Source organism: Telmatherina bonti (assembly GCF_933228915.1).
Source record: "Telmatherina bonti genome assembly, chromosome: 16".
Lineage (NCBI taxonomy): Eukaryota > Metazoa > Chordata > Actinopteri > Atheriniformes > Telmatherinidae > Telmatherina > Telmatherina bonti.
The window spans coordinates 25,601,198-25,745,376 of NC_136614.1; the positions used below are offsets into that span (position 1 = coordinate 25,601,198).

General features: G+C 38.9%; 7 protein-coding genes across 8 annotated transcripts; 3 read left to right on the plus strand and 4 right to left on the minus strand.

The window, feature by feature from the left end:
* Positions 1-19,889: 19,889 nt before the first annotated feature.
* On the plus strand, positions 19,890-20,696 carry LOC306767829 (thyroxine 5-deiodinase-like; the record flags this gene model as incomplete). The annotated part of the gene is made up of 1 exon (XM_079255960.1): positions 19,890-20,696. The coding sequence occupies one exon, from the start codon at positions 19,890-19,892 to the stop codon at positions 20,694-20,696; it is 807 nt and encodes a 268-aa protein (XP_079112086.1).
* Positions 20,697-56,674: 35,978 nt separating this feature from the next.
* ppp2r5cb (protein phosphatase 2, regulatory subunit B', gamma b) lies at positions 56,675-84,353 on the minus strand. Of its 2 annotated transcripts, XM_079255519.1 has the most exons (16): positions 84,256-84,353; positions 83,666-83,725; positions 80,189-80,351; positions 66,594-66,793; positions 63,835-63,945; positions 63,631-63,723; positions 63,407-63,537; positions 63,258-63,317; positions 62,984-63,092; positions 62,813-62,866; positions 62,092-62,262; positions 61,864-61,991; positions 61,670-61,771; positions 61,486-61,558; positions 61,192-61,308; positions 56,675-59,313 (listed from the first exon to the last, which is right to left on the minus strand). In XM_079255519.1, exons 1-16 carry the CDS (start codon positions 84,280-84,282, stop codon positions 59,179-59,181), a joined length of 1,734 nt encoding a protein of 577 aa, XP_079111645.1. In that variant the 5' UTR covers positions 84,283-84,353; the 3' UTR covers positions 56,675-59,178. The 2 variants fall into 2 exon arrangements, with proteins under 2 accessions (XP_079111645.1, XP_079111646.1); XM_079255520.1 differs by lacking the exons at positions 80,189-80,351; positions 83,666-83,725; positions 84,256-84,353 and adding an exon at positions 71,545-71,595.
* Positions 84,354-85,204: 851 nt separating this feature from the next.
* On the minus strand, positions 85,205-90,357 carry LOC306767658 (heat shock protein HSP 90-alpha). The gene is made up of 11 exons (XM_079255732.1): positions 90,219-90,357; positions 88,848-88,997; positions 88,335-88,701; positions 88,111-88,244; positions 87,612-87,944; positions 87,329-87,494; positions 87,031-87,221; positions 86,552-86,699; positions 86,174-86,442; positions 85,753-86,086; positions 85,205-85,617 (listed from the first exon to the last, which is right to left on the minus strand). Exons 2-11 carry the CDS (start codon positions 88,995-88,997, stop codon positions 85,508-85,510), a joined length of 2,202 nt encoding a protein of 733 aa, XP_079111858.1. The 5' UTR covers positions 90,219-90,357; the 3' UTR covers positions 85,205-85,507.
* Positions 90,358-90,692: 335 nt separating this feature from the next.
* hsp90aa1.1 (heat shock protein 90, alpha (cytosolic), class A member 1, tandem duplicate 1) lies at positions 90,693-95,321 on the minus strand. Its single transcript, XM_079255284.1, has 11 exons — positions 95,127-95,321; positions 94,229-94,378; positions 93,757-94,123; positions 93,509-93,642; positions 93,089-93,394; positions 92,832-92,997; positions 92,281-92,471; positions 92,040-92,187; positions 91,665-91,933; positions 91,210-91,543; positions 90,693-91,105 (listed from the first exon to the last, which is right to left on the minus strand). The coding sequence occupies exons 2-11, from the start codon at positions 94,376-94,378 to the stop codon at positions 90,996-90,998; spliced, it is 2,175 nt and encodes a 724-aa protein (XP_079111410.1). The 5' UTR covers positions 95,127-95,321; the 3' UTR covers positions 90,693-90,995.
* Positions 95,322-97,875: 2,554 nt separating this feature from the next.
* Positions 97,876-104,519, plus strand: wdr20b (WD repeat domain 20b; the record flags this gene model as incomplete). Its single annotated transcript, XM_079255972.1, has 4 exons — positions 97,876-98,124; positions 100,022-100,204; positions 100,315-101,712; positions 102,844-104,519. The coding sequence occupies 4 exons, from the start codon at positions 97,876-97,878 to the stop codon at positions 102,898-102,900; spliced, it is 1,887 nt and encodes a 628-aa protein (XP_079112098.1). The 3' UTR covers positions 102,901-104,519.
* A 3,775-nt stretch (positions 104,520-108,294) lies between these two features.
* On the minus strand, positions 108,295-115,765 carry mgat2 (alpha-1,6-mannosyl-glycoprotein 2-beta-N-acetylglucosaminyltransferase). Its single transcript, XM_079255250.1, has 2 exons — positions 115,629-115,765; positions 108,295-110,093 (listed from the first exon to the last, which is right to left on the minus strand). The coding sequence occupies exon 2, from the start codon at positions 109,837-109,839 to the stop codon at positions 108,439-108,441; it is 1,401 nt and encodes a 466-aa protein (XP_079111376.1). The 5' UTR covers positions 109,840-110,093; positions 115,629-115,765; the 3' UTR covers positions 108,295-108,438.
* A 1,499-nt stretch (positions 115,766-117,264) lies between these two features.
* Positions 117,265-118,406, plus strand: rps29 (ribosomal protein S29). Its single transcript, XM_079254942.1, has 3 exons — positions 117,265-117,394; positions 117,825-117,924; positions 118,306-118,406. The coding sequence occupies exons 1-3, from the start codon at positions 117,333-117,335 to the stop codon at positions 118,312-118,314; spliced, it is 171 nt and encodes a 56-aa protein (XP_079111068.1). The 5' UTR covers positions 117,265-117,332; the 3' UTR covers positions 118,315-118,406.
* Positions 118,407-144,179: the final 25,773 nt, after the last annotated feature.

Sequence of the window (144,179 nt, forward strand, 5' to 3'; positions counted from 1 at the left end):
ACATACAGTATACTCCCAGCATGTTCTTCCTTTGAGCACATTTGAACATTTACTTTTGTGTTTAAATAATAAATTAAATGGATTCTAACAGCGTAAGTATGAACATCTACTATTTTGACAGGCTTTGGTGTTATGCTGAATGTTTGCAGCAGGAGGGAGGTCTGTGCACGGTCACTGTGATTTAACCACCGTGTGTTATCTTGGATTGCAATGAAAGTCTGTGGCTCAAAGGACTCAAGCGTTTGGCTTCCCAAAGAACAGCTGCTAGATGGAGCAATTCACTTTTGGCTAATGTTTCAGTTTTATTTGATTCATGAGACATAACTGTGCTGATGCTTTCCTCCATTTTCACACACAGTGTGGCAAGATCCCACACACACAATAGCAGTCAAACAATGGCGTGGTCAAACCCGTAGTCAGCTCACAGCTTCTTTGGGAGATAATGTGCAAAATGTCCAAACTAATCGCTTTAATATCTTAATTACATATCTCTGCAAATTTTTGTTTATTTTAATATTGTCAAAATCTCCTTGTCTGAGTTAGTGGAAACTCCCTCAGTCTGGTGGTTTGATATTTATGAGTTTTAAAGACAGTTTTTTTTCTGGGGGAAAGTCCCAAATTACTCAAGTCCCTCTGAGCCTTCGACAAAACTTTGTCATTTAATAGTTTTCAGTTGTTGAGGGAAACAGGTGAGAAAAAACATACACACAATCAAGTTTAAATTAATGCTGTTTGGTATTTTTTATGATGGAACAGTTGGGTCAAACACGTGCATAGCTGCCAATTCATTTACTACTGCAAGCTGTCATTCACGCTGTCGGCCAATGCAAAGCTTTGGCAGCGATCAACCAAATCTTATTAATCACTTCTTTTTACACAACCTTACCAGATACAGCTTTATTTCTGAGCCTAATTTAACAAAATTATTGAAGCAGAATTAGCAAATAGATAAAGATAGAAAACTATTAAAAAAAAACTAAGCTTATTCAAAGCATTTGATTGATTTGACCATATGAGTGAAAAGCTCCACCAACAAGCATGTTCAGCGTCTCAATGTTGACCTTTTTGCGTTTAAAAGTGACTTTGAAATTTTAATCAGTTTTTTAAGATTGTGTTGCAAGAATTTACCCTCAGTGGGCTCTTCTGTATTTACAACATCATGTTATATCTTTATCTCCACTATATAAAACAGCTCACCGGAAATCTAATTCAGCACCTGAAGAGGAAATGCAATGATCACTTATTGACCCACACCACTCAGAACTTGAATGATTTACAACATTTCCTTTTTTTGTTTTTGGTTTTTTTCTTTTAGCCTAGAGTCTTTTTAATTTCCACTGAATTATATGGTTCACATGGTGATTTAGGATCATTAAAACGAAATAAACGCATGTTGCTTGTGTTCACACCTCTTATTAAAAGCCCTTCTCCACTATCGAAACATACATGGAAACGGGCTTCGTCTGAATAGATTAAAGATATATAAATCTTATGATTTTACATGTCTCCAGGCAGTGAGAATATTCTCAATTTTTCACCCTTTTTCAAAAAATGGAGAAAAAAGTAGCCCGGAAAAACACTGCTTCAGAAAAAGTTAAATGTAAGACTACTCTATGTAGTTTACCCCAAAAATGCATTGGTGTATTTGCTCATTGCTGTTCGGTTTCAGGGTGGAAGTGTTATGAAATGACTAAACTAATACTGGTACACAGACTAGTGAGAGACAGGTTCATAGACATATATACATATCTGTATTATGTCTATATTCAGGCTAAAGTTAAGCTGACATTTAACTGCACCAGTGTAACATAACATGTAACATATAACCTTTGCCGAGCTGCTGGGTGACGTAGGTGTAGGGACGTTTGTAATTGTAAAAGCAGCATCACAGGGTGTTTAGAAGTGGGTATAATCAATGCTGACTGAAAAAGAAATGGGTATACTCTGTATACCAGCGTATACCCTAGACTACATCACTGTCTCCAGGGTTTTGGACTGTTTTATTTGTAGTTTAAAACATAGCTGCTGTGAAGTATTTGTAAAATTGTTACTCTGATTCACAATTCTCTCTCCTTATTCATTATGGAGCTCACTGTACCACAAATACATGGAGGTGCAGATTGTGTCCATCCAATAATTAAAGCAAGCATGTATGACTGTGTTTGAGTGATTTAATATTTGATATATGAATTGTACCTTTTCCTGTGGTACAAACTTTATTTTAGGAGCTCAGTTGCTTATTAAATCTGACACAACTGAGGTAAAAATGTGCAAATAAAATACTACAATTGCTCAAACATTTAGACATGTTTAGTGCTTCAATCTTAAAAGTACAAGCATAGATTGTAGCCGTTTTATGCTTAAGGCTCTGCCTTTGGCTCCATTCTGAGGTTTCAGAACCATGGGGCTTTCTCATGAACTGGGCTGGAATATAGATCGTATATGAAAGATGGACGGAGCCTTCGGCGGTAAAAAGTGAAGCCAACAACGCCACTCTGGGACTTTCACCCAGAGATTTAGCATTAACCTTATAAAAACCAAAAGCATGCAGGTTCGGTAAACTTAAGGGGCATGAAACAAGGTTCCAGTACAAAGTGCTTTATTAATTTTAAAACTCACTAAAACAATTTAAAACTGAAGCTGAGTCTTACCAGTGGTTAAGTGGCACCCAAAAAGGTGGAGGGTCCCCAGAAGCACCTCACACACACTTGCACGACAAGCAGTCACACGCACTATCACAGCAAACACACACAAACAGTGGCACAATGAGCATGCATGAAGGAGGACGCTGTTCAGAGGGGAGAGCACCCCAACACCACAGGTTACCACCACTGTTGAGCACTAAGCAACTAAACAAAGAAAAACAGATGTTAAGAACATTCAATAAAACAAAGGAAACACAGTATGATCAAACTAAACCACTCAGGTGGCCTGGAAGGATGCAAGTCACCGGCCAGTAAAGAGTTTCTTAAGGAGGCTCAGAAGGGCTAATAGGCTGAATGTCCACATCGGCTGAAAGCCCTGGTGACGTAGTGATGCATCCTGTCGCGGAGAAGATGTCAGGTATCCACGCTACGAAAGCAGCCTTAAAATCCGATGCGACCGCAGCAGCGGTCGTTCAGCAGAGACCAGGTAGCCCCCCTCCCCCCCATCCCCCCCATGAGAACATGAGTGTAAAGATATGTTCTCAATCTGGCGAACTGGCTGACCCCCTTCGGCAGCTGTGGAGACCTGAGGGGTTTGTGCAACAAACAGATCATAATCACAAAGTGACTCATCCGCAGCCTGCTGCTCGGAATGAGGCGGACTGGCTAAAAGGCTGCCAATTGGTGGAGATGCTGCAACCCAGACCTTTAACAGAAAACGATGGACATGTCTGACTTTCGTCAAGTCATCTACCGGGTCAATTGTATAGACTGACCCACCTTCTTTTGGTGCCTTCAGGACACGCTGCACCTGTGGATTCCACAGGTCCTGGATTTTGTGCCGTCCTCTTACGTTAAGGTCACGAACAAGCACAGACTGACCTTCAGCCAGGGGAGGGTCCCGGACATGTCGATCATGGTTACGCTTTCTGCGATCTGCACCAAGCTTCAATCGATTTTTGGCACCATCGAATGCCAGTGCCAACCGGGCCTGATGTTCCACGATCCACTCATGGACACTTCCCCCAACGGGATCCTGCACCCTGCCTAATAGAAAATCAATTGGCAGTCTAGGTTCCTGGCCAAATGTCAGAAAGAAGGGGGACTCACCTGTTGTCTGATGAGGAGTGGTGTTATAGCAATAGAGCACCTGTGGTAAGCAGGAGCACAAATCCCTTTTTCGTGATGCCGGCAAAGTGCGTCACAGGTTATGGAGAGTCCTGTTAAAGCGCTCAGCTTGACCATTGCCAGCTGGATGATATGGAGTAGTTTGCAATTTCTCAATTCCATACAAACAGAGTTACTGAATGAGGGAACCCTCAAAACTACGTCCCTGATCGGAATGTATGCGGGTAGGAACTCCAAACTTAGAAAACCACTCTTGTACCAGCACCTGTGCAACAGTAGGAGCCCGCTGATCACTGCTAGAGTGTATTTACTGAAAACATCAGTTAACACCAAGACATTTTCCATTCCATTACGGGCTGGTTCCAGCACCGTAAAGTCAATAGCCAAGATCTCATTTGGTCGTGCGGCCAGCAAATGTCCCATGTGGCTACGTGCAGCTGGACGTGTCTCCTTGGCTATTTGACACCTTTCACAAGCTTGACACCAGTGAGCCACATCAGAGGACATACCTGGCCAGTAGCAGCATGCCCGAAGTAAAGTAAGCGTCCTTTCCACCCCTTGATGCCCATGCTCTTTGTGCACCTGGGTCAGCACTTCCTCCTTCAGGCCACCAGTCAACAACAGTTGCAACACCAGCTCCGCACCATCAGGCCGGTACACCCTGCGATATAACACGCCATCCTCCTCGGTCAGGTGGCTCCACTGCTGCAACAGGGCCTGAGCCGAAGGCAATAGTGCCTTCCGCTGAGCAGAGTTGGGCCGCTCCCCGTTTCTCCAGAATGGCAGTGCTTTCCCTATGACTGGGTCAGCCTGTTGAAGTGCACATAGGTCTGTAGGCGTACGTTGGGACAAAGCAGTCACCGAGCCCTGAGCTGCTCCCCCATTTTCCAGGTGCAAGACTTGCTGCAGTGGTCTTGGAAGAAGGGTACCAGGTATGATCTCCTGAACATCCTGGGTGCCAGGTGAGTGCTGACGAGAAAGAGCATCAGCATTTCTGTTGCTTTTTCCTGACCGATACTAAATCTCAAAATCAAAGGAAGCAAGCTGAGCAGCCCACCGCTGTTCAGTAGCACCCAGTTTAGCAGTGGACAAGTGGCTGAGGGGATTGTTGTCAGTGTACACAACACATTTATGACCCAACAAATACTCCCTGAACTTCAAGGCCATGGCCCACTTCAGAGCTAAAAATTCCAGTTTCATGGAACTGTAGTTTGTCATGTTGCGCTCCGTGGACCTCAGTCCTCGACTAGCATAAGCTATCGGCCGTATCTTTCCTTCCTCCTCTTGGGATAGGACTGCTCCTTTCTGGTTTTGCTGTTAAGAGGACGGTAGTCCACACACATCCTCAAGCTGCCATCTTTCTTTCTCACAAGCACAATCGGTGAAGCATATGGACTACTGCTCGCATGTATTACTTGCGCTTGATGTGCTCTTTTACCAGCTCATACTCGGAGGGTGGTATGCGTCTATAACGCTGTTTAACTGGGACCTCGTCTGTCAGTGGAATATCATGGGTGATCAAGTTGGTACAACCCAAGTCACCTGTAACGACACAGGAGATGGGACCCAAAGGACACAGAAGACCTCAGGACTGGTTACAGGTTTTATTGACAATTACGGGGGGGACAAGGAAGCAGGAGGCTATGGCAAGGACGGCTTGAAGTCCTCCTTGAGGACCCCGACTGTGTCTTGCTGGGGATGACAGGAGGGTTAGTGCAGGATGGCACACAGGGTGAATCCAACTTCAGGGGAAGATGCCCAAGAAGGAAAAAAAGGGAGTTCCTCTCACCCGAGGCAATTGGGAGTTTGTCCAGAATCCAAAATCCAAATCCAAAGTCCAGTCCAAGGTCCATACACCAAGAAGTCATGCGAGGGGAAGAGGCAAGAGGAAAAACTCTGGGCGGGCAGGTTCTCGGGAGAAGGGGAAACAGGGCAGGAATACCGGGGTAATCTAGTGTTCTCAGAAGGCTGGAAGCGAGCAGAGACAATCTGACGATCTGGCAACAACAATCCTGAGCCCGCTGCTTAAATAGAAGGAGGCCCAAGTGGAGATCATCAGCTCATCAGCACAGGATGGTGCCTTCAGGGACAACTGGGAAAAATCATGACAGAACCCCCACTGCAAGGGTCGACTCACGGCGACCCACCAGGCTGAGTAGGATGATCACGATGGAAGCGAGACAGCAGAGCAGGATCCACGACATGGCGAGCAGGAACCCAGCAACGCTCTTCAGGACCATACCCCTCCCAGTCCACCAGGTACTGAAGGGCCCGACCACGGCGCCGCGAACGCAGGATGCGACGGACCGTGTAGACAGGGCCCCCCTCAAAAAACCGGGCGGGCGGAGGGGGCCTGGAGGGGGGAACCAGAGGACAGGTAAGAGCAGGCTTCACCCTAGAGACATGGAACGTGGGATGAACGCGCAGGGAGCCAGGAAGGCGGAGACGCACCGCCACAGGATTGATCACCTTCGATACAGGGAAAGGACCAACAAATCGAGGTGCCAACTTCCAATTCTCCACCCGTAGAGGGAGGTCTTTGGTGGACAGCCAGACTCGTTGACCCACCTGGTAGGAGGGGGCTGCAGACTGCCGGGACGACCGTAGCAAGGCAGCTCTAGCCTTGCGCCACACACGTCGACAACGGAGGACTGCTGCATAGGCGGAAGGAACACGAACCTCCTCCTCCTGAGGTTCGAATAGGGGAGGCTGGAATCCGGTGACTATCTGGAAAGGAGAAAAACCAGTGGCTGATGAAGGCAAAGAATTATGTGCATATTCCACCCAAGGGAGATTCTTAGCCCACGAGGAAGGCTCCCCAGAACACAGGCAACGCAGACAAGTCTCCAAATCCTGGTTGGCCCTCTCCGACTGACCATCCGACTGCGGATGAAAACCAGAAGAGAGACTAATGCTAACCCCCAACTGACGACAAAACTCGGACCAGAACTTCGAGGTGAATTGGGGACCGTGATCTGAGACAATATCCCGAGGAAGGCCATGTAGCCTAAAAACATGTACTGCCATGAGATCAGCCATCTCCTTGGCTGTAGGAAGCGCCACAAAGTGAGCCATCTTAGAAAATCGATCCACAATGGTCAGAATCACAGTCTTGCCATCAGAGGAAGGGAGGCCAGTGACAAAGTCCATCGAGATGTGAGACCATGGCCGCCGGGGGATAGACAAAGGGTGGAGCAGACCAACCGGACGCTGGCGTGATGTTTTGGCCTGAGAGCACACTGGACAGGCAGAAATGAAGTCCCGGGTGTCACGTCTGTATGTGGGCCACCAGAACCATTGAGACAACAGATGAAGGGTGCGAGTTATCCCAGGGTGACAAGCCAGACGAGAGGAGTGACAGAACTCGAGTACCCTGGAACGGAGATCAGGGGGAACAAGCAAACAACCAGGAGGACAGCCACTGGGCACCTCAAGCGATTGCTGAACCCGTTTGACCTCTTCTTCAAGTTGCACCCGGGTTATTTGCAGACGGACATGGGGTGGGAGAACGAAATCTTCAGACTCCTCAGTCTCCTTTTCAAGTGGAGTTACCTCCCGAGAAAGAGCATCAGGTTTAACGTTCTTGGAACCGGGACGATAAGCCAAAGAAAAGTTAAACCTGTTAAAAAATAGGGCCCAACGGGCTTGGCGTGGATTGAGTCTCTTAGCAGTTTTCAAATACTCCAGATTTTTATGATCGGTCCACACTAGGAAGGGATGTTTGGATCCCTCCAGCCAATGACGCCATTCCACCAGTGCTGCCTTTACAGCTAGGAGTTCTCGATTACCGATGTCGTAGTTCCGTTCTGTGGGAGATAGGCTTTTTGAAAAGAAAGCACAGGGATGAACCTTGGAGTTGTCGGGAAACCTTTGGGACAGGACAGCGCCAACTCCATAGTTTGATGCGTCCACTTCAACAATGAATTGCGCCTGGGGGTCTGGCATGCGAAGCACAGGTGCCGAACAAAAACGCTGTTTGAGAGAGGAGAATGCAGATTCCGCTTTATCTGTCCACCTGTAGGGCACCTTAGCGGAGGTTAGCTGATGGAGAGGAGAAGCAATGGCACTGTAATTCTTAATGAACCGCCGGTAAAAAATTGGCAAACCCTAAAAACCGCTGTAACTGCTTACGGTTTTCTGGGGCAGGCCACTCTCTGACGGCAGAGACCTTTGAAGGATCCATCCTGTAACTGCCAGCGGAGATTATCAGCCCCAGGAAGGTCACGGTAGCGCAGTGGAACTCACACTTTTCAGCCTTTACGTAGAGCTGGTTCTGGAGAAGTCGCTGTAACACAGTTCTTACATGAAAAATGTGCTCCTCCATGGTCTGTGAAAAGATCAAAATGTCATCCAGGTAAATAAAGACAAACTTGTTCAGCATATCCCTCAGCACGTCGTTTACAAAAGCCTGAAACACTGCAGGGGCATTAGTCAACCCGAATGGCATGACCAGATATTCATAATGGCCTGTGGGAGTGTTGAATGCGGTTTTCCATTCGTCTCCTTCTCGAATGCGTATCAAGTGATAGGCGTTGCGGAGATCCAGTTTGGTGAAGATGGTGGCCCCTTGTAGTAGTTCTAGCGCTGAGGACATAAGTGGTACAGGATAACGATTCCTTACTGTTATTTCATTCAGACCCCTGTAATCAATGCAAGGGCGAAGAGAACCATCCTTCTTTTCCACAAAAAAGAAACCTGCCCCGGCTGGAGATGAAGATGGGCGAATCAGTCCTGCGGAAAGTGACTCGGAAATATATTTCTCCATGGCATCCTTTTCTGGAGCTGACAGTGAGTACAATTTACCCCGAGGTGGTGAAGAACCCGGAAGGAGATCAATTGCACAATCGTATGTGCGATGAGGTGGTAAAGATGAAGCCCGTACCTTATTGAACACCTCCTTCAGGTCATGATACTGGGGAGGTACCTTAGAGAGACTTGGGTAGACACTTTCCGACTGTGAAGGGGACATTTCTTTTGTTCCAGGGAAGGAACATAAACAAGTAGTCAAACAGTTCACCCCCCAGTTAATTACTCTGCCGTCCCGGCAATCTATGTGTGGGTTATGACGCTGCAGCCAGGAAATACCAAATATGACTGGAATACGTGGTGATGAAATCAGATAAAAGCTGATTACCTCTTGATGATCGTTAACCGCTACCTGGACCGGTTCAGTTCTTGAGGTTACTTGGTGCAACAGGTGGTCATCTAGGGCTCGGACCCGTATGGGCCTTCCCAGAGAAGAGACCCTTAGACCCAGTTGTTCGGCCAACTCCATGAATCACTTTTCAGGTCATGTTAAGTGAAAACAGTTCATGAGGGAACACGGAAGTAGCAGTTAAATAATGTAAAACTTCACATTTAGCTCATCTCCTTCAAACTCATTTCAGCTCATAAAGTGCAAAGGTTTCTGGAAGCACCATGCGCTTCTTGTTGCTAATTGACAGATTAGGGTCTTCACATGATCCAGCACAGTCTTTATCTGAAAAGATAACAGTACATATAAGTTCATCTACTGCATGGGCACATACATACGCAAATATTTGGTTAAACATTTCGAGAAACAAGTTCAAGATTGTGTCAGAGAAAAAAAATCAATATTGCACAGCACAAAGTCAAAACAGGTTATGTGTATTCTGACATTAAATGGATGAAACACATTTTTAAAAGTACTCCCTCCAAATGAATGAGCAAGAGCAAAATTAAAGCTTGTTACAAATTACAATCAGAGACAACAAAAGAATTAGATTCATTCTTACGAAGTATTTGGTTATCAAATACCAAATAAGAAGAAAGGACATTAAAGCTTTACAGCCAACAAGCTTGAATATAATGATAACTTTTTAAGGCAAAGCATTTTGAATGTATTCAACTTTGTTTAGAATGTATTATACATTTTCATATATTCCCATTTCTAATCTAAAACTATACAGTGGCAGTTCTGTTCTTACTTTATCAAAGAGGCTATAAAAGTGAAATGACTTATAATCCAGAGGAGCGCACACACAGGCGCACCATTCATCTCACGAAAGGCACAGAAATATAGTTTCCTACTGTAAATATCCTGTGTTTACATAAGCTGGTAACCCCCCCCCCCAAATATATGGATGTGTTCAAGCTTCATATATAAGTTATATTGTGCTCTTAACCTGCTTTCCAGGAGTGCCTGGAGCCACTAGAGTAATATAGACTGACCCCATAAATCAGGTTACTTTTATAGGCAAAGCCCACAAGAGAGAAACTGTGAAGAGAATAAGGGTTTTCCAGCTTGTCAATGTCCATTTTGCATTTTTATGTTAATATGGTAGCATTTATTAGATTACTTTTGTCTATTTTTACATCACATTTGTAGAGGAAGTAGCTTATTGTTAAACTTGCATGTTAATGTAGTAAATTGGACCACACAGTTTGAAGCTCAAACCAAAGAACAGAATTAGGGGTAGCAGGTAGCCAAGCTAAGTCCAAAGGTATCCCAACACACCTAATGGGTAGAACACAGGATTATCAGTACAGTAATCCGTACACAAACATGTTCACAAGATGGCAGGACTCCTGTCGTGAATAAATGGACTTTAGAAAAGCTGATGGATTTTGTTACCTTTGGACATGCAGGCTGACTGTTTCACCAATACCAAATTGTAAAATGTCTTCGTTGGTCTGCAGAAAAATACATGGTCATTCCACAACAACAAATTTATCTTTAGGTGGTGGGCAGAAGTAAGCCTTCAAGCAAAAGATTTCTGATTTGATTCCCGTCCTGTCCATTTGTGTTTTCTACCTATTCCAGTTACTTGTTTTCGTACTCTGCTCCCTGTTCCTGCTGGTTAGCAGTTGAAAAGCAAAAACAAAGTTAGAATCTACATACATGGTTATGTTTGGATGGTTCTATCACATGACATGATGGTATATGGACTGTACTTCCATTTCCAGCCATCTTGGCCACTTCTACATTTTCATTCATTTGTTTTGGTAACCGTTTAGTCCAGTTAAGGGTTGCAGGGAACTGGAGCCTACCCCTTAATAATCATTGGGTGAGAGACAGGATGCTTGACAGGTTGTTAGTCTATCACAGGGTATGTGATGTATACATTTTATATATACTAAGAGCTTTTTGCTCTATCACACCCATTCATACCCCAACAGCCACATCGTGAGGCAAAGTGGGAATCAGCTTTTTGCCCAAGGACACTCTAGCATGTAGTCAACGGAAACCTGGAATCAAACCACCAACCTTTAGGTTGCTTTAACTCCTAAGCTACGGTCGTGAGCTATGTATGATGGATGAGAAAGTACTCGTGCTGAGAAGGACGTTCTGAGGTGAAGGCGCTGTTTGGGACAGATTGGACCCGCTGATTCTTCAAACACCAACCTGCTTTATTAGCAGAACCAGGCTTTAAGGACTGGGTTATGTTGCCTGTACAAACTGTTGGGTCCAAATATCCAGGACAACATGGAACAAAGCCATATCTTGGCCATGCCAGAAATGGTGTACTCTACTGAATTACATTTTTCAAACATTGTCTTGTATGTTAGAGAAGATGCTGCACTTCTAAATAAACCCACCACTTGGTTGTCTGTGTCATATTTGTTCTGTGTGAACACTGATGTTTAGACAGCAAACACTGCTACAAGACATTAGTTGTGTTTCCATTACAGTTTTTGCAAAATAAAAGCAATATTTGTAAAATTTAGACAAACTACAAAAGCAATTTGCACGTTTCCATTTTACGGTTTTTAGCGCAGAAGTTGCAATTCTCATAAAGTCTCGTCAGCAGGATAGCCACATAGCATTATAATGCAGTTTTCTACTTGCTGCAAAGGATTTGCCACGGCTTTTCCAAGGCTTTCTCCCACATTTCACTTTTTAATTAATTGTAAAACTCATCGTTTTCCTGTCATTTGCTCCATACCGTGCCATCTTTACCAGAAATGAACTTGTCACATGACTGCCTACGTCATGTCTAGGATGTGAAATAAGTGTTTCCATTACAGTTTTGTGGTATACTTCTATGCTGAAGGTCTGGAAAAACCACCTCATGAGAGCTTTGTAGTGACATTTGAGAGGCTTTTTGAAACGTAGGTCTCTTCATTATGGCCTTTTTTAGTGCCATATTTGGGTTTGGCGCAGTTCTAAAGGTAATGAAAATGCAGCTATTCATCTGTACAAAATATGTTCATGGGCACAACAAAAATTCTTTTTTTTTTTTTTTTGGCAAACAAATGGAACTTGTTTCTGAACAATTATATTGGTCTTCCTTAAGAGTACCGATTATTAATCACAGAAGATAATTTTAGTCTACTTACACATTCATTAAAGCTTTTTTATTTCATTACCTCAGTCAAGGTGGTTATGTTTTTACCAGTGTTTATCTGTTTGTTTGGTTGTTTGTGTTCACGATAACTCAAAAGGCTATGCATGGATTTTCAATAAATTTTTAGGAATTATTGGAAAAGTGAAAAGGGAGAACTGATCTAATTTAGCTGATGATCTAGATCACTGTTTGTATCCAGGAATTTTTTAAAGGCCTTGGTGGAGGTTTGCGCTTTTCTAGCTGTTTTTATTTCAGCCATGTTTTCCTTTTATTTTGCATCTACACTTAAAGTAGAAAGCATACAACTTTTCTTGCCAGAATCAATTATTGTAATTCATAAGCATGTCTTTTTTCACATGATTAAAATTGTGGGGCTACAACAACATTGCGTTAGTTGTTGGATATTACTGGCTAACGAGTCATTTTGGGTTTCATGCACACACCCTCATCATGGAAAACACATAAAGAAATGTATATGATGCAGCCTTAAAGTTAAAGGCAATTGAAGTGGCTGTTGAAGAAGGAAAGAGAGCTGCTGCACACTCGGTGAAAGTGCATCTTATGTTCAGGTGTGACTTGTATCCAGGTGCTCTTTACAGCCCGGTAATATGGATGCACATTTTCCCGGCCTGGCTTGACTTAAGTGAAAAATTTAGGCGAGAATTCTTTTGACAAAGCTTGGTTGAATTCTTTTGGTACCTAAAATTACTGAATTTACACATACACAATAAAACAAAAACCAGAATGATAGTTCAAAAGCAAAGGTCGGGACGTCTGGGTAGTTTAGTATCGACTCTATGAGTTACAACTCAGTTATATTTTATCTAATGCTGTGTTGTACAACTCATGACAATAGTCCAGAGATATGACGTAAAATTTTTGACAAGCATAATAAACTGTTACAACTGTAGCTTAATCGGTGATGTGCTTCCATGTGTCTAGTTTGGTATAACAAATTTGACCAAGACAAATTTATGCTGTGCCACATCCAAACACGCAACAAAAATGGTAAAAATATTGCTTTTATAAGGCAAAAAGAACAAACACAAGAATGTAGAAATTGTTCCAAACTATTCATGAGCATTAATGTTCATTATTAAATTAACATTGTTTAGTAGGCTGTATTTCTGCTCTCCTTCATAAGTATGTTTGCAATAACTTTGTTTATACTTCTAATACACATAAAAACGTGTCTTCAGTTCGGTTCAGCTGAAACCTCTTGTCCAGTTCAAAAGGAATTATAACCTAATTCTGTTTTCTGAATATAGCCATCATTAATGGGTTTTTGTAGTTGATGTTGTTTTCCAAGTAGGTCAAATAAACACTGAATTCTAGGAAGAGGTATCCCAAGAAAGGCCCTGTTATATCTCCCCACTGACATGCAATCTTTGATGTGCACTGAAGAGTGTCTTGGGGAATGGGGTGGAAATGAGCAAAACATGAGTGAAATTCCTGTTCAAATCAAAATCACATTAGTATCCTTTCTGTAAATCTCTTCTGGATAATAAATCTGCTCTTTGACATTTTGAAAACTGTCTATCACTTTCATATCAAGCCTTGGCTGACGCACTTTGCTTTATCTGCCAAGTTTTGGTGCCAGCTGTGGCTGGAAAGTCAAAAGAGGCAGCGCGACGCTGATAAACAGCGGCGAGTCACACCGTGTTAAACAGACAAATCTTCCTAGTTCTGACTCTTTATCATAACAACAAATTAATCTATTTTTTTCTTTTCAGGGCCAAATGACCAAGATAGGGTGAAAAATAAAATCTCTATATGGTGTGTTGTACAAAAGATGCTGGTGAGCCAAGGTGATGTATCAGTGTGCAGCCGCAGTGTCTCAGACAGATTAGCCTGAGAGGAACCACAAGATGGTTGCTTGGTAACTACAAACCAACTCAAATCTTTCATAAACATAAGGGACAGGGCTACATTTTAACCATAAATAGTCAAAAGTGCTTTTTATTACAACCTTACTCAACCTCAAACCAAATACAGCATGATAGGTAATGTAATTATGTCATATAGTTCCAATCATGTGACAGCCCAAAGCCTTATGTTGTAATGAAGCGTGCACAGTATGCATGTGCATCCTTTCTGAGGTGTGTGTATTCACATACTCTTCTAGGGCCAGTGTACAAAAAGGTGCTTTAGGTTGGATGACTGCCACTCTCAGTGATTTGCTACAGGCTGTCCAGGGTGTTTTTCCTATTCTGGGATGTCCTTGAATGACCCAGGCTTTCATGCCAAAAACCAGGCGGTGCCTAGTGAATGCTGGGATCCAGCCGTTTACTTCAAGAAAACAAAAAGAAAAGAGAAAAGAGAATGAAAGATCATGGCTTAGGGCACCAGACTTTGATTAAGCCATACTTGACCAGTCAGTAAGTGAGAATGTTGGAGGAAGCAGTCGCTGTGAGATTGTGTCTTTTGCAGGGAGGTATGTGGAGAAAAAGTATGTTTTCTCTTTAAGAATGAAGGTATATTTAGATAAAAGAAAAAGAAAAATCACAAGACAAGTGCTCATTTGATACAAAGTCTTAATCCTCTTATTTATCTCAACACAAAAATGTGTTTAAATTTGTACCTCATGTTAAAACAGCATTAACACACACTTACACACACACACACACACACACACACACACACACACACACACACACACACACACAGTAAGAGGGTTTTTCTTTGTTGATGTATCAATCATTTGAGAGTTTATATGTTTTAGTGGGTAAGACTTCCCACTAAATAAATCTGACTTAAAGATTTCAGAAATGTAAAGTGGTGAGAAAATCGGATACAGTCAGCGTAATCTAGGAAGTGAAAGTGAAGGTAAGTCAGTGCATTGTTCATCCTATCGTGTGTTTAGACTGCTAAGCAGTATGTGCGTGTCTGTGTGTGTTTCTGTGTGATGACAAGGCCAGTGATGCGAAGGACCCATGATTGAGTGTTTGTATGCTGACAATCTTTACTAGAGTTAATAAGCTTAGGCCACTTAGTATTTCTGTGATGACCTTTCAAGCTGTTTGGTCACAAGAGGCTAAACCTCTGAAACTTCTGAAGCCCTAATTATTCTAGGAAAATCAGATTCGGCCCGAGTAACTAACCATAGCTGGGAATTCTATGCAAGCCAGCACACATGCTGTCTCCTTCCTTTAGCCTGCATGTAAACAACCAAAAGACGCCAACGGTCTAATCCTGATCAAAGCAGCAGCTGAACAGGGTAGTGTGGAGGAACCAAACCACAAGAACCTCTGATCACGGAGCTCTATCACTCGCAATGTTTTTCTGTAAGTTTCAGTGTAGAAGCAGACATTCCTTCTACTGGAAGGATGACGCTTCTTTGTTTGGTAAAGGCTTAATTTTACAGACATTTAAGGAAAAGTAAATCTGTACTATGATAACAAGTTCTTGGTGATGAATGACTTTACTTAAAGAAAGAAAGAAAAAAAGAAAGGAAGAAAGAAAGAGAAAGCAAAACTTAAAGCATGAGGATGCGTGTCGCAACACCATCTGAGTCACTTCCACTTCACTGGAAAATGGGTTTTGTTTTTCCTGAGATGACATAGTCACAATTCCCAGACTGAAGTTGTGAAACACATACCACATGTGACCAAAAACATTTTCTTACAAGCTCAGGCATACAATCATTTTGAGACATCAGTTGTTTTTGTTCCAGACTGTCACAGGACAGCGATAAAACCGCGTCAGCAGCGACTAATTCATGACATAATGAAGTGAATCTAATGTATTTTATTCAACAGTACACTCTTTACTGAATGCTGTAAATTATTGGATTACACCATTTTTTCATTGTTAAGTAGCAAATACAGAGGTTGCTGGTGAAATGTCTTAAGCTAAAAGTATGTGTAAGTTCATAGCAGTTTATCTTAGTCAATCTGTCAACTCTTATTAATAACCTTTTTATGTAATAATTTCATAAGTCTTTGTGCAAGACAATATTTTTTAGATTTTGCATGACTGAAATTCTAATTTACACAATTTACTTTCTTTTTCTAAGTTGCACTGTGCAAAAAAAAAACCATATAAATAACAACCTCTGACTTAATTGTGCAGTTTGACCACCTTCGATGGTGCGTGGAATGCACCTGGCATCCATTTCTACAACTTTGTTTACAAAACAAACCCACCTCTCACTCACAGATGTGTATATGAAAGAAACTAAGTCGTCCGAGATGCACATCTGGTTTCTCACCAGGTTGTCTGCTGTTCTCTTTAAAGTTCTGCGAAACACCATCAGAGACCGTCGTTGCAACAGCTGCTAAACTCTTCCAGGTGTCGCCGGTTAGCTTTGGCGTTTGTTATGTGCCGGCAGGTGTAATTCACAGCAAACAATGTTAGACGAACATTTCAACACAACACAACTCCAGTTGTTCTTTTGGTTTGTTTATGAGTTTCATATGATTGACCTGTAAAGACCATGAGTAAATTTAGAATGGTAGCTATTTTCACCATGCCGGTCAGCGGAGGCTTCTTTGAGTTAAAGGGATTACTCATTAATTTAAACTAAGATAACAGTGACATAAATACGTGACCCTCTTCTCCAAAGGGAAATAAAGTAAGTGTGTTCAAACTGTGTTGGGTTATAACGATCCTATTAAAGGAAATTTTGTTCTTTTTAAATTTATAACTAAATATTGTTCAGTGTCGCTGTGCACTGCTTAAACTACGTATTATGTTTAAGATGCAATCTGAAACTGACTTTCTTTGCTGCCCTGCAGGCTTTCACTACAGGATTAATCAGGGTCCAATGAGCAGAAGGTTTCCATTGAACTGCCAAGTGAAACGAATAAATCTATTATATTCACATCATCCAGTTAAAACATATTAATTCAGCTGTTTAGTGTGAACTTAGGATTGAAATATACAATAGGTTATACTGTGTTTGAGCATAATAAAGAAAAAAGAGGCAGCAGTAATACTACAAACAAAACGAAAATTGATTGAGTGAACCATTTTTGGGGTTTTTTTATGTAAAAAAAAAAAAAAGTATGGGATCTCATCAACTGTTAGAGGCAGGTATCAATCATGTTGTCAGACGTATATGAGCAGCATCTTCACAGCATCAAAACGGATTAAATTTTCTGATGGGATGACCCCATCAACCTTTTCTTTTGGCAACTTTAAAATGCAAATCAAAAATGCTGACTGAAACACATCTGGAAGAGGTTTTTTTTGGAAGAACTGGCTGAAAACCATGAAAGACAACAAGAGTATAGATTAGCAAAAGACATTTAGTAGCAGATAGGGGTTGATCCAGCAAAGAAAATGTGGTGACAAGTGGTGGGATGATCGATTGGATGGTTCTCTGCATGGCAGCACTAACTGTATAAAGTATGAAGTGATTATGTTGAAATTTAATTCAAAGAAAAATACCATTTGTAAAAATAGCACTGCAAGAAAGAAAAGTAAAACAACTGTGAAAATTTATAAAGCAGGAAACTATTTTATTATGTGTCTAAAACTTGTGATTTTCCCAAGTTAACAAAGAATTTGCTTCAAGGTTGGCAAAGATGCATTTTTATTTTTTTGTACTTAAGTACAATTGAAAAGTACTTTTTAACTTAATCAGTATGTCTGCTTTTCCAGGAGTATTTTTTTAAGTGTACTTCTTTACAGAATCTAAGTATTTTGTGACCTCTGTGCGTAGAGTGAAAACAGAGGATAGATAAAAAGCTTAATCCTTAAACGTATTTAGTAATGAGTATAAATGAGCCCTTACTTGTTGAATTTAAATGAATATGTAAGTCCAACCATTAGAATGATACTATATATTTGAGTAAAGACTACACAGAACCATATATAAATTATTAATGTGGATTGTCTGATTCTAAAGGTTTCACAAACTTTTCCTCTCCTTTTTCAATCCATAACAACCCAGCAAAACAAGTATGATACATGCAGTTTCTGAGACATTTAGGCATCACTTTATGATACAAGCTTTGCTCAAAATCCAATGGAACACAATCAGATTTTTTTTTCTTCTGCCCCTAAATGGACACTAGAAAGCACATGGCAATAAATGGTAAATATCCCTAAAAAATGTTTGTACTTTCTTATTTTACATTTTGCTAAAAGGTTAAATTAAGATTTTATACAAGAAAATGGACATATCTCCACAATTTTTTGTATGTTGAATTTTTATGGCTTAAAGTTTCTGCTGTGTTTCCTTAGACTTGTAAAGTGTTGTAACTGGAGCGGACCAACGCAGCTACTGTTCACATGAATCAGACAGAACTGCTAATCTTTATACACACAATTTAGAAAGACATCGGCTGCTGTGATCGTTTGGTTACTTTTCAGTCTGATTATGGGAACCTTAGGCATGACTGAAATAGATTTTCACAATAAAATAGGAATATGTGTAAATATTTGCTTTTTATTCAGCTGGTTTGATGAAGTAGCTACACTGTACAGTAATAGTGGACTGGAAATGCAATAAACTGGCATGATAGTGTTAAGTTGGAAGGAAACAAATAACAACTATCTCATACATAATTATTTATGATGAGTGTGACTCAGAAATCCTTTGTGTGTGAGAGGACTTAAACCACTTTTCTATATAAGATAAGAAACTCTGAGCATTTTGCCTGCAGTCTTTTATCCCCTTTCCCAAAAAACCCACTTACCTCACATATATAAATCATGTCGCTCCTTCTGTATCTGTATACTTTTATTCTGTTTTCTCCTATGAAAGAGTCAAATATCTGCTGTAATAAGACAGTTTCAGTGATGCTGCCACAGAGAGCAGTGGGAGACAATCCACACAGAAGTGGAGGGAGGTGAGTTAAGACATTCAGTGAAAGAGGGAAAGATCTGGGGGAGGGAGAGACAGTTGGATATGTTGGTTGTGTAATGTCAGAATAACAAAACCCAACATTTGGATGCTTATTAACACCCGCAAGGAGGTGGAAGTTGTCACTGTGAGGTAACAAAATAAAGGATCAAACTGAAATTCAACATGTGGATGACTAAATAACTTAACTGGTTTCAATAGTTCAATATATGATTTTATTTTCACATGTTTTTAAATGAATTGATTTACTTATTTATTTATTGTATTCACTGAAGCCTTACTCTGTATCTTTTCCACAAACTAACTACTCTGTTCGTTTTTTTCAGATTTTGTCGTTTAAATGTGAAAAAAATCAGATAAAAATTATCATTAATGTAAAGGGTATGACTTTTGTTCTGAATGAGTTTTTCTTAGTGCCTTCTGATCCCAGTAAGCTGTTAGGGGAGTCCTTGCTTTTCCACTGTAAGTGACTCATCCAGCCTGGTCTGCGGGGATCCAGCGCCGTCTAGCGGCCGCTGAGGGTTTTTGCAACGGAGATCTGAATTCATGGGCAGCATGAACTGGAGTCAGATGTCTTCCTGACTTTCAGGACCAGCAGCAGGTCTGTGGCCAACTAAAAAACCCGGGTGTCTCACTACGGTTGGAAAGAAAAGCACATATATACAGGCGTTAATGGCGCGTCATGTTTTATGTCCACATCTGGACTGAGGAAATAGTTCTTTCGTCTGTTTGGGGCACCTCCTCCCTACCTCACTTGTCTCATGGATCTGAAGCCCAGAGTTGACGGGAGGTAATCCCCGCCATGTGAGTGGGCGGTGCGGGTACCGGAGGCGTGCTTTTTTTTTCTTTCTTTCTTTCTTTTTTCTTTTTTTCTATTATTCAAATGCTGCTGTGCCTATAAAAAGAGTCCCTGCCTGCGTCAGATAGTTTTCTCCAATGGCTAAAGGTGATTAAATACTGGTTGTGTCAGTCTAGTCCTATAGGCAGGGGGATGAGATGATGGACGACTCCGGCGGTGTCCAAATGGCGAGGGCGCTGAAGCATGCAACCCTGTGCCTGATGCTGCTTCCCCGCTTCCTCCTGGCCGCCGTCATGCTCTGGCTCCTGGATTTCTTGTGCATCAGGAAAAAAGTGCTGCTGAAAATGGGGGAGAGACAGGACAGCCTGGACGACCCGCCGGTGTGCATCTCGGACTCTAATAAAATGTTCACCTTGGAGTCCCTGAGGGCCGTGTGGCATGGCCAGAAACTGGACTTTCTCAAATCTGCGCACCTTGGGCACGCTGCGCCCAACACCGAGGTGGTGCTGGTCCAGGAGCGGAGGCAGGTCCGAATCCTGGACTGTATGAAAGGGAAGAGACCGCTCATTCTCAACTTTGGCAGCTGCTCCTGACCGCCTTTCATGACGCGTCTCGCGGCGTTTCAGCGCGTCGTAAGCGAGTACGCAGACATTGCGGACTTTTTAGTTATATATATCGAAGAGGCGCATCCGTCGGACGGCTGGGTGAGCTCAGACGCGCCGTATCAGATCCCCAGGCACCGCTGCTTGGAGGACAGGCTGAGAGCCGCCCAGCTGATGCTCACCGAGGTGCCCGGCAGCAACGTGGTGGTGGATAACATGGACAACTCCTCCAACGCCGCGTATGGAGCCTACTTTGAGAGACTTTACATCGTGAGGGATGAGAGAGTGGTGTACCAGGGGGGCAGGGGTCCGGAGGGTTACCGGATCTCCGAGCTTAAAGACTGGCTGGAGCAGTACCGGGTGGAGCTGGTTCATTCCCAAACAGCGGTGCTCCATGTGTAGTTGATGCTGAACTGGCTGCTGCTGCTCTGCTCATTATGCTTAAGTGTCTCAGTGCAAAACGATCCAGATGCTGCTATCAAATGTTCACACATGGCACATTTATTGTTTCTCTTGCATAAGGATAGTCAGGACTCTGAGCATGTATGCTGAGTTGATGTTGAAGTGTAGGCTAAGGAGCCTGTAGGCTGTTTTACTGTGCTTGTCATGACGTTAATGGGTTGCTCTCAGCAATTTTCTTTGTTTTTTTTTTAATTTTCTTTCTGTTTTTTTTTTTTTTTTCTTTTTGTATGAAAAAGTCTTGAATCGGTGGGGTTCAGTAGGTGATCACTCTATTTTTCTACAATGCCAGTTTGTGTGTGTGTGTGTGTGTGTGTGTGTGTGTGTGTGTGTGTGTGTGTGTGTGTGTATAAGAGAGAGAGCGCGTTCAGGCTAATATCTCACTCTGGCGTCTGTGTGAAGTTCGGTTTTTAAAAGGGCATCCAGAAAACCGACACTGATGTTTCTGACACCAGTGGGTTCATATTAGCAGGATGTCCTTCTCTGGTCGATTACCAAAACCATGTTTTGTTGAAACGATGTAAATGAACAAATGTTTTTAATAAATGTCAGATCACACAATGATCACCAGACCTAAACAAACACACACACACACCTGTAAGTTATGCCTTGGGTCATTTTTTTTGTTGTTTATTTATTTCTCCAGTTGTGACTTAAAATATTCCCTATCATATACTGATTCCATAAAGGATATTTTCTACATATGTGGGTCAAAAAGAAAAAGAAAAAAAAAACATAAATAATAATGAATAATGATTTTAGTAATCAGCTAATAAGAAAAGAGCTGTTTCATTTTATGCACCGCTATTAATCAGAAGTGAGGAGTAAAATTGGAGAGTGCAAATGTAAGTAAAATTCTAATTTAAAATTAAAAATATATTGTGTTGTACACATAGATTTCTTTTAAAATGATTCGTTCCTGATTTCCGAACTGCAGTCAAGCCGTTGCAGCTCATTCTCTTAAATCCAATCTCTTAAACAAGATGTTGTCTCGCAGGATATTTCATCTGTCCACCTTTCTCATTATTCCCTGCACTCATTTTCACTCTCCTGCACATATACGCGCTGCTCAATTAGGATTAGAGAGCAGTGTGAATGCCACGGATCCCATGTGGCCCAAGTTTCTGCTGTGTGGTTATAATGTGCTCAGTTTCCCTCGTGGCTCTCTTCCTTCTTGCAATATCATAATGTGTGTGTACCACAAGGCTGCGTGTGCCCTGAGGTATTAACGTAACGTGCTGTGAGGGGTGAACTGAGAACAGCAGGAACTGGCATGCACCCTTTCACACACTGTTTTTTTTCTGCTTAAAAAGCAAAACAACCTTTATTCTTCAAGCTTCTCCCCCCTTTTCAACCCCTAAAAAAAAGTTCCTGCCTCTCAGGTGAAAACCATGATAACAGAAAGGTCAGTCAGTCAGCAATGTCTGGCCAAAGAGCTCTTGTCTTGACCTGAGACTGATTGTTTTTCTTAGACTTAAACACGCCGCAGAGTTACGGTTAACGCTGACTAAACCGGTTATTCTGTGGAAGATTAAAGATCCTCCCCCAAAAAATTTGGTCCATCAAGCATCTTGTTTTGCGAGTTCATCATCAGAGTTGTGGTGTCCAAGAATGTTTTCCATAAGAGTAGGAAAAATAGCACATGACTGCAGAGGACAATGTGTCCTGAGGAGATAAGATTTGTCTTATCTAGACAATTGGCAAATAAGAGAACACTTCTGTTTGATGGTACGGCTGAGGGACAGGTATTGCAGACTAGTACTGGAAGAGACAGAGGTACTGCTGCTTGGTAAGTTTGATGGACCTGTTAAACACAGCTTTTTCTAGCAGTACACAAAAACACCCTAAAACTACCAGTTCAATATTTTAATTTAGTTCCAGTTTCAAAGCTTTTTAAATGATCCGTTTTGTTCAATCTTTATCTCAAAACAAACCAAACCTGCCAAATAAATGTAGCATAGCTTCAATATTTATCTCTTTACAGTGCAGGCAAAGTGTGAGGTATCGCAACATGAAAGCACTAAAGTCAACTCATGTATTCACAAGTACTTAAGTCAAACTTTTCCCACATTGTTCTTGGCTGAGTAATGGATCCCACCAGAGTGAGGGGTTTAAATATTGATCACAGTCCTGAAACAACACGAGACCAAGATGCTGAAACAGACAATAAAGTGAACTTAACGCGCACCCACCCCACCTCTCTTCCCCTTATAATAGATACAGACATGTCTGCGTGACAACAGCAGACTCTCACACACTTTAACCTTTGACTTCAGTCTCCATCACCATGGGACAAAACAATTTAATTCTCAGTTGTTTTGTTAAATGCATAATGAATAGGAGGACGGGGCTTTAGAAAGATTTTGAGATGATTCATGCATACAAGACAAGCTGGAGAACGGTTATCGTCTCATACAAGGTTATCTAAGTAACAAGGCCCTGACTTCAACTCATGAGTCACCAAGTGTGACTGACGTGTGTCTGCTCTTGCTTGTACGCCACCCTTCATTTCAGAAATGCCATCTTGCCTTTGGCAAAATTAACTGCCAACCTCTCGTCCATCCTCCCACTTCCATTTGCATCGTTCCTTTCTTCTATTTCTGCCTGGTTTCCTTTCATTTACGGCTTCATTTGCTTCCTCAATTAACCTGGAAAAAGAAAAAAGGTTTCAAACCTTGAAAGAAACAATAGATTTACACCAGAAACTGAACCTTTACCTGTGACACCATGAAACCGGTCACATTGAGTAATCTAACGTCCCTCCAAAAGTTCAAAAGAAAATGATTACTACGTGTTTTTTTCCAGTTGAGCAGAGCTACCGTGTCTTCCCTGCGTTTGGGAACGACTGCATCCATATCTATCAGTAATTCAAAATGTTCATTATTGCACAGACATCACTCATGGATTTCCAAATTAGCCGATACTTTTCACTTTTTGAGGGGGAAAAGCAACGGAAGTGCTGCTCCACACTGACTGAGCGACAGGCCAGCGAGGCGTGAGTGGGAAGCTGCACAGCACGGATCACCGACTCTGGACCAGTTCCAGAGATTTCCCTGCTGCAACACACATCAAATGAAACAGTTCTCCAGCTCCGTGTAGCCATGATCCGCGCAAGCTTCATGACCCGCTAATTTGAGTCAGGCGAGGAAAACCTGCAGGACATCGACCCTTGAGGTCTGGAGTTGGTGGTCCCTGCAGGAGTTTAACAAGTGGGTGATTATCAGGTGTGTAGACTAATTGCTTGGAAGTGTCACACACAATCACACACATAGGAGAGAACACACACACACACACAAATAGAAATACATGGCATTAAAATGAACTAAAAAAGAAAATAAAAAAGATAATCAGAGTTTGTTAATTATGTTCAATAAATTCAGGAAAATACAGGTAGATGTGAAGCATGATGCTGAAGTAGGATCATGCATCAAAGGTTAGAAATATACTAGAAAAAAACTACAACAACAACAGTAACAACAACAACAAAAAAAGCTGCTGTTCTTGGGTTGTAGAGACGTGTATAAACCACAGATATGTGGCCATTTTGGTGGCTTAATTTCAACATTTATCTCCCAGACAAGCAGGCACCGAACAGATGTTGGAAGAATATCCTTGTTAAGACATTTACAGTATTTCAAAATTTAATTAGATTTGACCAATCAATTTCTTTGCTGCCTTGGCCGGCACGCAGAAGACATTTAATCTCACTGAGGCATTCACTTGTTAAATAAAGTTATTAATTATTAAATAACAAGCAAAACAGTCTCATCTTTAAAATCCCTCTTATAACTTTCTGGGAAATTCCAGCCAGGGTCAACTTGAAATTATCAATTACACTGGCTGGCCAAAGAAACAAATAAAGTCATCAATTGGATTTAGCTAAGAAGATAGGTACGAGCCTCCTATTGGATAATTACTGCATGGCTGATTATCTTTCAGCTGGCAACAACTTATATTATAAGTAACTTCTCATTTCTTAAACAGCCATGCGGAAAGACATGTCACGTGGCTGTGGAAAAGCTGTTGCAGAAGGGTCAAATCCCTGGCATGCGTAAAGCAGAGAAAATATCCAAGGAGACTTCGGATGCTGCCTAAATTTAGTTAAGAACTGTCAAAACCCATTTTAAACACTGGAAAGATAGTGGAGAACCATCATCTTCGAGGATGAAATGTGGTTGGGGGAAAATGTCCTGAATTACGGTGAAATCAAATCAAAGAAAAACAACAGTAGAACTCAGAACCATGTTTAATAGTGAAAGTAAATCGGGACTGAACAGCTGTGTAGCCATAAGGAAACCACAAACTGTTGAGGCTCGCTGGGGAAACTTTGCTAGGGAACATAAAGATAAGACTCTGGAATGGAATGACCGTGGAACCACATGTGGTCTGAGTCCAGATTTACTCTGTTCCAGAGTGATGGGAGGCACGAGGGTAAGAAGAGTGACAGATGAAGTGATGCAGCCATCATGCTGTGGGGACCCTTTATGATCTGGGGTTGCTGCAGTTGGTCAGGTCTAGGTTCAGCAACATTATGTGCCCAAAGGATGAAGTCAGCTGAATATATATACTGAATGAGCAGGTTAATCCTTCTTCCATGATGACATGGGCATATTCCAAGATGACAACGACAAGATTCATCAGGCTTGCATTGAGAAAGAGTGATTCAGGGAGCATGAGACATCATTTTCACACATGGATTGGTCACTACCTGTCCAGACCTGAACTGCACTGGGAATCTTTGGGGTGTGGTCGAGAAGGCTTTGCACAGTAGCTGGACTCCCCCATCATCAGTACAAGATCTCAGTGAATAACGAATGCAACAGTCAATGGAAATAAATCTTGCGGCATTGCAGAAGCTTATCTAAGCGATGCCATGGTGAATGCGTGCCATAAACAAAGCTAAAGGCGGTTGAAATATTAGAGAGTGTGATTCATTTTTTTAATTATTGTTGTTATTTTGGTAGCAACTTTTATTTTAGCCAGGCAGTGTATAACAACATGCTAGTGATAAGATCCTTTGATTACAGCTGCTTAGTTAAGCTCTGAGCCTGGAGCATCTTTTGATCTAAAATCCTATTACATCCCGTACCCCACTTGAAATTAAAGTGCGCTATGTGCCCCAATAAAGCTGCGGTAAACAATGTTTAATAGAAAAAAAAAAACTTTAAATAGTAGAATTAAATATAATGTTTGAGAACTATTACCACTCAAACAATTGTCTTTGGTGTTTTCAGCTCATATACTTAGAAATTATTTTAAAGCAATATTAAATCGGTAGTACTACTCAGAAAACTGTAAGTTTTGTGGTTTAAGTTTTATGTTTTAAAATTAAGAATATTTTTGTAGCTTTAAATGATCCCCAAGATTGACCTTTACTTTTAAAATAAGTTTGCATGTGAAGGACGATGATTTCCGTAGGTAGCACTGGAGATTCTATGCAAAATCCACACTATCGTTTTTGTTTCAGTGATGATCCAGTCACTCTCCTCCACCAAACTTTCCACTCCCTACCTTCCAAATTATTCTATACTTACCAGAATAGGCCCATCTTTGTCACAATTTTAGTGTGACAAAAAAAATAGCCCAACGCCCCCCATAGCTCTGCCTTACGCAATAGCTTGGCACTTGTTAAGAAAATGTTCCCATGCCATTATTGTCATGCTGTTTGAGGCAAGGTACTGCTCTGCAGGACATAAAATGCCTTGTTAAAATTGCATCTCTTCATCTCGCCAACCCCATGACTTTCTGTTTGGCTTCAAGCTGCTGAAGTCATATGATGGAGAAAACAAGGTTTGTAACCATTGGACAGTGCAGCCATTGGGAAAGATGTTCCATGAAAGTCTTTACAATTTAGACCTGACCTCAGCAACCCTTTTGGGTAACTTTTATCACAACATAAGCTTTGATGTGGTGAAAGCAGAAGTTTCAGAAGGGACAGGTTCACCCTTCTTCTAAAGCAAAATATCTCAATCCTGGTCCTTGGGACCCACTTACCTCCATGCTTAGAGTAGGAGTGCTCAAATCCAGTCCCTGATATCGGCTAAATCCCTACATTTGTTTGTCATCCAGCTCTGCAAAAGTCTGGTGTGTTGGAGAATGGTTGTATCTAGAAGTTACAAGATAATGTCCTGAGGACCAGGCATGGACACCACTGCTTTTGAGGTTACACTATGTTCATATACCTGAAAGAAATAAAGGGATTGTTGACAGTTCAATAATCTGAGTGGTATGTCGGGGTAGAAACATATCTAAAACATGCAGGGCAGGGGGTTAGCAAAAATCGCTGCCCTCTTCCAGCCAAGCAACAGACGGCATTAATGCATGTGAAATTTGGCCCTCATTCATGTAAACTTACACTTGGGGGCTTGCAAGGTGACACGAGGAAGCTGAAAAGTGTTCAACTTTTTTGCTGTCACATGGGGCTACGACTAATCAGCGAGAGTTTTATTGGCGGATCAAGATAAACATGAAATTTTCTGCATTGGCCCCGATGAAAGCTGCAAGATTCCTGTCAATTCGAGCACAACCTCCTGACTCTTCATCCTTGGTGCTTTATCTGTTACGTATTGCTTAAAAACGCCAAAATTCCCTTCAGTATCATAACCAATCAAATTTCTTGGAAGACACTCCAATCCATTCAATTCAGCTTTATTTGTACATCGCCACGTCACAACAACATCATCTCAGAGCACTTTAAAGACACATTAATTAGAGCCAATTCATTATAAATAGCTTAGATAAAGAAAGCCAACAAATTGTATTGAATCTTGACTTTAACCCAATCCCACATGCACTTTGGCCTTGTGCATGCTCTTGTGCATGGCCTTGAGCATGATGTGCTGGTCATTTAGGCTTTGAGCATTCATTTCCATGAAACAACTAGAAATGACACGTGGTTGCTAACAGCTAACATCATCAAAAAGTCGACAAGCATAAGATTGCTTTATGTTTTTTTAAGATGACACACAACTGTTTGTGTCTACAGTCACGTGAAAAAGAAACTACACCTTCTTTATTAATTCTGGTGTTTCACGTATCAGGATATGTAATAAAATGACATGCCCCTAACTACAACTACACCTTTTAAAATACAAGATCCCCCAATGGTGGTGGGGCGGGGAGGGGGGCTAAGATGGTGTCAAACAGATGGTGCTAAACTGTGTCAAAATGGCCATTTTGGAGACCTCATCTGAACTGTCTGCAGTACAAACCTCACAAGTTTTTGTTTTGCTTCACTTTATCAGAGTTCGCATTTGCAGAGACAAAAGATAAATAGATAAATAGATGTTTAGAACTACATTTGCATTATTCCAAAGTTATATTCATCCTGAAAGGGATTTTTTTTAGGCAGGCCTAAAACCTTTTTAATTTGTGCAATGTTTCATCTTTATTTATTCTAGTTATTATTTTTCTTTGAATCTAGTTGTGGTTGCAAAGATACACTCATTTCATTATGGGTATGTCATTTTTTTGTGGAGCCTTAAAAGATAGACACAGAGCTCTAAAGTGTTAAAGTTATGTAGTTTATATAAATACAAACTTTAGCCAAGCATAAAAAATACATACTTGTCTCACAAAAAATAAAAAAATAAGCTAAAAGGCAGAAGGAATATTTAAAAAATATTAAGTACACCTTTACTTCTTCCATAAGAACAAAGAATATTTTTTTTAAAAATCTTCCACAACACTATGTAAACTTATATTTCATATAGAAAATTGAAACTTCCAATAATTTGCCAAACAGAGTTATACTACTGAATTGTAATGTCTTAAATAATGTGCATTTTAATCTGGTACTTTAAGAGTTGGTAAGGATCATAGTTCTGATGTCCTGATGCACAGAACCTGCAGAAGAGTTGTATGGTTTTTACATGGCTGTACATTTATATGTTATCACTCCTTCACTCCAAGTTCTCAGTAAATCCCCTGTTAATACCATCTTAAGAGATTATGCTACATTTAACTAAGTGCAGCTCACAGTGGGTTTTACTCCACTGTGGCTATGAGACAAGGTAATAAGGAGAGCAGGACATGATGCAATTAAGAGGCCATGCAAAAACTTAACAGTTCATTAGACAAGTGGATTGAAGTAAAATGGGTTATTATTATGAGTAGGATCAAGGACTGGTCTTATAGAACGCTTTTTACAGTCAAAGCGCTTTAACATTATGTGTTGCATTCACACTCATGCAGGGTTCCTACCCCAATAGCTACATCGGGGAGGGGGGTTAGTGTGGGGTCAGTCTTCACCAAGGACATTTAGACATTTAGTTCAAGGAAGCCTAGAATTGATCCACTGACTTGCACTTGATAGGTAATTGCGACTAGTTTTAGTATAAATAGTATTATTAGTTAGAGAATTAGGTTGGCATGTCAGTTTTATCGGCCAATTTCAACATTAAAATGTAATATAGAAAAATTATTGGTATCAATTTTTTCTTTTTAAACTTTTACACAACTCGCACATGTCTGATATCAAACTCCTCAGCTCAGTCTCCTCTAACTTAAAGTGACAAAATGAAGGAGATGTCATGTATAGTTTTGCAGATATTTTGGTTTGTTGGGCACAACTTGCTCCAAAAATATCGACATCGGTTGATATCGGTATTGGAGATTTAAAGTTGAACAAAATCTGTGTGTATTGGATGTTGGTTAAAAAAAAAAAAAAAGCCAATATCAAACATCCTTATTATTAGTTTTTATGTTTCTGTTTATTTTAGTCATATTGAGCACATTCTTTCCATTTCAGTCATGAACAGGTACAGAACTTTGGGATTGGCGACGCTTTCTAAGGTCCTGCCCCTCTGTTACACATCTGAGAGTAGGCGGAACTACGGGGTCAGCAAAAGTGGTCCTAAGTAAAAAAATAAGGGTTAAAAGGAAAAAAGAAATATGCTGCTGAAAGATTAATGTAGCAAAATTGTTTCCAACAATAACAGATAACCATGGAATAGGAGGTTAATCCATCCATCCATCCATTTTCTAAACCGCTTAATCCAATTCAGGGTCGCGGGGAAGCTGGAGCCTATCCCAGCTGGCATTGGGCGACAGGCAGGGTACACCCTGGACAGCTCGCCAGTCCATCGCAGGGCCACACAGAGAGACAAGCAACCACTCATGCTCACACTCATTCCTAGGGGCAATTTAGAGTAACCAATTGGCCTAACATGCAAGTCTTTGGATGGTGGGAGGAAGCCGGAGTACCCGGAGAGAACCCACGCATACACGGGGAGAACATGCAAACTCCACACAGAAAGGCCACTGACCAAACCCCTCTCCAGCCAAGGATTGAACCAGTGACCTAGGAGGTTAATGATGCAGACAATAATTTGGGGATGGAAACTAGATGAACCATTCAGTTAAGTTTCTTTCTAACAAATAAAAAAAAATGTGTGGTTGTGTACACTAATTTGTGAGCCGCATATGTGTGTGTGAATGTATCTGTTTTTACTCAATGTATGTCATACATAGATTTCTCGTAGCATAAAGCAAAACACAGCAGCATGAGCATGAACGCCTGTTCCAAAACATTAGCAACATGAGGGGAAAAAAGGAGAAAAAAAAAAACAGTCCCAATGACATTATGTGTGTAATTTTGTGTTCGTGTTTCCTTGCAGGCTCGTGTCATGTGTCTGCATTCCAGTAACTGCTGCCGGCAGCGTTCTGAGGACTGGTTTGTGATGTCATCGTCATTCAGAGGCGCTTCTGTTGGTCACACATATGAACATTTCTCTCACTACTCCACTCAGGCATCAGTATGGCAATGATGTCACATACTAACACATGCTATTTCTGACCCATACAGTCTATGTTAAGACTGCAGCAAAAAAAAAAAAAAAACAAAGTCTGCTATGGTTCAGATTCACATTAAGTTGGGAATTTCTTGCTGCACTGCTTGAATAACAGAACAGCATGGCTACTGTTAAGCTGTTTACCTCCACGCTGGTGCTCATTTGTTACACAACTGTCATGTAATTTTTAAACTTTTTCTTTAAGTGCTTAACACAACAATAAAGGCCAATAAAAAAAAGAGTAAAAACTATAATTAGTGTGATTCAAAAAAGAATTCTGTTAAATGATAAGAAAGATGTAGAAATATACAAACGTGGCGAAATAAAGAGAAATTCAGCAAAATAATGAATGTGAATTTTTTTAAAAGTTTTTTAGTCATTTTTGTTTTCGCTAAATTTTGTTTCTAATATTTCTTTTTTCATTTTAGGTCTTTCTGGAAAGCTTATGCAATCTCACACTGGTTTTACCCTTCCTATTAGCTCTTCAGCATTACCTTAAATATTGTTATGTGTCTCTTGAATCAACTCCAGCTGATAGGAAATAATCTTATGGCAAAAAAATCTGAGCTGGAAAACAAGCAACATGTAAACAAATTTATTATGGAGCAAAGGGAAGTAACAAAAGCAAATGGGGAATAAATAAAGCAGCAAAAACAGAAAATTTTAAGTGTGAAAAAGATGGGAAAATTAGAAAAGCAAAATGAACTGAGGAACAAACAAAGTAACAGAAAACTGAAAAGAAAAAAGCAAAGAAAAAAGTAGAGAAAATAAATAAATATAAACAGATTATTAAAGATAAAAGAAAAAAACAATCTGTAATTTATTTGCTTTACCGGTGAAGGGCCAGACTTTAGGGGGACCCATTTGTCCATCCCAACTGTTTACATTTTTATGAAGAGGATGTAAATGTCACATTGCTACCAGATGCAGCAGATGTGCAGAGTTAAAGGGCCAAAAATGCTTAAAAAAATAATGATACAGAGATGAAATGTGTAATTTGCCTGAAAGCAGGTTGTCTCATTACAGCAAAATACGACTCCGTGTAGGATGTAGGATCACTCAAACAACTGTTGAGAAACATTTTTAAAGATAGTTGTAACTGCTACAAATTTGGCTTTACTTTTCACACTGATCACCTTTCATTGTAACAAATAGTTTGGTTTTAATTATTGGTTTTTTTTGTTCTGTTTACTATTTATTCATTTTGTTTTATTGTTTTAATTTCTTATTCCTTGTCATATCTATTGTTTTATTGTGTTATTTATCTCTCTTGTAACTGTTTTATTCTTTTCTTGCTTTGGCTGGTTATGTGCAATACTTTGTTTTAATTCTGGTTGTTTCAAAGGAGTTTATAAATAAAGTTGAGCTGAGTTAATGATCAGTTCACTATTTCCTCATATCTAGCCTCCTTTTCTTGTCTTGTGTTCATGTGTTGAGCAGCCCACCCCTGCTCTTTATATTTCCACACTTATTTAATTTCTTTATCATTAGCTGTTGTTTTATTTCACAGATGCACTCTCGTTCATGGAATTTTTTTTATTAATCTCTGCATTTCAAACAGGAATCATACTCAAGTATTTTAGCTTGGAACAGGATGGAGCGTCTGCTTAGTGGAATATAAACACATTTTGGAAAGAGAAAGGTTCTCACCTGTGATGCAAAACACCCAAGAGAGTTTGCCGACCTGACTCGCAACAAGGTTTCACAGCCTTTCTAAGCAGACATTGAATTGTGCCCTTTTTGTTCTCTGTCTGCAGTGAGATACTCCCCGCCAGCCCTGCTAAGAAGACCTGAGGGGGTCCAACCAAAGACATTAGGCTTTAAAAGTTTACTGACGGAGTCATATTGCTCAAGGCCTTAATGATGCAGGAGAAGATTTTTTTTTTTTTTTTTAACTGAATCCTAAATGTGATTAGAGAACAGCCTAGTGGCATAAAAACTGGAGAGATGAAACAGCAATTTAAATGTCGATTCTTGCTGAAAAGGTTTTTGGTTTAGTCTGAGGACAGAAACTTGAGGTAAATTTTAAGAGCAGAATCAGAATACAGAGATTGTTAAAAATGTAACCAGAAGCAATGTTCACTAACTTTCAGGAACATGGCAGTACAAGGTACAGCCATCCCACTGAGAAGAGGCTGCTTCGGAGGGAGTAATTAGAGAAACAAGAAAACACAGGAAGATGTAGGAGGCCAATGATGCAGACAATAATTTAGGGATGGAAACTAGATGAATCATTCAGTTAAGTTTCTTTCTTACGGAAAAAAAAAAAAAAATGCCAGTCTGGCAGCCAGTCGCTCTGCATATCACCTCAGCATGGCATCTGTATCCTCGTTGCCATGGGGATATGGTTGCTATGAGATCAATTTATCTGGAAATCTAGCAGTTGCAGATGTCACTGGGGGCTGCTCTCAATAACAAAGACGTGGTCAAATTTCCGACAGTTAAGACTCCAAGTTGTTTCAGCAGAAAATGTTTTAATAAAGTCAAAAAGCATAAATTAGGTTGTTGGGACAATTTAGATCCTTTACTCCAAAATGTTCTCTCTGTTTTTAGGCTCTGTTTAAAACTGTAACCTAAATTCACACTTTGAAGTACTGAGTATATCAAATGACTACTGTTAAAATGCCAACCTCCAGTTTCACCCGTGTCCCTTCCTGTTTCACTTCACAGCCTCTGTGATGCACGGTACAGTGCAGCCCCTGCATGACGCATGAGCCTGCACCTCAAGTGTGGATCTAGGCAAAGGTGTGAATGTAATCCACTTGTTTGCCGATAGTTTTCTGGGTTTTGTGTATCCATCTCAAGTGTAGAAAGAGAGTGAATGCTTATAAATACAACCTCCTGACAATGACTATTACAAGTGTGTGTGGCTCAGGTTGTAAAGTCTTGAACCCCAGTTTCAGGTGTCTCCAATCAGGTGACTCTATTTACATTGTTACATTGAGCGGATGTTAGCAGATGCTGACTTCACCATGGCGATAAAAGCGAGGAAGAAGGTGATTGTGGGGTTAGGTTGCTGTTTGAGCACAGTTGTACCCAAATGTTTTGGAAACATCTATATTTCAGGTAGCGATGCAAAGTTTTCTTGAGGCAACACAAAGTTTGAATTCATATTATTTTTTGTGATGATAAAGAGAAAAAAGATTGCTTGTTTACTAAAACATAGAAAGAGTTATGATATATAGAATTCCTCCATGCTTGATTCACAAGTAATTACTAATGTTTAGCATTAATATTTGAATTTCAAACAATGAAGGCACAGTAGGACGTTTGTTTTTACTCATTTATTTCATCCCAACCGCCTTTCACCAAATTCAGAAACTAAATGGTCTTCCAAAAACAAAGACAAGAGTCTACATTCCCTGTCTACGGCTTGGTTCACTTTGTTTGTAAAAAGCAGCGGTTCTTAACCTGATAGCAGGGGGTGTGCTAGGTCTTTCTTCTGCAAAGGCTGTACGAATTACACTCACATGTACAAACTCGAAATGCATTCACTGGATTACTAACGTCTGTGTTAGGATGAAGTGTTGCTGGCAAACCCCTGAGGTACATTGATTTTGCGTTGTATAGAATTGCAGGAAACAAAATGGTTCTTGAATAACTGCATTTGAAAGTCAATTCAAAAAGCTGATTGATGCTTTTTCAGTGAAATACCCCCCAGACATGTTCGCTCTACAGTGAGACTGACAAGCAGATGCGGGGTCCTGATCTAAACCTCATGCAGTGGAAAAGATGGACTTAAATGTGCAAACTGGAGAGCAGAGTTTGAAAAGTTTCAAACCATAATCCACAATGATGACCTTCCAGAGATGAAAGAGTCTGGTGACACGATGTGTTTATCTTTCCCTGCTGATTTACTGAGAATATGAAAATGCTCTGGGAAGAAATGAAGTCACATTTTTGGAAGGTTGCAGCATGCTTATCAAAGGAATCATGAGCGGTGTCCTCGTTTTCAGCCTAAAAGATGTTGAATACGTAGAATGGTGCACAAGCTAAACTTTAACCTGATTAAGTGCCAAAGAATTCAAGTCATGAGAATGCAATTAAAAACCTTTGGGGAGTCAAAAGACATGCTTTTTGCACCAAATTGGCACAATGCAGTTCCTGGTTATTCTTCCATACTGAAATACATATCTGACTCAGCACCATTTTACCCAATGGACACAAAAAAAAAAAGTAAACAGAAACCATTACAGCTGGCGTTTCATCCCTGGTCAAAGCTGTTAAAGAAAAAGAGGAGTGAAAACCGATTTGGCGATTATGATGAGGTCATCCACCTGCCATGCTTGTCGGGGGTGGGAAAGGTGTTTTGCTTCTTTGTAGACGCAAGTGAGGCATGAGGTGAGGCTTCCAGGAAAGAAAGACTGAGAACTGGCCTAAGATGCTATTGTAGTTGGACTTTTTCCACTGGATGTGTCTTAACCACTTATTTATCTACCAATATATCAAAGTCATACTGTTTTCATAGCACGAGCTAAGATTGGTTTGGGTGCACTCAAATGACTTCTTGTTAATTCCCTTGTGATTCACAAACATGGTGCTGTGACTACAGAAGCAAATCTCATTTAATTCTTAGTTGCTTTGAGGGCAGCAGTACTGCAAACCACACAAAAAAACAAAACAGATAAATATATATATATATATATATATATATATATATATATATGCTCATGTTTTGAAATGATGTTTCTGAAAAGAAAATCTTATCAAGTGAACAGAGACAAACTCCTCTGTTTTATCAGCGTGTTGCTGTTTTCATGTGATTTGTGTCACTGAGCGTTCCACAGAGCCTCTCCCTTTCCACACTTCAGGCCGAGGCCGAGAGTCATTTGACATTTAGGCAGAGAAGGAAACTGCACTTTATTAACGTGCAATGCTGCAGTGGCTTGTCTTCCTGAGACTAGATCAGTGTTTCAGTGCATGCTGGTCTCCTCAACAAACAACATGGCGGTGGTGAAATTTCACTGGAAACTTTTCATCCACTATGTGCTGCTCAAAGATCCCATCATGCAGTATAGTGAAACTACTTTACAGATGCTGCACACTGCATACGAATCTGAATAGACTGTCATGCATTGCAATCTGCAGGCTACTTGAAGGAGCCTAATAATGCTAGCTACAATAAAGGGATGGTAATTTGAGGGGAAGAACCTAAACAAATTATGTGTGATGTATGTCAAGAACCATATCTGGGAAAAAAGAAAAATATTTTAAGGGGTAAGTTGCGATGCAGCTCACTTTTTAAACATGCATGCTATGTGGACACCATCCATTTTCTTGGCCGCTTGCTCCAATTAGGAAGCCAGAGTACCCACACATACACAGGGAGAATATCCAAACACATACACAGGAAGACCACTGTTCAAAGCTGCCCCAAGGCAATGCTTGAACCAGCCACCACCATGCTGTGAGCCTACAGCGCTAACCACTATGCAATATGAAAACCATAGCTTAAAAACAGGTGTTCACCAACAGTTATGTTTCAATATATTGAGCAGAGAATGTCATGCCATCCCATGTGTCGACGGGAAAGGTTAGATTTACTTTGGTTTAGTTGAAAATTGTCAAAAAGATGTTTGGAAATCCACTGATACACACACCGTACATATTTTCTATATTTTTCTACGCCAGGTAACTATTTAAACTTTCACATTCCTAGAACTACAGGCAGAGGAGGAGGTGTTGCAGCTATTTTTAAGACAGAATTTTTAATTAATCCTAAGCACAAAACTAACTATAAATCCTTTGAATTCCTGACATTAAATTTATCTCATCCAAAATGGAATTCAGAGAAACCACTCCTTTTAGCATTAGTGTATCGCCCACCTGGACCTTACTCCGAGTTTCTGACCGAATTCTCTGATCTCTTGTCTGAGTTAGTGCTGACTACTGATAAGATCATTGAACTAGGTGATTTTAATATTCATGTTGACGATGAAAATGATAGTTTAAACATTTCCTTTAGCTCTATTCTAAACTCAATTGGGTTTTCACAAAATGTCAATGGAGCCACTCACTCTCATGGTCATACTCTTGATCTTGTTCTAACATATGGTATTGAGACTGATAAGCTCAAAGTATTTCCTCAAAACCCTGTCTTGTCCGATCACTTCTTATTAACCTTTGAATTCACTTTATTTGATTACTCACTGACCAAAAATAAATTCTACTATAGTAGATGTTTATCAGACAATAATATTACAAAATTTAAACAATCAATTGAATCAATTTTTTCACATCTACCATGTGTTAGCATGACTGAGAGTCCCCCTTTAAGCCTTACTCCTGCTCAGATTGATCAACATGCTGATACTATAACAGCTTCAATGCGTACAACCTTGGATAATGTTGTTCCCCTAAAGAAGAAGAAATTAGGTAAGATTATGAAGGCTCCCTGGTTTAATTCCCAGCTTCGAGCTCTAAAACAGGCATCAAGGCGTTTGGAAAACAGATGGCGTTCATCAGGACTAGAGGAGTCTCACTTAACCTGGAAAGAAAGTTTAATCGTATACAAAAAAGCCTTACGTACGGCAAGAACAGCTTATTATTCATCATTGATAGAGGAAAACAAAAACAACCCTCGGTTTCTTTTCAGCACTGTAGCTAGGCTTACTAGGAGACGGAGCGCTGTGGAGCCATGTATTCCTTTCTCACTTAGCTGTGATGATTTCATGTATTTTTCCAGGAATAAAATTGACACTATTAGAGATCAAATTCACAATACTCTTCCTTCTACCTATAATGTTGAGCCTGTTGTGGTCTCCGAAGCATCCTTAGAACCAGGATCTGACTTGTGTCTAAATAGTTTCTGTCCTGTCCAACCCTCTGAATTAACTAAAATAATAGCTTCATCTAAACCATCCACCTGTATCTTAGACCCTCTCCCAACGAGCCTCTTTAAGGACATTTTCCCTTTAATTAATACATCACTACTAAATCTTATCAATATGTCTTTAGTGACAGGATATGTACCACAATCATTTAAAACTGCTGTAATCAAGCCTTTACTTAAAAAGCAATCTCTGGATCCAGAGGTGATAGCAAATTATAGACCTATATCTAACCTCCCGTTTATGTCCAAAATTCTGGAGAAAAAAGTTTCCGCTCAGCTACATGCCCACCTGAGCAGAAATAATTTATGCGAGGAGTTTCAGTCAGGATTTAGAGCTCATCATAGCACTGAGACAGCATTGGTGAAAGTTACTAATGACCTTCTTATGGCCTCAGACAAAGGACTTGTGTCCGTACTTATCTTGCTTGATCTTAGTGCTGCATTTGATACAGTCGATCATAACATTCTGTTACAAAGACTAGAACAGGTGATTGGAATTACAGGTACAGCGTTAAGCTGGTTTAAATCATATTTATCTGATAGACTTCAGTTTGTTCATGTAAATGACAAGTCCTCCTCCCAAACTACAGTAAGTCATGGAGTTCCTCAAGGTTCTGTACTTGGACCAATACTCTTCACGCTATATATGCTCCCTTTAGGCAAAATTATTAGACAGCATGGAATACACTTTCATTGTTATGCAGATGATACTCAACTATACTTATCCTTTAAACCAGATGAAACAAATCAGCCCAATAGGCTACAAAATTGCCTCATAGACATAAAGACTTGGATGTCTAGAAATTTTCTCCTCTTAAACTCAGATAAGACTGAAGTAATTCTCGTTGGATCTGAAAAACTCAGAGCTAAATTTTCCGGTTTTGTAATGAACCTGGATGGCATTACTTTAGCTTCCAGTGCTACAGTGAGAAACCTTGGAGTAATATTTGACCCTGACCTGTCCTTTGTCCCACATATTAAGCAGGTTACTAAAACAGCCTTCTTTCATTTACGTAATATAGCCAAAATTAGGGACATTCTGTCTCAGAGTGATGCAGAAAAACTGGTTCACGCTTTTGTTACTTCAAGACTAGATTACTGTAACTCTCTATTACTGGGCTGTCCTAAATATGTCCTGAAAACCCTTCAGCTGATCCAGAATTCTGCAGCCAGAGTCCTGACCAGAACCAGCATGAGAGATCATATTTCTCCAGTTTTAGCCTCTCTTCATTGGCTGCCTGTTGAATCTAGAATAGAATTTAAAATCCTTCTCCTTACATATAAAGCCCTCCACAACCAGGCACCACTATATATCAAAGACCTCATTGTTCCTTATATACCAAGCAGAGTACTTCGTTCACAGACTGCAGGCTTACTTGTGGTTCCTAGAGTCTCAAAGAGCCGAGCAGGAGGCAGAGCCTTTGGTTATCAGGCCCCTCTCTTATGGAATAAGCTCCCAGTTAGTGTTAGGGAAGCAGACACCCTCCCCACCTTTAAGACTAGGCTGAAGACTTATCTTTTTGATAAGTCCTATAGCTAGGGATGGTTAGCATCCCTTAGTTATGCTGCTATAGGTTTAGACTGCTGAGGGACATTTCCTGATACACTGAGCTTCTTTCTTTTTCTCTTTATCTCTTTCTTTTACCCCCCCCATAACAGTGTTGCATCATTAACATGTATGTCTCCTGTCTCAGCAGGTCTCCCTGGCCGGGAGTAGCAGTCCCTGTTGTCTGTTGTCTTTCTGTCCTCTTCCCCCCACACAGCAGAGGCAGATGGCTGCCTGTCCTGAGCCGGGTTCTGCCGGAGGTTTCCTTCCTGTTAAAAGGGAGTTTTTTCCTTCCCACTGTTGCCAGTGTGCTTGCTCAGGATGGGAGATTGAGTTGGACTCAACTCAATCTGTTGGTTTCCTTATATAGGCTATTATGAATTGGCCTTCATTATGTTTTCCCCTCTGTCTGTAAAGCGTCTTGAGATGGCATTGCCGTGATTTGACGCTATATAAATAAAGTTGAATTGAATTGAAAGTTGAATTGAATTTTCGTTAATAGAAAAAAACACTGAAATTCACCAACATGGCAGAAACTGTTGGAGCTCTGAGCTTTAAAGTCATATCTAATTTAAAGCGTCCACGGACTGGACTGTTGGACTGTTCTGTGTTCAGTGTCAAATAAACAATAAACAATAGCTGTAACTACGGAAGCCCAAAGTGACCATAAGAGATTGATAAGAGATTTTTCTGAAAATGACTGATTTTTTTTTTCTTTTTAATATAACAAAGATTGTTTTTGTAAAGGTCCAGAGATGGGATGGTGACCTGTCCAGGGTGTACCCTGCCTTTCGCCCAATGATTGCTGGGATATACTCCAACTTCCCTGTAACCCTCAACTGGACTGAGCAGTTTACAAAATTAATAAAGGATTTTTTTTGTGAGATGTTAGAATAATTTATGTTGTTTTAAGGGTAACACTTTACAACAATGGTGCAAATCATATACTTAAGTAATGTGTAACTCGTGATAAATTAATGCTTTTATTAATGAAGACTTTGTTATGAATTCCTGTTGCTCATCATGAACTAATGATGATGTGGATTCATGTGATTACTTGACCCCTAACTGATTAATTGATAAGCATTGATTCACTGTTAATTCATTAATATATCAACACATTTGCCAGTTTAGGTACAAAACATATAATTTAATTCCCTGCGACTGATTTTTTCCCGTTTTTTTTAATTGCAAGAAACAGTCATAAAAGTTCAGTCATGGATATGTAAAATGACTTGAGTGACTATTAATAAAGGTTAATAATAGGTTAATTGTTTTCTTTTGTTTTTTAAATGCAGCTATGTATTTGTCATAACACATTTCCATATATACCAGTGGCATTGCCTTGTTAAATGGACTACATTAATACAGTGATTTTAAAACCATAATAATCAACCGAGTGACTTAAAGTTCACCCAAGTGAACTTGCTTGAGTGTTTCTTGCCTTAAATAACAATTTTTTTTTTTTAAAATCAGTAGCAGGGAATTAAAAAATATATTTGTATCTAAACTGGCAAAATTTTCAACAAATTGCTGAATTAACAATGAACTAATGTTAATCAATTGATGATCAATTAGTGGTCAAGTAATTACACAAATCAACACTGAGATCATCATTAGTTCATGATGATGATGGAATAAAATTAATGAAATGAAATGAAACATACTTTAATGATCCCCAAAGGGAAATTCAATATAAAAAATAGTATATAAATAATATAACTATATATAAATTTAAAAAGAAAGTCTTTATTAATTAATGCATGAGTTAATCATGAGTAACACATTACTTACCTATATGACTTGTACCATTATTGTAAAGTGTTACCGTTTTAAGAAAACATGTTCATTTTGACAAGGTAACAGGTTGATTATTTATAAAACTAACTAAGTAGTTTATCAATAAATAAATAGGACTTTATTAGAGGTCAGGAAGGCCATTAAACCAGGAAGATGTCTGGCTAAGTTAAAGCCTGCATGTGTTAATATTATAACTTCTTGCTAAATTTGATGATCAATAATAAAGGTAGGTTGTAAAACACAAACCATTCATTTTGAAGCTTGCATTGATCATTGCATGATTTGAGAAAACAGAGGTCTTTGGTATATTTGACATGGCGACCAGGTTGCACTTGGTTTGGTCTCAGCTTCCATATTAAATGCAAATTTGCACAATTTGCTTATTCATGTTTTGTTATGTTTTGTTGTGTTGTGTTTTGTTATGTTATCTTATGTTATGTTATGTTGTATTATATTCTATTATACTTAAATAAACACTTTCTGCAACTTTGAGTAATTTTATATATAATCCCTCCCTTGAGTTCTAGGATCTGGGTTCGTTTTGATTTTTTCCCCAGGATGGATTAAAAAAGAAAAATCCCTTTCATCAATAATGCCCTGGAGGCGTCCTAATCAGATGCACAGACGCTCCCAGCTGATGCCTCCTCTGTTCTAATCTCATTTTCTCCATATGTCCAAGATTTCATTCATGGATAAAACCTATTAAAGGCAATTTGTAGCAATAATCATCCTATTGACATACCAACCACATTACACAGTGGTACTTTGCAAGTTACGAAGTATAGGGAAAGGCATGAAACTGGGCATCCTATAAACTGCTATGCTTTTAATATTAATTTCACAAAATATTCGTCATGCTTTTCCATTTTTTTTTCTTAGTTGTTAGTTGTGTTCTTGTTTCATGTCATGAGTCATTTTAACAGGTCTGGACCAAGTTTCATTGTATTGCTGCCACTGGCTCTTTCAAAGGAATAGCAGTGTGACGGTTTCAGCTTGCCAAAAGGTCACCTGGTAAATGACTTACTACAGTATGAAGTGTTAGGAAACAAAAATAAATTGTAGATTGTCATTGTAGACAGTATGATCAGCAATATTTCGTACTTTTCTTTGTTAACTATGTTTTCTTGTAACAATTACTTATGAGTTTCAGGGCTGAAATTTCCACAGACGTGAAGAAATCAGTTTCTTCTTTCTTATTGATGTTTCTGTTTGTAGATTGCAGCACTTAAAATATGCTCTGACATTGAGGGTGCAGAGAAGTGAAGCATTTCAGGTCTTAATTTGTCACATTCTTCCTCAGTCTAGTAAGCAAAAGCTTGGGGTTGTCATTAGCACGGACAAATATTTCATCTATCTGAATGAGATCAGTCTGATCTTATCAGCTCTAGCGTACATGAATGTTAGATGCAGTAATCTGATCAGTTTTGTGTTTATATGATGGAAAGACTTAATATGATTGTAAAAATTTTGACATGCACAGTCCATACTTAAAGGGAATCTTTCATTTAGAACTTTTTAATCAACAATCTTTAAATCTTTCTGGTTAAAAAAAACAAACATTTATGTGCCACTCTCACTTTCAGTTTTAATTGGGCAATTTTTAAGTCTTTCTGGAAACTCATTATGTCACTGAACCCCGATGTGGTTCATGCATGTACAGAAACAATATTCACAATCAGAATGAGTAATTATAAGCTTATTTTTTCATGTTGGCCGATCATAAAATGATTCAAACCGTTTCATGAATGGATTGATGAGCTGAGGTGTTTACATGACACATTTCTACTCTGGGCCCTGCGATGGACTGGCAAGCTGTCCAGGGTGTACCCTGCCTGTCGCCCAAAGCCAGCTGGGATAGGCTCCAGCTTCCCCACGACCCTGAATTGGATTAAGCGGTTTAGAAAATGAATGAATGAATGAATGAATAAATTTCTACTCTGATTAGACATTTGACTTGATCAAAAGTGTTCCATATGAATGCAGCTACTGTTGCATTTCTTGTTGCACCCTCATGTGTTGGAACAATAAAAAGGTTTGAAGCAGACGCTCCAAAGTGCCTTAATGTGCAAACGTTTAATTTAGTGCTTTTTGCAACTTCTTCTACCAGTAACTAAGAGACAAAAAAGAGATCTAGCAGAAGGACAGAGAGCAAATCTTTAGATTTAGAAACAATGAAATGTACTGATCTGTATAAAATCATTGTTAATATCATGTTCATTAGACACTAAAAGCCCATTTTTATATATTTTTGATACATAATTTAATAAAGCTTTGGTTTATTTGTGCCTTAACCTGTTCATGTACTAAGTATGGTTTCTTGTGGGTTGCTTGTCTAAATGAATATGTTTCCATGGTTGATTTCATGATGCCCTGTTCTTGCATGTAGAAGGTCCTCTCAGGACCCCGTGAAGACCATCCCTGCAGTGAAGCATGGTGGTGGCAGCATCATGCTGTGGGTGTGTTTTTTGTTTTTGTTTTTTTTTTAAACTGGGATGAAGGTTCACCTTTTAGCAGGACAAAAATACTAAACTGCGAAAGAAAAAAATATTTAGTTTAAAGGGACATGTTTAAATATGTTGGAATGACTTTATACATTTTAATTTATTGTATTGTATTAATATAATTAAATGTTTTTCAAACATTCACAAAGTCTTAAAAACATTTGGGCTATTTTGTAGGATGCAGTTGTTAGTTTCCGTCTGGTGAAACGGTTGTACATTCAGTTTTATTCAGTTACATAGTTTTTTAATATAAATATTACAATGCAGATATATTAAATGATTTCTAGTTGCATTGCCATTTAAGAAATAAAAAGATTAACATTAATCAAACAAACACTGTATAAAAGCACAAGTGTCAGTGTATGCCAAAAAACAGTGTTTTCTTTGTTCCAATATTACACTATCAAGATAATTTAAGCTCCAAGTTGAGTCTTTTTAATAGCCCTTCTCTTGTTTTTAATCAAAGCATTTACTCCTCCAACAAAAGCGGTTAGTGTCCTTCGTTTCCATGGATATCGGCAAATATCTATTGCAGATTATATGGGTTGTTCAGAGACATTTTACAAATTCTTTTCATATTGGTGGTTTTGGAAGTGAGGCCGATGAAACCATATTTAGGAATCCGACTCGGTGGCGTCAGGATTGGGTCCCTGCTTTTTGCAGATGACGTGGTCCTGTTGGCTTCATCTGGTCGTGATCTCCAGCTGTCGCTTGAGCGATTCGCAGCCAAGTGTGAAGCGGCTGGGATGGGAATCAGCACCTCCAAATCTGAGACCATGGTCCTCAGCCGGAATAGGGTGGATTGTCCTCTCTGGGTCGGGAGTAAGGTCCTGCCTCAAGTGGAGGAGTTTAAATATCTCGGGGTCTTGTTCAAGAGTGAGGGAAGGATGGAGCGTGAGATCGACAGATCACTGTTGTCACTCTTCTTCAAAATTAAATTATTAATGCAAGGCTTTTTTTTTTCTTTTTTTTTTTTAATTTCCCTTAGCCTTCTTGTAACCACATGGTATTAACTCATGGCCAAAACTTCTTTACCTCATTCACCTCATTCACATACAATAATATCTCATGTCCAGACAATAATATTATGGCGCATCCTCTGTGAATATAACATGCTTTATGCTGGAGTATAAATGAAAAGAGCACCGTGTTTAGCGAGAAATTCACAAACTCAGACAGTGTAAATAGCGTGATTAGCTAACCTCTTGAAGTCCTTATGGAGGGAGGAGAAAACACCTTTTTCAAGAATATAATACTGACACCATTTCCCATCTCGTCATCTGGTTCTTGTCAGTTACTGCATTACACCTGTCTGTTTTTATTGCTCCACAGCTTTCTGTAAACTGTGTGGCTTACAATTACGGGCCCAGGTACCCCTTAGGCCTGCGGTCGGTAACATCCCAATTATTTCACATCTGATTTTTAAGTGTTTTTATGTGGACAGTCTTACAGATCACGTCACTTTTAATTATTTATTATTTCTTGTTTGAGAGCTTGAAATATCTTGATAAATAAAGGATAAATATTGTTGCTCTTCCTTCTCTCAAGGGTGTGTGTTTCGCATCCAATTAATTTATTATGGATGGAGCCTGGTCAAGTCACTGGAGCTGGTTCAGGGAAGACACGCAAATACGAAGAAAGAAAGAGCCACAAAATAGATATTTCAAGGGAACGTTATGCCTAAAGCAGAGCGGAAATTAGCTTTTACAAGAGAGGACAAAAATTTTGTGGTCAAAATTTGAGCGACTCATAACAAGGACGGTTATATGTTTTTCTATCTACTGTTTGTTCAGAAAATGCCCTTAGGTTTAAATACCCGCGGTGTCTGTTATGCATGTAACGCGTGTTCATTTAAGACTAAATCAACCTCATTTTAAGATGTAGTTAGGGTCAAATGTTTTTTAATTCTTTTATCATGTCCTAATACACTAAATCTCACAATTGAAAGAAGGTGTTATATTTGTGTGTGTGTGATTTGTATTTCATGCTACACTACACTTTTCTCTATCTCTAACCCAAGGACATCTGAACACATGGAAGGACCGAGGACCCAACCAACCATCTGGCTGGAGGAGCAAAATTCATGGTGTGGTTCAGGGCATAGAGTGGTCATCACACGTAGTGCATAGCTATTATTTTTACAAAAGCAGTGTATTATTGGAATCTGACATTGGTAATTTTTCTCTGTTGTCATTGGACTTAATATCCTTATGAAGTGATATATTGATTCAGAAGAGTATGGGGAAAGGCATGAGTGGAACTGACAGTGTCAGAGGGAGAGGTTTCATCTGATCAATGGATGTTCTGTCTGTGTGCATGTAAGCATGTCCGCGGTATCCTTACAGTACTAAATACCAATTATTTCCTCTCAAGTGGTAGCCCAGTGTTTCGGCTCATTTTCTAGGTTCAAATAATGTCAGTAAAATCCTCCGGCATCTATATTTAGACCAGAACAAGCCACCAGATTAAATTACCAAAGCTGTGCAGCGGTTCTTGTTTTCCTGGATTTGATTTTCAGTCAACTTTTCTTTTAGAGCTCCTTGAAAATCTTGTTATCTTGTCAGTTTAACAGGGCTGTTACTGAACTAACTGTGTCATCAGCATGCTTCGATTATTATTTTAATTTTTTTTTTATAGGAAATCAAGCATTTACACACATACATGTGGACTCCCTACCAGGTGTCTCTCCGCTACTTGCAGTAAATGTGGCATATAATAGTTTCTGTTAGTGAGTATGTGGATTGTGTGGTTCATAAAACCAGGATGTGTAAGGTTGGCAGCAGATTCTGCGAGCAATAACAAATCTGGAAAACCAAATGAACTCATGACGGCTGCCACTGTTTCCTGCAATTATTTAACTCAAACTAATGCACTGTTAGAACCACATGGTGAGCCTTGTTTATTTTGTGCAAAATCCAAGCTGTCAAGGTTCCAGTTCAGGTGTTGGCCTGTGATAATGGAGCACTAATTTGCTGGCTCACGGGAAGTATTGCATGTCCTACAGGTCCATGCACGCAGGATGCCAGCATGTAAACAATGTCTGCTGTACTGTAGCTGCTATGCAATCATAAACACAATTTGTTCTTTCAAAGTTTAAATGTTCATTTGTTACTCCCACATACAATAAAAAAAACTTCTCTTCACCAAACTGGACTCTTTAGACCTTTGATGGTCCATGAAATCTGGACTATCACACTGTGGTTGTTCAGGGTCTATCAGGCACACCTCACAGTTCTGCTTAGGGTCAACAATCAGCTGATTATCCTTGCTCCACTGCATACAGCCCAGTCAATAAGGACAAATTTTTCTGTTTGTATAAGTCAGGCAGTTTACAGGCAGTCAGCTCAACTCCTTATTACCAGCGTATGTACGCTACTAGACCGTCGCCTGCAGTTTATTTTTGTTTGACTTCAAAATAAAGAATTTAATCTAAGTTAGAATATCCTAACTTTTTTTTTTTTACAGTTGTTTTTTTTTTATATATAGTTTTTACCATTTGTAATCAGCTATTATCAGGAGAATAAAGTAAATTACAAAAAGCTTTTTTTTTTCTTTCGCTCTAATGCATTACTTGTCAGTACATGTTATTTGTTCTGTTGAAAATAATTATACAGCAATGTCATCAAAGTTTATTGGAGCTTAAATTCAACACTAAACAGCTGATAAATTTTACAGTTTGGCTTTTGCAAAACGAAAAATAAATCTTTCAAGCTTAACAATCACTCATCTTTACACTGGGTTAAGTTGAGACCACGACCTTATGATCCTGCTGAGTTCCTCTGGATACAATTATATAAATGCTAATAGTTTAAATAGAGCAGGATTAAACCTACTTTAATTTCTTTTTAGAATCTTAGTCAATATAAAATCATTATTAATATGATTTTTTATTTACTCATTTATTTGGGAAGTGGGAGGAAGTCATTCATGCAAGAACAAAAACTTTTTATTTAAAAAAAAAAAAAAAAAAGACCCTAGCAAACACTGGACTGGGACCCTTCTTGCTGTAACGAACTAAACACAGAGCAACTTGTCACAGGTCGTTGTGTCTGCTCTACAGATTGATTTAACAAGGATATTATTTGACCCTGTAGTTTTACTTTTAATGTAGACTAAAAGCTCACAGTGAAATCTGACAAAATGGAAATGCAGAAAAGGATCAAACTCTTTATTCACTCCTCATAAATCATAAACGTATCTGGGTAGACTTCATATTAATTTTTGTCACAGAAAGGAGTGAAACACTCTGTTCTGGGCGTAACAACCAACAGGTTAACCTTCTTTTCATTTTAACTTAAATAACAGAAAAATTTTAAGGGTAAGACTTCTTGTTTATCCTTCAGATTTACTTCCTCTGCACAGATGTCTCTGTGACAGAAGTGACGTTTTCATTTCCATTGATGATAAAAGCTGCACAACAAACTGGTTTCTCTCTTTTTAGAACAAACCAAAGCAAAACAGGACTTACCATTATCCTAAGATTTCAACTTAGCAAGTGTTTAAATAATAAAATAGGGATTGCCTTTTTTGTAAAAAATCAATAATAAAGTTGTTGCTTCTACCTAGCTAGTGTTAGTGAATACTTCTTTAGGGCTTCTTTGAAAAACAAAAAACATGTACCCATTTTGATCATTGACCCATTGTGTTATATGTAGCTGCAGATGCTGTCAGAGTTAAAGGTAGGATTTAAGGCGTGGAGGGCTGAAAAATAAACACCATGATTATTAACCCTTTCATGCACAGTGGCCATATAGTGGATACCAATTTACAAGCTTTCTTATGCATATTTCTGAATGAAGATGGTATTTTTGTATATAAACCACTTTATGCTAGTGAGTCATCAAACGTGTTTTCACTCACTGGAGAATAAATATAAATATATTGATAAATATATGCTATAACTGAACATAACGTAATCATGCAAGTTTGCCTTTGCAATAAATGGAAAAAGAAAATTATACAGCTATATTTGATAGAAGATTTACATAATATAATTATAACATATTTTATACATGTTTTATAAAATACATTAAAATAAATCAAACCATGATAAGTTCTAAATATCACTAATAAACAAACAAGTATCATTGCATATGTCTGTACAGGTAAAACACAAGGGCTGTGAGGATATGCTTTCATCCCTGTTTGATTCAATTACAATTTTTTTTTAAATAGGGGAAAACCAAAACAGTATCCAGACCATCATTCTGCTGATAATGCCTAAGAAGGCGAGTCAAAAGATCAATAAAAACAATAAAAATTATTTTTTTTAAAAGTGTAATGGAATTTTTAATTCATTTACAAAAAATCAAATTTTCAACAAAAAAAATCTATTTTAAAATTGTGAAGTAAAAATTCCCAATATTCAGTTTTTTCTATTAGATTTCCCACCCCGAAAAAAAACTATTTTAAAAAAATGTTGTGTTGTTTTTTTATTTATTCATACATGAAAGGGTTAAAGCCAACATCAAAATCAGCAAATTTATTATTTTATTTATCATTTATTAAATGAGGTTTTAGAGTGACTCCAGACCTTCTAAAATGGGTCTAAAGATGCCCATGTAAAATGTATATTGAACATGCAGCGAACTGTAACGCTAAGTCTGTAAGATTTCAAGGCGATTCTTTCCACCACCAGGTGACAAACACCAGGTCATGAGCAGACCACAAAACTGCTACCTCCTTAAACAACCACAGGTTGGCAGTAATGAGCAAAACTCACCCCTCCTCCTTGCCAGCTCCAATGAGGGCAGGAATCGCTTGTGAGCTGTAGCTCAGAGCCGCTCTGCACTAAATGGGCTTATACTCACCCTACTGGTGGAAAAAAAAAAAGTACTTCTTTTTTTTCTTTTTTTCTTTTTTTTTTTTTACTGGTCAGAAAACATTCAAGAAGGGTCTTTGTCTTAATCAAACTTGTCATTTAATAACGCATCAAATATAGACAGACTAGAACCTACATGTTTACAAAACTATCTAATTATGATTGTAGTTATTTTCTTAGTTAATTTATTTTGAAAATATTGAAAATCTTACATACTCTACCTTTAATGACAAAATAATGCATTTATACAGTTTTTACAAATTTTTTTTAAATAAAACAAACTTCTGCATTATTACACTCTGTAAAATGTGGTATTTGGTTAATGTGGTAGAAAATGGTAAATTTTTAGCAATTACATAAAAAAAATCAACACTGTTAAATATGCTGACATGTCCTCACTGAACTATTGATAGCCGCCTTCTACAGAGTTTGTTCAATGTCTAGTTAGAGAATATCAACATTGAAAATCTTAAGAGCATTTTTTGCTCTTTTTCTCCTCATGCACTTTGTCCTCTTGGCATGCAACTGAACTAAAAAACATCTCAAATAGCCTAAAATGTTTTGATAGTGTACTTTGTAGGAAAATAAATGTAGTGATATGACTAAAAAGTTGTCTATCCTGTTTCTAACATTGAAAACAGCAGTATGTATAGCTATAACTATTAATAGAAATTCCATTTAAACCTTGTTACATGTCCACTAAATCAAGTTTGGTGGGGAAATATGACCCAGCAGTCAAAATTACTTAATTTTTTTACATCTCTAACTTCGGAATTTTTAAAAAGAATTCATAGTTTAAAAAATGGTCCGACACAGAATAAAATTGAGACGTATTAACATGTTGAGCAGACATCAAAATGATGACTTTACCATTCAGAGTTTGTTGTGAACGTGCTCCTTTCACCATCTCGGTATCTTTTCTCTCAGGCTCAGATTTGGGTTCAAACATAAATGGCTGAATTCAGAAAGCTGTTGCTCTCAGTTAGCTTGTTATCACCTCCGGCGTTGGACTTCCAGCCATCAATCAGCACACACCTCATTACCATTATTTAAACTAACATCTGTGTTTATCAAAATCTTGCATGAAAAATCGCGTGAAAAGTTTTATTATGAATAAATGCTCAAAACAAGCACTTTTAAACATTTTTTGGTTGATTACATTTTTAGACAATTATTTAAAAACACTGAGAGGACAGAAGAGTATGACAAGACCAGGTTATGAGTCCTTTAAGAATCTGATCTTGGCCTATTGCAGGGTGGAACTGCACTGCTAATGAGCATGTCTTGCAAGATGCTGATGAAATGAGAAGCTACATGAGAAGTTAGCCCAAGCTATGTGGAGAATGAGGGGAAAAAACAGTCATCAAACATCCTGTGTTTTTTTCTCTTCATGTTTTTGTGCAACTGTAACATTTAGACGATTAGCATCATTCATGCATCTAAATACTTTTAATCATGTGGTAAAATATGTAGGAAAACCAACATTGTCATCTGACTGAGCTCTGCAGCTCCCAAGTGGAAAAAGAGCAACAGAATTAAAGTACTGTTTGTCTCTCCTTGTTGGTTTCTTTTCCTTCAATGTCCTTCTTCCTCTGGCTTTATGTCCTGATACAAGTCAGCACTTTGCTGGCAGTGTTTTCTGTCCTTCACATCCCTTACATATATCCTGACCCCATGTGTTCAGAGCATCAAGCCCCCAGACAGTCAGTTAAGGCCATCATCTCTGCACTGTTGTGGTTCATCTGCCCTACATACATTCAGACAATTACCTGCATCTGGTGTACAGAACAAGCCCCCGAGTGTCTGCGTGGCTTCGGCAGACAACGAGGTTGTCCCCAGGTGCACCAGATACTGCAAGATAATAAAGGTTTGGAAAGCACATGTTCCAGACAGTGACAGAGGAAGATTGTCTGGTACGACTTTGTTGTGACAAGACTGACAGGCAGATAGATTACTTCCTAGGAGGTTACTGCAGTTTTATACACTTCCATACACATCAAGAGGGAATGCAAACACAAAATCCTGATGTGGGGAAATAAGCAGATCATTTCAACACTGCAGTCTACAGCTTTAGATATTTCTGGTCAGACATATGTGGTATGAGACTGCACCGCCTTGGTTATATTTATACAAAGAAACGCAGCCTTCCCGCTTATTTAATTTAGCTACAGTGTTTTGTTTTGTTTTTTTAAAGGCAGACACATATTAATGAAGATATACATAAATTCCTAACTAATTATAAATAATCAGAGTAATCTCCAGGCTGCTTTGTAATCACTAGTTTGCATAACCTTTGAAGGTTTCCTTTCTAAATAAACATTTGCAACTGTGTATATCAAAAATGAAGTTTCTCAAGCACCACAATAATAAAAAAAAAAAAAAAGAACGTGTTCATTGTCATTGTTGCACTGGTATTATTCACCATACATTTATGTGATTTTTTTAATGATATGACAAGTTTTTAATGGTTACTGATCATTACATCATAGATAATTCGTGATAGATCAATATCGACACTTTTTATTCCAATTCGGGGTTGCAAGGAAGCTCAGGACCTATCCCAGCAATTAGCGGTTGAATGGCAGGGTAACACTGCAGAGAGACAGCCATGTACATTCACTCTTAGAGGGAATTAGTGACCAATTAACCAAATATGCATTTGTTTTGGATGGTGGGAAGAAGCCAGAGTACCCAGAGAGAATCCATGCATACATTGGGAGAACATGTGACCCCTGTTTGAACCCCTACCTAGCTGAATCTGAGGCTGGAACTGGTGACCTTCTTGCTGTGAGGGAGGCCATGTGCTAATCACCACACCGCCATGCAGGAATTCTCAGCAGTAGTTATTGTAGCTCTGCAAGAAGAATCTGCATCCACTGTTGCTGATAGCAATATTTCAGCTCCTCTACATCATTCTCAATACACACAATATAAATGACCATACAAATAGAAAGTATTATATGCAAAATTCCAAACAACACATATGGAAGTCATTAATGCCATGAAAAATAATGCATCCCCATCACATCACAAAGCAGCTGAAACCAGGACTCTTCTGACCTCAGAGCACATGAGCACTGTTGTCCTGTCCCTCGGAGATGAATGTTCGAGTTTTTTTTTTTTTTTTTTGGTTTTTTTTTAAATGTATAACCAACAGTGGTTTCCATCTGTGGCAATTGTACCAATCACCATGAATCTTGAATCCTTCAAGTTGATTTTTTTTTTTACTTTAAAAAAAAGAAAAAAGAAAAGAAAAGAAAAAAAAAAAGGTGGATTCTCCTTTTATATCCAGTCCTGACACCCTCACCTCTTACTAATTAGTCAAGTGATTATAAATCTAATAGAATGCTGTTATTTGTACATGTATTATGAATCTGTTTTGCTGGCATCAAATGTTAAATTTGCTGACAGTTTTTTAAAATACTATATTTATGCTTAAAAGCTGGAAATGGGGTTTGCATGAGAGTTGCTTCGTTTGCACATATAAGTAAACGTCTCAGGTTAAATAAAATTGTTTTCGTAATTATAACTATTTTTTTTTCTTGTTTTGTTTAAAAAAAGAAAAAAGAAGGCCCCAGCTTGTTCAGGACAATCACACACCATTACAGGCTTCTGTTTTTGTGTTTACCAGTTTGTTTTATTGAGCTAAAATAAGCAAAATTCTCACTTTCAAAAGCTGCATAATTTGTTTCATCTGAAGTCCATCTGTAATTCCCTCATGGCTTTGCTCCCCTCACAGTTTAATGATTTGGTTGTGAGACAGCAGCATTGCTAAGCTCATTTGGACAAGTAGTCTTTCTAATCAAGTTGCAAATTTTTCGGGATGAAAGTGGAATTCAGTTTAATGTCTTTAAAACAGGTCAAATGTGACAAAAAAAATTTGACATTTTTTCTGTCAACTATCCATTTTAGCCTTATTACCCATGCATAGAATCAAGTTCAAATAATTATTTTTACAAATAAAATTTTTTAAAATGTTGTATTTAACATGAAAATGGTGTATTATCTACCCAAACACACTGTAGTTTGAAACATTAAAGGTCAAAATCATAAAAGCATTTTTAAACAGTTTTGTTTTTAAATCTCTAATTGTTTTTTAATTGAGTTAAAAACCGAATTCCAGCATTTTTGTAGTAAAAACATGTTCAGGCTATGAACACACTCAGTAAAAACCTTAATAGAAAGAAAAATAACTAATATGATTTGTTTGTTTGTTTAGGTACAACTAGCTCAGTGTGTAAAATGCATAAATGCAAAATTACAAAGTAAAGCATGTAAATATAAAATATATTTAAAAATTGTTGACAACATTTTTTATTGTAATTGCTCTTTTCAGATTAAGCGGTCTTCAATTGTATATATGTGCAATTAAGACATAATTACATATCAACCAGTTTCCATGCATGTTGAAGCCAAACAGCAGTCACATTAATAAGAATATTGATTAAAATATAGATTCGCCTGTGCTTTACTTGTTTGCATGTTTTTTTTATTTAGGAGAAAAGTTCATTCTAGCTAAAATTTATAATTATTTTTATTTAGATATTTCTATCAAATGACAATTGTTTTCTGAAATATAGCACGAGTAAAACTTTTGCTTTTAGCAAAGCTTTTTCTGACATTTTAAGTTTTGCAGCTTTAATGGTATTAAAAAAAAAAGGGGGGGGAAACCTATTTTTCTCGCATCCCCTGAGAGGGCATTAGATTTGTGAAAAAACAGATGAACCTGAAGAAGAGTTGGCCTTTACGTGTGTGTGTGTGTGTGTGTGTGTGTGTGTGTGTGTGTGTGTGTGTGTGTGTGTGTGTGTGTGTGTAGGACAGGATGCCAAGATGCTGCTGGGCCTGATCCCAGGTCCTCTGCTTTGATGCTGAGGACTTTGAAGCCGAGTGTCAAAGAGCATCAAAGAGAACAGGACCGGGTCTCACCCCTATCCCTCGGTCCTCTAGTTTGGGGCGAAGAAGGAGGAGGGGGGGTTTAAGGGACAAGGTGTGTGACTCGTTACTTCACTTGGGATGACTTCATGTTACAGAGCACCTGCGCGAGCAAAAAGATAAAGCAGCGGATACAAGACCACAGACACCCGCCTCCCCCGTGCAGTGTGATGAGTCACTTTTCTAGCACACACACACACACACACACACACACATGCACACGCACACACAGATGCAGTTTGAGGTCCACACAGATGTACCCACACCAGACTTCAAACTAAAGTAATGCACCATTGAACGCTTTCCCTAAAATCTGATTGGATGCAGTCACAATGGGGGTTGACACTCCAAACTTTTGAGCGCTGTTTCCATGGCAATAGTTTCTGACATCTCCTGTCGTGACGAGATGTTTTTTAGTTGCAGAGGACCGGGGGTGGGGGGGTTTGCGCAACAAGATTTGAACACTGACAGTCAAGGCAGTCTGTCAGAACATCCTGATCAAAAATAAGAAAAAAAGAAGATAAAAAAGCGACATCATATTTCTAGCAGAGAGCGATGGTACAACGCTCCGACTGCAGGCAAAATCTGTGAACCCGGGTGACCTTGTCTAAGAGGAGAGGGAGGGCTACACAGAGGCTTTTAACCACCCACAAAAAAAACCACTGACGTATCTCGATATTCAGTGACGCATCTAGCCCAGAGGAATATTTACTCTTAGATAATTGGAGGATAGTGTGTTGATAATGAGGCAACTTGTTCTTTTTTTTCCCGTTTCTTTTTAGCAGCGGACAGTGCAGCATCCTCATTAGGGAAGGCATTTAGGGACAAGGGCTGTTATGTGACAATGTTTTATTCTTCCACAGTAAATGTAGAAACCGATGCTCGATCCAGCAGTAAGTGTGAATCCATCAAAGAAAGCATGCAGCGAGGAACATTTTAGCAAGATCAAAGACCAAATCAATAGCAGACGTGCTTTATCACATCGCTATCTCAACAACCCTCCTTCATTTGCGTTTCAGAGGCAGAAAAAAAACCAAAACTGGAATAAATCTATTTGTTTTCTAAATCCCTGCAGGTTCATTTGAGTTCAGCACAGATCCCAGCAGGGGTGCTAGACACAAGAGGGTGGGTGGGTGCAAAACCTCTTCGGATGAAAAGAAGAACTAGAGTGACCTCCGAAGAGCCGGTTTAGAGGCTTTGGACAGTTGTGACTGGCTGATGGCAGCACCTAGCAACATCTTCTGAAGAAAAGAGGCAAAAGCAGCATCCTTCAGAGGATGCTGTATGAAAATATGGATCTGAGGCTTTAAATCGGAATATGATGCTGGTTTAATGTCAGGAATGCATTTTTAAAAAAAAACATCTGTTAAGAAAAGCAGACACAGAAAAGTAACGACAGAAGAGATGCAGCATGGTTAGAACATGGTCAAAAAGAGACTGGATTTATAAAAGATGAGAAGGGCCCAACAGCATGTTAAAACCAGTCTTCAGAATGAGATTTTCTTCTTCATGTGATTTGTATTTTCTACCACAACTGGATACATTTGGGGTGTGTTTGAAGTGGGAAATAAGATTTGAAGACATCTAATTAAAATATTCATGTTTAGAGGATTGTCTGTTGACACCAAGATGTAGAAACACTGTTCAAAATGTAGAAATTCATTATATTATATGTATTACAGATCATCAAAATGGGCTCATTATTATAATAAATGGGAAAAGTGTTAATCCTCTTGCAGTTTGAAGAGGTTTAAAATGTTGAATGTTTACCATTTTTATCCAGCAAGTGGCAGCAAAGTTCCCACATTAAGACCCAAATGGATTTTTTTTTCTTTTTTTCCAATTTATTCCTTACTTTTTACAATCTGTTGGAAAGACCAGTGTTTCGTCCAAAATTCAGTAGTAATGATTGGGATGTAATAAAATAAATAGGTTGTGTGATAATCCAAAGTGAACCAGAAGATTATTAATTAGCTAAAAGAAAATAAGCATTCAGTTTTTTTGAAAGGCTCATGTTCATTTAAAATGTAAGTTGTGTTAAGATGACATGTAAACATACGAATGGGGCTTACTTTAACTTTTTTTTAATGATTGTCAGTAAAAATCAACCCAGTCTAATCCTCTTTCTTGTGTTATGGGCTGATTAAATACTTGTAATACATGCATTAGTTTAGATGCACCTAATAAAGTGACCAGTGAGTTTGTTCTGTTGGTAAAAGAAATAAATGACAAAGCTTTGTAATCCCTTTCAGCTGACAGTTGAGCGGTCAGAAGCACAGGAAATGCAAGTAAGATTCGATGAGTAAAAGTTGTGTGTTTTTCAGTCAATAACAAGTCCCTTTTTTTGGGGAATTACTTTTATATCTAGGAATATTTGTTATATTTATATTTTATAAAAAGATTTTGAGTTTGTTTGCCGGCTTATACTAAAGTAGGTGAGTAGTGTCTACTTTTGACAGGACAGATGAAATTGACAAAAACATTTCCATTCCCTCTCAACCTGCATCGTCTTCTGTGAAACAGGCAAATTTGTTTTTGTTTTTTTCCCCCTACTTCTTACCATCTCCATTTACATTTTCATCTGCACAGCTTCTAAATCCACATCAGAAAATGTTCATGGAAACCTAACAAAGAACAAACTTTAAAAAAAAAAAAAAAAAGTGGCAAATAATGACTCCCAGGACATTTTATAGGATGAAAATATAAAACTCACATGTTCTCTTTATTTGTTGTATATAGATAGATGTACACCACCAGAGATTTGGATAAAAGTACACACAAAAAGCTCATGTATGTAGGATCAGCACATGTCTGGAGGTGAAAAACAAAAAACGGAGAAGATGTGGAATTACAAAGATAAAAAACTATCCAAATTCTAGTCAATTTCTAGATGTAAATAGTCACATGTGTTGAAGTTTGTGCCACACACCAACTGTCTGCAGTTGCTAATAACCTCTGTATTCTGTACACAGGGTACTTTGTACAAAATATGAAATCTAGCATTTAACAATAGATATAACATAAAAGTACATCATATGTACAATATTAGATGAAGCCATTTAGTACGAGTTATATACTAAAGGACACTTTGCAATAATAACTCTTAAAAGAAAACAAAGCTTATGTAAAATGACGAGAGCTCCAAAGAAGCCAGTATTAAAGCCATCTGAGGAAGAACAAAAGTCATCATCAGACACTGATTGTGCTGCAGCAGCACTACAAGACAACTGCTGAAGGGATGGAGTCACTTTCATTTATTCAACCAGAGCAGAGACGGGTGGGGTTGTTGATGCAGGCCTTGTGAGGACTGTGTTCGAGACAAACGTGGAACGAACAGAGCACGGTGGTTGCAGGATCATTTACAGTTCGCACATTCAGCTGCAACACTCATGAAGACGTTCTGCAGGCAAAGACGGAAGAAAAACCACAAGGAAACAAAAAAGAACTCGCAAGCATCCAGAAACAGATCTGACCAAATACTGGGTCCCAACAGCTTTGTAATGAAGTGTACCGGGGGGAGGGGGGGTGGAAAAGGTCAGATAATGGTACAAATCGAAAGTGGAATGGGGCAGCAGGGCGCACAACAGTGGGGGAAAAAAATTAGGATGGGAGGCCCCCCCCACACACACACACACACACACTCTAAGACAGACAGCATCATGGATTTAAACTCTACACGACTTTTTACTCTTTTTTTTTTTTCCCCAGGTGTGTTCCTGTGTTTTTCAAGTTTAATCAGGAAGTGCTTAATTGCCGAAGTGGCTTGGAGAAAAGCGCGCTGCCTCTATGCTACAAAGTCAACTCCGCTTCAACAAGGCAGGTGCTGGAGTCCAAGCAGCTTGAGGTGTCAAATACAAACTGAAACACATCTGGGGATTTTTTTTTTGTATGCTGTTCTTTTTTTTTAATTTCAGAAATACAACTTGCTAATCTCTTGCTAATAGTTGCTGATTCTTAGTTGAGCAAATATCCCCTCGCGCTACAGAAGGCACTGTGAAAAGAAAGGCTTATGTCTGACCTCTTCAAGCTGAACACACCTCTATGAAGCAATCTAAGCCCTATTGAAGGTTTCATAAATGAATAATAGGGTCTTGCTTGAGAGGTGCATAAGAATCAGTCCCAATCAGCGAAGTTTCTGTTTAACTTCTCTCGACACGCTGTGGAAATTCCACATGAGCAACTTCATCTCTTTAACCCCTCATAAGCCTCCTATGAATGACAACGACTTGTTCTGAATGCTGATGACCGCGTTGAACGTGCTCCTACAATGACTGGATGGGAAGAGGAAACAAAAATAAATCCCACAACTGCCTCTCGTGTAACTGCTGCTGACTTATTGCCTACAGTCACAAAGACCTTTTTTTTTCCACGAAAAAGGAGCGAGAATAATGGGAGAAGTTGGCACAGAGTCAGGTTTGTATACAGGAGTAATGATAGATAAAAACAACCTGAAAACTGGACCTCTCAGAGGCCAGCCCTGCTTGACAAACACAACTGTGATCCAGACACTCGACCAGAGTCTCCTGCATGGATCTGTCCTTATACTGCTAGCGAAGAATGGATAAATAGCAAGCAACAAAACAGTTACACAGACAGGATATGTGGTTTTTTTTTTGTTGTTGTTTCATTTCATTCAACTCAAAGGAGCGCCTCATGAACTAAGTAGGTTCAAATATAAACAGCTGTGTTGTTTGTAAGAGAGAAAAAAGAAAGCTAATATTAAATATATAGAAACAGCTGACATCCAAGACTTTTTCTTTTTTTTATAACTTTTTAAACTAAAGCTGTCCTATGTTGACGGTACAGCAAGGCGCTCATACTGTTTGTGCAAGCACCTGACATCTATATCCAAGAGGCAAGAAGATTTAACAGCTCTCACACACAACAGAGCACCTGAGAAGAATGGCCAGAAGGGGGCAGCACAGCACCCCTCTGAAACACACAAGCTGAGAGGAGAGGAAGGAGGAAAAACTAGGGAGGAGGGGGAGATGAAAACTGGTCTTGGATCAGTTTTGGGAGCGGTGCATGTCTTTGGTCATGCAGGAGGGTCCAGATGTGGGATTTTAATATTTTCTGGGACTGCTCTGTTCGGTGTTGTGCTGGACTAAGATACCAGGGTTCTGTTGTTGTGCTGGACCCTCTCTGTGGGCCCCTGGTTCCTCTGTGGATGCTGCTGGTTTCCATTGGATCTTTAATGGTCTTTTAGTGGCCGTCGTGCGTTGTCAACATTTCCTCGGCTCTTCGGTGGAGCTCCAAGGCCGTGACAGTGGAGATGTCTTTTGGGAGCTCTGATTTCCTCCTCATCAGTGGGCGTTCTCGCCGCTGATCTTTCTGGATCTGCATACAGAAATGGAGCGTGGTGACATGCTGGAGTGCTGCATCACTCTCACAAAATCTGACTTCAGTCAATTGCCACATTACAGGGTCACACTCGAGTCAAAATACTGTGTAAAAAGCTAATGACAGCATTTCCTGTCAAAATAAGAGAGCATGAGGAATCTTCAGTGTGCAGAATGAAAGCTTCAAAGTATATCAGCTTATACGCACATTAATTTAAGGTAAAAATAAATCTAGTTAATATGTTTTTCCTGGGCTGGTTTTCTCAGCGTTTACGATGTTGGCAGCTGAAACAGCTGCCAACATCTGTGCTGTGTGTGCAATGTAATGTATTCCATCTGGTGTCCTGATGCACCTAAATAGTTGTTTTGCTTACTGAGCGCGGATCATTGTTGATTGTATTATAGACATATGTGTAGTACAATGCATTAACAAGCCATAACACAACATTTTAAAGAATAAATAGATGCAAACGGATGTCCCGACAGTTAAAAAAGAGAAAAAAACAGTTTGTGATTTCTGTCTGAATTGGGCTGCAGAGATGCATTCCAACATAGCAAATCCATCGCTGCTTCGAGTGAAGGTTTGCAGCTTTAACAGCGCACGCGAGCATCATCAGGCAGCCCGACAGCGGCGATACGGCAGCTGTCCGTGCCGATCACTCATTAAAGCTGTTCATGTTTGCCAAGGTTGACCAGGGAGGAAATATGTCTGTTTACATTGGCTGTGTTTGGTGGTTAATCAGCTTTAGTTTGCCAGTTTGTAAGTGACATTTAAAACCCATTTCTGAAATCAGGTTACCTTTCTTTTCCAAAATGTTTAAGGATTATGATGGCAAAAGATGAACAAAAACATGTGTTCAGCCCTCATAAAAGTTCTTTTAAATGTGATGAGTAGATATGAGAATGCCTTGGTTTCCACCTGGCTAGATTATTGTAACTCCTTGTGTGTGGCAACAATCACATCTTCATAATCTGCAGCTACTCATCATCCAACCGGAACAATAAATCAGGATCATTTTGCACCAAGTTTGGCTTCCAATCAAATACTGAATCCGTTTTGAGCTCTTTTTTTGTTCATGTCTATTTTTAACAGTCAAAGTATGGACCGTAATATAACCAATAAATTAAAATCAAAATTAAATTAAACTTTTTGTGCCACAATTCCCAAAATAAAATATTGGTGTTCATAACCGCCAACCCCATATGGACCATAAAGTTGTTCTTGGTTAATCTGGTTCATCACTATAACAAAGAACCAAATACACAAAATCCACTTCTCTTACTATGAAAAGGCCAAATTCAGATTTTAGAGTGGCATCTTTGTTTATGCACTGATGCTATACAATTTAATATTAACTTTGAAAGTTCTGATAAAAATCACAAATCTAAATCACAAAACTAAACACTGGCCACTAGAGTTGTGACAATATGCTTTTGTCCCGATTAGATTCCAATTTTTGGGTGCCGATCTGATTTATACTCTTGCAATTCTTCGATATTGCTAATTTTTGGAGACGAAAACTTTTTTGCTCGTCATTTTTTGTCATTTCTATTAGGAAAAAACAACAGCAGCGAGACCATCATTCTGCTGCTATAATGGCCAAGAAGAGAAGTAAAAAGATCAATAAAAACAATAAAATAACAATTTTACAATGGATTACTTGTCTTTATTATTTGGAAAAAAAAAATCTATGTTTTAACCAAAAAAAAAAAAAAAAAAAAAAAAAAAAATCGATTTTAAAATTGTAAAAGCAAAAAATCCCGATATTCAATTTTTTTTTTTACACAATGATCTGACAACTCTGTGGTTTTATCTTGGGAAACCCGTGAAGGTTTAGAGCTTCACTCAGTGCATTTATCTTCACTGCTTACTGACCTGTGTGGCTTCTTCCTGCACAGCTTTCTTCAGCATGCCGACATCATCGAGCAGCAGCCCGTCCGTCTCTATGTCCATCGGACTGCCTGATCCTATAGAGTCAATGTGGATCAGAAACTGTGGGAAAAACAAAAGATAGATTATGAAGAGCCACGATTTTTCTCCATTTACTTTCCAAACAACTTTTTTCTCGTTTCCCCGTCATAAATCTCAACATTCGAATAACTGCCATTTAATCAGCTGCTTTCACACAAAGTGAGAAGTTCATAACTACCCGCTAGTTGTTTTACTCACCTGTGGGTTTGACTTGGCCAGATTCTCAATCTTTAACCATGCATCTTCTCTTTCTTTCCATTTTGCTTTCTCTCTAGGAAAGACACGAAGGATTTCTGGAGTGAGTCTGTGCTTCAGCTCAAACTACTGAATATGTTTTTCTGTGACTGTAAATAAGGATGTGATGCCTCTCCTGATTACTTACTTGCTTTTCTCTGCCCTGAACTGCTGGGTGCAGTCGTCAAACAACTTCTGGTTCATCTCCATGAAGAGTTTCAGAGCATTATAGATCAGACCGTGGATTGTCCTGCAAACACACACACACACATATGTATGAACTATTTGTTTTACCTGACTAGAAATGAGACAAACACAGCAGCAGTCTGTTCGTAGACTCACTTGTTCCAGTGGGTTTTGGAGTTGCGGTAAAGGGCCGGGAACATGATGGGCAGGATCTTGGCAGCGTTGTCACTGATGAGGCTCATGATGTACTCATTGTTCCAGTAGTATAAAGCTCGCTCTGCAACCTGACGGCACAGTTTGTAGCAAAGCGGCATACGTAAACAAACAGCAAACACACCAAGCACGGTGCACGAATGACTAAGACACATAGCAAGGGAATCAAACCTGAAAATGTGGGCTCGACACACACTTGGCCAGCTGTCTGAAGAGCGGCTCCATGACTTTGACAAACTCTGAAGGCTCGATGACGTCTAGTATCTCCTCCAGCTCGTTGAGGAACATCACCTCTTTCGGACTGTGGGTCTTTGGCCAATACTTTAACAAAGCCATAACCGTCTGCGCACGCACGCACGCACACACGCACACACACACAGGACCAACATGGCTTAAAAAGGATGAAGAATGCTTGGACAGCTGCCAATCTGCCGATGGTGGATTACAGGAGTTTGCATTAAAAAAAGAAAATATATCCCCAAGCTCAGCAACTACAAGCAACACTTATTCAGAAAGACAAAACTAAATATCTGCATGGTTGATCTTTTTCTGTAAATCTGGTATCTCACCATTCTTTCCCATCATTTGAACCCATAAAAATCTGATAAAAACTCATTTTCCTTTCTGCTGTGATTAAAAGTCATACAAGCTCAGCTAACAAATTCCCTGCAACTTTTTTAGGCCTGTTTTTGTCCTTTTTAACGCATCGACGTGTATTCGCTGCTCTGTGCGATTGTACAAGTATAAAGAAAAGACTATTACAGAAACATGCTGTTTGTGCAAAAAGTCAAAAAGTCTTTGTTGGATTTTTATGTAATTAAATTATCATGAGCAGACAGGAAATTCAAGGATGATTAGATCAACATTATGACTGAAAAGAGTTCAATCTCACCGGTTCTGTGAGGGTGCTGTCCTTCTCTAAGAACTGTACCACACAGTAGGCCAGCTAAGGAAGAAACAAGAAGCATCATGTTTCCTATTTCTAACAGAATTTCACAAAAACAGAAAGAAATAAACAAACCTAAAATGGTTTATTTAGAGCAGGAAAGACAAATGTTTTTACCTGTGGGTGATACACGCTGAGGGATTTTACTTTGTGCAAAGGCAGCAGGACTTTCAGTAGGAAAATTTTGTGCTCTTCTTTTAGTGGTAATGCAAATCCGTTGATTATGCTGGAAGAAGAAATGCGGTCATTATGGAAAATGCTACTACAGCAAACAACAATACCGCAAACAACATATAAAAGACTGAGTAAAATGTAAAATAAAAGAAAAACACTTTTAGAAACAATCAGCAGCACCTTAACACCTAACAAAAAAAAAAAAACAAACGCTTACCTGCCAAGTATTTCCAGTAATTCTGCTATTCCATTATGATGCTCCGTCTCATAAATGAACCTGGGGGGAGAGGAAAAAAAAAAAAAGACCCTGCAAATTACTTGCATAAAGAAGCCGAAAAACAACCAATCCAACTGAAATATACTTACGTATAAAATATGTTATTAATCTGTTTCCTAATGTACGCTCGCAGGCCCAGGAATTTGCCGTAGATACGGTGCAGAGTTGTCTTTAAAAAATCTCTTTCCCTGGGGTCTTCACTGTCAAACAGTTCTAAGAGCTTAGAATTGAACATGAAGATAAAATGAGCTCAGTAATAAAAACGTGCAACACCTCTTGATTCTCATGAACATTGAAATGCACACTCACTCACCTGCATTACAAACTTCTGGTCAATATATTTTTTGGCTGTGTTAGGTTGAAAGTCAGGAGACTCTAGGAACCGCAGGAAGAATTCATACACCAGCTGTAAGGAGGAGGGCAGGAATTAAACAACTTTAGACATTTGTGTTTCAACACCTTCCAGATGATGACTGAGGGATTTCTCAGTTTGTGTTTGTTTGTGCGCTTTGTGCACCTGTAGATGTGGCCATGCAGCCTCTAGCGTGGGTTCATCCTCCTCTGGGTCAAACTCTGCACCGGTCGGATTGGATGACGGTGGCAACGTCCTAAACATATTTATAGCAAACTGGGGAACAGAGACGACAGATGAGCTCAAGGATGTGAGAGCATCTCAGTTAAGCTCAACACATTTCAACTCCAAAAACATCTGTTTTCAATACTGCGGTCAAAGTTTATCTATCTTATCACTAGTAAAAGGAAAGAAAATAGCAAAGCAGCTTAAAGTAAAATGTATCCAAAAGTAAAATGTATCCAAATCTGTATTTCAGGCCAGCTGATGTGAGGAAGGATTACAGCTTTTTAGTTTGGGAAAAGTCAGTATTCCTAACTGGGAAGGCTGTTTGCGTTTGATTGTAAAAGAAGTTATGATTAATTACTTGACAAGCAAGACAAAGAGAAAATCTGTTCATTTTACAGAGCAATTTATAAACTTTGACATAAACAACTAGAAGCTGCTGCAATTTTATTTTAGAAATCCAACTTGTGTGTATGTTTCTGTAAAGAAACTACTTCATGAACGAACCTGTTATTAACAATAAAAAATATTAGATTCTTCTTTTTCTTTTTAATTTACATTTAAAAACAAAGGATATTTTTCCAAAGCACACTAACCTACAACAGAGATTCCACACAATCTTAATACTTTTGACATTCTTGATTCAGACAACCCAGAGGTGTGTTTTTAGTTTTTCATAATCCAAAGTAGTGAAATTTAAAAATGAAGAGCTACATACAGTGGTTAAGTTGAACCTCCATCCCTCAATCTTACACACAGTTCACTATAACAGCAAAAGGCAGCTAACCACAGACTGTTAGGGGAAAGGAAGATCACATGATAATGATGCTCTGTTCCAACTTATATAACTTGGTAAAAATACTCACAAATGAAAACATTGTAACATATTGCTGCAACATATAACTGTGACCTCCTAGGAAGAAGGTCTCTGGTTGAAAATTGCAACCCGTGTCTAGCTTGCATGTTCTTGCTGTGTCTGTGAGGAAGTGCAGCAAATAGGGCTTAGCAGTTTACATGTCCTCCGGATCAACAGGCAGGCAGATAACCTCCAGCCTCCCAGTACACACAGCAGGATGAAAAAGGTTTATATTATCATTGGATGAAAATGTTCCAGCAGTCTCCAAAGAAATGACCTCTTAAACAGATCAGATCCACTGGTTTTCATTCAGATCTGCTTCATTTATCAACAGAATACAAATCTGTCTTTAAAATGTTTACAGTTTATTTCATGTATAAATAAAAAAAAGTAATGTGGTTTAATATTGAGCTAGCCAAAAATAACAACACGTTTCCATCAAAATGCAATTCCATAACCGGAAGGCATCAGTGTATTTTCCACTTTCAAGACAGGACATTTAGAAATTCCCTCTGTCTACAGATCAAAACGCATCCATGTTTACATTTTTAGCAGACACTATTTCTTACTTTCCCCTCCAGAGAGGGGGACTAATGGACCAGCTACTATTGTGTCACCCAAAAACTTCACCAAAATATCGAGGCAGACCTGAAACCCAGAGATGGCAAACATACCCAGAATGGACATGGGCCCATGAGAACCACCACATGCACAGTGTTAACATAAGAATACACTCTTTATTCCCATGGAGGAGTTTGTCGTGTCAATCTGCACACTTTGATGTTTAAAGCCATTAGCGGACTTCAAAGAGTCTTTGTCTTTAAGGGGGTCAGAGAAAGGGCTGCCAGGAAAAAGCGTATATTTTTATGCTGATTTGGAAGCTCAGTTGCATTTAGTGCTGCACTGGTCAAATACAGCCTCAACAAGGAGGTTGGAGGAGAAATTTGCACATTGATCATCTGCAGTTTACCATGTTGCGCAGAAGCAGGTTTTTGATTAACATCAAAGGCTTTATAATTTGCCTTGCGAAAACAAATCTGGCAACATGAACACATCCAGACTGCAACCTTGGAGGAGCACATTTAGGGTAAAAACAGCAGGAGCTCAACAGCTGCACCAATGATTTAAACGTTTTCAGCATTTGAGTTTCTGAGATCCATGACGCTCGATTTACTTTCCTGTCTCAGTAATGAATCAAAACAAAAAGTAAAATGGGTTTGATACCTATGAATAATTTCCTAAAAGGAAATCAAAGGGTTTGATGCGGCTGCAGATGCAACTTGCTATTAGAGAGCAAAATTCTTGTGATGAGAACGATGCAAAGCTTTTTAGTTTAAACTGACAACACAGGTAAATTTAACTCAACATCAATAAAAGAAGCAAAAATTGAGGCGTACCAGCTTTGCAGCTTCCTGACAATCCACTGATTGATACTTTCTGGACAAACATCATCCTTTCTTTTTATTGCTTATTTCAATCTTTTACCACGGCGAGTTCAATAAAAATTTACACCCCCAGAAAAATGTGACAGGAGGACGATGATTTTGGAAACACAGCCAGCTGTCTAAACTTTTCACTCAGGCAACACTTGAGACAACAGGAGCTTCTGAAAATATGCTTTACAAATAAAGTGGATCGGATTAAATGTGCAGATGTAAAAAAAACACATCTGAACATAAAATATTCTAAAGGTTTATTCACTTGTAGACTGCCGTAATGACTTGCGCTTTAGATCTTAGCAAGAGTTGAAATATGTGCAGTAACCAGGCAAAGGGAGCATTTTCCCTCCTCAAACTACTGGACAATCAGAATAATCTCAGTCTCGGCCTGTTTCAACACTGACCATATGAACCACCTCTGGGTAGATGGGTTCGGTGATGACGTTCCTGTTGTGGGTGATGTACTCCACCATCTCGCTCAGCGCCGCTCTTTTCACCTCCTTCCATTTTAGGTCACTCAGGGGGTCTGAGACAAAATCAAAGAGGACGCAGCACTGACGCAGCTTCTGGATGAACAGCTTCTCCTGCTCTGCAGGGGGGACATCTGCAAAACAGAAACGGACAAAAGGTTAAATTAACACGATCTGCTGCTTCGTATTAAGATTTTAACCTCACTTATAAAAAAAGGTAAGAAGACAGAATGGTAATAAATGCATCGGACAAACATTTCTACATTATATAAAACAAATATAGAATTTAATATTAAAAAAAAAAACCTTCACAGATGAGTACATATAAAGTCAAGCTAACTGGTTTTAAAAAATGAATGGCTCATCACTATCATCTATCTTTTGTAGAGCAAAAACCAAATTAATTTAGCAAAATAAATATGATCTTTATTTGATCTCTGTTGCAGTTGAGGAAGTAATGACTTGCATGCTGCCATGGAAATTGTTAGCAAAATTTAAATGTGAAGGCTAAATCAATCATTTAGCATTTCAAAGACTGTGACACCACCACATCAATGATGCAGAGGCTCCAAAATCGACGCCGGGGGGGGGGATATAGAGCCACACCTGTGTGTGGAGAATAATTAAAATCCAGTGTAAAGTTAAAACTCCCCACTATTCTGCACACACTTCATCACCACACAACAGTTCCCTCAAACAAGTAAAAGTTGATCAGAATAGCTAAAAAAAAATTTAATCAACTGCATTTATTACAAAACAACTGATTAAGTGATAACATATCAACTTGAACCGAGAGAATCTTAAGAGATCAAGAACTGGATCAGCTGTCAGGTTATCTGAGGAGCTGAGCCTGCAGTCAGATGGGAAGGATGAAGCTTTTTGTTCTGCACTTTCAAACAGTTTCACGTCTGTTTGCGTGGGTCCTGAAAGGTTCTCCAGAGGCATACATCACATGTACTACAGATAAAGCTTTGTGAGGCTTTAAAAGCAGGTGAAATAACTTAATGCTGAAGCTGCAGGCATTGTATAGCCTTTGCTGGAGTTTTAAAGGAGCTAAAATGTGCCATCTCCCTCCAGCTATTTAGTACTTAGAAAACAGATCCCTGAGCAAAGTGTAACTGACTTGGAGCTTTGAAGAGGACAGAATACAACAGTAAATATACTGCAGTGAGGAATCAGCGGTATTACACTGAATAAGGACAAACTTCTGCTTTAACATTATTAAAATGTCAGTAGCAGCCTATAGGAAATGACAGAGTCGTGACAGAGTCGTTGTCAAGCAGCTCCTTCTGTAAAGTATGATGTAAATAAGCATCAGTAAGTCTGATTCACAAGCAACAACCAAAAAAAGTAAATAAAATGTTTAACTATTTTTACAGAACACAGCATCCCATAATATCCTCTTAAGACCTTCCTGCGGTGTAACATTAATCTGCTGGTCACAGCCAGCAATTCATGACTCAGTCTCCCCTTAACAAGCTGCATGTGTACCATACGTCACTATGGTGACTGCAGGCATAGATAGGACTTTGGACAAAAGGTGACCGCTGCTAATCAGAGATGTATGCAGGATACCACTGCAGATACAATCAGCTGAGGCCAGGGGATGTCAGCCGAAGTCAACTGAATGAATTATACTCGTTTGGTGGAAGAGAAAACCAAACAGCAATTAGTCAACACCCTCTACACAGTATTCACAAAAGGATATAAAAGTCAGTGTTATTGTAAAGAAACTCCTTTGACATGTTTATAATTCGGCAGACTTGGTTTGTGGTTAGATTCACAACGTGCACAGTTAGGCTTATCTTCGTGAGAACAAATCCCAATACCAAGAAAGATGTTTCTTTGAAACATCCTAAAATCAAAGCAAAAAAGCACCCAAAGCTTTTGACGAAGTTCACCTGGCAAAAAAACACGTTTTCAAACGCAAACAGCATTTAACACATCTATACTTTAAGATACAAAAGGTATCAATTGCTCCTGTTTATTTATCTGGTATTTAGTCTATTTCTTCCTCAAACTTGCAATGATCTGCTGAAGTACATAAGGAAAATAAAACAATGCTGTGATCTGAAATACTGTAATCCATCGTCCTGTTTTAAAATGTTTCCCTACAACATACCTGGACTCCAACCAAGTTCTAGTCAAAACCTTTATACTTAGAGCTGATCCAAAGGCTGGAAACACATTCACAGACCTGAACCTGGGACTGACGACGAGGGCCGTGACGATATGCTTTTGTCCCGATTTGATTCAATTCCAATTTTTTGGGTGCTGATTCAATTTAAATGGCAATTCTGACAATTTTTCGATATTACGGATTGTTGTAGATGACAAAACAAAAATATGTACAAAACTTTTTTTGCTCGTCATTTGTCTTGATTTCAATTAGTAAAAAAACACTACAGTAGCCAGACCATCATTGTGCTGCTATATGCCTAAGAAGACAAGTAAAAAGATCAATAAAAATGATAAAAATGACGAAAATTTTATTGTAGATTATTTTTAATTTGGGGGAAAAACAAATTTTAATCAAAAAAAAAAAAAAAATCCATTTTAAAATTGTGAAGCACGAAATCCCGATATTTGATTTTTTTAATTCGACTTTCCCACCCCTACTGACGACACCATCACAAGTTCCATCCTGTACATTTCTACTTTAGTTACTGGAGTATAGCTGCTATCAAACAGTCATGAAAAAACACTACTCGTAAAGTATGAAATATTCTTTCCTGTTTTATTCATTGCTTAAAAGATTTATTCGCGATTCCAATCAAACTTGCCTGGTTGCACATCTCAAAAAATGTAATGAAAGAATTGTTTCATCACAAAGAAGACTAATACTGTTTTAGGTTTCACTGTACGGCATATCAGAGAACAACCATTCAGAGGAAGCCTTTTTTTTTTTTTATTTAAAGTGGCATGATTGTATCAAAACTACCAGTGACTAACACAACCCAGCTGACCAAATTACAAAACAAAAAGCTGGGAATTTGCTTCACTTCTGAGCATTGACAACCACATCCTTGGAGAAACACTGGTCTGTTTTATGTTTCTGTAATATGTTTATGTGAGACACAGTGAAGTATATACTTGCAATTTGTCTTCTTTTCCAACAAAGCTACAGCAACCTCTTCAACAGGAAAGTCAAAGCTCTCCGATGCTGCAATCAGTCAGCTGGCCTAACTCTGACCTGTAATCGGCCATTTATTCTCAGACATCTTTCTTCAAGTTTAAACACAAGAGCTGCACAATCACTAACAGCCATGTTACATAAGAGAAAGCACCTCACTGTGATTTACAAAAGACACAAAACTATTTATTCTGCTTTGTTTCATTCAATGCGTCAGATGCCAAAGTTTCCACAGAGCAGCCAAACGGAGCAGTATTTCTCCCTGCAGCATGAAGTGCACTACATGTCCCTAAAAACGTTCACACACAAGAAATTCCCAGATTAAATAAATCTAAATCAAAATATAAAACGCAATGATGCCTCTTTTCGGATGTTATGGTGAACCCCGAGCTACAATTTAATTTAATCTGAACGATGCTCACTCTGAGGTGGGCTAACACTGGTCCCCATGTTTGGATGGATGAGACTAAGAAAGATAAAAGAATTATCTCCTGTTAACTGACTTAGTACTGATCATATCTGTTTTCTGTAGTATGATCAGAAAAGCTCAAAGCATATAGATTGTATAACTTCTTTTTTTAATCGAGGCATAAATGTTTATATTTAGTGAAATGCTAGTCTTAGAAAGAAAACTGATTTGATTAAAATAAAGCAGCAGGTAACAGTGCATGAAAAAAAATCCAAGAAAACTTTCACTTTACATAAAAATTTTAAAAAATAAAGAAAAAAAATAGTTTCAAAGAAGTTAATTCAAACTAAATAAAGACATAGTAAATTGTTCTAGGGCTGGTAAACCTGTAACTATAGAAGAAGCCACAACACCAGTTCATGAGTAGCTCATCTCATCTAGCACCCAGTGCCAACAGGTCTAACAGCTCCTGTTACACAACAGCACTAAGGTTTCTAAGTAGGCCTAAAATATTAAGAGACATGCTGTGCAACTGTAGACTTCACACACAGACAACTCTGCATGGATGGGAACATAACCTTTACTCCTCTAAAGGCTCCAGCTTGCACACAGGAAGCAGGTCATGAACACAAGTTTGCTCCTAAGTGCATTTCCTACTACAGGCTAACCACTGCAAAAAAAAAAAAAAAAAAAAAGTGTGGCCTTGTGCTAAACAAATACATGACCAGGTTGGAGTCAAATGACTCCATAACTTGCACACATAAGCAATAACTTGCTACTATCTGTGCAAGTTATTATAGAAGCATCAGAGGCAAAAAGTGTGGTCAGTTTCTGTTTCCCATGGTAAACATTAGACACACTGAGGTCCCTGGCAGATCTAGAGCATGTCCGTTGTAGAGGTAACTCACAGGTCAACAAGAGATACAGCAACAACAAACCATTTACACCTGATTCCCAAACATCTCCCAATGCAGAGGGACAACAACTTTTGACCTCACATCCTACATATTACATTAAAAGTAAAGACAGGGGAAGGGAGAGACAAAAACTAGCACTTTTTCACTCTCTCAGCCTCCTGGACTGAAGTGAGTTCTGCAGCATAGTGGCAAAAGGCTTCCTCACTGACATACAATCACAATCCCTTTCCTTCCCTTTCCCAAACATTCTCATGCAAACAGATGATGAAGATGTATGGATGATAAATGTCTTCAGCTTCTTGCACCAACTTGATCAAGTTCAAAAATAGAAATATATTTTATCCAAGTTAGTTGCTGATGAATGAGAACATTTTTGTTAAGACACAAACACAAAACATCAGAAGAGGCAAGATATCCCATCCTCACCTCTAAAATGCAAGATTATCACAGGCTGGAAAGGCCCATTAGAGCTCTGTGTTTCCAGAACCATCCCAGTGGCAGGTTTAGTGCATGCCAACATCAGTGAGCTGAGGCAGGAGGCAGGAGAGAAGAGGGCAGCCCAGGCTAAGCTGAGGAGCCAACCTCCATTTTAGCAGGAACGCTGAGCAGAAAATGAAGCTCCCCTGCTGCTGGAGGGAACCAGCTAGTTAGTGATGTCATTCTCCACAGCAGCAACCTGGTTGGCTGGCTTCGATCACATGGACGAGATATCAGCGTAAACAAATAGAAGGGAAGGGATTGGCTGGTGGATTGAAGTGGAAGGGGTGGGACTGTTGCTGTGATTGGAGCGAGAGCGGCTACATCTGTCAAGAGTTTTAAAGCCCAAACTGCAGATTACAGATCAGCCTGTTTTGTAATGTATAATAAATACAATAATACCAGGAAATGCATAGCATTATCCAACATGTAGGCTGCTTATAAAAAAAAATTTAAAAAACCAATTTGGAGGGGTTAAATCATAAAACTAATTTTTCTTTCAAATTAAACATATGCAAGCAAATAAAATTAAAATCAAATGGAAACCAGTATGGATGTAAATAAATACGACAAAAAACATTAAATATCTATCCCTTAAGCATTGAGAAGGTGGGGGAGGGGGGGGGGGAGGGGGGTAAGGTTAGACTTGATGATTTTTGCTTTATTTATATAACTGGTCAACCACTTAGTATAGTTTGTCCAATACAAATCTTTGTTGTTTTTTTTGTTTTTTTAACATCTGTGCCTTCTTTTTGCATGTGTGTTTTTGCATGACAGATGGCTCTCCAGGGGTACAGCCGGCACCCAGGTGTATGTGACTGTGAAACAGGAAGGCAGGAAGCCCTCAATGCAAGCAGCACAGGATGTGCATGTGCATTTAGCCACACACCGTCTCTGCAGATCTGTAAAGCTTTACAGGAAAAGCGCAGGTCTTCAATCAGGCAGATAGCTCAGTGACAGCACATTCACAAGCTGAGTGAACTTCAGTGCTTCATCTTTTGTACAAGAAATGCATCATTAATCATTCGCATGTTAATAAAGGATCAATTTTAAGTAAAAAGCTTTGCAAAAAATTTTTTACCCATTAATAAGACAATTTGACAAAAAAAACTTTACTTTAAGTCAATTACACATATTTCCAAAGTAACCCTGGTTAATGTCTCTGTTTTAAAATGTGTTTTATTAAAAAATGGCTTGAACATTTTTTTTACTTGAGACTAAACTGAAAAGTGAATCAGCTACTATTGAGTTAATAGGCAGCAACCTGACAATTTCATCTCAATATATTAGATTCAACCTGAAATGTAAGCCCTAAAATAGTCAAGCCATGCCTTAAAAGCTGCACAGAAACAAGCAACAGCCACTTAAACACCCCTAAAAACCTTACTAGTGTAAGAGACAAAGCAAAGCTCAAAATGTGTACCATGTGGATTACTCATGGTACACATACAACGGTTAAATGGGCTGTGGCAGAACAAAACAACCAAAACATATGAACTCACTAAATTCTATGTCATCAAACATCATCACCTGCTTAACAATTCATAGAAACTAACTTCCACACTCAAACTTTTCCTTGCTGGGATGAACAATAGATGGACCCCTGCTCATTTTTATTTAGAGAATGAAAAACATCTTTGAAAGAATTAGATTTTATCCATACCATACCAGTCAAAAGTTTGGACACACTTTCCATTGGATTTAATTGGAAAATGTGTCCAAACTTTTAGCCGGTCTATAGGACAGATCAGTTCAATAGACTGGCTTCTGTTTAACATTTAAGATTTGGACAGCGGGGCACAAAGCAGTGATAAGCCCGAGTAATTTAGGAGAGCATAGCTCACAAGCAGAAATGACAATTAACTGCAACAATTGCAAAAAAAAAAAAAAAAAAGATGATGACAGTTTATAAGAAACAATAATAATGTGACAGAGCAACTAAATTAACTGGCACATTTTTCCCCTGTGTGCCATCTATGCATTAAAAAGCTTTTTATCCTAATAAAACAATCATATCGTTGCTTATTTCTAGCAGATACAACTAAACAGGACTTTGATGAAGATAAAAATACATTTTTAGAAAATCAAATTAAGGAATTTTTACAGAACTCTACATGGAAAGCAGTGGGATTTTAAATCAAAGCTCTTTTGTGAAGTTGTTTTGTCTAATGTGTGCAAATATTTCAAAAAGCACAGCAGTTTCTGGCTCCATAACAGCTCCTCTCTACAGAGATGCAGGTGGTGTTTGTGATGGTGCAAGTAGAGATGTATTTAAATTTTGGCTGGTCCTGGGTTCAAAATGTTGTTTTTTTTTTCTTTTTGCTATGAAATGCATGAAAACCATGCATTGAACTGAACTTCATTTCTGACAAATATAATGAACTAGTCACAAACAAAACATCAGCCTATTTGGTGGTAATATATATATTAAAAAAAAAACAGAATGGGTTTTAAGCATTCCCAATTTGTCTAAGGATATAGAAGCCTCTGCTCGCAGGCCATACAACAACATCCCACATAAAAATGTTATTCTGAACACTAAACAAGACCACATGTTGATATTTTCCTAATGCTCCACTGGTGCACATAATCTCCATTTGTGGAAAGAGAATGAACTTGTGGGGAGTTAAGAGTCTGTTCAGGGTGGATAAGTCGTGTGCTAGCTTGTGTTATGGCAGAGTGTGTTATGGAGAAGCCTGAAATACACAGATGAGTGGGTCATTTACAGGTCTGCTGATCTTCAATGTCACAATCCTCTGCAAGTGCTTTAGGCTCAGATCTATTTAGAGAAATAGACCAATCAGCACAGCTGCGAACACAGCCTCTTTTAACACCACTACATTTTTGCCTGAAGCTGTTTCCAATCGTAGAAATCCAGCTCTGCCCAAAATCTAGACTTACTTACTTACTCTTACTCTGACTCATCTGTCAATGGCTGGAAAACTGAGAGCATTTATCAGCCATGACTGTTGCGAGTTATGCAACTAAGAGGAATTTCCTCAAGCTGTTAGTGTGTACAGTCAGTACAGTTTGTAAAGGCAACTCGTGAATTTACAACTTTATTCTGGGCTCTACGTTACACTGATTCCTTCTATAAAAATCAGAAAAACACAGACACTGCCGATCAGAAAGCTCCAATTCATCTACGTCCCAGCCATAATGGACAGCAATGATCATATAATCTCACTTTAGGTAAATAAATATATACAGCTGCTTGATCTCGATAGGAGAGCAGCTATACAGAACCAATTTGAGTGGAAACTATAAAGTCACTACAAGCATGACATGTCCTTTGCATTATTTTAGGAATGCTTCTTAATAGCACAAGGCTAGATATTTGGAGGTTGAACAACACAATCACAGCGATTAAGCCAGGACTGCTTACATATTTTTTTGTGTCAGGAGGTACAGGAGTCTCTTCCTCTCCCACCTGCAGATCTTCGTCCTGGAAGAGGAAATCCTCCCCAGACATCTGCTTTGGCCTTTAATATACAATGGAAAGTATATGGCTAATATAATAAAGAAAAAAAATATAAGCAAACAATAAAAAACTAAATACATCTACAGGACTTCATGTCTCACTTTAGGTCCTGGTACTGTGCCAGAAACGAGCTCAATTTGGAATTTATTTGAAAAAAATAATGAAGAAAAGAGGAGGAGAAGCTGAGACTGACACCAATTAAAAGGTTGCAGAGCTTTAGATGGGTTTTCATCAAATGTTCTTGTCCAGTAGGACTGGCCATTTATGTGGACCTTGTATGAGCCTTATACTTGTTAAGCATTCGCTATGGTACACACTCTTCCTTAGACAAACAACACTACAGACACACTGTTCTACAGCGAATGATGCAACTTCTGTATCTGAGGCAACACAGAGATTGTTTTCTGAAAAGATCAAAATCCCTGCAGATGAGTTTTCTTTTATTTTTCACACAAACCCTGATTCATCATAACCTAAAATATAGCTACCGAACCGCTGAAAACGAAGACCTATTTCCATGCCAACACTCAGCTGCACCTGCAATCAAGCTGCACTTGAAAACAGCAAAACTTTCATCTGAAAGAGGAAAAAAATTCTGTTAATGCAGCTGAAGTTATTTTACTAAGAACTAATTATTTCAATAGCTGTTTAATTTCCTTTGAAAGTCAACTCTTAGAATCGCCACAGGAAAGCCATTTAAAACTGCACATATATATAAAGACTTGTACTTTTAACATGTAAATATTATAGCAAAATTAATTAATATGACTCATTAATGTGAAAGATACAAGAAGTCAAAGACTCATCTTTATGTTGGAAGACAGAGAAATTTGCCTCCCCAAAAGTGTTGCTGACTTAGCTAATACTTATGAGGGGCGTCGGCTACAGTTCCGTTTTTTTATACAGAATAAATTATTCCAAATTAAACAAGTCTGAATTAAGGTATTCTCCTTTAAGTTTACATGAATATAGTATTTCCAAAATGAGGTTTACATGGAAAACACATTTATTCGCCTTCACTTAACTCCACTTTGGGGTGTTGGGAAGGGTTCTGATTGAACAGGGAGCGGACGTGACATACTTGTGTGTTACGTAAATAAACAAACTGCATTTCTGAGTACTTTTCTTTTCTGTTATACTATGGAAGACCACAAAAGTACCGCTTCAATTTTGCTGATATTTTTTAAGTATCCGCTCAACACAAGCTTATTACTTCACTTTTTTTTTCCAGCAGCTGAGAAGGAGGAGAAGGGAGATGAAGTACAGCACACAGGAGGCAGAAGACTGTGCATGTGCTTCATTGTGACCACATGCATGCGCAGAATGACCAGCATCATATCAGAGCAGAATGAACATTTACATGATCAAGGAATTAATAAATTTGGATGTAAAACAGGAATATACCAGCCACTTTGGGATTATGTTTAATTGTGGTTTGACATTTTCATTAGGAATTAGGTGTTTATGGTCATTTTTCATCTCTTTAAAGCGAATTGAACTTCTATTTGGAATCAAAACGTGGGCAGTGTCTTCTGAAAGGAAAAATCTGCACAATCTACTAACTGTATCTGTTGTCTAGCAAGTCTTTTAAACTGCTAAGATCACCGTTCACTTTCTAGTTTTTGGTCAACTACATCTAAAGTTTGACAATTTTGTGTGCATTTGGGTTTGTTTTGTTTTTTAAGATAATCTTATAAACAGACTTCATTAGCTGGACTCCGTTGACCTACTTGGAAATCATTAATTCCTGTGATTAACCACTAAATGAAAATTCTGCACTTTATAAATTTTATTGCCAAGAACTATGAACATCTTAAACAAAGCAGCTATGTAAAAAATTACAGCAATTCTCACACGATGAACTTAAACCAGTCTTTAAATCTGGTTGTGCAACAGTAAATCTGCTGAATTTTTCTGAACACATGCAAACCTGATCTTAAAACCACTTTATAGCTCTCTAATAAGAATTTGCAAATGACAAATCCTTCAGATAGTAATATATCAAAATCCCAAGATTTCACCAGCTTTAAAGCATTTGCTTCAACCAATGCAGGATATTTCATAGTTGTACCAGCAGGTGACACCAAACCCTGCGAGAATGACATTTCATGAACAGTTCCAGCTTAAACACAGAACACATAGAGGCAACAACTGTTGTTGTCCTCACCATTTTTAGCATCAGCATTTTGAAATCAAACAGGATAGAAACGAGCACTTTTATGCCCTTTATCCCCCATTACCTGCATAAACCTTTATGTAAAATACAAATTCATTGGTTAGTGGGTTTTGCTTCTTTGTTTGTTTTGCTTTTTGAAGTTGCACAAAACCTGTGCAGAAATGTATCAGATCACATCTCAAACTCTTTAAGAGAAACCAGTGTAAGTTGTGTTAAAGTAGATGCAGAAACTTGAACAGTGTACCCTGGAGTGAGCAAAAAAAACAAAAACAAAACATACACACACAGATTTGAGGTTAGTTCATGGGAAAGGGCTGCTTTTGGTCAGGCATCTTAGTCTCGCCTCAACGTTATTGCTCTGCAGAACAGGCTCATGGACATGTGTTTCCATCAGGAGGTGGTGGACATGCCTGGAATGAAAACAGGCCAAGCGAGGAGCCTGTTTGGACAGGACCAAGTGAGAATATCTACTAGGTCACTGTGGACTAATGTTTTTACAGAATGATATCAAGGAGTGTGAGAATTAAACAGGCTTATCAAAAATTGAGTTGTGCTAATAGGTTTTTTGATGCACCATATTACTGAGGGCTAACAGAGACAAAAACTTGTGCAATAATAGATTTAGCTTTTCTGTGTTTCCACCAATTCTCATCTTAGAAAAAGGCTGAATGAAGAATATATTCTACATAACAAATCATGTGAGAGCTGCAGCTGTTTGGCAGCTGTTTGAGCGGAATTAAGGTAGAAACTTAACTTTCATGCATTCGCCTAGTCTTCCCAAGAGAGCAATGCAATCCAAAAACTCTCACTCCACACACAACATTTCTTCAAGTGCACCATTGCAAATTTCTCAAGGCCACACTGGGTACGGTTACATGATGTTTTTTAATTCAGAATCAATCATTTGGAATTAAATCATTCACAATTACGTATTCTCCTACGAATAATACACCAAAATAATACTTCTGACTGAAAGTTTACATAAAACACGTCCTTACATAATTCCTCTTTAGAGCAGCGAGTTGAGAAGGGTTCCGATTGGACAGAGGGTGCACGTGGCGCATGACGTACACCGGAAATAAACAAAGTTTGCTCCTTGCTTCTCGTCTTTTCAGTCGTAACTTGTAAAAACTACATAATAAGTACCAGTTTTGAAGTACCAGCTCCACACGAGCATACGACTTCAGTTTTTGCAGCAACTGAGAAGGAGAAGAAAGACAGACCACCGAACACGGGAGGCAAAACAACGCGCGTCATCGGGACAAGACATGGTAACGAACATGCTCAGAATGACCAGAATTTACTTTGAGCGGAATTAAGGTTTACATGACAAAGGAATTAAATAGTTCTGAATTAAAATGCGAATAAACCAGCCACTTACATCGGAATTAAGTTTAATTCCAAATAGAAATTTGCATTAGGAATTAAGTGTTTACATGGTTATTTTTCATCAGTTTAAAGCGGAATTAAGTTTTATTTGTAATCAAACAGGAATTAAAACACTCAAGTAAACGTAGAAACTGATATATATACTGAAAGCCAGACGAATGTATTTTGTCAATTTTATATGTTGAAGCTGTTCCAGAGAAACAGAACAGAACAATGTTTGTTACAAGGTCAGATGCTTTTGTACAAGTGCATTTCCTAACCACAGAAATCAGCAGCAATCAATACAGATGTGACTGTCTGACAAACTCATTGATGTTTCACCATATCAAAAAAATTCAAAACTCAGGAAATATGCTACTTTGAAAAAAGCTGTAATCCTCCATACACTCTCATATGCTATCAGGCTTTACTCCAATGTGACAATGTTGTTTGACATTTCAGTTGTGACTAAAAATCTTTTTTTATAAATAGTCTTTGATAATTTCTTTTTATATCATTTGCCTCATTGGATAAATAAAGCGGGTTTTTTTTTTACTCATTCATTATCCATATTTTCAAAGTCTGACAGGTCTTCAGGCTGTGTAAAACTTTAGATGATGAACTAATTCACACGCCTCCCGAGCAGAAACAACACTCACTGTCAGTCTTTTTCCTTATTAATATCAGCTGAAAAATTACTTTTCATAATTATCAGCAAAAAAAAAAAAAAAAGCCCAATAAATGTTTGTTTTAAGCTCATTGATCAATTCTAAAGCACTGGGAAACTCAGAGGGCAGAACTGTTGGATGTATTCATGCATGCATAAACAGAAACATGCACACACAATATGCCCACAGGCCTAACAGCAGTGTCCATTGCTTGCTTTCCCATCTGGTGCTATGTTGGCATTGCCCTTACACACTATATAGCACATATCAATATACATCTAAAGAGCTGACAAAAGCATAAAGGAAAACAATGAGTGATATAGTTGCCAGGCATTTTTCATCTGGCCGCTGCCATCATTGTGAACACGGGGACCGTGGAATTAAAGCTTTATCTCTGGATTACCACTAAATATAGACACTTGGGTTAAATCCAGCACAAAATCCATGGCATGTATGTCCTCTGTTTGTTTCCACGTATTGCGTAACGTCATGCTCAGCTTAGTATTAAAATGAGGGTGATGCAGAAGGGGATGTTCGTGGACATGTCAGAGGGGAAAGAGTGAGTAAATAACTGACTTGTGCATAAGAATGTTTATGAGGGCTTCACTCATCTGTCCAAAGATTAGAGGAATTTATGACACAATAAAACAGTGATTTTTCCCGCTTGCCAACATCAGGAAACATTTAATTTTGTATCACTTTTTAAAGCATCCTAATTCTTTTTAGTCAAAGTTCCTAAACGATAAACAAAACCTCCCAATAAGGAAAGCTAACTGGATTCTATAAATAGTGTTTACAGTACTGTCCCTATATGCAACACATACTATATGTAGAGGACTGGGTAGCTACTTCCTAATGTGATTATGTTAAAGGATTTGGGGTTGTTGTAGAGGTAAGTACCTTTAAAAGGAGGCAGTTTCTGCAACTCCCTATTGTTGCTCAAGCTGAAGCGAGAAGAGCTCTGCCTCTTGTCCTTCTTGACAGGTGTCTGGGAACCCGGTTGCTTCCCCTTTAACAGCTGAGTGGTCGGAGGAACACTATTGCTAGTCTTCCTGTTGGAGCTCTGCTGAGACAAGTTTTAGAAAAAAAAAGAAAAAAAAAGACAAAAACACATTAGTTATACTGCACTAAGTGCAAGCACATGCTAAAGAAAAGTGGACAGAGTGTGAAAGAGAGTGCATGCACCTCTTCAGGAATCCCATAAATGTCTTGCATGTACCTACCCAAGCCAGGCACTGCATGGGCATATTTAACTAAATGTAGTATGTTACTTCTCACTTGAGATGAATTCTCTGGGGTGATAAACCACAACTTAATCATGGTACAAACATTATTCACAGCACATGTATCAGGGAACATATCAAGTTGGTATGGGGACAAAAGTGCTCTTCTATTCCACTCATCAATCCAACAAGTTGCACATCTAATAATGCTAAAAACAGAGACTAGTAAGGTAGGATCTAATCCTAGTGTGGAAACACCTGAACGCAACATGTTTCTGACAGCTAGTCACGCCTGCCTGTTGATGTCCGTTTATCGACAAATACCTGATGCAGCTGTGAACTTGTGGCAGTCTGAATCACAGGGGATTTATCTAATTCATTCAAGACCCAGCAAAAATTGACCACAGTCTGCACAGCATTACAGAAGCTTTGGCACTAGAAAGCTGCATATGTTACAGCACAACAAAAATTGGAATGAACTTCTTTAGATAAGCCAAAGCGGAAACATCTTTCATCTTTTATTTTCTAATTTAACACTTGACCTCAGTGGTTATGTCGGTTACAACATAGGAAACAGCCTTTGCATACATTATATAAATGCCTTTCAGTGTAGTTCATCGCTGGTAAAAGTATTTGAGGGATGGAAACTGCAGATTGCAGCTGATGGTTTTGTTTCAACTGTTTGTGCATTAGGGTATCTGCTTCATGGCGGTGCTTACATACTACAACACGAAAGACATTTAACCAGTAAAAGGTTGGTGGGTTCCTGCAGCTTCCAGCTTAAGGGTTTTTTCCCCTCTCCCTCCACAGGATCAGCAGATGAGGACCATGTTTTTATTGTTATTATCATCAACATGATCATCATTATTATTATTAATATTGTTATTGTCATTATTATTACTATTAAATAATTTGTATCAATAGATGTTTAAACAAATGTATATTGCAGGGAATGCTTTTAACAAAATTTTTAAAAAAAACACAAACAGATTTTTTTAAATGACTCAAAATATAAACTCTCTTCCTGAAATGATGGGTGAGGTTTGTAAAATGCAGTAAAAGCTTAATTGTATCATTATTTGACAGACACAAGTTCTTGGTTTTCACTGAATATTTTTTTATTTTAGAATGGAATAAAAAACCAGATTAAAAAAAAAAAAAGTTTTGGAAGAAAGACAAAAAAAGTAAGGTAGATAGGATATACAATACAGACATGTGTTTGTCAGCGGACCAACACCACTTCTTTGATCTAAATCAGTTCACACTACCCCCAAACAAAGAGGACCTTCAAAGCAAACAACGAGGATCCAAATCAAAAAGGCTGATGTGAATGTGTCCTTAGAGAATTAACATAAAGTCCCAAAAATCATTTCCCTGTGAATACTCTACAGAGTATAAAACTGTGAAAAGATTCAAAAAGTCTGAATCCATTAAACAGATTCAGTCCAGGGACATCACAATCCACCAATGCATAAAAAAACTGACTTAAAATAGTTACACAGGCCAGAAGCAACTTGTAAATACTACCAAGTTCAAGACAGAAGCTTATCTCAAATGGACCGAAAAAGAGTGCGCACAATTTCCATAGTCAGGTGAGTCCATGTTTCAGCTGTTTTCAGGAAACAAGAGCTGAATTCTGGGTGTATGTGCAAAAGGTAAATAAATAACAAAAATAAATGCATAAATTTATAACATCCAGGCTGTTTTTATGTGCAAAACTCAATGATTGTGATGATTTGGAATTAATTAATTACACACGTGAAGGTACCAGTAATGCAGAGGTATCTGCAGGAAATTTAGAGAAAAGTACCACCACAAAGTCTGTCTTTTCCTTGGAGGTCAGTGGCTACTTCAGCAAGAACACACTGACCTCATTCTGCACAACTTTTAGAAGTCTTGTTTCACTGACTGGCCTAACTGCAGATCGAATCTGTCACACACTGAAAATGTAATGCACATCTTGAGGAGGAGAGTCGGAAATCTATGATGGACCGAGTATGACAATAATGTTGAGAAGAGAAATTACTTTTTGCTTTCCAAGCTGCATAAACAGCTGACGGCTGTCGCACCAGACTGAAAATTAGTAAAGACATACTGACACAGAAAACCATCCAGTTCTTTGAAGAATAAAGAATATTTGATGCCACATGGCATTTGTGAAGATAATCTAACTTTTTCTTAAATCTATTTTTTTTATTTATTAATTTATTTACAACATGTGACTATTTTTTAACAAACAATTTATATGGGAGATCACTTTTCTGACTGGAGTGAAGTTGGACCCACAGAATTAAAACAGATGTGATATATGACCAGAGTGACATAATGATCCACACCAGATGTCTGTGCTATAGCATATTCAAGACCATTTTAAAAGTGGACCAAAGGTCTTTGATTTCCAGATGTGACTCAAGTGAGCATTTACATGAAAATATTAACATCACTGTGATTAACCGACTTGCTTTATTACATATGTGTGTAGATAGTGCAATAGTTTGAGACAAGTTGTTTCAAAAGCACTGTATTACAAGCCAATACTTCAAACTAGGGAAATATATTTAAAAAGTTCCTTTAACTGATCTGCCCATAAATTATACAAGTGCAACCGATTTTGTGTCAATGAACAGTCCACTCACCAACCAACCAAAGATCTGCTGTTTTAAACTACACTTTCATAGTTCAGTTGTGGTTTTCCTGGAAGCAACACTTCATCTCTTGCTCCACAGTCAGACAGCAGATTACATGAAACATCTAAACTTGCAATTCCTCTGTCACATTAGATCAAATCTCCTGCAGCACCCTTACACACCTCACAAGGCTGAGACTATCTCACTCCGAGAAGCATGGTAAGAAAACCTGACACAATAGAGGTGAAAAATGTTATCAACAAAGATTTTTTTTTTTTTTTTAAATAATCAATAAAAATTCAAAAGCCTAGCAAAACTTAGTAAAATAATATAATAAGTGCTTTTTAAAGAGATATTAAATATAAAATCTCAATTCAAGTAGGATTGTTTGGTTCCTGCTTGGTATTCCATGCTTGATCACATCTGGTTTTCCTTGTATTTATATTTCTATGATGTTCCTGCCATCTTTCATACAGAGATCATTTATATCTAGAAGCATATGAACTTGCAGAAAGTCATTTTCCTACCTCATGCTCTGAATTCTCCTGTCCTCCACCCTTTCCCACTTTACCAGACTTAGAAGACTCCTAGAAAAGATGGATGAAAGTTTATTAATACTATTTTAATTCATGTTAATTAATAAGTTTAGACTAGAAGGCGGACAAAAGAATATTGCCATCGTAAATCCAAATTACATTGAGTATGCTTTCCTACATAAACTTGCACCAATGAAAATAGTGACAAGTCTGCTGTTAGCTGGCTCACGTTACTTTACAATCACTATCACAACCCTAAATGCAAGCTATAAAAAGTCCTGTAGTTTACATCCAAATAATGCAGAGATGTTTGGAAAAAACATATATTTTGAAAGTGAAGTGTCCCACTTTACGTAACCCTCCCCTATTTTAATAAGACAGCACAACGTACCAAGTACCAATATGTTGGCAGGGTGGTGGCTAGCTTGTAATTATTCCTGCTTGGCTAACGTAACATGATGGGACACTGCACTCAAAGTAAGATGTCTTGTGCGCCCGGTTAGTATGAAAATGCGACGACATACACCCTTTTTAAAGTCTATCTGCTTCAGGTACAGACCCTTTAAAGTTTTCAAACTCACCTTATCCTTTTTCGGTTTATTCGGCATTGTACAACCGTGGCCGCCCTTGCTCTCCTCTCGGATACTCCACAACCAAAACCTTGACAACTCTCAGGGCACCACAACTGCAAGGCGGTGCAGCCTGTCCTCGCGCTGTGATTGGCTGCTGTTCGTCAGCTGATCCTGGTGCCTCGCCTGAACGGGTGAGGGAGCCCCCTGCCGGTGACACCAGGACATTGCAACAAACGAGGCAACAGCAGGTATGAAAACCCTGTGAACTGGCAGCGTCCTCGCATTTTCAGCCGAACCCCACTTGTTTTAATTTACCTACTCTGGCAGACAAAAGCAAAATAATTAGAAACTTGGAGTATGGTCGTGCATATGGTTGCCCAGATTATAAAAAGATAATAATCCAAAATGTTATTAAAGCTGACCTTTCAAATTATTATTCTGGTTCAGTTACCATATTAAGAGTATTGCGAAACTGACTGAGATTCATCTTCATACGTTGGGATGGAGACTTGAGAAATTCATGTTTGTCTTGCATAGGGATGTGTTTAATTTCCTGCGCGTTTCTTTACATATGTATACACACACACACACTCCAGATGGGTAATACCCATAGACTGTAGGTAATACCAGATTACTAGATAGCTTCGGAGAATTTATTCACCGAACCCTGTACCTTTATTGCATTGCTGCCCCCTGCTGGAGTTTTGTCGTTTCACATGGTTAAATCTTCCAAAATGATTACATGCAGCTTATCAAAAACAATATATACACATATACTGTTTTCAGAAAAAGGCTGAATATCCTTATCGACAGTTTATGCCCATATCTGGAGAAAAAGAAATTCTGGCTTTTTGGTAATGCACATTACTGTATAATCATTTTAATTCAGCCGTAGATATGTCTTTTACTTAGGACAGATGTATCGAGTCATTAACAGCAAATACAAAACGTAACTTGTTCAATCTTTATTTCTGTGCCCAACCATTCAAAATGACAGTATCAACTATATATATTTACAGTTAAAGAACACAAACTTTGGAATGTCAATAAATACAAAACAAATGCAACAATACAACTCAAAATGCAAAACAAAAAAAAAAAAAAGTCCTAAAAAGGAAATATTTGAATTGCATTGAATAAATGCAAATAGAAAGAGATCTTGGTCAAGGATGCTTGAGGGGAGACATTCCAAGCTCTTTTTCAACATTTAACTAACTTTGAACTGTACAATAAACTACATTTCTGAACTCCAGGCCGAGGTTTAATCCACCTCTTCCATTCTGGATGCATCATCTTCTCCTTCCAGAGGAGGCATGTCCTCAGTGGGCGCGGAGGTGGCATCATCTGTCGTCATGTCATCTTCATCAATTCCTGGAAGAGTAACGAGTAGATTAGATGTTGCTCCAATCCATGCATCAATTTATCCGCTGAGCAATTAAGATAAATATTTGGGTCCGAATTGAGAAGATTAGTTTTATAATGTAGCCAAAAATCAGCAACACTTACCAAGACCCAGTTTGATCATCCTGTAGATGCGGTTGGCGTGTGTCTGGGGGTCTTCCAACGTGAATCCTGAGGACAGCAGGGCAGTCTCAAACAGGAGGATGACTAGGTCCTTCACTGACTTGTCATTCTTGTCAGCTTCTGCCTTCTGCCTCAGTGTCTCCATGATGGGGTGGTCGGGGTTGATCTCTAGGTGTTTCTTAGCAGCCATATATCCCATAGTGGAGTTATCCCTCAATGCCTGGGCCTTCATGATCCTCTCCATGTTGGCCGTCCAGCCATATGTGCTGGTGACGATGCAGCAAGGTGAAGAGACTAGGCGGTTGGAGACCGTGACCTACAGAATGACACAACAATTAGTTATATTTTCTAACAATAGGAAGTCAAACACCTAATGATTAGTTTAATTTCTCCATCTGCTCACCTTCTCCACCTTCTTCTCCAGGATATCCTTCATGATTTTGCAGAGGTTCTCAAACTGAGCTTTTTTCTCCTCCTGCTTCTTCTTTTCTTCCTCATCCTCAGGCAGCTCCAGACCTTCCTTGGTCACAGAGACCAAGTTCTTGCCCTCAAACTCCTTCAGCTGCTGCACACAGTACTCATCAATGGGCTCAATCATGTAAATGACCTCCAGGCCAGCTTTGCGAAGGCGCTCCACAAAAGCAGAGTTTGCAACTTGGTCCTTAGTTTCACCTGAAATAGACAAAGCAAACATGTTGATTTAAATAAATGCATCATGTTATATCACTCTGTTTTGCTTTGCTTAAGCATTAACACTATGAAGCTGCAAACCCATCCTCACCAGTAATGTAGTAGATATGCTTCTGGTTGTCTTTCATGCGTGTGACATAGTCCTTCAGGGAAACCATCTCATCACCAGAGGCTGAGGTGTAATATCTTAGCAGTTCTGACAGTTTCTTCCTGTTCTGGGAGTCCTCGTGGATACCAAGCTGAAAGAAAAAAAAAAAAAAAAAAAAAAGTAACCTGTCAGTGAAGTGCTGCTATTTTTTGTTGAGGTGGCAATTTGGAATTTCAGCAGCTTGAATTTTTTGCCTCATTAAGACCAGTGTAGTGGATAAGGACAATTACCAGCCCCATAAGGTGTGCACCGATAATGTAAAAAAAAAAAAAAAACACACACACGCACGCACACACACACACACACAACGAGAGCAGTTGCTATTTTGTAAAAATAGCAACTGCATATATTTTACAAATTTGTAAATATGTCAGTGACCAGCTGACATACAGTATTTTAAATAAAGGTATGTGGACATGTACCTTGATGTTCTTGGAGAACTGCTCATATAACTTCTTATAGTTGTCCTTGTCCTCTGCCAGCTCTGTGAACAGTTCCAGGCACTTCTTGACCAGGTTCTTGCGGATCACCTTCAGGATCTTGCTCTGCTGCAGCATCTCTCTGGAGATGTTCAGAGGCAGATCCTCAGAGTCAACAACACCTCTGATGAAATCTGCAGAGATGGCAAAAAAAAAAAAAAAAGTGCATTTGATCATGAGGGGCTGACTCAATTAACTCGAGCATGTTGGATAAAATCTAATTCCATACTTTAATACTTACTGAGATACTCTGGGATGAGTTCATCACAGTTGTCCATAATGAACACCCTGCGCACGTACAGCTTAATGTTGTTCTTTTTCTTTTTGTTCTCAAAGAGGTCGAATGGAGCGCGGCGGGGCACAAAGAGCAGGGCACGGAACTCAAGCTGACCTTCCACTGAGAAATGCTATGGGGAAAAACGGATTCATTCATTTAGATGCAATAATAGGGTTAAGAATCTTTAAATAACTCAAATTACCAAAAGACACTTTTCTAAGCTTAATGGATCAGAACTGCTGCTGACCTTGACAGCCAGGTGGTCTTCCCAGTCATTTGTGAGACTCTTGTAGAACTCTCCATACTCCTCATTGGTGATGTCATCTGGGTTGCGAGTCCACAGAGGTTTGGTCTTGTTCAGCTCCTCCTGATCAATGTACTTTTCCTTAATCTTCTTTTTCTTCTTCTTTTTGTCTGAGCACTTGTCGTGGTCATCCTCCTCATCTGATCCGACATCCTCAATCTCAGGTTTGTCCTCATCCTTCTCTTCATCTTCATTCTCCTTCTCCTTTTCCTTTTCTTTCTCCTTCTCTTCTTCTGCCTCGTCATCACTCACCTCTTTGTCCCGTTCTTTCTCAACCTGAGAAGTGAAAAAAAAACATTAAGCCACAAGGTTCCTTCAAGAGTTTTAAGCATTTTAAGTCCTACTGAACACAATTTCCAAAAATCACTACTTCAACTAGCTGCTTTACTGTTAATTCATAGTTTTAGTCTGCTTTATAGTTGATGATTTTGAAGTCACTTACAAAGAGTGTGATGGGGTAACCAATGAACTGTGAGTGCTTCTTTACAATCTCTTTGATCCTCCTCTCCTCAAGGTATTCTGTCTGGTCTTCTTTCAAGTGCAGGATCACCTTAGTTCCACGTCCCAGTGGTTCAGCTGTATGAAGGAAATAAAGTCAGAGCATCCTATAATAGCAAATATGCTAAATTACCAAGTAATAGCCTGAGTAATGATAACATTACTTACAGTTGTCAATTTTGACTGTGAAGGAGCCTCCAGCAGAGGATTCCCATGCATATTGTTCATCATCGTTGTGCTTTGTGATGACTGTCACCTTCTCAGCCACCAGATAGGCAGAGTAGAAACCCACACCGAACTGACCAATCATGGAGATGTCGGCTCCAGCCTGCAGAGCCTCCATGAAAGCCTTGGTGCCAGACTTGGCGATCGTGCCTAAGTTGTTGATCAGGTCAGCTTTGGTCATGCCGATACCTGTGTCAGTCAGAGTTAGGGTGCGCTCCTCTTTGTTAGGCTTGATTTCAATTTTGAGATCCTTGCCAGAGTCAAGTTTGGAGGGGTCAGTGAGGCTTTCATAGCGGATTTTGTCCAGAGCCTGTTAAAAACAGAAAATTTATTTAAATGTTTTGAAACTGAAACAATATATTTATTTTACCTAACATTACTTCCTTTAACTGACTACAAACTTCTTTAAAAACAAGCCAAGAACAAGGAGAGAGACTTATACTACGGCAAACTTACATCTGAAGAGTTGGAAATAAGCTCCCTAAGGAAGATCTCTTTGTTGGAATAGAAAGTGTTGATGATCAGGGACATAAGCTGAGCAATCTCAGCCTGGAATGCAAAGGTTTCTGCCTCCTCCTCCATTGGTTGGTCATGTAGTTCAGGCATCTAGTAAAAAACACAAAAATGCAAACCTTTAGATTCAGCTGGAATTATTATTAAAGGAAAAAAATCATTTAAAAAGCATCAATGTTATATTTAACAACCAGTTTGTTCACTCTTCAATTTTTTAGTTAGAGTTGTGCTATTTGCTACAATGTTAATAGTATTTAATGCACTTATTACCTGGGTCAGTCTTGATAGTCACTAAGAAACTTAGTTAATTTGTCCTTTTTAGCAATGAACACATAGACACCCCTTAAAAAATGTTCACAAACCATGCTGTTGTCCAAATAATACAACATTTCAAAGCAGGTAATCTAATTCAATAGTGACATATGCTTATTATGGCTGATTTTCCAAGTCGTAAAGCTTGCAGAGACAGCCAGGGTGACAGATTGTCCAGCTTTTCAACACTTCACTACCTGTCCCTAAGCCGTCTTCCAACAGTGAGGATTAACTCATCTGCTTACATCTCTAAACTGATTCTCTTTGTGTGCGTGTTTTACCACAGAGTAGCAGGTGCGCATGCATATTACTATACATTTTTTGTTTAAAGCCTAAGTTCAATTCGTTGTTTGTTGCAATTCTGTCCTGTTTGCTTATTGGTTGTCCAGAGAGGAACATGTGACGTGAATAGCCAATTAGAATCAGCAGAAATGCCTCCACCTGCCGGTTTGAGCAAGTTTTTCTAGAAGGTACCAAGATGAGAGCAGAACTCTAGCAGCTTCCACAGGAGTGGAAAGCCCCTCCTTCTCCACAGTCTGAGGATATCGACTGAATGACCCTCCCTGACATCTCAAATCTTACTTACAGCCATAAAGATGAGTGCCATAGTATAAATTACGCCAGAGAGAGAGACAGACTGCATACAAATTAAATGCAAGATGCAAGCTTCAAACATCCATGTGGCTGCAGGTTTTATCCATTTAAACCCGAAGAATCAAGGAAGAGAAAAAGCATTTTAGTCAGTTAATTATCAACATATATACATATAGTTTAAAAAGAACGGGTGTATAAAGTAACACATATCAGAAATGTATCTAGATCGAGGATGAAATGCATAGCCAGTTAAAGCTGAAAATTATTCATTAACATCACGTAATCTTCAACAGCAGCCTAATAACAGTTAGGATAACATTAACTCGTATTGACAGCTAACCCTAATAACTTGTGGTTTTAATACTTAAACAGATAGAATGTGTGTCATAACAAGTTCCATTCATTTACCTTGGTCCTCAGTGAGTTTGGAGAACAGGAATAAGACGAACACCAGCCGCTCCTATGTGTCACTATCCTCGCCTGGTAATGCGTCTCACTGGCAACTCACGCTCGTGCGGCTTTTATACTATGTGGAAAAACGTTCGAGAAAGTCCTAACTGGAGCTTCCAGAATCGTCTGGAATCCTCCTCGCTACAGCTCGGGGATGGCCGCTGACAGGTCGTTTGAGATGTCAGTCATAGTAACTGTACCCGCCCCTCCGTTCTTTTTTGGAAACAAGTGGGCGTGGCTAGTCGTTGTCGGCTTTCTCACTGAGAGCTGCAGCTAGAAGGAGCCATGTGGTGCACAGTGAAAATTCCAGAACATTGAATAAAATGAAGAAAATTGGCGAAGTTTTCCAAGTTGTAATCCCTTAATATGATTCCACCTTTTAATAATTTGTGAGAAGATCCAATGTGATCAAATTAAGCAAGAGACTTTGTATTTGTAAAGAAATTTTATTAAAAATTTGAATCCTTTACATATAAAAATGTAATAGTTACAAAAAGAAGTATTAGTCAAATCCCCCAGTGTCTTTATGTTAGTCTTAGTGGTTTTCAGTCCTTTTGTATAAATAGCTGTTTGAAAGTAAATCCTTGTTATGGCACTTATTATCTCAGGTAACTTGTATTGAGATGTTAATGATATTTAATAATAGGATATGTTTTAAATAAAAAGCATTCTTAAAAGGCAATATAATTTACAAAAATAGAAATTAAGAAAGCTTGGAAAAATCTAGCAAGTATTTTAGTCAACTTCCTCCATTCTTGATGTGTCATCATCTCCTTCCAAGACTGGCATATCCTCATCAGCTGGCTGAATGATGTCTTCCACTGCAGAATCATCATCATCAATTCCTGTGAATAAGAAGGTATGCGTAAACATCCAATGTTTTTGTGTCTTAACCGTGTGTAGATTAAAATCTGATCATTTCTGTTTCGATATAAAGAAAATAACATACCAAGACCCAGTTTGATCATCCTGTAGATGCGGTTGGCGTGTGTCTGGGGGTCTTCCAGCGTGAATCCTGAGGACAGCAGGGCAGTCTCAAACAGGAGAATGACCAGGTCCTTCACTGCCTTGTCGTTCTTGTCAGCTTCTGCTTTCTCCCTCAGCGTCTCAACGATAGGATGCAGGGGGTTGATCTCAAGATGTTTCTTAGCAGTCATATAGCCCAAGGTGGAGTTATCTCGCAAGGCCTGAGACTTCATGATCCTCTCCATGTTGGCCGTCCAACCATAGGTGCTGGTGACGATGCAGCAAGGGGAAGCAACCAAGCGGTTGGACACCACAACCTGTGGATGATTAAGTTCTTTATTATGATTCTGCTTGAACTCAACTGCTCAGTGCAACTTAATCAGTGTAATTAAACTGACTCTGATAACAACTCTGTCATTTCTAGAGGGAAGATATTACCTTTTCAATCTTTTTGTCAAGGATGTCCTTCATGATCTTGCAGAGGTTCTCAAACTTATTTTTCAGCTCCTCCTGCTTCTTCATCTCTTCCTCATCCTCAGGCAGCTCCAGACCTTCCTTGGTTACTGAGACCAAGTTTTTGCCATCATACTCCTTCAGCTGCTGCACACAGTACTCATCAATGGGCTCAATCATGTAAATGACCTCCAGGCCAGCTTTGCGAAGGCGCTCCACAAAGGCAGAGTTTGCCACCTGATCCCTGGTCTCACCTGCGAGTTATTTTGATTTCAATTAATCATGTAGGCTATGTAGTTGAATAAATCATTCTGAAGACAAAGCTTGAAAAATGAAGGAATGGAGGCTGAACTACTTTACCTGTGATGTAGTAGATGTGTTTCTGGTTGTCTTTCATGCGAGAGACATAGTCTGTCATGGAAACCATTTCATCTCCAGAGGCGGAGGTGTGGTAGCGCAGCAGCTCAGAAAGCTTCTTTCTGTTCTGGGAGTCTTCATGGATTCCAAGCTGAAGCATAAAATAAAGTTTTACTATAATTTCACTTGAATAAAAACATTTACGGCTAAGAATGAGGACATTTACTCAGATGAACAAACCTACCTTGATGTTCTTGGAGAACTGCTCGTAGAACTTCTTATAGTTGTCCTTGTCCTCTGCCAGCTCTGTGAACAGTTCCAGGCACTTCTTGACCAGGTTCTTGCGGATCACCTTCAGGATCTTGCTCTGCTGCAGCATCTCTCTGGAGATGTTCAGAGGCAGATCCTCAGAGTCAACAACACCCTTGATGAAATCTGAATAGAGAAAATAAACATTGTTCAAGTCTTGTGAAACAAGACAAACACCTTTCTGCCCAATGTTAAGGATTTATGAGGGTTAGATGACGGTGATTAATGACGTTTAAAATGCTAAAAGGTGATTAAACTGGGTGATATAAGCATAAATATTAATATGTAAATAATGTGTCACATATGGGATTGGAGATTGGATCGAAGTCATGACTCGATGCAATCAGTTGGTTTCTATTATAGAATATGTATGAATTGGCTCTAAATGATGTGTATGTTGATTTTTGTATGTAAAGTGCCCTGTGACAACATTGTTGTGAAGTGGCGCTATACAAATAAAGTTGAATTGAATTGAATTGAACTTACTTAGATACTCTGGAATCAGCTCTTCACAGTTGTCCATGATGAAAACTCTGCGCACGTAAAGCTTGATGTTGTTTCTCTTTTTCTTATTTTCAAAGAGGTCAAAAGCTGCTCTTCTGGGTACAAAAAGCAAAGCACGGAACTCCAGCTGTCCTTCCACTGAAAAATGCTGCAAGCAAAAGATATATGCATGTTTTAGTTTGTCACAGACTAAAACAGAGTAATGAAGAGGTTTCAGTGTTTTTCCATCCCCAGCTCACCTTGACGGCGAGGTGGTCTTCCCAGTCGTTGGTGAGACTCTTGTAGAACTCTCCATACTCTTCGTTGGTGATGTCATCTGGATTACGGGTCCAGATGGGCTTGGTCTTGTTCAGCTCCTGAGCATCAATGTACTTTTCCTTGACCTTCTTCTTCCTCTTGTTTTTGCCATCTTTTGTGTCTTCATCCTCATCTGAGCCCACATCCTCAATTTTTGGCTTGTCCTTGTTCTCAGCAGCTTCTTTCTCGACTTCTTCCACCTTCTCTCCCTCATCGAGGTCCACTTCCTTTTCTCTTGTCTTCTCCACCTTGGATATACAAAAAGGCATTCATTTGCTTTAATTTGCAATTACCAGTGTTCATGTTGTTATTTTGAGATTTTAATCTGCATGATCATTTTTACGTTTGGCTGAAGAACTTACAAAAAGTGTGATAGGATAACCAATGAACTGTGAGTGCTTCTTCACAACTTCCTTAATGCGCTTCTCCTCACAGTACTCTGTCTGATCTTCTTTCAGGTGAAGGATCACTTTTGTGCCTCGGCCAATGGACTGTCCTAAAATGAACAATTAAATCAGCAATGAGAGCACTGCCAGATCGTGAATCCAACTGTAATTATCCTGCTAATGGTTGCATCGAGCAATGCATCATTGGAGATAATAAAACGTACCACTGTCAGGTCTGACTGTGAAGGAGCCTCCAGCTGCTGACTCCCACACGTACTGTTCATCATCGTTGTGCTTTGTGATGACTGTCACCTTCTCAGCCACCAGATAGGCAGAGTAGAAACCCACACCGAACTGACCAATCATGGAGATGTCGGCTCCAGCCTGCAGAGCCTCCATGAAAGCCTTGGTGCCAGACTTGGCGATCGTGCCCAGGTTGTTGATCAGGTCAGCTTTGGTCATGCCGATACCTGTGTCGATGATTGTGAGGGTGCGAGCGTGCAGATCAGGAATGAGTTCAATTTTCAGTTCTTTGCAGGACTCCAGTCTGCTGGGATCTGTCAAGCTTTCGTATCTGATTTTGTCCAGGGCCTATCCAGATGAGAGAACCGTGTTAGAGTTGTGATGATTGCAGGCTGCTACTTGAAAGAGAGGGTCTTTTTTTTTTTTTTTTTTTTTAATTATTATTTTACTTACATCGGAGGAGTTTGAGATAAGCTCTCTAAGGAAGATCTCTTTGTTTGAGTAGAAAGTGTTGATAATAAGAGACATAAGCTGAGCAATCTCAGCCTGGAAGGCAAAGGTCTCCACTTCCTCCTCCATGACGTGTCCTGCGCTCTCAGGCATCTGAAGAAAAGCAGACATGTTTTTAGAAAATTGTACTTTCACATTTACAAACTCTATAATCGTAATATTTATGTATTTGTCTTTCTCCCATGGTTTTAAATTCTGAATTTCTTCCTCCGCCCTGTTAAAGCAGCCGCGTGGCTCACACGAGGTGCCAAGTGCTGATGGTAGGTGAACACATGCTGCATCTGTTCATCTGTCAATCAAATTCTCTTTGAAAAATGGGTGGAGTTCTGGTCAGCTTTAAACCCTCAATGATTTTAACTATTAAATCCCTTTTCCATGAAAGTAATGTAGTTAGAAAGAAAAATATAAGTGTTCAATAGGCAGTTTCTTTCAAATCTATTTGCCTTAGATTATATTTCAGAGTAAAATATATTATATAAACTGTTTGATCCAAGATGAAGTATTGTATTGTGTCTCTTTTCCTTTCTTTTTTTGTAAGCTCAGGTTCCTGTTTTAAGATCTGAACTTGCTTAATTTGCTGTTTTGTGCCAATTGGTTCCTTTGCTCAGCAGCTACTGCTGAGTCTCAGGGTCACCCTGCTTGCCATGTGCTACTTACATGTCAGTCTGACCGAGATACTAATGACATAAAGACTATTCAGCAATTTACAAGGAACCTGGACTGAAAAAAGGGAAATGGAAACACTATCTTTAATGTCAAATGACTTTAGCTTGGAAAAGTGCAACTAACTTTTTAATAACTAATGTTTCTACGCAAAAAGATGGGTTTGTTTCAGGCTTACCTTGTAGAATCTTGTCTTTGTCACTTCTTTAGGATAACCAAGAAATTAATCGCTGAGGCAAATCTCTTCTTGAAGAGCTTCAAAAGCTTCAGATGTGTGCTTTGCTGCTGCTGTGGCAGTTTAGCCTCCTGGTTGCGTCTGAGTGAGAACCGTTTTTTACTCTGTGCAGATCTCAGGACATGCCGCAGTCTTTTTATACTTACAGGGGGGTTTCTCGAAGATTTCCTTCAGAAGCTTCCAGAAGACACGTCCACTATACCGTAGTAAGGGGAGGCGTTAGGGAAAGGCCGGGAAGGGGGAGGCAAGCGTAGCCCCAGAACTCCAAAGTTAATGTGCCCTTATAGGGCTGCAGAGTCACAAGGAGTGCCTGTCACTCACAATAAGCCCTTTCCTGATAGCCCGTCTGTCTGTTCGGCCCCCCATACTGTGCCTGCAAGTGCCACAGCTGTGCATGGCTTTTGCTATCAGCTGCTGCCCTGTCTCTACCATGAACTCACACACTACAGCAGGCCTGAGTTGAGCCTTTTTCACATGCAAGATTGGGGTGAATCTCAAACTTTGGCTTATTTTAAGCAACTGGGCGGACCACTGCAAGTTTTTTTTATTGTGGGTCTAGAGGACTTTGAATTTTCCCATTCATTGTGTTCACAAAGAATTATATTATTATTTTAAACATAACTATGAAAAGTGTTTACGTTAGAAATATTCTAAATCTTTCTAGTGCATCTCATTACTTATATTGGTGGATGCAGCTGGACACTAAATAAGCCAGCTCAAAATGTAAACAGAAAAATCATGGATTTTTTTGTTTTTTCCATTTTAGCTTTTGTTTTTTCCTTTTTTCAGGGCTTTTCTCCTGCTTCAGTAATCACAAGCAGCACGAGGGATTATATAACTTTACAATATTTGTTTATAATTAGTGTTTTATGGCTGAGACTATAACTAGAAAGTAGTAACAGCTTTAAATATATAAATGCATTGCAGTATTGTAACTGGGAGGATATCAGTATGAATTGCAACAGAAGTCCTCTGTTAAATTGACATATTACATGTGTACTGAACACATCTTTTTATTGATGTCATGAGAGAAAGGTCTTGTGAGAAGTAAAAACTCACACTTTATAAAGATTGTAATATACAGTTGCACAAAATAAATAAATGTATAAAAATCCAAATTTAAACCTGATATTACAGAGAATTAGAATTCTCTAGTAGTACATTATAAGCATTAATGGCCTGATGTGACCAGAGGGTGGCAGTGTATTACTCTTTCAACAGCTCTGTTATGTAATCGCAATGTTTCCAGCTGATTGGAGACGCTACTAGAAGCTGCCTGTGTCTCCAAGAAACACGAAGCACTGTTGCAATCACTGTAAAATGAGATTTTCTAGAATGGAGAGGTCGGATTCTTAATCTTTAAAATGTCTTTGCAAAATAAAATCCGTGCTTTTGAGACTAGTTGTTTCACAGAGATGAGTGTTTCTGGAATGTAGTTTTGGAAAGGGTTTATTCTGTGGTGGTTCTTGAATTAATTACAGCAATGCCAATGATTTGCAAGTCTGGGTCCTCGTTCTCTGTAGAACTTTCTGGCATCTTTGAGCCACATGAGTTATTACCCCAGTAAGCAACAGACATTTTATATCAAGGCACTTGTGCAAAACGATAGTTATTTTCCACATGTATTGGTTTATTTTCTAAGGAAGCGTAGAGCTGTCATCCTAATAAATAAAGGTTTGGGCGTTATCACGTTATAACGTGATAAGTTTATTATAAAAACGTGAAACATATCACGTATCTGAAAACGTGAACTTGGTCAATTCTTTAGATGAGAAAATTGTATGCGGGGTGGATAAAGAGATCACAAATGACTAATTTACATGACTTTATAAGAGTTTTTCTTTATGCTTGGGTTGAGACATTGTGAAAATTTGCTGCTTTGGAACACTTTGGATATTGGATATTTGATTTTCAAATCTTATTTAATCATTATAATCGCACTATACCAGAAATCATAAAATAAATAACTGTCACAATTTGGTAATAATAAACATAGATGTGTGTTTTATTATTACTGTCATTTACAAACAGTGGCTAAAATTAGAATGTCTCTTTAATTTCGGCTTATATATGCGGTATGATTGCGCTTCCTACACAGTTCTACACCCATACAGATCATACTGGTTCCACTGTTTCCAGTCTTGTCTCTATAAATCACTGTTTCTCAAATGGGGGTACTTCAAGGCATTCCAGGGGCTACTTGGAAATTTTTGGAATAATCTTTTATGCTTTCTTTAAAACATCCTTATTTAAAATAATATAAATATAATATTATATAAATATTTAATATATTTAAATGTAAGTTTACATTTATAAACAGAATTTACATTTAGATTTAATTAATTTCATTTCTCCTAAAATCCCACATTCCGACTTGAATTAAATCCCACATGTTATGAGCCAAATCGTATCCGTCAGTCACTGTCGCCATGACAACGCAAACAAAAGTTTGATAAACCAAACACAAATGACAAAGTGCTATATTTCATGTGTTTTCTAAACTAAAAAGACTTTGCAGTGGTTAAGGGGTACTTGGCTGAAAAAAATATTCTACAAGGGGTACCGTGTTGCAAAAAGGTTGAGAACCGCTGCTATAAATCCCTGCACGCATGGCTACTTGACGCCAACGATTCAGCGCATGCGCTGTTTGGGACATCCGGGGCTGGGACAAGGATGAACGCCAAATTCCAAGATGGCGGCGGAGGGAGGAGGGAAGGAGATGAACGAAATTAAAACTCAGTTCACAACAAGAGAAGGCGTCTACAAACTCCTCACTCACTCCGAATATAGCCGCCCAAACAGGGTGCCTTTTAATTCGCAGGGTTCCAACCCCGTCAAGGTCTCCTTCGTCAATGTAAACGACCAGTCGGGCAACGGCGACAGGATCTGTTTCAATGTGGGCCGGGAGCTCTACTTTTATATCTACAAAGGCGTGAGAAAGGTAAACAAACCTGACAGCGGAGACGGAGTGCTTGCTAACCGGGAGGAGCCCATTGATTGGGCATCTTAAAACGTGTTGCACCCCAGCTGTCAAGTTTCACAGCTTGCTGTCATTGAAGTGCGCAGGTTGTCAATCCAAGGCCATGTAGCAGACCCAGCTAAGTTAGGGACTAATTAGCATTCTTGGCTAACATCGTCACAGTTGTTTTGGCTTCGACAAGTCTCTTCATAGTCTTCATAGTTTGACTGCACCGTGTCAAGCTTTGACACGAGATGCCACATAAACTGGTGGAGACTAGGAAGTGCTTGACATGTCATATAATGTTTGTTTATCTTTGTTTTTATTTGCAAGGTAACCCAGCTCTTGGCAAGTTGTCCTCGCCAGCAGAGGCGACATCGCTATTCTCATGAGAGATCTAAGTCTTAATAATCTAAGTTACTGGACTGGAAGTGATAATGTTTATAAATCTGAGCGCAATGGTGTTGTATACTTTACTATCAGAACTTGGATGTGATGCAAAGTGATCCACTGTTTGGTTGCATACAGTCACCTTTGGTCTGGCTAACAGGGATTGACACAGGCGATGATGCTGATGATGCGTTTGTCCCTGGAGGAGCATCCAGATGCAGACAAGCTTCCCAATGAGAACCCCGTTGATGTTTTTTCCACTGTAATTTTCTGTGAAAAGAATTGCAAACTCAAATGTCCCATGGTGTAAACAGAGCATCTTGTTTTAGCATATCTAGAATGAATTACCTCGTATATTAGCTGGTTATTAGCATATAAGATTTTAGATTTCAAATGGGAGCTGTGTTGGATTTTTTCATACATGACCCAATTTGGTCTTTTGGGTATCTCATATTGGTTTTCAGAGTATTTTAGCCTGACACAACAACGGCATCGGTGCTGCTTCAGTTGTAAACAACCTTATTACTTATAACAATATAGACAACTAATCATAAAGATCTCATTTGAGATGCTGAGCTGATTTAGCTGCCACCTGCATGTGGTTTTATCGTTCATTCACTTACAACACAAGCAGTGTCAATCACTTCGGCTGAAGCATGTAGGTCAAAGACAATTAAACACATTGGAGAAGCTACAGCTCTAAGCCATCAGTTTTAAAATGAGTCCCTTGAGTCTGATGTAACATATAGGTTTAAGTTTTAATGTTTAGAGGTAGTTTCAGGTTAAGAGGTTTATGGAAGACCTATTTTACCTCTGGATCAGCCCTGTAGACAAATTAGTGGCAGTCATTTTAGCAGTTCAGTACTTACAACAGACGTCCAAAAAGATTTCTACTTTCTGATAGAATATAAGACTTTTTTCATAATTTTCATTTCCTCCCCATGCAATGTTTAAAACTGTTCAGTTGACAAAGAGCGAGTGAGAAAGAAAAACATTCAGGCTATTTCATGAAAGTCAAAACAGGACGATAGAGGTGTTTTTTCATACTTTCTGATTGTTGTGCATTTTATGGACACACCAGGTAGGAGGGGGACACGTCTACCATTGAGTGTGTGTGTCAATTGTTACACTGCAGTGCATGAAAGAATCCAAATCCAGCTTGTTTAATGTTTGTGGTCATTACTCTTGTCTGAATGTTCATTAATGAGCAGAATTATATTTAAAAAAAAAATAGTTATAGTTTATAGACACAGTAAATAATCTTTCTCTCTGATCCTTTAACACACCAAAATAGTTTGTAAATGAACATTAGTTGCAAAGGATTAAGCTGCCAGAAATGTCTAATTCCCCTTTATTTCACTTCCTCTCTATTTCCACTTAATGGCTGTCTACAAATCACAACATATTCTTTTTTTTCTCATCAATAAAATCCTGTCAAAATCTCATAACTTTTAAATCTTTATTATCTTCTTATATTTTTTCACTATAGGCTGCTGATCTTAGCAAGCCCATAGACAAAAGGATATACAAAGGAACACAGCCTACATGTCACGACTTTAACCCCCTCACTGCGACGGCAGAGAGTGTCTCCCTGCTGGTGGGCTTCTCAGCAGGCCAGGTGCAGCTCATAGACCCGATTAAGAAGGAAACCAGCAAACTCTTCAACGAGGAGGTGTGTTTCAGTCAACATTTTAACGAAAGTCGACTTCTGAAACAGTCTAGATGTTGGAAAGTTTCTGTCTGCTGTTTTTCTTATTTATTTTTTCCTGCCTCTCCTTCCAGAGACTAATCGACAAGTCCAGAGTTACGTGCGTACGATGGGTTCCTGGTTCAGAAAGCCTCTTTCTTGTGGCTCACTCCAGTGGCAGCATGTACTTGTACAATGTGGAAAACACCTGCGGCACCACGGCACCTCACTACCAGCTCCTCAAACAGGGAGAAAACTATGCCGTGCACACGTGCAAGAGCAAGTCGGCTCGTAACCCGCTGCTGCGCTGGACGGTTGGCGAAGGGGCGCTCAATGAGTTTGCTTTCTCCCCGGATGGCAAGTTCCTTGCTTGCGCAAGTCAGGATGGCTTCCTGCGAGTATTTGGCTTTGATGCCGCAGAGCTCCATGGAACGATGAAGAGCTACTTCGGTGGCTTACTATGTGTGTGCTGGAGCCCAGATGGACGGTATATTGTGGCAGGAGGGGAGGACGACCTGGTGACTGTGTGGTCATTTCTGGACTGCAGAGTCATCGCTCGGGGGCACGGTCACAAATCATGGGTGAGTGTTGTGGCGTTTGACCACTGTACCACCAGTGTTGAGGGCGGTGACCCCCCAGCTGAGTTTAGCGGCAGTGATGAGGACTTCCATGAGCAGATTCACTTTGGAGCGGGCAGGGACAGAGCAAACAGCTCTCACTCCCGCCTTTCTAAGAGGAACTCTACAGACAGTCGACCGGTCAGTGTGACCTACAGATTCGGCTCAGTGGGACAGGATACTCAGCTGTGTCTGTGGGATCTTACAGAAGACATTCTCTTTCCTCACCTCCCTTTATCACGAACTAGAACTCACACTAATGTTATGAGTGCCACAAGCCCTCAAGGCACTGGACAAACGACAACTACTGTGTCCATCACTACCAATTCCACTGGAAGCAATGGTAAGGACAGCGCGAGCAATAGTAGCACTGGTAACCCCACAAACTCCCTCTCTGGCAGCCTGCCGCGGTCCAACAGCTTGCCTCACACTTCCAACCCAGCAGGGGGTAGCACCCCCAACAGCCACACAGGCAGCAGCAGTAACAGCAACAGCAGCGGCACCAAGGGTAACAGCATCATGGATGGCTCGTTCATCGCCACCAGCGTCAGCAAGTTTGCAACACTGTCTTTGCACGACTCGCGCAAGGAGCGCCACGAGAAGGACCACAAGCGCAACCACAGCATGGGCCACATCAGCAGCAAGAGCAGCGACAAGCTGAACCAACTCAGCTCTTCACGGACGGCAAAGGCTGAGGCAGCTAAGACTCTGGGCACAATGCTGTGCCCACACATGGAGGAAATCCCCCTGCTAGAACCGTTGGTGTGTAAGAAAATCGCTCACGAAAGGCTCACTGTGTTAATCTTCCTGGAGGACTGTCTGGTAACAGCTTGCCAGGAGGGTTTCATTTGCACATGGGCAAGACCTGGGAAAGTGGTGAGTGATGATACTGTCATGTGACACCACTAAACATTTAGATAGTTAGCACTTCTTATCTGACATCAACCCCAAACTTTTTTTTTTTTTTTTTTTTTTTTTGCTGCGCTAAATTTGGTCTGGCTCTGGTATTTTTAAATGCATGTAGAAACTCTGCCCTTTTAAGTTCGGTCTGCAGAAAAACATTTTTTTTCAGGACAGTTGTCAGATTATGAGGCTAAAATATTGCTAAGTGAATGTATTAATAGATGTTGCTTCAAAAAGGCCAAGCAAAAAACAAAAAACAAAAAAAACAACAGAATTTATTCCTAATAATAACACACAGTTCTGCAGAGACCAAGCCTTTCCTCATCTGCATATCAATCTCCCAAGTCTTGGCTTTCAGGAGAAAAACAAAATGTTGGCATTAAACAACACAAAACAGAAACTATTGGCATATTCACACTTTTTCCACTCATTGTTTTTGTTTTTTGTTTTGTTTTTGCTATTTGGTTATTGATGCTGCTACCTAAAACTATCCTCACAGAACTAATTCCAGCCAAGCCCATTTTTTTTGGTACCATCATGGTGCAAAAACTTCCTTTTTATTTCAGATCAATATTTTTCTTCTTTCCAGACATGTGTAAAACTTTATTTTCCTTTATTGTTCTCTATCTGCTCCTGATTGACATTATCAATTTAAACTATCAAATTGTTTAAAAGTTTGACAGGAAGTGGCATCACCTTCATTGCTAGGGGTCTCTTAGCAACATAGTAGTCAAAGTGACCTTTTTTTTATTTATTATTATTTAATCATAAAACTAATATGTGAATAGTGTCACCATTCATTGTGGATTTACCATGTAGAGTTTCCAAATGAACACTTTATTTTGTGGCTGGACTGTAAACCTCCTGGGAGGAATATAAATGCCTGGTTAACTTCCATAGATCACCTAAAGGTTAAACTGTTGATCATAATTCACCCCACAAAGTTGCTCTCTATTGTTTCTGAGAAACTGTCAACAATAAAAGAGAGAGCTGATGGTGGGCACCGAGGGCTCCTACCAGTCTTGTAGAGTTTTAACTGTTAATCCAAATTTGATTCTTGTATTGTGTTCTTGTATTCACCACACGTCGTCTGTCTTTCCACAGGGATTGCTCTCATCTCAAAACAACTCAGCCAGCTCCCCCAGTGGAACAGTGGTATAGCCCCAGTGCAGATGCTGCTTACGGCCGCTCCATGCATCAGAGACCGGGATGACCGAGGCCCTGCAGCGCTTCTTTCAGCACCGTCACACATCACGTGACCTTTGGTGTCACCGTCTTTCTCATGGCTGCAGCTGCTCAGCTGCTGTCTTTGTCCTACTGCTCATTTTAAGAAAAGCGACGTTGGCCAAGCCAGGGTTTAGAAACAAAACTCTTCTTCATGCGGGTGCTATTGAAAGAAAGAGGGCAAGCTTTAAATAATTCAGGAGGCACGTGAGAAGGCTTGACTGGCTTAGCTGTGTGTGTTTGGTCATATCAAATCGTGTCTAGTCAAAAAAAACAAAACAAAAAAAAACAAAACAAACTTTATTACCCAATCTCTTGTGCCTGTAGATCTTTAGAGACGAGACACGGTGTAGTGATGATGCCTCGACCTAACCTCCTGTCTCATGTATTCACTGATAAAAGGGATTAAGACGAGGGATTGATCTTGAGCAGCAACATATCTCCAATGCCAAGTCTGTTCCTTTTCTTGTTCCCACCTCATGTGCGACTCCACAGGCAGACAAAGTCCTCAATCACCGGCTTATGAGAAGCAAATTTCTTTTCTTTTCTTTTTGCTTCTCTTAGAAATTTTAGGATCAGAGTTATCACACTTGAATTTTGCACATATAAATTTTTTTCTGTTCTCTTGTTTTGTTTTTTTTTTCTCCCCCCATTTTGAATTCATAGCGGCGGAGTCAAAAATCTTGACGTCTGTTCTGGAAGCACTTACTGGGGGAAATGGCTCGTTTTTGCTCTTGGTCTCGACGCTGGATGCTGCAATCATAGTTTTTTATATGAAAATTGTTTGCACTTAAAAAAAAGTTTGAGGAGAATGGCTTTACATTTTTGGAGTGTGTCAGGACTCCTTGACAAAGATGTGTGTGTGTGTGTGTGTGTGTGTGTATAATAGAGGAAAAGAAAAACCTTTGTATCTATTGAACATTTATTTTAATATTGTTTCAGATGAAATGGGCTCTGTAATATATGTAAATATTGTACTTTGCTGATTTGAGGGTGAAATGATTACATTATTACATTAGTTTAAAGATTTTCATTGCAGAAAATAGTGATATTTCTAATATAGAAAGTCAAATATTAAAATGAATCTTGAATATGCAGGTGAACATGTTCCTTTTTCTGTTGTATATAAAGAGAATTCAGGTGTATTTTTATTAATGAAACATTTGGCATAGAAAATGTCTGGATCCTCTTGTCTAGCAGATAGTGCTGAATACAAAGCCAGCCTGTCACTGCAGGTTCCCTTTTTCAGCGTAAACGGCTAGGCACAGATGCAGCCATCACTCTGAGCTCAGGTAAACCACGGAAGACTAACGCAGGCACCCCCCCCCAGTAGACTTTTATCCCATCCCTTAAGATGCTTGTGAATTCACTTAAACACGTCTCACAAATGTGTTCTTCAGACAGGGCTGAAGTCTCTCGACTCGTGGTAATGCGAGTTACGATTCCTGAACCTGTGAACAAACTTTTGACACTGTGTTGATTTCTAACTGACTCAATGTCAGTACTAGATGGCGCTGTGAGTGCTTCAGATGATGGTGTTAATTAAGCACCCACATAGGATCAAGAAGGGGGGGGGGGGGGGGGGGGTGATTCCTTCATGTGACACCTATTAAAACACTTTTGACAGAACATGTTTCATTTGTGTTTACTGTTTATTCACATCTGACCGTCACGTAGCACTGACAGTGGGGTATTTAGCCTCCATAGCAGGAGGATCCAACTCATCTAAGTTCAGGGGGCCACACACCATGTGTGGGCCTGACCAAATAATGACATCACAATAAGCTATAAGTAAATAAGATTAGCATTTTTCCCCCTTCTGTTTTACTGCAAAGATATACAAGAACATGATCAAAATGTTGACATTTAAACTATTAAAACAACCTGAAAGTTCTTGAGTAAAGCAGATGCAGTTTCAGTATTTTGCCTGTTCATTTTTGACATGTTTTAGAAATTACGATTGATTTACGAAATCACAAAACGTGTAATAAGAGGTATCTGAATCGTAAGAAAATATAGGATTTAAAAATTATGATTGGAGTTAGTTGTGAAGAGCTAGAAGTAGTAATCCTGAATAACTCGTCTCAGAATACAAACTGATGTGAGCTCTACTTAGAAAGATGTAGAATCTATTTGTACTTGTATTGAAACCAATGAAAGGACAAATTATTAATTGCAACTGCTTTGATTTAATGTTTTAAAAAATGTCTGTCATTTTTACATTTAATTGACTGGACCATGTCTGACAGCCCTGCTCTAGAGAAAGCCAAGAAATCACCAGTTACCAGTTATCTGCAGCTGATTAACTAACTTGCTAGCTGTATGTTATATTAAAATGTGAAAGCATTTCAATCCATTCATGAAGAAAATAATTATTTGCAGCAGGATGGTTTAAAATCCAGCTGCTGAACCAACTTATAAACTAATAAGTTTTTTTTTTATGAAAGATTATCTCTACATGCCTTTTTTAAATTGAGTAGCTGCAGAAACTTTGCACCTCTCTTTCTATAATTATTCTAGTATTATAGATTAGATTACTGGTGTGTTTAATTATATACAGTAATTATTATAGATTAAAGAGATTATTGAATTTCCCTTTGAGGATTAATAAAGTATTTTTCATTTCATTCATTCATTTCTGATAGTTAACATGGACCATAAACAGTAAATAGCTTCACTGCATCCTGCCTCAGTTTACATGTATGTTCTGTTACTGATTTAGACTGCTCTCCTCATTTTGACAAATCCATCAAGTGATTACATGAATAACTAATGATTAATACTCAATGAAAATGTAATCATACATCCCATTAGAACATCCTAAATCAAGCCATGTTAATCTGGAAGACTAAACCATCTAATTCAATTGTTAGAGCTTCACAGATATGAAATATAGGCAGTTTTCTTTTTTTTTTTTTAATTTCAGCACACATAATATTATTTTTTTTATTTCAGCACACATAATATTAACAAATGCTACAATGGCTCTGTTCCTTTGCTGACTGTCACTTCTTACCTCACAACATGGGACACTATTTCACAGGTGCTTCCCAAATTAAATGGATCCGCCTTCTTTGTCAAATTTTACACAATGGCCCTGTTGGTGTGAGAAAGAAAACACACAGGAGCTTCCAAACAGGCTGACAAGCATTACGAACAAAGCAAGAACCCTTTTATGATGTAGATCTCTCCTGTTCATCTGTGGTAAGGTTGCTCAGTAGGTGGCAGCATTGCAATGCTTATCCAGCAGTTTATCACTTGATCTAAAGAGATCAAATCACTATCCATACAGAGCATCTCCTCTATATTTCATATTCTTAAATGAATAAAACCCCTCCTCCATAATTGATGAGTCACTCTTTGAGGAAACGCAAGCACTCAATCTTGTTGAAACCTTCTGCCTGAGGCATCAGCGTGAGAAGAGGTGTTGGGAAGTGTGATTAGCAGCTGGATTGGTCCGATCAGTCTGTCAGGGTGTCAATCAACAACTCTTTACTGACTGCGCTTCCAGCATCCATGAAGAGGAGGTATCAACCAGGAGAGGTGCTCAGTGAGATTTCTATGTATTGAAAAAAGAAGGGAAAAAAAATCAACATGAAATATAGCCAGTATTTGATCAAACAAGGTGCTTGAATAGCAATTAAATCAGGCAGAGAAAGATGCATCCCTCTTGTATCTTTAGGGAAATAAGCCCTGCTTAATGGGAATTCAATAAACTGAGAAAGAATCCCACTGCTGCTTTCATCATCCCACAGTGTTGAAACTCGCATCCTTAAAATACCACATATTGACCCAAAGTTTTGTTTATGTAGCAACGATTGCAGCTGCTATGAATGATTAATAAAGCCTCTCGGCTCTGTAAAGAATAAGCAGCTCTGCAGGCATTTAAAAAGCTTTTATAGTTTAAAATAATGGATTGAGAAAAAAAAAGTAAGAAGTGCATATGAGGTTGCAGAACGACATGAAGGCTTTATTATTGGCTGTCGTAGAGGGTTTCTTTTGATTACTTTGTTGCAGAGACCTGCAGTGGATTTTTTTTTTTTTTTTTTTTGTTGTTGTTGGCAGTGGGCAGCTTGTAGTTTTGCCTCCAAGTCTAGGTAAAGCCTGAGAGGATTATAGAGCTGCAGTGCACACATTCAAATTCTACAAAACCCTCCTGCATAATAAAAATCTCTCATTTCAAAGCTTTAGATTCTACAAGGATTTAACAGTTTTTCCTCCACCATGAGTTAACTTTTACTGTCCAAGTTGAAGCAAAATGCTATCTCCTCTATTTCCTTTTTCTATTCCGAGCCAGCTTTTCCCCTGAGGTGCAGGCCCAATTACTGAGCCTCCACCATGAGAGCAGCTGCACAATGTGCCAGTCACATGACCTCAGCACAGCATTAGGAATTAAAAGTTCACACACAAGAAATTAACTGGGGCTTCCTACCCTATGAGACTTCTTGGTCTGTGGGGAACTTTTCTATAGGCTCCATTATTGTTACACGTTTCTTAAATGAAGAACAATGCAGAGGATGTGTGCGTCAAATTAAAGCTTGCTTCTCTGGAAGGCCACCAGCAAGGCCTTCAAAAGGATGCATGTCATGTCCTGCTTCACTGAGGACTTATTCCAGATTTTTCCAAAGCTTGCAGAACAGAATGTTGCACAGAACTGGGAGGGACGAAAATCAATTGAGCTTTGACCTTAGTGGAAAGCATCCATACTGAACTATGGTCAAAGCACTTAAAATGTAAATGCATCTTCAATTGCAACAACAGAAACAAGAAAGTAGCGTAACTCTCCAGGGATCTCAGCAAGCTGCATTGTGTTTTTCAGCAGGAAAAAGAAAACTGCAGGGATGCTGTGGCTTCGTTTCTCATGCTGTACCATAAATGTGGAGACAGTGATGCATCACCCTAACATGAAACAAAGCCCTGCAGGCTGCAGTGCCTCCTCTCTTACAGGCGACTGGATGAAAAATATTAGTTTGTGTTTGCATCTCGCCATGTTGCCTCAGCATCCCATCATGCAGTAAGCTACATTCTTTCTGCTGTATATCTTTTGTCATTTCAGGAAACTGATTGAAGCCAAGTGGGACGTTACTTTAAACGGAACAAGGCATCTTTCCAAGCCTATTCTGATCTCTGCAAATTTATGTGCTATTAATATCCTCAGGTTAATCATGTGTGCACAGCGGGACTGTCCACTGGATTGTGTGACTGACTACCCTGATGAACACCTAGCTGGAGTTCCTTATTATCCAGCTGTTTACAAACCTACTTTTATGCCAGTGTGAAAAGCGGGAAACATGTTAAATAATGGCACCAATGTCTTAAAGAGGCCAAAAATCCAACATTCGCCTTTATTTGAAACAATCCAAGAAAACAGTCCAATAAAACAGGCAATATGAAGAATAGTCCATAAAGATTTAGTTTTTTTTTTTTAATATAGGATGCAAAAGAGACAATAATATAGAATAGTAGCAATTAAGGTCACTGTAATCGGATGTAACTCTTGCAGAGTTCGTGGTCCCTGATATCACCCCAGCCCCCGTTTTTCACATGTGGGGCCACCCCTCCGGCGCCGTTGGCTGGCAGTCTCTTTGTGATCAGGAGGTTTTTTGGAAACAGCTGGTTTCCACTGCTCTGCAGGATGTTTTCGATCTTTGTCTTCTGACCGAGGGGCATGCAGGAAGCCTTCTTGTGGTGCATGCCGCAGTCTCCTGCGTGGAAAATCCGTGGCGCTTCGCTCACCATGACCTTCCAATAAGACGGCAGGCAGGACACGGTCAGGTGTTGCAAGGACCAGTCCCAGTTGTAGTCGTCGTAAGTGCAGAACGTGTCAGTGCATTGGAGGAGTTTCTGGTATGTCTCTCTGCTTAGAGCCATCCCCATGTTGTGCTCTGTGGACTTCCAGGCTTTCACCTCCACCTTATTTGCTTTACTGGAGTAGCTGATGTGGCTGTAGCTCCCCAGTGAGAGGATGTCGCAGTCGGTGCACTGCTCCCTCTTGAGAACTGTCATTAGCTTTAAGAGATGGATAAAGTCTGGAGACAAGTAGTGGTCCTCCTCTATCAGCAGGACGAGACCTTTGTGGTCTTTGAGAGCTCGGACTCTGTCCCACACAAAGTGCAGCTTCCACCACCAGTGGTGCTTCGTCTGGGAGAACTTTGCCTCGCGGTAGTGACCAAAAGAGTCGGGGTACTCTGCATTGATGCATCCCAGTTTTAAGGCGTCTTTTTTGGGAATGTCTCGGGGACAGTCCTTGGGGTCATTTCCAGGGAATTCTTGGGGATACAGCTGGGTGCTAAAGGGGAAGAAAATCTGAAGGACTTGACAGAAGTTAATAGAGGCCACCACTTTATTGATGTCTGGGGACCAGAAATCATGGCTGAATATCAGCAATATGTTCTCTACTCCTCTAGCCTTTCGCAAACTATCCACTAACAGCTTCAGGTAATCCGGTCGGTTATGGACCTGGACTACCACAACCAGATCATCCTTCTGTCGCAGCGTCTTAAACTTTTCCTCATTCCTTATTGTTTGGTCAAAGTTGAGTTGGAAGACAATGCCACGATAAACCAAAGTGGAGTTATCCACCTCTGGCTTTGTCATTTTGGCTTTCTCCTTCTCCTGGTGTGTGTAATTTGCTTGTATAATAATAGCCGGGGGAACAGGTGCTCGGGTAACTGCAGGTGTAGCTTGCACCTGGATATGATTGTTGACGCTACTGCTGCTGCTTATGCTGCTGCTCCTCCTCAAAATCTCCCCTTCCTTAGGGAACGGTGCACTTTCGTTCTTTCTCTGCCTTCCACTGCTCCAGAAAGCAAGGCCACAGACGACAACCACCAGAGTCAGTATCACCACCTTCCTCTTGTAAATTCGGAATCTCATGGTAGATAATCAGCTTCTTGCAAAAGGGAGAGAAGATAATCATAGAAAATTTAAAAAAAACAAACAAAAATTAAATAAACTTTTAGTGTTCGCAGGGGGAATATCTGATGGGGGGGGGAAAAAGCTATTAGGAGGCTAATGGTTGGCAAAAAGTAAGTGTTGTTGTAAACATTTATCCTGCTGGAATGTCATTGGTGGCCCATGAATATTCCATAAGGCATGATGGTTGCTGGGAGGCAGTGTGGATTTGCCACCTGAGTGAAAAACAGACCAGAAAACTAAATTAGCTGAGTGCACTATGGCGCTACAATAGTTTAAAAACTGTGTAATAATATTTTATAAATACACAGAGAAACAGATCATTGCAAATGCACAAAAAAATGATACGATGTATAAAGTTAATATTTAGGACAGAAAACTGTCACATCACACTAAACTCACAAAAAAACTGTCACAAACTGTTTCTAAAGATAAGAGATCATCCTTATACTCATAAGATACAGTGAAACGCTGTAAAAATGTTGGCATTTTTCATATTTGGAATTCTATCCTTCCTTCAGTAGCATCACGTAGGTATTGGATGGGTCCTAAATTCAATTAGTAGCATAAAAAAAACAGCAACAGCCACAAAAAAAATTATTTCAGCTACAAGGAGTTTCTTTATCACTGCCCCACTCACAACATGTTATCAGACAAGTCTAATATTTCAGACGACTCTGGATCAGATGAAATATTTTTGTCTCTGTAAGTCCTGTAAGTGAAGAACAGCTGACCAGCATGAAAAGGTGAAATTACATCTGCAGTTCTGGCTGCTGCCAGACGGCATCTCCCCCTAACATATCCTTGTCCAGAAAGTTTTCTTCCTCACGACATCACATGAGATCAATGGAGATATTGTTCAGTGACTTGTAGCATAATAATGCAGCATTTTTATAAAGTCTTAAGCATTGAGGACGTTTAGCTCTGAAACGTTTCCGTACCGTGTCATATACAAAACTGTCATTTGAGCCTGGACAAATTAGAGCACTTTTATGTTGAACAGTTGGACAAAATACCTGTCAACAGGTGGAAAAGTCTGACTGAGAGGAACAGAAAACACCTGACTGTAGCGGAAACATTCAAGGATTGTTCAACAAAATATTAGTTTATGAGTGATGTAATATGTAATAAATTATCTTATTTGTTTGCTTTTTAAAAAAAAAAAAAATTCTATTGATCCAGAATTAGAACATAATGTAGTGATTTTCACAATTTTTTTATGTATTACTTTAGTCAATTTCAGCTTATTTTACAGGCAGCTTATTATCGGCTTATTTTTTCCTTCTTTAATGAAAGGGTATAAATAAATATGAGTACAACTGTATCACCCAGGGGCACCGCCAGGAATTTTGGCCCTATGAAAGACAATGACGTAGACCCCACCACTTGATCGCAAATTTTAGATTTTTGTTTTTGTTTCAAGCTGATAAAAATTAGCTTTTAATGGGAATAATAAAGATCTTGGGCTGTGTTTAACCCTTAATGGGGCAAGTGACTATTTTTGATCACTTTGTTTCCTTTCATATTCAGCATGAAACTATTTTTTTTTTTTTGTTGTTGTTTTTTTTGTTCATGTAACAACAGAATAAAGGTCTTGGTTCATACCAGAAGGACAATTTTAGATTAAAATTTCTAATTTGAAGGTATTTCATTGAGTACCCTATAAAGCCCGGGCCACATGCGGCCCAGCACCAACTTCTATGTGGCCCAGTTTATGTAAAAGAATAAAAATATTAATCAAGAACCTTCAGTCATTCCTTCGCTGATTAAGTAGCCTACAATGTTGTGCAGACCATGAATGCAACACCTGGTTGCCTAGCAACATTAACCCCAGCGTGTGTTGTTGTGTTTTAAAGTTGTGAGAGTAGCGCTAGCAAGCATGTCCCAAAACGCTAAATTGTTTTAACCCCGCCTGGACTGATAAGTATTTGTTTATTTTGCCGTTACATTCAAGCGCCAAATCGGTATGTTTGATATTCAGGGTGTGTGGCGGTGTTTAAAGATTATAATGTGAGGAGGCACCACATCGAGAAGTTTAGTTCGATATGACCTTTTTATGTTACAAGTTAGGAGAAAAATAGGCTCTGACTGGAATTTTCATTCTTTTATTTTGTGCATTTGCCCTCATCATGTGAGACTGAATTTTAAATAGAAAAATTAATAAGCTACTTATTTTTCAAAACGTAAATGTGTCTTTTTAATTAATTTATTTTTACTGATTTATTTTCCCTTACTTTATTTACTGGCTCTCATAATTGTTTTTATTTGAAAATCTGACCCACCTGAATGTCTAATTGAGTAGCCCTGCCATAAAGGTTTAAATCACAATGCATACATTAAACTAGGTTATTTTAATATAAACGGTTTATCAGTTTATATTACAGCTATATTTTATTACAACCTATGAAGAAAGTATTTATTGATAATGAAGGTTTAATGATTTTCTTATATAGTTGTTACATTGGGTCCCTATTAAGTCGTGGGGCCCTTCCAAACTCCCCCCCCCCATATGACGACTCTGTTTATCACCCAACTCCACCAACGCCAGGCTCCATTATCTCTCTCTGCTTGCAGCCTACAAGCCCTTATTTTTCTCTCCTCAGCTGGACACTGGCTGTCTGTCAACACGTACCATGCCAGCTACAGCTTTGGTCGACGTTATCACGACATATCCTTATCATATTTGAGCCGAACATGAATTTCCAATTTGCTCTGCTGTACATAATCTGTTATAACCTCTGTCTTAATAAGAGATAAAATTCAGCTTTCAGGTGGCCAGTAAATGGACATATGGATTTATGATCCATGAACAAAGTTAGACAACATTTTAAATCTTCTTAAAATGGTTTTAAGTTGATCAAAGAAGAAAAATGGCTTAAGTGTTGAACAATAAATAAGCCATCAGTCAAACAAAGTGCTGCTGAGTGCATTTTTGGGTTGATGAAGGGGATTAAATTGCACATTATGATTTCTCAGAAAGCCGAATGAAATAAAATAAATAAAAGCTATTATTGATTTTAAATTTTTTGCCAAGAACAAAAGCACGCTCAAAGCTCCTTTCAGACATGTGTCAATTCCCAAAGGATTAAAGCTGTTTTAGCTTGTTTCTTTCAGATGATGTGGAAAACAATATAACTCGCTTAATATTGCAAGTAAAACCCAAGAGGGACTGGGTTTTGGCCTTGCTGATATTTATGCATTTAATGATCTTTCAGATCCCCCTGAACAACAGCTCGTGTTTGAAATGAGTCCACCCTGCCGTGCATGCCTTTCTGTTCATAGGACTTTAGCAGTTCAGACTTCTGCTGAGACCCAATCAAGTCAGATTGTAACAGAAAAGTGCTGGGTGGGTGATTCACACAAGAAACACATTGAGCTTTTTTTCTTTAAACCACTCTAAAGTAGCAAATCTTCAGCAAGTGTGTCTAAGATGTATAAGCTGACACAGACTGCTGTAGACAGAAAGAAATTGATTAACTAAACAGATAGGTGGTTACATTAGAAATAATACATTAAGTGGGATTTTTTTTTAGAAACAGCCTGCACCCAACACTGTCAGTATAAACTTTAAAAAGAAAAATCTAATTTTTCTGGCAAAAATGTTTTCCACCATTTGTTCAAAGCAAAAACGTACATCTAAAAGCAAAAAACCACCTAAAACTATGGGACCCATTGTGGGCAAAATGAGTTCAGCAGGATGCTGAACTATGAAAGTTGGGGATATAAACACGGACCCTTCACCGTCTGGTCTATCAGGCCATAAACTGTCAGGGGAAAAAGAAAAACTTTATTTTTAACCAGTTCCCCATTGTCACACAGTCATGACCCAGCTTTATCCATGGGATAGTTTAATATGGTGTCAGCATCACTAAGAATTTCCTGAGATTATATAAACAGACATGAGTAGAAAGCCACAGGAGAATAGTGAAAATTTCTCCCCGATTCTTGAAAAGAAAAACTGGGCTTTCCAGTTTATTGTTTTTTGTTGCAAGTTTTTTCATTTTTCCATTTATTTTTTTTTAACACCTTTGGTTTACTTTAAATAGCCAACTCTTAGCTGTAGTGCTGCAATATGCAATAAGGATGACATCAGGACAATAATGCTGGCTTTAGATACATAAAATCACTCTCACTAACAGCGATTATTCTTCACAAAAGCAGGCCACTGGTCTACAAACTCCATATTTGCTTGCATTATTATTGAACAAAGCTGAATGTCTGATTGTTTTCTCCTGCATTACATTCTGTCCCTAACTACATTATCAATATTGATGGTCTCTTTCTCCCCAGATCTGTTTAAAAACCTCCATACTTTACATGTTATTAAATTAGTGTGCTCTCAGGCTTTCTAAAATCGGTCTCATGCCTGCCTGAAGAATCTTTTTAAATCCAAAACTTAAAGCTGAGTGTTTGAAACATGATATGAGCCTGGTTTGCAACACTTGTGCTAACATAGTAAAACATTCTGAAGCAGCTGCTAACTGGAACTGTGTGAAAAGATAGTTTATTCACACTATAGAAAAGGTAGTTTGACATAAAGATAACCTACATATTTTACAGTGTGCCTGTCATTCTCTGGCTAGCCTGACCTAGCCATATATTTTCTTTCATTAAAGAAAAGGCTGAATTTACAACAGTCACTCAAATAACTGGACACTTAAAAAAGGAACAATAACTAAAAATTTGCAAAAATATAATTTAGTAATATAAAGACACTTTTTTTCATTTAGTTGAGTTGAAGAAAGAAAAAAACAAACAAATTGGTCCTGGACAAATTAGAGCACTTTTATGTTGAACAGTTGGACAAAATACCTGTCAACAGGTGGAAAAGTCTGACTGAGAGGAACAGAAAACACCTGACTGTAGCGGAAACATTAAAGGATTGTTCAACAAAATATTAGTTTATGAGTGATGTAATATGTAATAAATTATCTTATTTGTTTGCTTTAAAAAAAAAAAAAAAATTCTATTGATCCAGAATTAGAACATAATGTAGTGATTTTCACAAATTTTTTATGTATTACTTTAGTCAATTTCAGCTTATTTTACAGGCAGCTTATTATCGGCTTATTTTTTCCTTCTTTAATGAAAGGGTATAAATAAATATGAGTACAACTGTATCACCCAGGGGCACCGCCAGGAATTTTGGCCCTATGAAAGACAATGACGTAGACCCCACCACTTGATCGCAAATTTTAGATTTTTGTTTTTGTTTCAAGCTGATAAAAATTAGCTTTTAATGGGAATAATAAAGATCTTGGGCTGTGTTTAACCCTTAATGGGGCAAGTGACTATTTTTGATCACTTTGTTTCCTTTCATATTCAGCATGAAACTATTTTTTTCCCTTCCAAACCCCCCCCCCCCCCCATATGACGACTGTTTATCACCCAACTCCACCAACGCCAGGCTCCATCATCTCTCTCTGCTTGCAGCCTACAAGCCCTTATTTTTCTCTCCTCAGCTGGACACTGGCTGTCTGTCAACACGTACCATGCCAGCTACAGCTTTGGTCGACGTTATCACGACATATCCTTATCATATTTCCGCACACTTTCACAAAATGCTTCCAAAGCAACCTTAAAAAAAAAAAAAAAGATACACTCCCAGCTTTGCAGCTACGGTCCGATATGACAGCAAGCATCCTGAAGATGCTAGCACATTAGCAACTGCTTCAGCCAGTCCAGACCCAACCTCGTCGACAACAACAGCGTTCGAGTCGAACCACAGTAACCATATTTACACGGCTCACCTAAAACCGAAGCTGTCCAGCGGCTCTTCTTTCAGGGAGACACATTACAACGGCGGAGTCCCATTCTCCTCCATACCTCCCAGCCAGCTGCATGGAAACGCAATTGACGACTCGTCGTAGAAAATCTTAAGGAAGCACCGCCTGCCACTGTCCCACAATGCACTGGTCCAGCGGGGGGCAGCAGCCTTATACGCAGTCTGTACACACGTTTAATATCTTCCATCTGGGAGTCTCTTAAAGGTTGGTCTCAGGCTTCAAAATATCATTTTATCAGGTTGGCTGGAGCATGGAAATAAAACTGCATGTACCCCACCCTGTTCTCATAGAAAATTTCAAACACTGCCAATAGATATTAATTTAATTACTGAAGATCCACGTGCTTCCAGCAGTTTTATTTTTTATATTTGGAAATCTGTCGCAACATGACACACATTAAAAGTAATTTGTCACCATAAACACAAGTTACTTTTTATTGAATGAACGAACAGATAAAAGCACAGAGCCCATATGTGCAAGTGTCAAGTTATTTTAAATGTTTTGGAAACACACTTACTATTAAAAGATTTACAATTAATAAATAAACGTGGAATTATCAGTAAAATTTCTGCACATATGCGATTCCCAATAAAATCATCGCTTTTTAACAATTTTTAGTAGCAACATTCAGGATTCTTAATTATTTAATAACATAAATTCACAAAAACAGAACTTTGTTGTAGATGACTTAAAATATGAAATAAAAATTTAAACACAAGAAGTCTTTTATTTAATTACTCATTTGTTTACATTTATGTTTACCTGAGATATTATTATCTTATATAAGGTAAACATGTGTGTGTCAATTTTTTTTATTTTACTTGATTTTATTTCAGTCTGTAAACATGGAAGAATTTAAGTAAACAAATACTTTCTGTGTAAATACTTATCAGCTTAGATTCTTTATTTATTTACAATATACATACATACACACACACACACACACACACACACACACACACACACACACTATATATATATATATATATATATATATATATATATATATATATATATATATATATATATATATATATATATATATATATATATATATATATATTATTGCAGGTAACAGATTTTACAGACATGTACAAACAGGAATGACAGTGAGTCAGGATAAAAAAGTTTTTACAAGCATACCTATGAAAATAAGGGATACAAATATGGACATGAGAGGAAAATGAGGCTTTATTATCAGGTACAAAACATAAAATGAAATAGTTAAATTTGGTTATCTACAAAATTGGTAAAGATAGTTTATCATTAAAGCTTAGTGTGACAATGCTCTTCTCGTTTGTTGTAGAACTTAAAGTGCATAAAATAACATTTAGTTCAACGAGGAAGAGATGGATGTTTGGGAAGGCTTTCTTGTATTTTGGATTTATGTATATGTGATTTGCCAGTCAGGAATCGATATGTTGACGATTTGGTTTAAGAATTCATCATTGCATTTATATCTGCAGATGATATTTATGGGGGTGATTAGTATAGAGTGACCACTTTTATTCAAAATTATTTATCATATTGTTCTTTTTATTTATTTATTTGCCCAATAGAGGGCGCTACATCATACACCCTCCACCGGAAATGCCGTACCCAAAGACGTCATTTGCACATGCGCGTCCGTCTTTCTTCCTTTCCGACACTCGAGCGAAAAGAGACAAGATGGGCCATCAGCAGCTCTACTGGAGTCATCCTAGGAAATTCGGACAGGGATCCCGCTCCTGGTTAGTTTCGATGTTGTTGCATTGTTTATCGATTAATGTACTCAACTGAGTAATTCTTAATAAATTAGTGTAATCTCCGAGGTCGAAAAAAGTGATAAATTCAGCGCCGCATGGGCGCTTATGCTGCACTAATATGGCGGCTTCGGATGCCCGTCGGTGCTCCAGAAGTTTTGTGCAGCTGCCCCGTCCGTGGTTAGACAAAAGTGGCTTGTTTTGAATTAACATAACACCTGTAATTATTAATGGTAAAAACTCCTGCAGCATGGTTGTTTCATACTTGTTGTTTTCAGACGAACAGGGGTATCCTGCTTAACTTAAATGAAATACTGCTAGGCTAGCCGTGCTAGTCATGTATTGTGTTTTGCTGGTTCCCATGGGCACATTTCAACATTTAATTGAGTAATTATGTTTTGTTGTTATTTCATTTCAGCCGAGTGTGCTCCAACCGACATGGCTTGATCCGTAAATACGGTCTGAACATGTGCCGACAGTGTTTCAGACAGTACGCCAAAGACATCGGCTTTGTTAAGGTGAGTAGTTCCTGTAATACAGTGTTTCTCTAATTCAGTCCTCAGACCTCCCTTTCCTGCCTGTTATAGACAAGATCCTCCTCCAAAGCACCTGAGTCAGAATATTGAACTTCCTCATCAAGTTCTTAGCAGCCTGATAATGATCCATTTATTTCATTCAGATGTGTTAAAGTAGGGTTGTCTATAAGACATGCAAGCAGGGGGGCCTGAGGACCGGAGTTGAGAAACACTGCTGTAATACAAACAGGTTAACTTTAAATTTTGGAGGGATTTATAACCTTGCAGGTAAAAGCCACATATATACTACTGTAACTAAATAAATACTCTAGTACTGTTATTTTTTAACAGAAACTAAACTCGCTGCTTTTTTGTTTCACACAGCTGGATTGAACGTCTGGCGCTGACATCAAGCATCATTGGACGGCTGGTCAAGATGGGATAATTCGGCACTGCAAATGAATAAATGTTTTTTGTCCAGTTAAGATGAAGTGTGTGGTTATTCATTTGTTTGAAGTTTAAATTTTTACAAAGTATATCTTTAAAACATAAGGGTCATGATGAGGTAAATTTATTGTGACTGATGAATTCTTTTTAAAAAATTGTGGGAAAAAAACTTACCTGAGCCATCTCCACCAATTGGGTTTGGTATGTAAAACCCAAATTAAATGTTTATTTCAGCAGGGTTTAAATTTGAACCATTTAACTTTTTACACTATTAACTTCTTTTTACACATCTTAACCATTTGCTAAAAAAAAAATTCTGTTTATTCTATTCAAAACAAAGGAAAATAAGCAAACATTTTTCTCTGGCCTTTTTGTTAGTGTGAAAGAGTTAAAAATGGAATTTACTACTTGTTTTCATTTACAAATGATGCACTCCTGTAGGCTGTAAGAGTTAAATTTTTCTTTAAATCCAACTTGCAAATACTGTGGATGCTATTATACAGCAGTGGTGCCCATAAAGCCTTAATCCCATCGTAAAGATTAATGAACGTTTGCTCCTAAATAATACTATCATTATTGTACACAGATTATAAATCTGTGATGTAAAGTTATATTTTTATTCAGCATTCCAATACCAGAATCCAACTGAGTGAGCTGCTGCATGTAATGTTAAAATATTTAAATATCCTGACTGGGAGTCATTTAAGTGATTCAGAGGCTCTGTTGGAGATTAATGCTGTTTGTGTTGGTCTACAAGCCACTTAAGGAAAGTGTAAAGACCCATCTGCAATTTATTTATAACCTTGTGACATGTTGGCAATTCCTTCCACATGAAAACCAACCACAAGGTTTGGAAATTTAAATGCATCAGGTAGAAACTCATTGTATGTGCTGTAGTGTGACTAATTGATCATATTAGCAACGTTTGGAAGGATATTTGCTGAGCAATTCTGGAAGAGATCAAGTAGTGCAGCTAATAATCGAGCTGCACATGATAATGGAAGTCGCTGCAGTGTAAAGCAGCGGACTAATTTCCAAATCAGCATGCCTTCAAATGAAATAACATGCCTGTCACATTCAAGGACAGTGACATGCTGAGATATTTGGTCCTGCTCAAAGTTAATGGAATCACACAAGTCCCTTGTAGTGTTGCTAATTGTGCAGTGCCCTGTGTTTTAGATGTTCAAACTTTGAATATTGAACAAGCTTCAGTCAGACAGGTGGGGGATCCACGCAGCTCCACATATCGACTACATCTTGAATTTATTGATGCAATAAGTTTCTTGTTCCTTTTAAATAAAATGTAATGTAAGGCACTAGATGGCAGCAGTGCTGCATGCTCAGTAGTGTAAATGTAGTCAAGCATTGTACTTAAAAGTTATTTGGACATTCGTTCATTTTTATTTCAATCACTAATCTGCACAGTCTGACTTTAATGTTAAATAAAATATTAAGCTCCAGCACATTCAAGGCAAATTAAACAACAGGTGGTCTCTTGCTGACAGAAAACAAAATGTGATGGAAAAAAATACACAGCTTCTGCAAGAATACATTGATTCACATCTGAAAATGCCTGAAGGGGAGCAGGCTGACATTGTTTCTTGGTCATTTCAATCTTTTTTACCGAAATATGCTCAAAAGTAGCCTAAAAAAATTTCAGAATTTAAGTCCTTTGAAGGAAGAATGAGCAAAAATCTCCTCAAAAGACCTCAGACTATGGATCAAAGCGTTGCTTTGGTCAAATCTCCTCGTTGTCAATCTGCTTTAATAAACTGCTCCAAGAAATTCCTTTACACATCAAATAAATGCCAATAAATAACACGATGAGACCTGATTACTTATTAAAAGTGGGTGTCATCCCATCAAAAGAAAGTAATGTAGAGTTAATGTGTACAAAAGTGTGCAAGTTTCACCTGTTAACGTTGCCACATGCATCTAGGACAGTGTGCAGTCGAGAAGTCAGTTTTAATGTGCAGTTAGAAGGAGCAAGGCTGTTTGCACAGATGGAGCTGAACACACAAGCGCTTCATGTTGCATCATTCTGGAGGTGGAAGGTGTTGTCTTTGATGTTCAGTTCAGCTGCAGTGGTTTCACCACTGCGTTAATGCTCCTGCTTGCTGTCCCAGCACTGTCAAGATGGCAGATTGACACGACGTGGTGGAAAGTATTTAATCTAACTTGAGCCTCCTCAAAAAGATGCTGTCTGCCTTTCATCTAGCACAGTAAGTGTGTTTGAATTTCTGCTATCACTACCTTAGATTGTGAGTATGAAGCAGCAAAACAACCAGAGAGACATTTAGACCAAGTTTAAATACCTATAAACAAACGTTTGTCCATACGTACATGTTACGTACTCTTAAAAAAACAAATAATCCCAGTATTTTATTGGTAAATTCATTATGCTCATGTGCAGCAGCACATGAGCAGAGAGTTGTGGAAAGTAAAGCCATTTTGTACTGTACTGCCATTCCCTCAGACAACATGTTCTGGCACTGAGGATACCAAGTAAACAATAGCTTCTTGTATGATTTAGTCTCATTGTTGCTGCCAACATTTATGAAGGCGAATAGAAGTGGAAATGGTCATTGCTGCCTACAGCAGGCAGGTCAGGACTGCAGTAGACTGCACTGGAATGTGCTATTATTTTATTTTGTTGGTAAATAAATGGATGTCCATGGAAAGATGTTGCTTTGGAACATGCATGATAACAGTTTGGTTTGTTCGTAGCACATTATGTCCATTTATTTTTCCAAGCCGAAAGTGCAGTTTCAGGTGACATTTTTGAAAAAACCAAAACAAAAAAAACAAAAAAAAAACCAAACAAAAAAAACTACTGTACTTTTATTTATTCATTTGGTTTATAGATTTAGTGGGTGGGATGTCTTTTACCTGATTAAGTTGTGCAGATTTATTTTAATTTTTGTATGCATTTTTTTGCTTTTAGTCTATTTATTTACTCCACTGACGTTCGGGTGAAAAGGAGTAGGTATTATAAGACTGCACTTCGGCTGCTACTTATTTCCTTTAACTTTAACCATTAAATGAAATGAATGAATAAATAATTTTTTAAAATCTATTTTACGTATGGCACTAACTCATTAGAATGAAATAAAGCTCATTGTTTATTCCTCTCGTCATTTCTGGACAGATAACAAAACATTTAACTTCTTTTAAGAAGCTACATTTAGCTTCATCTGCTGGGCTAGAACCAAGAAAACTGGTTCTATGCTTGGAGTAACTCTGGAGCCGCTGGAGCGGATTGTCCAAAGAAGAATGCTGCACAAGCTGATGGAGGATTCTTCACACCCTCTCCACAACACAGCGATGAAGCCACCAGCCTCCAGAACAAGACCTCCTCTAGTTAGTTATTATCTATTACAATATTGAACTTCCCTTTAGGGATTAATAAAGTATTTTTCATTTCATTTCAAGTGATTATATCTTTGGATTTACTCTGACATTTTAGATTTAGTGTCTTTAGTTTAATTTTTATGGAATCTTAAACAATTTTACACTATTCACAAAAAGTTAGGGATATTCAGCTTTTGGGTGAAATTTCACAACAAGCCTAAAATGCATTCAAACCTGTACAGGTGAACTTAATGTGATCTTCTCTAAGCTTTTAAATGCACATGTCCAACTGTTAAATGTTTCAATAAATTTTGCACAAGTTGCTGTTCTCTAACAAGGAGCTTAACGGCAAAAATCACAGCAGGTGTGTGATCCTTGAATTGACCAATAAATGTCCTGGTTCAATTAGAGCTGGTGTTTAAACAGTTGTCCTCATCATGCTGTTCACATTTTGACATCATGAGACCAAGACGACACCTAACAATGGAACAACAGTCCCTTGCCATTGCGATGCTTCAAACAGGACGTTCTCAGACAGAAGTGGCCACTGAGCTTGGAGTGTCACAGAGTGTCATCAGCAGGTTACAACAGAGATATGGAGAGACTGGAAGAGTCACAGAAAGGCCTAGAAGTGGACGTCCTTTGGCCACATCCCGTGCTGATGACCGCTATATTGTGAACACTGCCCTGAGAAACCGGATGATGAATGCCACTCAACTCCAGGCACGTTTAAGAGAGGTGAGAGGCACCCAAGTGTCACGTCAGACCATTCGAAACCGTTTCCATCAGCGTGGGCTGCGTGCTAGACGACCTGCACGGGTACCTGACCACACCACCAGGCACAGGCATCATCGTCTTGCATGGGCCAGGGAGTATTTACGCTGGACGAGGAACCAGTGGGCCTCAGTGCTGTTCTCTGATGAAAGTCGATTCACACTGAGCAGAAATGATGGCCGGCAACGATGTTGGAGACGTCAGGGAGAGCGCTATGCATCAGCCACTGTTGTCACCAGGCGAGCTTTTGGTGGTGGCGGTGTTACAGTGTGGGCAGGGGTGTCCACTTGGTACAGAACTGCCCTACACTTTGTGAATGGTACAGTGACAAGTCCATACTACCTGAATGAACCCTCGCGGACCCTGAGGTCCTCAGGTACTGGCCTTTTAGTTCTTCCTAAAGTTCGTACCAAAACATATGGCGAGGCCACATTTCAGTATTACGGGCCTCGCCTATGGAACAGCCTGCCTGAGGGCCTCAGGGCTGCAGAGACTGTTGATGCTTTTAAAAAACGCTCAGGACCTACCTTTTTAGTTTAAGCTTATAACTAAGCTTTAACATTCTTATATTAACCCATATTTCTTCTTTTTAGTTAATTTTATTTTTATATATATATATATATATATATATATATATATATATATATATATAATTTTTTTTTTTAAATGGATTTTATTTTTGTTTAGTTATCACTCCAGCTCTCTCCTCATTGGGGTCCTCTTCACCAAGGGTGGCCCCTGCTCTGACTGCATGGGTGTTGCAGTGGGGGCTGTCCCTGTCTGGTGGGTTGGGATCCAGCGCTGCAGCCTTACGGTTGTGGCGTGGGTCCTGTCTGCCCGGACCTGGGTGGCCCCCATGGTGATGGCATGGGTGGTCTTGGTTGGGGGTAGCCATTTGTGTAGAGGCTCCCTGAGAATATTGTTTCCTTATCTGGTGCACATCTGGTGCAAATGTACATGGCCATTCATCTTCTTTTAACTGTTACAGGGCAAATAGGGCATGGGTGAGGGTGGTTGTAGGTGGATGAAAGGGGATGTGTATGTGTGTTAGTGTTTTATTTATTTTTATCTATTTTGATGTAAATTGTTTTATAATGTAAAGCACTTTGTATTGTTTTTAAGCACGAAAAGTGTTATACAAATAAAGTTTGATTTGATTTGATTTGAATAACATCATTAATCCAGTGCTTGTGCCCCTACATGAACAGCACAGGCCTAATTTCATCTTCATGGACGACAATGCTCCTGCTCATCGAGGCCGCATCATCAGGGAACGGCTGTTGGAGACTGGTGTACCTCAAATGGAATGGCCTGTACTCTCTCCAGACCTGAATCCCATTGAAAACCTGTGGGATCAGCTGAGCCGTCGTGTAGAGGCTCGAAACCCTGCACCCCAGAACCTCAATGACCTGAGGGCTGCCCTTCAAGAAGAGTGGGATGCCATGCCTCAGCAGGCAATAAGTTGCCTTGTGAACAGCATGAGACGTCGTTGTCAAGCTGTAATTGATGCTCAAGGGCACATGACGAGATATTGAGACGTTCAAATTTTTTGTTGTGGTGTAACTACCATTGTTGTTACCTTTTGTGTTGAATGAATTTTTTGAGATGAGGAAATCAGTAGTGCATCCTTCTACTTAAATGTCTTACTTTTATATTATATCACTGTAGCATGAACATATTGCATTTTCCATAAATTTCACCTGAAAGCCAAATATCCCTAACTTTTTGTGAGTATTGTATGTCTTTTGCACAGAAATCTGATCAGTACTTGCTGTTTTTAAACACAAAATGCACTGACATACTACCTGAATGGGATGTTTTCCTGAGAGCTACGCTGTTTTGTGTGTCTGTCTGTGTGCTTAGTTATGTTGTGTGAGAAATCACTGAATTTGTAGTTTTAGGGAGAATTTTATCATTTAGCATTTTCTTGTCTTACTTTTTAGAATGTGATTTCAAATTTGAAAGAAATATTTTACTAGAAATGTGATATAAAAAAAGGTTAAAGGCTTGTCAGAAAATGTGTTGGCTTTTAACCTTCTTTGCTGCATTTATGCCTTTGACAAACCTTGATTCCAAAGAGGTTGCAACTGTGCAAACTATAAATACAAAGCGAAGAAAATGATGTGCAAATCATCCTTTGTTCAACAAAAATCATTTCCACAAGTGCTCCTGCAGTGATCTCCTCCCGAATTGTGTCTGTTTTAATGCAGAGCTGATTTACCTAATGTCCATTTTTCCAATTAATTCCACTTTTACAGTTAGTTTGCCAGCGCCTGCTTGCTGTAAACAGCAGCTTCCTGCTGAGAATGTTGTTAAAAGGGCACTCAAGCAATTTAGTTTTGCATTTCCATAAAGTTTGTAGAGCTACAAGCGGCAGATAAAACAAATAATACAAAAAAAAAAATATATATATATATATATATATATCTATATATATTCAGAACAAGAATGGTCAAAATCAAAACAGCAAAAGTGGTGAATGCTCCCCAAAATGCTGGATTGCATCAATTTTCATGCCTTCCTTGCTTTCAACCTGTTTGTTTTAAACCCAAATCACCAGTTTTATTCTTCTTGTTAAGTGTCCCGTTTTGGGGAAAAGATGACGTTTAAGATATATTTCCTTACTCCTTCTTTCTTTGGCGACACAATGGGGGTGCTACTTCTCTGCTGCTACTGAAAGCTTGTGTGTTTCATCTACACTTTGAGGATTTTATGCTGCAGACAGTTTGGCGACAGCAGCAGTAAGACGTGCACTTCCATTTTGTTATCCCCAGGTGACATGTATGGTGCAGCAATGGTACATGGTGGATAAATTGATTTTTTTGTGGCTTTGTAAGGCTCCGAGAGCACCCATGTGTGCAAGTCAAGCTAGTACACGCATATAAAAGTATTATTGTGTGCAAACTGACTAAAACATGAGTCCGAGCAGATCAGAATGGAGCTGCTGTGTGACGGCTTGGGACCCAAAGTCTCAGTGCTGCTCTGACTGACTGCCAGGTACAACGCAGAGGTCTCCCCTCCCTGTAATGGATTATGGAGAAAAGAAGAGAATTGAAAATGTTACAGCACACTGTTGGCATGGAAACATTCCTCTGGGTTTACCTGCTTTCGATTGTTAGAGCACGAGGCACTTCTCGCTGTAAGGTTCCTCAAAAGGGCTGCGAGCAAACACACTGCTCGTTCATTCAATTCCAACTCGGCAAGATGGTTGTTGACTTAAAAGAATATACGTCTTCATTTCGTTTTTTTTCTTTTCTTTTGCAATGCAGCAGCATGAAAAAGAAAAGAACAAATAGAAAGTTTAATTTAAAAAAACAAAAAGAGTAAAGGCAGGAACAGTCGATGCTCATTTGGAACTTGCAAACTGTGGCGCAAGCATCATTTCTAATTACTACACTGTTGTTTTATTGACTCGCTTCTTTTTTCATTTTAGCAAAGAACAATGTGATGTATAAACCCAAACATCTGACAACAAAAGCTTCTTTTCCCATCACAGTGACAGGAAAACAGTTGACTCACTTGCTGTCTTATATGACATAATAAAGCATATAATTCGTCATGACAGACTCTTTGCTAAAGCAGAAGCATTTCCCCATGTGATTGGCTCATCACAACAGCATCACTAATAACGCTAATGATGTCTAATTTACCAGTTTAGGTGAGAAAGCCCATGGGGTCTTTACACACTTTAGCTGGCTGGCTTTATAGAAACGGAGCTGCTGTTTTAGTTTTTTTTTTTTCTGCTGACAAAAAGATCAATAACAGTGTAGGGTTATAGTGTTATAGTGTGACTCTGCAGGGATACAAAATCCACACGGTGCCATCTGAAAAAGGTTGAGCCTTCTGTAATGGTGTTTTTCACTTTTGGTTTCAGGTTTGAAATATGGACAAAAGGATCCTTCAGGTTGAAGGTGAAAAACTCTGCCTGTTGAATGAAAAACCATTAAACGTTAAACGTCTTAAAAATGCCCGTTGCTGCCAACAGTTTAACAAGATGTAATGCTGGAACCACTGAATGGGCGACAAACAAAGCATGAATAGCAATAAATATGTGAGATTTTTCTCTTTGAAAAAGAAAAAAAAAAAAAAAAAAGATGGGTGTGATTTCTTTCCAAGCGTCACCTGTTTGTGCTTTTAGGTTTTAGAAACTCTCAAATAAAATTCTCAAGGTAAATATTAAGTTGGCTTTGGTGTAAAAAGAGAAAATAGTGATGGCTCTGCAAGTAACTGGTGGTTAAGATGGGTTTGAGGTGAGGTGGAAGGAGTTGTCATGAGCCTCAGCTGAGAGGGCTGACTGGGAGTGTGGGAGGCAGAGAGCATCTGGATTTGGAGCTGAAGACCCGAACAAACCCAAAAAAGTTCAGAGAAGGAGGAAAAAAAAAAGAGACTTGGACAACACAACATTGTGTGGATCGTGAACAACCAAATGGGTTTACACAATCACCTGGCGAGCAGTGGATGAGGAGCCAGGGTAGATTTACAAGGCTTTTGTGGTGGAAAAGTGTTCAGGCTGATTGTAGATCAAGAGGAGATTGGAGTGCCAAGCCCAGACACATGCTTCACAAAATCAGAGAAAAGAAAACAGGCACATGAGAATAAAGAAACACAAAGAACGTCGAGGACATGCAGACAGGACCGCATGATTTCAGGTTGGTACAGTTGTGAGAAGATACTTAACAACATCTCCCAGGATGAGATTGAAACAGTGCCGGCTTCTTAAATGCAATGCAATGAGACAGAAAGTCAGTCATGGGGAAATAACTAAGAGCACTTAAATTATGCAGCTGTAATACAAGTTAGAGAAAAGGTCAAACAAGAGAGGATGTGCATCCCAATTAGCTCTCCCTGCGGTGAGTGGACACCTTTACCATTAACAGACTGGAGAGCAGTGTATCGACTCATGAAGTGTGAATGGCTGTATTGTGTAAACATGAAACTGACTTTAATATTCAGGAGCTGTTGGATTACTAGAGAATTTCCACATCTTACCTCCCTGCAAGTTCAACAGACAAGGACTAGAAGAGAGAAATATGCAACTTACCAGATATAGCAATTTTTTAAAAAAGTCGTTTATTGCATACAAATCATGCTTATTTAGCCAATTTGTGGAGGAAGTATGTGATAACTAAAAGTCTGTTCTCAACCATGCAGTGAAAAGATCCTGCAGGGCTCAATCTCGCCTGTGGGGGCGGTGTTGTCCCACAGTTGGCATAGAACAGCCAATGCATGATGAGGTGACAGGAGGTGTTGAGCTGTTCCCCTGAGAGAAGCTAAAAAAGAGAGATGCAGAATGTTTTCAAGCAATCTTGATCAGGCTGTCAGCTCGGGTTGTGTCTAATTGAACGCGCCATGCCACTGAAGTGGAGAGTACTAACCGAGCAGAAAAGAGAAGCAGGAGTAGGGCAGGCGCAGTGGGAGAGAAGCAGAAAAGTGTCCACTTAAATCATTTTTAACCTATTCGATAAATCCCAGGGCTAAAGGCAGAGAGTCACTTCCCTCTGGTAAATTCTGATTGGTTCGAAATGGCCCTTTCCAGTCACTACAGGCTTAATGGAGCCACACTGGTTTTAGCTCTTTAACACTTCTAAGAATGAAAATGATTCTCCATTTATTTCTTGTGGGACATAAAACAATAAACCACAAAATAAGGGCAAGGAAAAAACAAACAAACTCCGACATCAGATGAGCCTCACAATCTATACCTACAAAATCCAACATGGCTGCTTTGTGAAGCGGCTATGGTAGTGCTAACAAACTGTTAACAGACATTTCTCACTAAATCCACAGCAGACATAAGACTCTTCAACTTTTACTCATAAAAAAATGCAGATACTGTGTTTTTTATGTACGCAAAATAACGTAAAATAAATGTAACGCATCGACTTGTGGTGCTAACTGTAGCTAGCCCCGTCAGCTTCCTTTGCTAGTTCTAGCGCCAATTTCCAAGGGAAAAAGGAATGCAGCTTGACCATCTTGATGAAGCAGAAACTTCGAACTATTCTACAGAGAATTGCTGTAAATTAGCAAGGCCAGTGGCCTGACATACGTAGCTGAGCAAGGTGCAGCGCTCAGGGGCAGAAGAAGAAACTATTACTCATAAATGGAAAAGACCAAATACTGGCATTTAACCATCTGCAGAGGAATGGTGTCAGAGAAAACCTCATCTTTCAGCTCTCCTCAGGCTAAGAGGATGTGATGCTTTGTCTGCGATGTAATTTATTCCTCACACAGGTCATGGCTTTGCAATCACTCCGTATACTTTATTTTACAAGCTGGTTTCTTGCTATAATTCCCTGTTATAGGCAGGTGCCTATGCGATGTGTATTCACCTAATCTGCATAGGTATGTTCACTGTTAATGTCCCTCAGAGACCAGAAATATCCCTTTATGGAAATACCCACCAGTAACCATGTCTGTCAAAGTCTTTTGTACACTGGCTCAGATGTTAACCTTTAAATTCTCAATTCTTGACCAGAATATGACCCATGCTAACATTTTCCATTACCCACATTTATGGATTTTCGAGACACGCTGCATGGAATCGAATATATAACATGATTTGCATGAACATTACAGCAGAGTTAATATTTAAGAGCCAGTGTGCATTTGAGGTGAGAGAAGAAGAAGAAGCTGGGAAGCAGGAATTGATACAGTTGTGCTAATACTTATTCATACCCTTTCATTGAAGAAGAAAAAAAACAGCTGCCTGTAAAATAAGATGAAATTGACTAAAATAATAAATAAAAAGTTTATGAAAATCATTCTAATATTTTCTAATTCTGGTTCAAAAGAATTTTTTTTTTTAAAAAAGAAAAACACATAAGATAATTTATTACATATTACATCACTCATAAACTAATATTTTGTTGAACAATCTTTTAATGTTTCCGCTACAGTCAGGTGTTTTCTGTTCCTCTCAGTCAGACTTCTGCACCTGTTGACAGGTATTCTGTCTCACTGTTCAACAGAAAAGTGCTCTAATTAGTCCAGGACCAATTTGTTTGTTTATTTGTGTTTTTTTCTTCTACTCAGTTAAATGAAAAAACAGTGTCTTATATTACTAAATTATATTATTGCTCCTTTTTTAAGTCTCCAGTTATTTGAGTGACATTTGTAAATTCAACCTTTTCTTTCATGAAAGGGTATGAATACATATGAGCACAACTGTATATGATTTCCATTTTTTGCTACAGCAACATGTTAACATTTATTATGGGCCTCCCTGCAGAACTATAGTGAATTCCTGAATTGTTTGATGTGATAAACAGATGTTCAGGATGATGAGCGAACATCTGCCCGCCCGCTGATCTCGTTAGCAGCTGCTAATTTTTTTCCACTGCGCATCTAAGTTGTGAATTGTCTGCCTTTGCCATCTAACTGTCACACCCTGCCTCTGCTCGGCCCCCTGGTCTCTGTCGCCTCTAATCCAGGAGAGAAAATGAACTGTCACGCATTTGATTGTTGAAAGTGGCAGCTGGTTGACGTGACAACACCGCTCCGGGTCGGGTTTGTATTAATTGTCAGGCAATACTTTCTAATTTGGACTTTTATTTTTCTCCATCTTTTGAATATTTGAGGACAGCAACTCCAGAGGAGGATTGTGTGATAATGTGACAGATGCAGCAGTGTTTTCAGCATGGTGGAGGAGTGATGCAGGCTGGGAGGGAGAGGGGGGGGGGGGGGGGGGGGGGGGATCAGAGAGCGGAGTGAAAAACCCAGGGAGGCAGCTTTAACCAATTCCAGCAGTTCTTACTTAATATTATTTTTATTTATTTTTTATCAAGCACACTCCTGCCATCACCATTATGCCTGTGGCGATTATGCAGAAAATCTGTGCAGACTAACCAACATGTCAGAAACTGACTGACATTAAATATGACGCACACTCCTTATGCCATCATTGCAGATAGGGCCATTTTCCTCTTGAGTGAAATTGGAGATGGTGCACAGCAGATACGTACATATTTTTTTGACAAACATGCAGCGTTTGAGTCATTCAACTTCCTCAGCCTCCCACTTCTTGTTGCTCTGCCTTCAGAAAGCCGCCGCCTCCTCCTGAGATTAAAATTCACTCTTAAAGTCTGCTACTTTTATCAGGTTGATGACCTTTGTCCTGTGGTTGAGGAGTTTCTTTTTATTAATTCTTTTTTTCTTTTTTCTTCCCTTGAAATGGTCACCACTCTAAGCTGCATTTGAAATGCAGATCATCAGACATTCGAGATGGGATGCTGCATGCTTTGTACTGGCTCTGCATGCGCAGCCATTTTGACCTTTCAGCACTCAGTGCTGGCTATGTTTTATGAAGTAAAAAGCTTCCCTTTATGGATACCTGAGCTAAGAGGATGTCTTTTCCACAGTCAGACTGACAGAGGGGATCACCACACAAAAAGCTGCCATTTCAGTCGCAACAAGGTGCTCGTCTGTGGAATGTATGTGCTCCTCCACTTTCTACATACGTCGGGGTCTTGAAACCGTAAATCAGTTGATTTTTCGGACACATTTCTTACCTACGACAAACTATATAGAAGTGGATCATTTGTACTGTGCACCTTTCCCATTTAGATTCAGTGCCAGTATGCCCGGCCTTCCCTTTCTTAGCTGCATGCTGCTGCCATTCCGCAATCCTCTCTAGATTTATTGATTGCTGCCTGTCCACCCACAAGACGATCCAATACCAGTTAACATGATGCAGAGTCCACATATTTAGAGGCCAAAGGATATCAGCAGACCAAACTCTGATTTGAGCGATTGAGAGTGATAGGGATCAGTAAGAGCCAGGTTACCATTGATTTGGTGTGAGTGTACAAACAGATAAAGAGATCAATGGAGGCAGGTCAATGGAAATTCAACACATCTGTATAAGCACTAGTGAGTGACACGCAGAGCTAAGAGGAGTTATGGATTAATGTTAAGGGTGAACTTTACAGCAGCTGTTTTCCTTCTGAATGGAGGACTATTTAATAGATGATGATGGGTTACCAAAGAACAGAAGATGATATTCCATATGTTTAGAAAAGGATTTACTCCTAAATATCTGTGAGTAGGTGCACGGTCTCTTTACTCATGAGTAGTTCAGATTAACTGGAAGGCCAAAACGTGGTTGCTTTTATTTACGCAGATGTATGTTTATCCAGGCTGCCTTACGTAGTTTGTGTTTGTTTGAAGTGTCATTTGTGTACATCCTCAGATATATATGCTATATGTTTGCAAGCTGAAGCATATTGCTAGGGGCAATGTCAGAATCAATCTGACCAGAAGTAACTTAGGAGGACTGACTGCAGTAAAAATAACAGAATGTTTTAAAGGCAGAGTGTGGTGTGCTCGTTTTGTAGGCTTTACATACCGTCTGTGATTCATTTGCTGCAGTGATCTCAACATGAACCAAGTGCTTTCTTTCTTTATTGTTGCCATGTTTATTGTTTTGTTCACTTCTGACAAGTTCAGCTACTCTGAAGTTCGGTAGTGGGCCTCCAGGTGGAGTGGAGCTGGTGTTCAATGCGAGGTTAAAAAGTAAGTTTGTTTTCTGCCAAAGAACTGACTTATGCTCAGTGTTAAATGTGCACACAGACGTATCCTTCTGTCCATCCTCTGCATTAATTTCCTGCATGTTTTAATGCGTATTCAGCAAGCTTGTGCATAAATATATTTGAACACAGAAAACTGAGCAGTTCCACCGCAAATCGTTGGGTCAGTGTTGCGCTTCTTCAAACAGTGAAATGAATAAAAGTATTTGTCTACTGCGTTTAATTTTTTATTTTACTTTCTGTGAATGTGGATTATCATGATCTGCATGATGATGCACGGTGACATGCAACTGTCACCATGTTAGCTCTTTTATATTTGTGAATGAAACTGATGTTGGAACCAGGAAGCGCAAACTGAACTCTGCATTGTCCTGTAGCAGATGGATTCCCTAAAACAAGGCCAGCAGTAAACCACAGAAGTTTGACAGTTTACCTATATACTTCCATAAAATGAGAATTATTTAGTCCAAACATTAAGTTTTATTCTGTTATTGGTAAGGGTAGGCCTATACTGCTGTATGGGGTGATCACAACATTTTGGCTTCATGTTCCAATAGCCTTTCAGTTGTTCATCTTTTTTTCAGTCCTTTCTCTAAATGTGTCAGAGTGCAGCACAAAATTAGCAATGATTTAATTACTGATTACTTAAACGTTAGTTACATTACTTATGTAACATTATTTAGATTAGTTTGACCACATAAGCAGGTGGTAACTAAGCGAGCCTTCATTATTTAATTTCTATTTTCCCACTAGTCATTCATTTTTTTGTAAAGAAAGTGGAGCATCATACTGAAATAAATCAGAAGTAATGAGTCACTAATGCAACTATTCACTTGGTAGTTTCTGATTAAGTAATATCACTAAGTAAATAGTGTAGCCATAACCGTTAATGTAAAGAAATTTAACCAAACTTTGATACCATCATGTTCATTAGATTACTATTACTTCGACAACATGCCAGAGCTGCACTGCGGACTAGAAATCATGAGACAGTGTAGCCATTTTCTGAACCAAGGTTGTATTCACATCAGGATAGTCCACTAGACTCGGCCAGATTGAGGACCAAGCTTAGTTGTGTGTGTTTGTGTGTGTGTGTGTGTGTGTGTGTGTGTGTGTGTGTGTGTGTGTGTGTGTGTGTGTTTGTGTTTGTGTGGGGGGGGTTATCCATTCAGAACGAGATTGCATTCACACTGCACTTTGGTCAAACGTGCCAGACCTTTACAATAATATATTCCCATTCCCACCAAAGGTGGTGCTGCAGTAGTTTTTAGCAAAAAGAGAACAACTCCTGAAGAAGAAAAATTTCTTGGTAGTTAAACATGGAGCAGGAAACTATTGTTGTTTTTTTTTGGTTTTTATGTTGTTTTATGCAAGTATACTGAAGAAATACACTGCAACAACAGGTGCAGTATGAACAACAGACAAGGCAGAGAACTCTAATGTATTTACCCGCAATGCTACGTCAAATGCAAGAAATGACTTTTGGCTTCCTGAATTTTGTCCACTTGAAACAGGCCAAGACCTGTGTTAGTAGGCGGACCGCTTCTTTGGTCTGGATCAGAATTCCTTTCCCCAAATGAAGCGGACTTGTCGAGCAAACGGACTCTGATTTGAATCAAAAAGGCTGATGTGAATGTGGCCTAAAAGCAAAGTGAGATGGAAGTTTAGAAAGTCTTACTGGTGGACAGTGTAACAAGTTCAGCTGGTATTAGCTTTGGGAAAATAATCCAACATTTCATTCTACATTATTTGTTCAACATGAAAATATTTTACTTTCTACACTTATAACTGACCGTTCAGGTGAATGAAACTACATCATCTAAACCTGAGCTCTTTTCAGTGTGCATTTACATTAAAAATAAGGATTTCGAAAAGGACAAAACGGATGGTCTTCAGATATAATCTGGAGCTGAAACATTAAGGTGTAAAAATGATGAGCTAGAGGGTGTTGCAGTCAAATGTGTGAAATTAGCAGACAAGTTCAAAGAAGATAAACTGGCACAGAACTGACTAGTCAAAGTAAAAACAGACAAGATGATGGTGACGAGTCTGCATAAATGTGCCAAAGAGAGAGTGCCTTTTAAGTGCCAAAGCACTTCACAGTGTGTTTTTCATTCACCTCACCAACACCCATGCAGCACAGCGTGTTCCTTGGATTTGATTTAATTTAGTATTAAACAAAAGATCTTAACCCTTTTGCTTGTTTAACTTTCAGGCAACAAAAAAACCCCAAATACCTGCTAAAACCATTGGCCACAAAATCTATCATTAAAAATATCTGAGGACATCACCACAGATGTAAATATACATCGCATTGTGGCAGTTTAGTAGACGCACACACTCACATGGTGCGCAAAAGAATTTTACACCAGCTGTTCAGAGGTTTTTGACAATAGAATTTTAGATTTGAAGAATAGTAGAAGTCTATCATGTTAATCTGAGCATATTCTTTGCCTCCATTCTCTAAGCTTGTCCTGAAGCTGCTTGGAGAACCCCTGGGGAGCCCTACATCACAATGTGTAAGCCTTTAGTGTAGCCAAATCAGTTTTATTTATACATGTGACATGTTTAAATTCAATATGCTGCATTTAACTTAAATATACACTGCCTGTCCAAAAAAGAAACCCAAAAAACAAAAAAAAAAAAAAAGAGAAAGAGAAATATACCGCCTTCACTTTATTTTGTTCGTATTTGTTTGACAAGTATCATTACAATGCATAAGAAACTTAACTGGTTGTTGGTCAAAGACAGACTCTTATATTCATTGACAGTTGTAATTAGAAATATATCTGTATTAAAACTACCCGTTATTTTATTTAATAACCTTACTTTTAGTTCTGCAAATCACGAATATACCACAAGACATGCAAAAGATGGAAATTTTAGCTTGCCTAAAGCAAAATCAGATGCCATAAAAAGAACTGTTATGTATAGAGGCATGAAATTATGGAATTCTCTAATGAAGAACAGTAAATTAACCACTGACCTAAAAAACTTTAAAATATTATTGAAAGACTGTTTTTCAAAAGTATAGGTATGTATCTATATAAATCATAATTATAAGGGTTTGGTGATAAAAGTATAATAAATACAAATGAACGTGTAATAGAGTAAACAAATTGATAATGTGGATAGAGGTGTACTAGAAGATTTGTATTATAGATAATCAAATACATAGGTTGATATCCAATTATAAGTAAGTGTATTTTTGTGAATGAATAGTTTACATGATAGGATGTAACATGAATGGATGTTGCATGCATGCCTTTACTTATGTAAAAATGGATGTAAAGACATGATTTTGAATATGTAAATAGCTTGTATTCCAGGATTGAACTGAAGTGCTGATGTGCTGTGTAACTTTTTACAAATTTTTGCTTTTGATACTATAATTGTGCCGGACCCCTGGAAGAATAGCTGTAGCTTGCTACAGCTAATGGGGATCCTTAATAAACTAAACTAAACTAAACTAAACTAAACTAAACTAAACTAAACTAAACTAAACTAAACTAAACTAAACTTAATAAATAGATACGAGCCCCCTATTGGATAATTACTACATGGGTGATTATCGATCAGGTAACAACGAGTTCTTTAATGAGAAGCTTCCCATTTATTGAACAACCATGAGAAAAGACACATATTGTTGTCGTAGAAAAAATGTTAAATGTTGGTGAAATCTATTCAAGAAAAACAACAGTAGTTATCAGTTTTTTCACATGTACAACACATACAAAGCAATTGAAACTTTATTTCCCACCGTCCCTCGGTGAAACACAAGACATTTCAACTCTGAAGTAACCATTCAAATATACAGGCACAACAAATATCTTAGATTATACTGAGTGGTAAGAAATAATAAATAAAGTGCAAAGATTTAAGGCAGGAACTGGTCTTAAAGACCAACTGTAACAGTAACAATAAGATTCACAGTTTGATTTGAAAATAGCAGCAAAGTTTTATGTATTATTATATTTCTTTTTAGCTTTCCGTCAGTCTGTTGGAAGGAGCTGAGGGTTCAGAGGAGAGACCGTTCAGCATCCTTGCCACCAAGTGGATGAATGTGTTTTTGAGTCTGGTGGTAGTTTTCCTTCCCACTGTTGCCTCATGCATGCTAAGGAGGGGGGATTGGATCAAAGTCAAGATTAAATCAGTTGTTTTCTCTCTTAGCTAGGCTATTTATTAATAATTAGAAGTATTGAATTGTTGTGTCTTTAAAGTGTCCTGAGATGAAATTGTTGTGAAATGGGGCTGTACAAATAAAGCTAAATTGAACTGAATTGAATTAATGCCTACTGTACAAGCCTGTGGGGACAGGTTATGATCTGGGGTTGCTTCACTAAGTAATGTCTAGTTTCAGCAACAATATGTGCCCGAAGAATGAGGTCAGCTGAATGCATATACTGAATGAGCAGGTTATTCTATCAGTGGATTTTTCTTGCCTGTTGGCAAGGACATATTCCAAGATGACAATGTCTGGCTAGGGCTCAGATTGTTAAAGAGTTGTGCAGGGAGCATGAGGCATCATTTTCCCACATAGATTGGCCTCCTAAGAGTCCAGACCGAAACCCCTATTGAGAATCTTTGGGATGTTTTGAAGGAAGGCTTTGTGTGGTGTTCTGATTCTTCCAAAATCATCATCAAAGATTTTGGTGAAAAATAAAAGCTACAGTGGATGGAAATAAATATTGCGACATTTTAGAGGCTTATCGAAACAATGCTGCAGTGAATCCTGTCGTGATAAAAGCCAAATGTGGTCAAACTAAATACGATAGTGTGTAGCCTCTTTTTTGGCTAGGTTTTGCATGATGATATGTAAATAATAGGTCAAAACTGTTGAATCACTAGCTCACTGGGTCAGTAGCACTTAGCTGTCTTCGTGCTTATGTGCTAAGGATTGACTTAGCTCTCAAAGTTGCCTTGTTTAATACACTAAAGTCAAAATATAAATTATTTATTTGAAGACACAACAACAGTCATGACTTTTAGGCAAGACTCAGTCCTTTTGTTTGAACTAGTTAGTATTGTTTGAATAGAAGTCTATTTGTCCTGGAGATGCTTTGGACTCAGTACCTTCCAAACATTGGTTGCAGCTTGGAAAGTTAACTTCCAACCTGTGTTCTTGTAGATATTGTTCATTTTTTTTTAAACTAACTTTAGTCTTCGCTTGCAAAGAATATTTTACAATAACAAGCCTGTGTGCCTGATTTAATTGCTTAAAGCCAGACAGCCTACAGAGGAGATCGTTTACACATAACTGGTGTAACGTTGGCATCTCATCATTCATTTTTCCGTGATAATCCGCATGTTTGTCATTACACTTGGCATCAGGGTGGTAGTCAACCTTCAGGATGTTAATGTAATAAGCCAGTTACTAAGACAAGATGAATGATCACAGGAATCAAGTTTGACTTCCAATCCCGCCAGGCTTAACCATGCAGCATACGTCACGCTCTGGGTGGGATCACACGGTGAAGTCTGCCTATCACGGTAGCTGTGATGGTGGCAGTGTAGGGAAGGGCCTGGCATGGTGCACCACCCGATAAGGTTTCTGCACCGCTGTGGACAGCACTAGGGGGATTGTGGGAGCATGCTTATCTGTCTGCGTCAGGGTCTATCAGCATCTGTCATGTTTACTCCTCAGGTGTGCTGGCTGCTGGCTGCCTGCTCTGCCAAGGCTCCTTCATATCAGCCAGCTGAGAGCTAACCAGGAGCACAAACACAAACCCGACCGCTGCTACAGCTGTAAACCAAAGCCTTTTCCTTCACTTTATTCTCTCTTCGAACAAACTTCTTTTTCACAAAGTTTACTTGGTATATTTTCTATGTTGGTCTTTCACTGCTTTCTGTTCTCTCCACTTCAGCACTGTTTATTTAGTTGCTTTGGAGTGGATGTGGAGTCAATCATCATCTCTTAACAGGATATAAATAGACAGACCAAAAAGAAGTAATCAGTTAAGCCAATGCATTCTTTCCCAGTGAGATGACAGAGTAGAGAAGATTGTGCTTTTCACTGTCTCTGCTCTTATCAAGGCTAAAAATGTTGTTTTTTTTCCCCAAAGCCTGAAATAACCAGAATGGAAAAAATAAAAAAAGAAACAGAAAATTATGCTATATGCTAAAATAAAGTCTCTCCTTGCTCTTCCTGCTCATGATATTTGTTGGTTGAATCCTCACCAGGTAGGACTTACCTGTCATGAGAATGCAAGTTTCACTATTCTATACATGGCTAAGGTAGCCTGTAGCTAGAAAGCAAACCAAATATTTCATATTTATGTCTTTGGTATTTCACATGTAAGCGGTTTGCAAAATTAGCTCTGCTTTGTTTACCTCACAAAGATTTCATTTTCCTGACCTGAGATCTATCAGGCTCATGACCCCACCGTCTGAGAGCAGAGAGCTTTGCTCGGTTTCCTGTGATTTTATTAGCTTGTGGGTTTCCAAAATCTTTCATTAGCGATGTGAATTAATACTGATTTTCTTTCCAATCTCATACTAAGTAAAATTCAAGCCAGTATCATTAATATTGATCCATTACCAATACTTTGTGTTCAGAAAATCTCTTATAAAGCACTTTAACACTTTATAGTGCACTCAATGAAATACCTTGAAATTAAAATTTTTAACCTAAAATTGTCCTTCTGGTATGTACCAAGACCTCCATTCTGTTGCTACATTAACAAAAAAAAAAAGTTTCATACTGAATATAAAAGAAAACAAAGTGGTCTGAAATAGTCACTTGCCCCATAAAGGGTTAAGCGAAAAAGAATAGCTAGTTTTCATAATCTTCCTGCTCTTTATAAAACGCTTTGCAACTTAAACTGAAATTAACAGTAAAATATACAATTAAATGAACAAATGCAACAATAATTGCATGGCTGTCAATATATACATATTAAAAGATTCAGTTAACCATGAATCAAAACAAGGAACAATAACTGATGTTATTGTGTATCTATAATATCCATGGAGCATTTTTAGCCATATTTTCATTTTTTTTTAAAACCACACAATGTCTGTTTTATTCTTAGTTTTGTATTCCAATGACGCCCCAGGCTCTGCAGGCATCCTTACGTGACTAAATCTTGGCCTGGTGAATTGATGCGAGTTGATCTTAGAAACACATACAATACGCAACCTGTCCTTCTCCCCACATGTCTGTTGTAGTATTTACTTATTTTATTATTATTGTACATAACAAACAGGATGCCTTTGTTTTAAAAAAAAAAAGGGAACTCCTGGTGTTTGCAGCATCAGACAGGTGAAAATCACTTTCCCAAAAATCCGAATCAGTATTACACTTCCCCCCATACTTTCTCCCTGTACACCTGGATAATACCTGGATAGGCTTCCCTGCAGCATCAAACGACTCAAAGAGTGACATATGTATTTGCGGCTGGTCTCAAATGTTACCTTGCAGAACCTGTCCTTCTCCTTTCTTCTTCTTTAGATTGCCTCATCAGAACCTTATTATATTCTATGTTATGACAGATTATCAGATGCTTAAGGAGGTTGTGGTATTGCTATAATACCTATTTATCTTCTCACACACCATACAGTGGCGTCGTTGCTAAGCTTCACAAGGGACTGAGACGATACTGACTAGAGAATGAGCGGTACACTGCTGCTGCTATAGGCTGCGGTTCCATGCTGCAGTGCCAGGCTATAGTGCCCCAAATGACTGAAATATCAATATCATGAAAACCAATTGTAGAACATAAATAGCTGGTATCGAGGGACTTGAAATTTCACTATCAAACTGCAAATCATCATCTTTATTTATTAACTTAAAGCGGCTCTACTGAACTTTGGCAGATTTACACACTTTGGTGCCTATAGTGATGGTTAATTCAGCATCTGTTTTCTATCTTTTTCTTGTCTGAAATCTCTCCAGCCAGTAAAAGTCAAGCTGATGTTGACTCTTGTGTTGTTGCTTCCGAAGCTTTTTCTCACTTATCCCCTCTTGACCTCTGATAATGTCCTCTTGGATTTCTGCGCTGAATCAGCCAAAAGTGTGTGTTCAGTGTGTTCTGTTACTGCCACGTGACACATTCCCAATAAACTGTCACATGATGCTACTGGAAAAGAAAAAAAATAGTTATAAAGTACTGTTTCTTAGCATCAGGGCACTGCAGGGAGCTGGATCCACAATGACTGCTCTGGTAACGTATGTCAACATTAATCAGAAGTTCAGAGTTTCAAGGAGGAAAAACTTATTAAGTATTGCGTTATACATTAATTCCTGATTATTCCGTTTTCTTCATGCTTACACAGCATGAGTATAGCTAATACTGTTATGAAAACATTATAGTTTGCATGGATTTGGTTTTTCAACATGATTATGATGAAAAAAAAATGTACACACTTTGTACACACTTATGTACACACTTCCTTTTCCTACATTCCTGGATTTGGGTTTAGGTATTTAACCTCTTGAGCTGATCATTTAGTTGTTTAGAAAACATGAGAAAATGGATGCTATGAAGATAATCTGAAAGATAGACTGAAAAGCTCAGGAGTAAACTAAAATAATGGTGGAGAATGATGCATTAAATATACTTTTCAAGAGTTACAAACACACAAAAAACTAGCAAGTCAAAGTACACAAGATAGGAGGATTCATAGATAATCAGTGTCTGCAAGAAGCCAAAAGAAATGCAGTTAAACAAGAAATTCTAACTAAGATCTTTAAAAAAACACATCAAAGTAAAATCTGTGTCTCAAGTAAAATAAACCCTTCATGAAAGACTTTTTTCTTTCTTTTTGAGGATCAGATAACATGCACACAGGGTGCACTGATGGATTCCATGCTGTACTTATACAGTATATTCTGATATATATGCATTATAAATTCAAAGGACAGCGGAGGCAAACATAAAACCATTTTGATAGTTTTCTCAACTTTAACTACAGTAGTTGATAATGTCCATTATTTGGTTTCATTATGTAAACAAGTTTGTAGCTTTTCTATAAGCAGGATGCTGACATTGGCGTTAAATCGGAACTCTAAGGCTCAGTGTTTCACCCTTGACCCTGTCTTCACTGCACACGGGATGTTTATGCATGCAACAGGCTAAGAGAGATTCACTCTGACAGAAAGGTGAGAGAAAGTTCAAGCAGGAGAGAACAAGAGATTTGAGAGAGATTGTCAAAATGTCGCGGGTGGAAGTGTCAGTAGCGAGGTGGAGAGGAGTCAAACTGAGCAAGAGCAGAGGTTGAAACCTTAATTAGTGTGTGTAAGTCACTGTGAGTGGCCCTGTGTGATGTCACCAGTTCCCTGTCCTCTGGATCCACTGCTAAGGACAAGCATAGGGAGTAGCACATTGTGGCCTCTGGACTTTGCGAGGAACATGCTGTACTCTCTTCTGTTTCACCACTGCACAGCCTCCAGGCTCCAGCCCTAACTGTGTCACTTGTGATGACCTGAGCACTGTGTGTGGGGTCACACTCATGCCTGCTGTGACTGCTAATGTGTGTGCGTTAAAGGGAGACAGCCCCGTATCCCGATGTGCATTCTGCCTATCTGCAGTAGAGCACAAGCATCTGCTGCATGACTGACAGTGGAATCAAACCGCTGTAGCAAACAGCGACTGCCTGACCATCTTGATGGCAAATCAGTGCAACATTGGAGCAAATCAGAGAAGTGGCTTCTGTGCATTCCTTTTCTGTGAGGCAGATGACCATAGCTTGTGTCACGCTGTTTTCTTCTCGCTGTGGTATCACAGGGAGACAGGCAGCCTACCACCGTGAAGGAGTGTGCTTGGGAATGGCAAACACCCACTTGATCTCATAACCCTGCATAACAAATGGTTCTCAGAGCCACGGACATGGCCAGTGCAGTCAGATGTGGGACAGCTTGGGACGCCACACAAATAGAAACTAGCTCAAGTCCCAAAATTAAGAAATTACTTGGAAAAAAAAATTAAGCAAAAACAGCCAAGTGATTCAGATTAAGAATGGTTAAATATTTTCTAAAGAGTAATGGTAACTGGAAACCAGTGACGTCAGTGACAATTCTAACACATCAGGCTCATTTTATGATGAAAATCTGAAAGATCTTACATTAAATTGGACAAAACAACAACTTAGGGTTTCAAAAATGGCAAGCAAATAAATCACTTTCCAATGTATTAATCCATGCAAACAGTCTAAAACATTTATATTTCCATAGGTTTCATTATTGGTGGTGAACATAGGAACTTTTCAGACAATCAGATTTTTAGTCTGCACATTACATGCTGCAAAAACAAACTGTTGGTGTGTTTTCCTAATCTGTACAAAAATAAACAAACGCCTGTGATCAAGTGGTCTTGGTTAAAGCATCTTAAGACAACCTCTGCTTGCAGTCTCAAGTCTTTTTTTGCATTAATGTGAAGCTTCCTTTGGAGGTTTCTCACGTTGCTCTTTGTGGAAATGTTAAAACTTAACTCCAGAGATGAGCAGGCCCAGGTCATTGAGAATCAGAGTCCTGCTATTGGATGCGTCCCTGCAGCCACACACCTGAAGAAGATGAAAACGTCATTAACAAAGTTTGGCATAGCTAGACAAACAAGCTGTTGGAGATCCATTATATTTACTTCAGATGTGTTGCAGTAGGTATATATCTAACACTGGCGGGACACTGTCCCTCCAGGACCGGAGTCGCTGATCTCTTCCAAAAAATGCTTTACCGGATGAAGAATCTGGCTTGATCTCTACAAAACTATTTGCATTCCCAAAATTTTCACTTTACATTTGTTCTCCAACTTTCACGTTCATTTTGTAATCTTGTAACAATCAAACAAAATGGCCACTGACCTTGGGAAGACTGTGGGTTTGGCTCGGTGCTTGCTGATCCAGGAAAGGTTTCTCTCCACCAATGTTGGGATCTGTATTGCAGCAGATCAACATCCTCAGGACATGAATAAACATGTTAAGACAAGATAGACTTAGGTAAGTTGAACAAGAAACTACAAGGCCAGATGTATCACTGCTGAAGGCGTAATGATCTGCTGCTGAATGACGGAAAGAGCAGCGCAGAGATGCTGCAGGGCTGATGAATTAATGAGGAACCTGCCAGAGCAGAGAGATAGCCACACCTATGCCCACAATGGGGAAAGAAAAAGAGCACATAAGGAAAAAAAGACAGAAGACTTAGTCCAGAGACGCATGAAAGGTTTATTTTCACCATTTTGACACCTTTAATGCAGCTGCTCTCATCAGGACCACATGATCCCCTGCCAAGGACATGGCGGAGGTTATGTATGTTTGTCTATTTGTTTGTTGGTGACATTAAGCAAAACTGCTGGAGGGATTTTCACTATTTTTTCTTCTGAGAATTTGTCCAAATTAGACTTCAATAACTTTTAGGAGTGATTCGGATCACAATCTGCATCCAGAAGGTTTTGGAAGGATTCTTTATCATTGTGAAATACGGCCATTTAGAGTATGCACATGACCAATAAATGGTCAACATGAAATCAAGGATTTACGAGATATTAAAGTCAGATCTGGATTACGACAAAATTCTGGATACTACAATCCACAGTAGAAAACAGGATTTTTGGAGTTTTATCACTGCATGAGAACAAATTAAAAAAAAAAAAAAAAGCATGCAACAAATACAATAATATAGCCAAGGCAGTGTGGATTAATTATCAATGAAAGTAGGACTCTAATTATTCATTCATTCATTTTTCTAACCGCTTAATCCAATGAAGGGTCGCGGGGAAGCTGGAGTCTATCCCAGCAGTCTTTGGGCGACAGGCAGGGTACACCCTGGACAGCTTGCCAAGGACTCTAATTGTTACATGTAAAATCAATGTAAGAATATAAAAATGCAAAAAAAATCACAATATGGGTGGGAATGAGCTGCTTGGCAGAAGTCTGCGCTCTCTGAGAGCTTTTCTAGTTTTCTTTAACATTATTACAGATAATTAATTTTTGCATGATCAATCAATGGACTAGTTTAGTGGAGGATAGCCTTCCAATCAGGCTCCTCTCCAATGACCCAACTGTGCTTGGTCAGGCCATAGTTTCTGCTCACATTGACTCTTAATGGTTCTGCTGTCTTAAAATATGAATGTAATCCATACTTAATTTGCCATAGCTTGTAAAGTTCCAACATTTTTTTTATGTTAATAAATTTACAATAGCTTGGGGTTCACATGTTAAATCTATATT

Coding starts and splice junctions, on each gene's coding strand:
- hsp90aa1.1 (XM_079255284.1), bottom strand. CDS start 94,378: ATGCCTGAGAGCGCAGGACACGTCATGGAGGAGGAAGTGGAGACCTTT. Junction 94,124..94,228: donor TTATCTCAAACTCCTCCGAT/GTAAGTAAAATA, acceptor TCATCTGGATAG/GCCCTGGACAAAATCAGATA. Junction 91,934..92,039: donor ACACATCTACTACATCACAG/GTAAAGTAGTTC, acceptor AATAACTCGCAG/GTGAGACCAGGGATCAGGTG.
- mgat2 (XM_079255250.1), bottom strand. CDS start 109,839: ATGAGATTCCGAATTTACAAGAGGAAGGTGGTGATACTGACTCTGGTG.
- ppp2r5cb (XM_079255519.1), bottom strand. CDS start 84,282: ATGCCGAATAAACCGAAAAAGGATAAG. Junction 63,724..63,834: donor CTGCATGGCCACATCTACAG/GTGCACAAAGCG, acceptor TCCTCCTTACAG/CTGGTGTATGAATTCTTCCT. Junction 61,992..62,091: donor TGTCGAGCCCACATTTTCAG/GTTTGATTCCCT, acceptor CTGTGCCGTCAG/GTTGCAGAGCGAGCTTTATA.
- rps29 (XM_079254942.1), top strand. CDS start 117,333: ATGGGCCATCAGCAGCTCTACTGGAGTCATCCTAGGAAATTCGGACAG. Junction 117,395..117,824: donor GGACAGGGATCCCGCTCCTG/GTTAGTTTCGAT, acceptor ATTTCATTTCAG/CCGAGTGTGCTCCAACCGAC.
- LOC306767658 (XM_079255732.1), bottom strand. CDS start 88,997: ATGCCTGAACTACATGACCAACCAATGGAGGAGGAGGCAGAAACCTTT. Junction 88,245..88,334: donor CACAGTCAAAATTGACAACT/GTAAGTAATGTT, acceptor TCCTTCATACAG/CTGAACCACTGGGACGTGGA. Junction 86,443..86,551: donor GCATATCTACTACATTACTG/GTGAGGATGGGT, acceptor TGTCTATTTCAG/GTGAAACTAAGGACCAAGTT.